The sequence below is a fragment of the Vulpes lagopus genome, chromosome 7, assembly GCF_018345385.1.
Source record: "Vulpes lagopus strain Blue_001 chromosome 7, ASM1834538v1, whole genome shotgun sequence".
Taxonomy (NCBI): Eukaryota; Metazoa; Chordata; class Mammalia; order Carnivora; family Canidae; genus Vulpes; species Vulpes lagopus.
Genome location: NC_054830.1, coordinates 109048199 through 109192377, shown reverse-complemented (window position 1 = coordinate 109192377; position 144179 = coordinate 109048199). Strand labels below are relative to the sequence as shown.

The following is a 144179-nucleotide window of genomic DNA, read 5'->3' as shown; positions in this document are numbered from 1 at the left end:
AATGAGCATGAGTTGGAAGGTAGCCCCAGATAGGAATAGTATTACTCCTAGGCAGAAGGGTCTGATGGTCTTTGGGAGTTAAAATCCTGGCTCTGCTCTGTGGCCTTGAGCATCTTAACATCTCTGCGCCTTCCCTTATCTCTGGGGATACTACTACACGTGATGTGTAGTTGTTTCGAAGACCAGATAAATTAATGAAGATAGAAAGCTAGGTTTATACTCAGCTGTGGAGTAACTGCTGGAGCTGTGGGCTGCTATTAGCTCCTGACTGAGAAACACCAATAGCCAGAGCATTGAAGCAAGGGTGGAAGAAGGGGGCCAGCTTCTTGGCCCAGGAGTGGGTAGGCCACCGTTGTCTTCCTGGCCCACCTCTTGGCCTTCTCCTATCTTACATGGGTTTTCCCAAATGACAGTCAAATACTGTCCAAAAAGATTTCCCAGGATTGATAGTGTTGCTCTAACCTGACTAGGAGTTGAATTTATAGGGGGAGCACCATCCCAAGTAGTAGTGAGGCTTGCACACATTTTTTTGAGTGGTCTTCATTCTTCCCATGAAAGGCATTGAGCCAGGCCCTGGGAAGACAAGCCAGCCATGGTTTTTGCCCCCAAGGAGCTCATAATCAAGTGAGAAGATGTTTGTTCATTTATTTATTTACTCAGCCACCATTTCCTAAGTCCTACTTTGTGCCAGGGGCCTTTCTAGACACAGAGAACCCAATGAAGAAAGAACAGGACAGTCAGCTCCTGCCAACGTACTACACTGGTGGTTTATATTTCCACAATGGCATCAAGATGCATATGGTCTGGGGTGACCAACCTGATCCTTGGTCCCCACTCTGTGCCAGGTCCTGGGAATCAAATAGTAGATGGTGTGGCAGAGTGGTTAGTAACTGGGTCTCTGGGGTCAGACAACCAGGGTACATATCCCATCTCTCCTGTTTCCTGGCTCTGAGAGGCAAGGGACTTGACCTCTCTGCACTTGTTCTTTGTCTGTAAAATGGGGATACTAATGGAGTTTCCTCAAAAGATTATGGGAAGGACAACATGAGATGGTGTATGAAGAGTGCTCAGCGGTGGCACTTGGCAGCTCTCAGAGTGCCTACCTGTTAGGACCACTGCTGTTCTTATCTCTCTTCCTGCTTGTTAGGTGCTCACAAGACATCCTGGAAGGATTCACCTCTCTTTCTAGTTGATGATAGGATTTAACATCAGGTACCATTAGAGAAACCAGGTGCATAATTCTGGTTCAAAGTTAACTGATTTCTTTTCCATATAACTGACCTTAAACAGTCGATCAGAAAGAAAGCAGAAAACCTGATGGAAAGACAAAGACCCAGGCAAGCTGTCCACAGGACAGGAGATACAGAAAGCAAATAGAAGCCCCATCTTACTTAGATTTTTTTAAATGTCCATTAACACAGCAAGATATAATATTCACCCTACAGGCTGGTGAAGGCTTATGCATTTGCTGATAACTTTTTTTGGACAGGGTGTGGGGAAGAGGCACAGTCCCACATGGTGGGCAGAGTGGGGACTGGTGTAAGGGTCTCAGTTCTCGAACATCTTAGTCGAACCCTCAAAGTTTTTTTTTTTGTTTTTTTTGTTTTTTTTTTTTTTTTTCATGGTCTCAACTCTTGTATTTATCTAAATATTTCCATAATACAATCATTTTTTTTTTTTGAGAGTACAGGCCACATTGTCTTATAAAATCCCATCACACTGTGCTCAAAGGACTGAGGGTTCTCTGTGGAGAGGATCACCCTCTCCCTTTCCATCACAGGAACCATCTGAACCATGGATGACAGTTTGGGAAATGTGTTACAAACGCACCAGCCTTTTGACTTAGCAATTCCACATACAGGGATTTATCTTACTGGTATGTGTATAAATGAATGCAGTCATCTGCATTTGAACACATTGTTTACATCCCCTTTTATTATAGAGAAAAAACAACTATACATCCGATAGAGGACTGGTTAAGGTACAGCTGTGTAATGGAATCCCCTGCAGCTGTTAGAGCACGGTGTTTCTCTACCGTATTTTGGAGACCTTCATATATCACCCCAGACATGTTAAGTGAGTACAGAATGAGGAGAGTGCAGAGCAGTAGGCACAGAGTATTCTTATTTGGTTAAAATACAAGGTATATGCCAATGCACATGCTTATGTGTATAGAAGTATATCCCAAGGAATACATCAGAAACTTTTCACAGTGATTTGATTTTCATTAAAGCTACTAGGAGCTGGAAAAGGGTGGAGACTGACTCTTGATCCTCCCTTTTCGGACTGTCAGAAGTTTTAAATTATTTGCATGAATACTTTTATCATTTTAAAGGGGGAAAAAAGCAATTGAAGCTACTTCTTTGTAGTTAAAACATTTGTAGCTAGAGATGAAATCTTGTTTCTAAGTTGTGTGTGGGGGTGTGTGTGTTTGGATGATTAAAATGTGTTTCTCCTGAAATCCTACTAACTGTCCAAGAAGTGGCTTTCCAGCATGGTCACTGTGTGAATGGTTCAAGGCTAAACCAGAGTCCTGTTTTGCTTTGATTGAAGTGAAGCAAAAGCTCACCCCTGAGCTTTCAGGGGTGGGGTCAGAGTTAGCTGGTGGGCTGGGGAGCCCTGTCCTGTCCAGGTGCTTAAAGAGTTGGTAGTCTGGTCTTGTGTCCTAGTCTCCCTATAGAAATAGGGAGACAAAAGCCCATGGGGCAAGGCCTGGGGTTCTTAATGCACCCTTAGAACCAACCTCACTCCTGTGCTGGTGCAAGTGTTCTCCCAGAGACCGAGTACACAGGCAGGTGCTCCTGGGTGGGTATGACTAAAATGAGTCTTAGTGAATCTGTGTATGTCCTGGATGGGCCATGAGGACAGCCTTTGTGTGTGTGGAATTTGGGGTGCATGCTATGCTCTGTTCTTGGATCCTTGGTAGCTAGAAGGGATTCCTGCCAGGAAGGAGTCAGAGAAGTGGGGGCCTTGGGAAGAAGCAGCAGCACAGATGACCTGTGGCCTCTGTAATGAACCCTTGGGAATCAAAACAACCCTGTCTTTTTCTTCTTCTTTCTCTTACTTTTTCCTCCTCCTTGTTTTTTTCCATTTAGAGTTTTTTGTTCATTTTTTGCTTTAAATTTTATTTTAAAATAAAAGTTAGATTTGCCCATAGTTGAGGAAGTCAAATAGTTCTAGAAGGCTTATTGCAAACACACACACACACACACACACACACACACACACACACACACATCTATCCTGAATTTGTCCTTCCCCTGCATTTTCTACTTTCCAGGGGCAACTACTTTTAGTAATTTAGCTGGTTCTTATGATACTTACCTCTGTATCTATAAATAATGTGCTCATATTTATGTTACTTGAATTTTTCATTTTTGGTATTGTCCTTTGGCTTCTTTTTTTTTTTTTTTAAACTAAAGACCTCTATGCCAACCTGCCCCAACTGAAGAGTTTATTTATTTATTTATTTATTTATTTATTTATTTATTTATTTATTTTATTTATTTATGATAGTCACAGAGAGAGAGAGAGGCAGAGACACAGACAGAGGGAGAAGCAGGCTCCATGCACCGGGAGCCTGATGTGGGATTCGATCCCAGGTCTCCAGGATCGCGCCCTGGGCCAAAGGCAGGCGCCAAACCGCTGCGCCACCCAGGGATCCCCGCTTTGGCTTCTTTCTATGGAAGATGAGGATTCAACTCTTTTTCATCACTACCCACATGTCCCATCTCCCATCTTTCCAAAATAGTTATAGCATAATTTTATTATTCAGTATTCAGTGATTAAATGATTTTTACCCTGAAAATACAATTCCTGGGTGAGCTGCAATGACTTGCATTTTTTTCCTCTCTTATCAACATTTCCTCTCTGGAGTGAATTATCTTTCTTTTTTTTTCTCTGCCCAATGTTTTGTTTTATGTCACTAAATCAGCACCAATCCTCCAGTTGAATAAATTAGTCTCAAAGCTGTTTTCACAATCCCTATCCTATTAATGTCATCTTCTTGAGGAAAACTCTCATCCAACCTTCTGAACTGGGTTGGGTGCCTTCCAGATCTGCTCTACAGCATCTGTTTGGGGTTTCTTCACTCATATCTTGGTGATCCTTTTGGTGTTCTTTTCCTGATGGATCTTCTATTTCCTGGATCCTCTTCTTTCTTGGGTTTTCTCATTTTGGCAGAGTACATTTCTCCCCCCACGAATTTACAAGGAAGTGATCAGTTATATTTGTGTGACCTTAAGTGCCTGAAAATGCCTTTATTCTAGCCTCATGTTTAGTTGATAGTTTGGCTAGGTATAGAATTCTGGTTGGAAGCAATTATCTCTCAGAACTATTATGGTCTTGCACCACTGCCTGTAAGCTCCCATTTCTGCTAAGAAGACCATGATATGAATCAGTCAGCCTCCCTCCCTCCTCCATAATGGGCACTTTTCTTTGTTCCTGTCGTTTAGAAATGTTATGATCCAGTTCCTTGGTGTAGATGTATTTTTACTCATTATGGAGGTCACTGAGGGGAATTTCCTCTATCTTGAAGCTCATATCCTTCAATTCTAGTTATTACTTGTGAAAGTTATTTCCTTCACTATTTCCTGTGTAATTCCCATCCCCTCTTTAGAACTCCTGTTGCTTAGATAGTGGACCCCCTGAACTGTTTCCTCAATATTCTTATTTTTCTTCCCTTTTCCTACCTTTTTGTCTCCTCTGTCATTTCTGTAACTTGGATTTTGAAGTTTTTATGCATTTTGTATCTGCCATCATTTTAAAGAAGTTTCCAAAGGCTCATTTGTTGTTCTTTTATGAACATTCCATCTTAGGGAAACATCTTGTTCCTGCTTCATAGATGTAATATCTTCTCTGAGAATATTATTAGTTACAGGCAGTTATTCTCCTCCTTCCCTATGTGTTTTGGTCTCTTTTTCATACTACATAATCACTACACATTCCTGGTGGTTCTTGATTGTCTGCTTACATTTATGGATAGAGGTAATTAAAAAGCTGATTTGAAAGCTCTACATGCTTAGGTGGGGCTATTTAAACTATGAATTTCAGGCAGCGCAGGTGGCTCAGCATTTTAGCATTGCCTTTGGCTCAGAGCTTGATCCTGGCGACCTGGGATCGAGTCCCATGTCAGTCTCCCTGCATGGAGCCTGCTTCTCCCTCTGCTGTGTCTGTCTGTCTGTCTCTCTCTCTCTTCCTCTGTCTCTCATGAATAAATAAACAAAATCTTAAAAAAAACAACAACTATGAATTTCATGCTGCATAAACCTAGCTGTGCTATTTTTATAGGGAATTCTCAATGTTGGTATCTTTTGGACTTTTCTCTTAGACTAATCTGATTGCTTAGAGAAATTGTCTTCAGTCTCCTGCCTGGAAGGTGTATGTTTAGCTACCAGCATTCTGGGAGCTTAAGAGGGGAAGAAGGCTAACAGTCTCCTTACTAGGTATATGTATCTCTAGGGTGCTCAGGCTGTTATGGTGAAACACCACAGACTGGGTGGGTTAAGCAGCAAGAATTAATTTGCTCACAATTGTGGAGGCTGGAGGTCCAGGATCAAGGTACGAGCTGAGTTAGTTTATGGGGAGGCTTTCAGAAGACTGCCTTCTTCCTATGTCTTCACATGGTCTTCCTTCCATATATATGGAGAAAGCAAACACTCTGCTATTTTCTTTTCCTCTCTTGTGGATGCCAGTCCTATTGGACTAGAACTCCCACCTCATGACCTCATTTAGCCTTATTTATGTCCTCACAGTTCCTTGTCTCCAAATACAGTCACATTGGGGGTTGATGCTTCAACATGTGAATTTGAGGGGGACATTCACTTCACAGCACTTTGTGGAATTTCACTTAATATTTCTGTTTCATTATGATACTGTTGCCTTTAGCTATGCTTGGTGATCTCAAGACTATTTCATCCTGTCCTGAACAATTCTTTTGTTTTTAAGTCTTCTGCTAGAATGGTGACAAGGATGTCACCTGGCTACCTACAGTGGAGATGGACATCTGAAGGCTTGGGGGTTTCTTACACAGATTATAAATCAATCCTCCTTTCAAAAAATGGACACTCACCTCCACTTCCAGAGGTAATGTTGCTGCCAATTCCTGAGTGCTTGACTTTTGGTTTTCATTACTGTTGACTTACAACTCTGTTTTTCAGATCCACTAACTTGGTTATTGCTTATCTAACTTCCAAAATGTTCTCTCCTGTTTTCCTTTTTTAAAATATTTTATTTATTTGAGAGAGAGCACGGGGGTGGGGCAGGGAAGGGAGAAGCAGGCTCCTCACAGAGCAGGAAGCCCAAGGACGCTGGGATCATGATCTGAGCTGGAGTCAGATTCTTAACTGACTGGGCCCCACCCGGGGAACCCCTGTTTTCTTTATTATACCATAAAACATCTTTGTGTTATCAATTAGTTGTGTTTCCACAGAGAGTAAAGTGTAGGTCTTTTACTGGATGCCATATCTCTCCTTCCCTCAAAAGCCAATGGAAGCCCATCTGATGAGTTAGCTTAGATTCCCATTCCATCTCTCCCTCAAATCTAGTGTTTCCACAAAATGTCTACATTGTATCCAGCCAGATGTGTTTGATTTTGTAGCATTGATTGATTTTTGAGGACTGATAGTCTGACATCACTTGACCAACACATAGGGAATGCCCCTGGCTCATCACAAATACACGAATCTTTTTAATAAACTCAGAAAATGATTTGTGTTTTGAGTTGAACAAAGCCTCCACATTTTTCTGAGCACCAATACCTTACATTTAAAAAATACTTGATCTATTTTCAGGAGAATCTAATCCATATGTGCTTGGCTTTTTTGTTTTGTTTTGAGGTTTTGTGTTTTTTTGTTGTTGTTTTGTTTTGCTTTTAGTACATCATTATATTTCTTCATAAAGCACTAGTTAAGTCCACATTCTTTATTAACTTTTTTTAAGTAAGCCTTTTTCATTAATTTTTATTTAGAACCATTTTTTTCCCCAAAAACTTCCCAACCACGACTAAACTTCCAAAGATCTGAGTTTCATTTGAAATTTTGACTTTTGTTGTGTTCTAATTAGGGCAAACTAATGTTCTCTAAAATCTTGTGGGTTTCATCTGTGTTGCCCAGGTGAGCAAATCTGCACCAGAACCCACTCCACAAAGCACCTTATTCCCTGGTACTTTGGGCCAGAAAGAAAGCACATATCTGCAGCACATCTCTTGTTATGGTCATCTACTGCGCCTTTGCAGAGACCAGAGTAGGGGGTATGCTCCTGCCTTGGGGAGCTCACATCTAGTTAGAAAGTTTAGGAAAGAAGGAGAAGTTGTGTCATTTCTTCACTACATACTATGTGCCAGGTGATGGAGTTGGCACTTTGCCATTCTTGCCCAATTTAAACCTAAGGATAAGCATGTATTTCATCTAAAATTAATACCCACAGTAAGCCTTCAGGATAGGTACAGTTGTTCCTCATTTACAGACAAAGGGTACTGAGACTCAAAAGGTTCCTTAACTTGCCCAAGATTGCACAACTAGTAAGTGGCAGAGAGGCTGGTTTACAATGCAGGCAGAACTCCAACCCATGGAAAGCAGGGAAATGCTTAGGTACGTGGCATGGAGTGAGTTTTCAATAACGATGTAGAATTGACGTAACGGAACCAGCGATGCAGCATGTGAGATTGCGAGGAGACAGATGAAGGCTGCCACCATGAGGGAAGATGTGCTCGGGGTGACTGTTGTTCCGTATCTGTCTCGGGCTGGCTGCAGCCACGTCCATCCATGTCACTCACGTCTGTTCCTGGGATACCCCTAGAGCCTGCCAGCTGCCCTCGCCCTCACCTTCCTGCTCTCTTAACTGTCCATTCACCACACAGCAGCCAGAATGATCTTTTTTAAGTTCCAGGTAGAAGTTACCTACAGTGAAATGCACATAACTCAAGTGTGTAAGCTGATGAAATTTTGACAAATGTATACTCTTGTGTAACCAACGCCGCAGTCAAAACATAGAATATTTTCATCACCCCAGAAAGTTCCCTCATGTCCCCTTGGGGTCATTCCTACCTCTGATAGGCAACTATTCTTATTACTACAACCATAGATTAGGGTTGCATGTTCTTGAGTTTCATACAAATGAAATCACACAGTGTATACTCATTTGTGTCTGGTTTCTTTCACTCGGCATAATGTTTTACGATTTACCCAAGCTGCTGTGTGAGTTACTACTAGTTCACTTTTTAAATTGTTGAATAGCATTTCCATTGTATAAAAATACCACAGTTTATTAATTTTCTTGTTGAAGAAGCTGTTGGGTTCTTAAAGTTTGGGGCTTTTATAAATGAATGTGTTACAAACATTCTTGCATGAGAGATTTTTGTGGACGTACATTCATTTTTAGTCTTTTGGAAGAGGAAGAATAGAGCTACTGGTTATAAATAAATCTATGTTTAGCAGTTTAAGGAAAAGTAAAAAAATTTTCAAAGTCATTTTGCTATTTTATACTGCCACCAGCAACATATGGGCTCTGCTTGTTTCTCTCCTCACTAGACACTAAAATAGGTAAAAATGAAAAAGATTGACGACACCCAGCATTGGGGAGACAGAGGAGCTGGAATAATTGGATACCGATAAGGGATTATAAAGCTTGACCCTATTATCTATTTCAAATGAATATTTGAAAATAGGAGATGATGTAAGAGTCAAAGTTAATTTCCCTTCTATCATTATTCAGTTCTAGCATCATTATCATCATCATCTGGTACTGATTTCAGAGAAGACTTTCCTTTTTCATTTGAACTGCCTTGGGTCTTTTGTCAAAAATTGTATATGTGATCATCTATTTCTGGGTTAACCATTCTATTCCATTGATTTTATGATCATTATGCCATTGCTATGCTATCTTAATTAAAAATTTTTTGAGGTATAATTGACATAACATTATATTAGTTGAAACTAATATACATAGGCATACAACCTAATGATTTGACATCTGTGTATATTGCAAAATGATCATAATAAATCCAGTTATGTTAATTTATCACAATCTATAATTACAATTTTTTTTCTCAGGGTGGGAACTTTCAAGATCTGCTCTCCTAGTTACTTTCAAATATGCAATACAGTATTCTGAACTATAGTTACCATGCTGTACATTGTATCTCCAGGACTTAATATTTTATAGCTAGAAATTTGTATCTTCTGGCATTTGACCATTTCACCTTGACCCATTTCACCCTTCCCACTCTGCAAACTCAGGCAACCAACATTCTGTTCTCTATATCCATGAGACCAGATTTTTCTTTTTTTCTTTCTTTTTTTTTTTTAGATTCTTCATATAAGTGAGATCATATGATATTTGTCTTTCTTTGCCTGACTTAATTTTTTTTAAGCCACCTTTAATTTCTCTCATATCCTGTAGTCTTCAGGGTAGGGTTCTTCTGGATCTTTTTAAAAAATGTATTGCTGGTCTTACATATCTTTTATTCAATTTATTCCTAAATATATTGTGTTTTATGATGCAACTGTAAATGATGTTGTGTTTTAAATACTATTTTTCATTGTTTGGAACCAGGATATGCAATGCAAGTAATATTTGTGTTTTGACTTTTATCCTGTGATCTTTCAGAATTCCCATTAGTTCTAGTAGTGTAGTCTTGGGGGTTTATATTCCTTATAATTCACCACATAAACAATTCTGTCATCAGAAGAGAGACTGTCCTATTTCTTTCTGACTGATCTTCATGGACTATTTGTTTAGCTTTATGTGCTAAAAAAAGATCTCCAGTGCAGGGCTGAGTGGTACTAATGACAATATCTATCCTCTGCTTGTTCTCTGTCTTAGGGAAGAAAGCTTTCAATATCTCACTATTAAATATAATATTAATGCTGTTAGCTGTCATTTTTTCTATAGGTACCTGTAGTAGGCAGTCTCTATGATGGTTTCCAAAGATCCTTACTTTTAATAACACCCTTGTGCAACCTCCTTGAGTGGGCTTATTGACTTGCTTCTAATGCACAGACCTGCAGAAGCGATGAGATGTCACTTTAAAGTTTAGGTCCTAAAAAGACAGACCATGCAGAAGCAATGAGATGTCACTTTAAAGTTTAGGTCCTAAAAAGACTGCCTTTCATCTCTGGGTTCACTCTTTCTTGCTGGTTTGCCCTGAGGGAAGCCACATGCCATGCTGGGAGCTGTCCCATGGAGAGGCCCATATGGCATAAGGGTGGCTTCCAGCCAACAGTGAAGACCTGAGGTCCTCTTTCCAAAAGCCCATGATGAACTGAACCCTGTCAATAGCTACATGAGTGACCTTGAAAGTGTCTGCTCTTCCAGTGGCATCTTCAGAGCAGACTGAGGCCCCAGATGACAGTCTTAAGAATACTCTTATGAGAGCTCTTGAGCCATAGGTGCTCAGTAAAGCCACACCCAGATTCCTGACCCCAGGAACTGCGAGATGACAAATGTTTGTTGTCCCCTCTCACTCCTGGTTTACTAAGAATTTTCATTGTAAAAAAAAAAAAAAAAAAGAATGTTCATTGTGAATTGGCACTGAATATTGTTAAATGCTTTTTTGGAACCAGTTGGGATGATTGGATGGTTTTTATTTTTTATTCTGTTAATATGGTGCATTACATTGCTTTTCAAGTAAGCCCCACATGCTTATAATATATTATCCTAATTACATCTTGTTAGATTCAATTGGTTAATATTTCCTTTAGGATTTTTGTATCTATGTTTGTGGGAGATGTTGGTCTGCACTATTCTTTTTACTATTGAAGTCTAATTCACATACCATTAAATTCTCTATTTCTACATTGATGTACAATTCAGTGGGTTTTTGTATATTCACAAGGTGTACAAACGTCAATACATCTAATTCCACAATATTTTTATAAGCCCCAAAAGAAATCCTGAACTCCCCATTCAGCTCTTATCCAAGCCCCTGGTAACCACTAATCAACTTCTGTCTCTGTGGACTTTCCTCTTCTGGACACTTCGTATAAATGAAATCATATAGTCTGTGGCCTTTTGTGTCTGGCTTCTTTTATTTAGCATGCCATTCTTAAGATTCATTCATGTTGCACCATATGTCAGTACTTCATTCCTTTCTACGGCTGAATAACATTCCATGGTATGTATCCACCACATTTTGTTTATCCTTGGTCATTTGTCGACATTTGGATTGTCGTCACTGTTTGGCTGTTACGAAAATTGCTGTGAACATGTGAACGAGTTTTGATGTGGACATATATTTTCAATGCTCCTGGAGAGATATCTGAGAGGAAAATTTCCGGGTCACCTGGGTAGGTCTATGTTTAAGTTTTTAAAGAACTACCAAACACTTTCCACAGTTTCCCACCATTTTAAATTCCCATCAGCAATGTATAAGGGTTCCAGTTTTTCCATATCCTCACTAACACTTGCTATTACCATCGTCTTGATTATAGCCATCCTCATGGGCATATAGTGTTGCCTTATTGTGTGTGTTTATTTATTTGAGAGAGTGAGGGGGAGGGCCTGATGCAGGGCTCAATCTCACCACCCTAAGATCACAAACCCAAAACAGAGTCAGATGCTTACCTGACTGAGCCAACCAGGTGTCCCCTCATTGTGGTTTTGATTTGCATTTTTCTTTCTTTCTTTAAAGATTTTATTTATTTATTCTTGTCAGAGAGAGGCAGAGACACAGGGAGAGGGAGAAGCAGGCTCCATGCAGGGAGCCCGATGTGGGATTTGATCTTGGGACTCCAGGATCAGGCCCTGGGCCAAAGGCAGGTGCTAAACTGCTGAGCCGCCCAGGCTGCCCTGATTTGCATTTTTCCAATGCATAATGATGTTGAGCATCCTTTCATGTACTTATTGCCATTTGAATATCTTCTTTGGAGAACTGTCTACTCAGCTCCATTGTCCATTTTTTAAAAGTTTGGGTTATCTTTTCATTATTGTGGTATAATAGTTCTTATAGATTCTAGATACGTCTTTTATCAGATACATTATTTGTAAAAATTTCCTCACATTGTGTGCATTTTATTTTCACTTTCTTGTTGATTTTCTTTGAGGGATAGATGTATTTAATTTTGATGATGCCTAGCTTATTTTTAAATTTTTGTTTCTGTTTAGTCATAGCTAAGAAACCAGTACCTTATCCAAAGTTTTTTTCCTAAGGACTTTATAGGTTTTGCTCTTACATTTAGGTCTTTGATGCATTTCTTTTTTTTTTTTTCCTTTTTATTTATTTGAGAGAGAGAGTGAGTGAGAGAGAGCATGAGTGGGGGGAGGAGCAGAGGTAGAAGGAGAAGCAGATTCCCCATCAAGCAGGGAAGCAGGGAGCCTGATGTGGGGCTTGATCCTAGGACCCTGGCATTATGATCTGAGCCAAAGATGCTTAACCAGGTGAGCCACCCATGTGTCCCCTTTGATGTATTTCAAGTTAATTTTTAAATAGAGTGTAAAGAATCCAAAGTCATCTTATGCCTGTAGATACCCTATTTTCCTAGCATCATTTGTTGAAAGGACTACTCTTTCTTGCATTGACTTAACACCTCTTGTCAAAATTCAGTTGGCTGGGGCCTCTGGGTGGCTCAGTTGGTTGAGGGTCCAACTCTTGATTTCAGCTCCGGTCATGATCTCACAGTTGTGAGATGGAGCCCTGTGTAGGGTTCTGTGCTCAGCAGGGAGTCTGCTTGAGATTCTCTCTCTCTCTCCCCCCTCTCCCTCTTCTCCTCCCCCCCCAACCCCCTGCTCACACATACTCTCTCTCAAATTCATTAAAAAAATCAATTGGCCATAGAGAGATGAGTTTTGTTTTTATGGAATCTCAGTTCTATTTAATTAGTGTATAGGTCTATCCTTCTGCTAGTACCACAGTTTCTTAATTACTGTAGCTTTGTAGTAAGTTTTAAAATTGGAAAGCGGGAGTCTTCCAACTTTATTATCCCTGTTCAGGATTGTTTTGGCTCTTTTCAGTTTCTTGAATTTTTATATGAATTTTAAGATTAGCTTGTCAATTTCTGCAAAAAGGCAGCTGGAATTTTTATAGGGATGTGTTCAATCTGTAGATTAACTTAGAGTGTTGCTGTTTTAACAATATCAAGTCTGCTGACTCATAAACGTGGGATGACTTTCAATTTATTTAGCTCTTCTTTAATTTCATTCAACAATGTTTTGAGTTTCTGGTTTTCTTGCATAGACTTTGTTTTTTTGTGTGTGTGTGAGGGTAATGCTGGCTTCATAGTATTAGTTGGAAACTGTTCCCTCCTTTTCTAAGTTCTGAAATACTAGTATAGGATTGGTATTCTTTTCCTTATGTGTTTGTTTTAAATCACCTTTAAAGCCATCCAGTCCTGAGGTTTGGAGGATATTTTAAATTTTGAATTCAGTATATTTAAAGGATAAAAATAACTGTGTATGAAAATAGGTTTACAGTGGGTTAAGTTAGGAAATAAAATAATACAGAGCTTTTCAGATTTTTTGTTTCTTTTTGAGTCATTTCTGGCAGTTAGCATCTTTCAAGAAACTTCTCCATTTCCTTTTAATTGCTAAATTTATTGGCCGAGAGTTATTTATAGAATTCTCTTATTACCATTTTAATGTTTCTAGGATCTATAGTGATGTCTTTGTTTTTATTCCTGGAGTAATTTGTATCTTTTCTCCTTTTCTTTAAAAATCTAACTAAGTTAACTTTGGTATTTTTAGATTGTCTATTTATGGTTTCATTGATTTTCTGCTTTTTGTTTTCTATTTCACTAATCTTTGTTCTTACATTTATTATCTTGTTCTTTTTAATTATTTGGGTTTACTTTGCTCCTTTTTTTTTAAGCTCCCAAAGGAAGAAACCTCAGTCTTTATTTTAGACCATTCTTCTTTTCTAATATTAGCATTTAAAGCTATAAATTTCCCTTTAAAGCATGCAGCATTACACAAACTTAAATATGATGTGATTTTATTTTGATTAAATTCAAAATATTTTCTAGCTTCATGTATTTTAACTTATGTTATTTGGTGCATCCATATTTAGGATTATGTCTTTCAATAAATTGATCCCTTTAGGAGCACCTGGGTAGCTCAGTCAGTTAAGTGTCTGACTCTTGATTTAGGCTCAGGCCGTTTTCTCAGGTTCTTGGGAATGAGCGCAGTGTCCCTCTGCTTTTGCTCCTCCTTCCGGCTCTCTCGTCCACTCACTATCTCTCTCTCTCTCAAATAAATAAAGTCTTAAAAAATAATAAATATACCCCCCTTATCATTATGAAATATCTCTTTTTATGTGACATTATTCCTCAACCTAGATTTTACTTTGTTTCTTATTAATATAGTCATTTCAATTTCCTCAAGATTACAGTCTGTGTGATATATCTTTATATGTATTTTACTTTTAATATTTGTGTCTTATTTCAAAGTGGCTTGTATAATTGTGCTTTGTTATTTTATCTAGGTTGAGACTCCGCCCTTTATTGTACTTTTTAGAATTAAAATTTTATTTTGTAATTAAATGTAATCATGGATATGATTGGATTGAAGTGTACCATCCTGCTGTTTTTCTCTTTGTTTCTGTTTTTATATATTTTTAAAAGGATTTTCTCCTGCCTTTCTAGAGTAAGTGAGTTTTTTAATGATTGCATTTAAATGAGTTAATTCCACTCATGGCTTCTTAGTTTCACCTTCATTTTACTGTGTTTTGTTTTTCATTTTTATTTTTAGTGGTTGCTTTAAGTTTTAAAATGTGCATCTTAAAAAAATAAAATGTGCATCTTTTATTCAATATTTTTTAAATATTTTCAATATTTTATTCTGGTGTCACATTCTATCTTTAAATAATTTTATGCCACTTCATTTATAACATGAGAACTTTACTATAGTACAGTTCTATTTACCCCTTCTTATCCCTTGTGTGATTTTAAAGTTTAATTTTACTTCTACGTAGGTCATAATACCATATCTATCTATCTATGTTTGCATTAGATAGTTAAATATCTCTTAAAGGAAATTTTGAAACTTTCTATTTTGTAATAATTTGAAACGTACAGAAAAGTTGCAAAATCCCTAGCGTTCCTATATATTCTTCACCTGGCTTCCCCTAATGTGAACTAGCATCTTGTATAACTGTAGTACACTTATTAAAAGTAAGAAACTAATATTGATACAAAGTGTTAACTAGACATTATTCAGATTTCACCAGGTTTCTACAGATGTCATTTTTCTATCCTAGGAGCCTGTCCAAGTTCCTTCCTTGCAGTTGATTGTCACCCTCTTCTTAATCTCCATCAATCTGTGACAATTCCTCATCTTTATTTATCTTTGATATTCTTGATAATTTTGAAGCAATTTTTATGGAATATCCCTCAGTCTAATGTTTTCTACTGATTAGGTTGAGGTGGTGGCGTTTTTGGCAAAGATACCCAGAAGTGGAGTGCCCTTCTCCATGATCTTAACAGTGGGCGTATGATATATCTTATTACTGGTGGGGTTAGGAGCACCTGGGTGACTCGGTTAAGTGTCTGCCTTTGGCTCAGGCCATGAACTCAGGGTCCTGGCATCAAGCCCCACATCAGGCTCCCTACTCAGTGGGGAATCTGCTCCTCTCTTTCCTTCTCCCTGCCACTCCCCCTGCTAGTACTCTCTTCTCTCTGTCAAATAAATAAAAACATTAAAATTAAAAAAAAATGTTACTGATGGGATTACCATTGATCAGGCAATGTTTTCCAGAAGTATCTACTGAAAGTTACTGTTTTTCTTTTTTCTTAATTTAAATTCAATTAGCTAGCATAGAGTACAACATTAGCTTTAGATGTAATGTTCAGTAATTTATCAGTTGCATATAGCACCCAGTGCTCATGTGGAAAGACCTGAAGAGTTACTATTTTCTACTAACAAATATCTTGGAAGAAATACTTTGATACTACACAAATATCCTATTTCTCCTCAAACTTTCTATTACTAATTTTAGCAGCCAGCAGTGGATCTTGTTTGCAACAATTGCTGTGATGGTTTTTTGTTTTTTTTTGTTGTTGTTGTTGTTGTTTTTTTTTTGCTGTGATGTTCTAATGGTAATTTTCTATTTCCCTTATCCATTCTGTCTGTATTAATTGGAATTCTTCTGTAAGGAAGAGCAGGCCCTTCCCACTCCCTCTCCCCACCCTCTTTCTTTTTTCCCTCTCAATATTGACCCAGGCATACTTATTTTATGCTATAGGTTACTCTCTCATGCATCCTGTTGCTCATATTGCTCCAGCTTTGGGTATTGGGAGCTCCTTGAAATTGGTTCCTGAACTTTTCATATGTCCTCATCTTTTTTTGAGCACTTCTGTACCTTCTGGTACCCATGGTGCTCTCAGATCCTCTTGCATTTTTCTGTACCAGCTTTGGCCTTAAGCAGTGTATCTAAGGAATCCTGGTTGTACTGGTGGTGGCTTTTGTTTTGCGTTTGTTTTCTAATTGAGGGATGCTACTTAGAAGCTGAGATCTAGGTAGTAAATATACCCATTGTTACTGGAATGTCATTGTTTCTAAGTTCTACTGGTGCAACAACTTGGAGATATATATAAGTGTGTATATAATATATATATATATATATATACACACTAATCCATGCATGCATTCATTTATATTTGCTTTTGTAACTGTCTCAATATATTTTAAAAACTACAGTTCTATTTACCCCCTCTTATCCCTTGTGCAATTTTAAAATTTAAATTTATTTCTACATAGATCATAATACTATATATATATATATATACTATATATATATAGGCATGTGTATATTTTTGCATTAGATAGTTAAATATCTCTTAAAGGAAATTTTGGGTTTTTAAAAAATATTTTATTTATTCATGAAAGAGAGAGGCAGAGAATCAGAGGAAGAAGCAGGCTCCATGCAGGAAGCCCAATGTGGGACTTGATCCCAGGACTAGAGTTCTCGAGTCTACTTTATCTAATATTAATATAGCCGCTCTGGTTTTCTTTTGATTGGTGTTTATATTAAGTCTTTTTTCATCCTTTTACTTTTAACCTGTGCATGTTTTCACATTTGAAGTAGATTTCTTGACTATAGCATACAGTGGACTATTTCTAAAAATCCAATCTCATAATCTCTATTTTAATTGATGTATTTAGGTCATTAGTCAATGTAATTATAAATATTTACACACAGGTCAACCATTTTATTGTTTTTCGATTTGTGTCCCCTCTTTTGGTTCCTTTTTATCTTGTTGCCTGCCTTTTTGGGATTAACTGAATATATTTTAATATCCTATTTTCATTCATCTGTTGGCTTTTTGACTACATATTTTCAGGTGTATTTTTTTAGTGATCACTCTAGCGTTTATACAATACAAACCTAAATTTTTAATCTATTTAGAGTTCTTGTTTTACTGTTTCAAGAAAAATGGAAAAGCCTCAAAACCATAAAGATACCCATTACGTTTATGTTATAGTTATTATAGGTATTTTATGTTTTAGTTATTATAACATAAACACTTTATGTTATAGCTATTATAGGTATTATATAAAGGTACATTGGGTCCCTCTTTCAAGGTTCTGCCAATTAGCATTTTTTTCTTTCAACAATCATGTGTGTTTTTAAAAACTTAAAAGGAAAAAAAAATAGTCTCATATATTTACCCTTCCTGCTTCTCTTCCTTCATTCCTGATTATCCAGGTTTCCTTCTGGGATCATTGTCCTTCAGTCCGGGAAACCTCCTTTAGCATTTATTTTGGCACCAGTCTACTGGCGACACATTCTCTTAGATTCCTTCATTTGAGAATGTCATTATTTTGCTTTCATTTCAGAAGATTTTCACTAGATATGGTTGGTCTTCCTTTTCTTTCAGCGCTTGAATGATGTTGTTTCACTGTCCTCTGGCCTCCATTGTTCTGATATAAATCTGTAGTATTTCAAATGATTGTTCCCCTATACACATAATGTGTTGTTTTCTCTAGCTGCTTTCAAGATTTTTGCTTTATCTTTGGGGTCTTTGCAGGTTGATTTTGATGTGTTTTGGGTATGCTGTTCTTTTACAATGGTTAGGCTTACAGGTGTACCTTATTTTATCGTGCTGCCCTGTATTACATTTTGCAGACACTGCACAATTTTTACGGATTGAAAGTTTGTGGCAACCCTGCCCTGAGCAAGTCTGTTGGTACCATTTTTGCAACAGCGTTTGCTCACTTTGGGTCTCTGAGTCACATTTGGTAATGTTCACAATGTTTCACAATAGACTTTTTCACTATTATATTTGTAATGGTGATCTGTGATCATTGATCTTTGATGTCACCATTGTAATTGTGTGGGGGTGCCAGTGAGCTTAACTGATAAATGTGTGTGTTCTAACTGCTCCAGGCACTGGTTTTCCTCTATCTCTGTGTCCTTGAGTATGGACTGTGGATAAGAGTATCCATCATAGTAGCTGGTTTACACCCAGGAACTGTTATGCTGGGCATTTTGACAGGCTAATTCAGTGGTGTCATTCAGAAGCATGACATGCTCACTTGGCTGTTTGGACACAGAAACACTTTGATATGGTCTAAAGAAAAACATTTTAAAAATAAAATTAGAGCTTAGAGTGTTTATAACCTAATGAGGTGAACAATAGATGTCCTTGACTTTACCTCCCATTGCCAGAGTATGAGGGTGTGAAATGGAGGAGACTCTGGGTTGAGGTGGGGTTGAGAAAAGTGTGATTGCATCTTTTAAAACTTTTTATTACTTGGTGATAAGGCAGAAATTAAGACTTGGCCAAATTCTTTTTGGATAACACATGAAATACCCCATAGCTTTATGAATGGTCACTGTTCACTGGGCATCCAAAGGGCAGGCCTGGGAGTCCAGGCATGAGTGGGAAGCAAGACCAGAGTAGTCCCTGACCCACCAGAATGGAGGGCTTCAGATCCTCACAGAACTTGCTTGACCCCTCTTGCCCCATCCCTCCTTGTGCCACAATCTCTGCTGCCTCTCACATTGTGGGCTTGCCCATGAGAGCACTCATGGCATGGTGTGGTATGTGGTCACAGACACTGTGCTTTTTCTTAAAATTACTTTTTTTGGTGTCTCAAGGTTTTGATTGCTCATTTTTGGCTTTTCTTGGGGCATTTGCTGCATTGGTAAAATCAGAAGCTCAGATCGGAAGGCTGTCTTAAATCCCAGCTTTATTAGCAGGAGATGTTATCTATGGAAAACATGAGCTTTCACGTCAGGCCAACAGGGGTTTAGCCTAGCTCCTACCACTTAATTGAGAGGTGAACTTCTCTGAATCTTGGTGCTATGGACTGAATCATGTCCCCACATTCATACATTTGGGCCCTAACCCCCAGTGTAATTGTACTTGAGGTAGGGCCTTAAAGAAGTAATTAGGTTTCAGTGTGGTCCTGAGGGTGGGGTCCTCATGATGGGATCAGTGCCCTTCTATGAAAAGACACCAGAGAGCTTGATCATGTGCTCACCCACCACCCCTGTCCTCCACCCTGCCATGTGAGGACATGATGAAAAGGCAGTTTGCAAGCCAGGGCATGACAGTGCCAGGACCCAATCTTGGACTTTCTGGACTCTAGACCTGTGAGAAATTCAACTGGTTGTTTAATTCCACGAGGCTACTGCATTTTGTTATGGCATCCTGAGCAGACTAAGATGCTTGCTTTCCTCTCCTATAAAACACAGGTTATGATACTGACTTTATAGGCTTTAAAGAATTTGTACTGATTTTATATCACTGACTAGTAATCCTCATATTACCAGGCATTTACTTCATTAATATCATTACAATCATCATCATGATAATTATAAATAACAATAATTTCATTTTAGGAAATGAGATGTTCCACTGAAATGAATTATCAGAATTAACACGGGTTTATTTCTTAGGTGACAAATTCTAAACCAAATATATTTCTGTAATAAACCATGTATATTGCATACTTTCCTGCCTTCTTAAACAGTATCATAAAGAGAGTACCTCATAGTGTGTAACACTGGTAAGGGTATGGTTTTATGAATTTGTTTCATGGATTTGTATCCGGGATGTTGAGCATTTTTCATGTGCTTATTTGCCATCTGTATATCTTCTTTGGTGAGGTGTCCTGGTCTTTTACACGTTTTTATTAGGTTGTTTTCTTTTTGTTGAGTTTTAAGAATTATCCCAGTCTGTGGGCTTTCTTTTTATTTTTCTATGTCTTTGGCAGAGCAGAACTTTTAAATTTTATTAAAGTTTAACCTGTCAAATTTTCCTTTCATGGATATACTTTTGGTATTGCATCTAAAGATTCATTGCTCTATACCAGTAAAAGTAATTGAATTTGTTTTTAAAAACCTACAACACAAGGAAAACTCCAGGCCCAGGTGGTTTCACTGGTGATTTCTATCAAAGCCTTAAAGAATAAATAATAGGAATTTGATACTAACTCCTTCAGAAAATCCAAGAAGAAGAAATACTTGACAATTTGTTTCTGAGGACAACATGACCTTGATAACAAAACATGATAAAGAAGTAAACTATCGATCAATATCTTTCTTTTTCTTTTCTAATTTTAAATTCAATTTGCCAACATATAGTATAACACCCAGTGCTCATCTCATCATGTGCCCTCCTCAGTGCCTGTCACCCAGTTACCCTATCACTACACCCATCTCCCCTTCTACAGCCCTTTGTTTCCCAGAGTTAGGAGTCTCTCATGGTTTGCAGATCAATACCTTTCTTGAACAGGAGGACACATGAGATATATTATAGAGACAAAAATCCTTCATGTAACTGTATCAAAACAAATCTAGCAATACAAAAAAGGATAATACATCCTGACTAAACAGTGTTTATTCTAGGAATGCAAAGTTGATTAAATATTTGAAAATCAGTCAATATAACCCACATTAACAGAGTAAAGGAGGAAAACCATGTGATTATCTTAAAGACATAGGAAAAGCATTTGAGAAAATTCAATAGCCATAATAATAATAAAAGTGCAGTGAATTAGGAAGAGAAGGGAACCTTCAATCCAATAAAAGACATTTACCAAAAACCTACAATTTATTTCAGGTCTACTGCTGAAACATTACATACTTTCTTCCTAAGATTAAAAATAAGATAGCCGGGATCCCTGGGTGGCGCAGCGGTTTAGCACCTGCCTTTGGCCCAGGGCGCGATCCTGGAGACCCGGGATCGAATCCCACGTTGGGCTCCCGGTGCATGGAGCCTGCTTCTCCCTCTGCCTGTGTCTTTGCCTCTCTCTCTCTCTGTGACTATCATAAATAAATAAAAAATTAAAAAAAAAAAAAAGGAATGGCATTAAAAAAAAAAAAAAAAAAGATAGCCTTTTCCACTCTGGTCACTTCCCATCAGCATTGGAAAGCACTGGAAATCCTAGCCAGGGCCGAAAGTGAAGTAAAAGAAATGAGGCATACAGATAGGGATGCAATAATTAAAATCATTTTCACTTTTGGGCAATATGATCATATATTTAGAAAAATCCTAAGGAACCTATTGAAAAAGCATTTAGAATTGAAACATAAATTTAGCAAATTCAGAGGATACAGTGTCATTTTTTTTTTTTTTGCAAATGGATTGTAATCCATGTTTTTCTATATACTAGGAGCTAACAATTAGAAAATGAACTTCAAGAGAGAATTCTACTTGTATTAGTTATAAAAACCCATAAAAAATGTAAGGGGAAATTTAATGGAATGTTTGCAAGACCTCTACACTGAAAACCACAAAACATTACTGAGGATATTAAAAGAGACTTAAATAAATTGAGAGAGGTGCCATGTTCATGGATTGGAACACTCAATATAGTTAAGATGTCAGTCCTCCCCCAATTAGTGCAATTCAAATCTGTCATGGTGAATTTTTTTTGTAGAAATTAACAACTTGATTCTAAAATTCCTATGGAAACACAAAGTCCCTAGAATATCCAAAGTAATCTTGAACAAGAAAAACAGATTTGGAGAATTTAAACTACCTGATTTCAAAACTTACTCTAAAAATACCACAATTTCTGGTATGAAGATTAAAAGACAAGTAGTAAAATCAATTATATCTATAAAAAGTGAAGCAATACACGAAATTTAAAAATGTAAAATATGGTGTTACATACCTAAAATATGGAGGGTGAAGTAAAAATGTAGTGCTTTTAGAATGTGTTAGAACTTAACCATTAGCTTTATAAAGACAGCTATTTATGTAGGGTGTTATATATGAATCTCATGGTAACCACAAACAAAAAAACTTACAATACATACACAAAAAATAAAGAGAAAGGAACCCACACATAACAGTAGAGAAAGTTATCAAATCACAAGGGAAGAGAGCAAGAGAAAAAGAAAGGAACAGAGACAAACTACAAAACAACCAGAAAACAAGGAACAAATGGCAATAAGTAAATACTTATCAATAGCTATGTTAAATGTAAATGGACTAAATGTTCCAACTGGAAGACAGGGTGACTGAATGAATGAAAACCAAAGCAAAATCCATCTTTGTGCTACCTATAAGAGACTCATTTCAGACCTAACGGCACATATAGGCTGAGAAGGGATGGAAAAAGATATTCCAGACAAATGGAAGGACTAGAAAAGCTGGGAGAGCAGTACTTACATCAGAAAAAAAATAGAATTTATTTATTATACTTTATTTTATTCTTTAAAAAAAAGATTTTATTTACTTATTCATGAGAGACAGGCAGAAACAAAGGCAGAGGGAGAAGCAGGCTCCCTATAGGGAGCCTGATGCAGGACTCGATCCTAGTACCCTCAGGGATCAAGCACTGAGCCACCTAGGTGTCCTATTTTATTCATTTATGTGTGCTCCATGCTGGGCAGTGAGGGACTTGAACTCATGTCCCTAAGACATGAGCAGAGATCAAGAGCTGGATACCTAACTGACTGAGCCACCCGGGCACTTCTAGAAAAAATAGACCTTTATTATTATTATTATTATTATTAATGAGAGACAGAGGCAGAGACACAGGCAGAGGGAGAAACAGGCTCCATGCAGGGAGCCCGATGTGGGACCCAATCCCGGGACTCCGGGATCACGCCCCGGGCCAAAGGCAGGTGCCAAACTACTGAGCCACCCAGGGATCCCCTAGAAAAAATAGACTTTAAAACAAAGACTGGATCAAGAGAAAAGGAAGGACATTACATAATGATAAAGGGATCAATCCAATAAGAGGATACAATAATTGTAAATATCTGTGTGCCCAACATCGGAGCACCTAAATACATAATGCCAGTATTAACAGACGTAAAGGGAAAATGGACAGTAATGCAATAATAGTAGGGGACTTTAACCCCCCACTTACATCAGTGGATGGATAATCTTGGCAGAAAACCAAAAAGGAAACATTGTCTTTGAATGACACATTAGACCAGATGGACTTAACAAACATACAGAACATTCCATCCAAGTACAGCAGAATAAGCATTCTTTCTAAAGACACATGCAACATCTCTAGGATGGATCACATGATAGGAGACAAAAGAAGTCTCAATAAATATAAGAAGATTGAAATCATATCAGGTATCTTTTCCAAGCACAGCAGTGTGAAACTACAATTCACTTACAAGGAAAAAATTGGGAGGAAAAAAAGACAAAAATGCATGGAAGCTAAACAGCATGCCACCCAACAACTAATTGGGTTATCAAGGAAAAAAATACCTAGAGACAAATGAAAATGGAAACAGAATGGTTCAAAATCTTGGGGACGGAGCAAAAGTAATTCTAGGAGGGAAGCTTATAGCAATATAGGCCTGCCTCAAGAAACAAGAAAAATCTCAGACATCTAACCTTATCCCTTTTAGATCTAGAAAAAGAACAGAATTCAGAGTTAGTAGATGGGAGGAAATAAATTAGAGACTTAAAAGATTGATGAAACTGAGAGCTGGTCCTACGCTTATCCTGGTGAGCACTGAGTAATATATGGGATTGTTGAATCACTATGTTGTAAGCCTGAAACTAATACAACATTGTATGTCAACTACAGTTCAATTAAAAAAAAAAAAAGAAGATACTGTAGTTTAAGAATTTCTGAAATAGCATTTTCTTGTCCCTGAGGAATCCAGTGGCATGTTCTTATATTCAAGTCAGCGTGTAATATCCATCCAGTAAAGATTATCATAGATTTTGCTGTCATTCCCACTAAAATGTCTGAAGCATTGCATTAATCTTCTGAGGAGACATCAGATGAACCATGAGTGGTCCTAAAACAAAGAGCTGGTTCTTTACAAGTAGAAACAAAATTGATAAACCTTTAGCCAGACTAGACTCATCAAGAAAAAAGTGGACTGGAATAAATAAAATCATAAATGAAGGAAAATATGTTACAACCAACACTACAGAAATACAAAGGATTGTAAGTGCTACAAAAGAGTATATGCCAACAAATTGGACAACGTGGAAGAAATGGATAAATTTCTGGAAGCATACAATCTGCCAAGACTGAGTCGGGAAGAAAGAGAAGATCTCAGCAGACCAATCACTAGTGATGAAATTGAATCACAGATAAAAAATAACAACAACAACAACAACAAAAAACACTCCGCAAACAAAAGTCCGGGACCAGATGGCTTCACGGGTGAATTCTACTAAACATTTAGAGAAAAGCTAATACCGATCTTTCTCAAACTATTGCAAATAATAGAAGAGGAAGGAATGCAAATCAGTGGTGGCTGAGTATTCATGTTCAGGGGAGAGGCCCCTACAGCACAGGGACTCAGTGGGGGATAGAATTTTGGAGATGGACACGCTCTGTTTCTTGATTGTGGTTGCGATTATAGGACTATATGTAATCAACAGAGTTAATCACACTGTATCCTTAACATAGATGAGCATTATGGACTGTGATTTATACCTCAGTAAATCTGCAGAAAGCTGACATTTCCAAGTGCTAGCAAGGATGAAGATTAACTCTCACATATTGCTGAAGTGTAGAATTGTACGGCTTCTCTGGGAAACAGGTTGGCGGTTTCTTTTAAACTCACATTCCCATTCAACTGTCTTCCATTCCTAGGTATTTATTCCAGGGAAATGAAAACATATGTCCATCACAAGCCTTTTATATGAATATTAAAGGCAGTTTCATTCATAAAAGCCCCCCACACTAGAAAGAACTCAAATGCTCATCAGCCATGAATAGATAAACAAATTGTGGTACATTCCTACAATGATAAAATGAAATACTGCTCCACAATAAGAAATAAGTTGCTGATATACAGGCTGTCCTGGAGGAGTCTCAAACACAGTATGCTGAGCCCACAGAGAAGCACATCTTCCATGATTCCATCCCCATGAAATTTTACAACAAGCAAAACTGTGGTGATAGAAGCCACATGCATCATTGGCTGGAGGTGAAGAGAATTGAGTGCAGAAAGTATAAGGAGATTTTAGGGGGTCATGGCGATATTTGAGATATTGACTGTTGTGCTGAACACGTGTGCGTGTGTGAAAATTCAGCAAAGTACACAAAATGGATGCATTTACTTCATATGGATTGTGTTTCACCAAAGTTAGAAAAAAAAGATGCCGACAAGACCTATAGCCCATGGGAAGTCACACTGGGTTCCTCAAATTGTAGCCTAATTTGGATATTCTGATTACGATCCTGCAGCCTGATCTAAGATATTCTTAGTTAAAAGCAGAAGAAAAAACTAATTTTTTTTTTTTTTAAGGAAAGGGTAATTGGGAAGGTAAAGTCAGCTCTTTAGGACTTTCCTTGCTACCATTTAAGTCCACATCATGCTTTTTGCTAAGACAAGGTTGTCCTTTCGATTTCTGGAAATATGACCAGGGGCTGGCTTTTCCAAGAGGGCTGCTAAGTCCCTTGTTTATCTGTTCATATCTATTGCACACACAAGAAACTTGAGGCTATTTAGATAATTTCCATGGGGAAAAAACCTTGTTATTTCAACTACCTAGTGACAGTCATTTAAAATATTTATTTTATCTAGATAATTGATCCACTGGCCCACTTTAGGGGAGGCATAGATCTGCACAGCTCAATGCTTCTTGAGCATCCTGTTTAATTTCACCCCCGCCAGGGGCGCCTCGGGCGGCCGCCGTCACCTCCACCCTTCACCTTCACCTGTGGCTCAAGGTCCCTGTGGGTGAGCAGTGCTTATAAATTGGGAAACAGGATTCAAGCTTGGGACCTTACTGATGCCCAAGACCTTGATCCTTCTGCAATACCTCGCTATGGAAAAGAACAATGATGATCCAAAGCCAGCCAAAGAAACAGTCCCCCTTTTATTCTATCTAAAATGCCATCTTGCTTCATTTGCCAGCCCCCCCTCCCCAACCCACCCCCTCCAATTACTAGCATGCTCCACGTGTCTGTGGCTGAGAATCATGGCAAGGGACAGGCCCCTGCCACATTGCCATCCTGCAGCAGCCAGCATGATCTGTCTCTGAAGTCCTGGAGAGTCTGGCCCAGTCTGGTCCCTGCCCGCCCCCCCCATTTTTGTAGAATGTGTGCCTCCCAACCTCTCAGCCCACCTGGAAGATCCCTCAATTTTCTTGTGAAAAGACCAACCGAAAGTTCTCAGGATTTCGAGAGCTTGTGTTACCCCCTCCTCTACCAAGCCCATTTTACACTGGATTGAATTTCTCCTCTTTATGCAGGAATTCAGCCCTGTGCACAAGAATACCACCAGAGTCATAAATATTAAGAAGAAATTTTTCTTTCATTTTTTTTCTCCTGCTGCCCCAGCCATGGTCCAGGCAGCAGAACCAGGCAGGTGTGTGATTCTGCATGGATCACATCAGTTCTGTGGCCTTCCGTGGGCAGGGCATGCTGGACTGCGTGGCACTTGCATTGCCGAGGCAGGAGAAATGCTTTTGTGTGTGTTTGGAGACTGGGGGAAGGTTCATGGCCAGGTCAGTGCGCCAGCATTCTTTTCTCGGCCACAGCAGCCACGATGGGCCCCAACGGGAGAAGCCCGGGCAGGGGGGCACGGGTCTTGGGAAGCAGAGCTACAGCTGCTGTGTTTGGTTTCCCTTTGGTCCCAGGGATTTAGATAAAAGGGCTGCTTTTATTGATTGGGGAGACTGGAGGAGGGAGGAGGCCCTAGAAGTCAGCCTTTGCCCTTTTGTTTTTCTAAGCAAACATTTATTGAGCATTTACTGTGTGCCGGGCATCATGCTAAATGCTTTTCATGCGTTATCAGTTTGAACACACATGACGTCCTGCTGCTGGAGTCTTCTTTTGACTGAGGTGGAGACTGCAGCTCAGAAAGGTTAAGTACCTGGCCCAAGGTCACACAGCTTATAAATGGGAGACCAGTGTGGGCCCTGGAGCCCTCTGTCACCTGGACTATTACAGTGGTCTCCTTTCTGCTCTCCCCTCACCAGTCGACCTGCTACTATGTCACCAGAGTGGTCTTTCTGGGACTCAACCCCACTCTGCAATCATCAGTGGTTTGCCTTTATGTAGGTGCGAATTCACACTGTGATGTGAGCTCCACTTACCCTCCCACCAGGAGTCCAGCATGAGCTGGGGCCTTCCCATCCTAGGCTTCTGTCCCTTGTACCTAGCCGCCCAAGAACACCTGAGTCCAGCCCTCCCGCCTGGCTCTCAGAAGCCCCTCCTCTAAGGGCACTTCCTCCCCACGGACCGCAGCTCCTCTGTCAGCCCCTTTGGGTCCCTGATATGTGTGGCCTGGGGTGAGATGGGGTTCCGGAGGGTAGGAGGTGTATGTCTTTCTGCCCTACTCCCTGCACAGGGACTGGCATGTAGTGAGTGTCCTGCTCATACTTTTCATGTGATCTTGTGTGGGAGGACTTAATTTTTGTCTCTCTGTCCTCAGCATCCATGGTACTTCATGGTCTCAGGGCTCTTTCAGATCCCTTCCCCAGCGGGCATGGGCCCCGTCCCTGCCTAGTTATAAAGGTACAAGAAGAAATTGACCAGTGATGGGAGATGAAGTTGCTGCCTCCGGATGGGCAAGTTGTCTGAGGCAGGCAGAAAAAGATGATGATCCAAGAGCTGACCATCCAGAAGGTAGAATGGGGCTGGACCCACATGCTGAGGGTCTGGCTGGCTCTGGACAGACATGGGAAGTGCTGGGATAAGATATGGGGATGGCCAGGGGTGGACCTCAGTTTCACACAGGGGCCCAATGAGAGGGCAGATAAGGGGCCTCTGGAAGCGCAGGTGTTACCTGGTGAACAGGAAACCAGAGGGGCAAGGGATTATCCAATTTAAGATCACAGAGACAGAACCTCACAGAGACAGATGCCATTTGCTGAAATGAATTAGGACCCCAGCTGGGTATTTGAGTTGCAAAAAAAAAAAAAAAAGAAAGAAAGAAAGAAAGAAAAGAAACAAGCCCTCAAAGAGGTATTAGTGGGGGATCAGCATTACCCACTCTAGTTAATGAGCTAATAATGCTTCCTGGGAACATTTTCACTGAGTCCTAAAGGCAAGTCTCCTGGATTTTGGTTTCCTCTTCTGTGGCATGAGGCCCCCCCACAGCAGCCCTCCTGCCACACTGGTGGTGGTGTCCGAGAGACGGACTTTTCCAGCCGGTGCTGCTGACGGTGATGGAGATACTGCCCCAGTACGCGGCATTCCCGAACCCTCAGCATCTGCACTCACTCTGCAGGGTGGGATAGAACTTGACCGTCCTGCCTCGTTGCTTTCACATGGTAACAATTCATTACAGGTTGCATCAATTCTGAGTCTTTGCTTTTTTAAAAGATTTTATTTATTCATGAGAAACACACAGAGAGAGGCCAGAGACACAGGCAGAGGGAGAAGCAGGCTCCATGCAGGGAGCCCGGTGCAGACTGGATCCTGGGACTCTAGGATTAAATCCTGGGCCGAAGGCAGATGCTCAATCCCTGAGCCACCCAGGCATCCCCCTTCTGAGTCTTAATAAGAGTTTCTGAGTTGGGGGGCAATTCTCTTGCCATGCCTAACCTAGCATGTAGGAGTCTGGTTGATCCATCTTGTTTCTAACAACCTTTAGAGCTGGGCAGGGATGGGGGTTGACATTCTCATTTGTGAAACAGAGCTGATGTGGCTCAGGCAGAGCAGGTCACATAGGTGAGTGGCAGAGGTCGGGGACAAGTCAGGCCTGGTTTGCTTGAGCCTCATTCTGGGCTGTTCTACCGTCCGTGTCCTGACCAGCTCAGCCGTCTGTCCTGTTTCCCTGGCTCTTCCAAAGCACGCTGATCACAAGATGAACCACCCAGGTGTTTTGGCATCCACCCCTCGGGGAGAGCTGGTAGATTGTGGCTGGGACAGGCCCCTCTCGTCCTGAACTGATGGCCTGTGTGCGACTGGCGGCCCTGCCCTCTGGCACCCGCACTCTGGAAGGCTCCTGGTGGAGGCAGCTTACAGCAGCACGGCTTTGTTTATAGTTAGTTCCCAAGCTTGGTGGGTCAGAGGAAAACAAAAGAGAATGATGGTTTTGGTGATGACACTGGCTTGCAGGTGTCTTTTGCTGCTGACAGGACACTGTCACACCCATGGTTATGCTAGAGGGGCCCACAGGCTGACTTCTTCACTGAAGGACGCCGGAAGGTCAGCCAGTGACCAGAGGCTGTGGTTTGCGGGCCACTGCTGTGGGAGTGCCAAGGGGGCAGGACTGGAGCATAGCTAAGAGTTCATGCCTCTGTGTCACCAGGCCCAAGTTGACTCTGGATTTTGCTACTCTCTGGTATGTGAGCCTGAGCAGGCTGCTCAGGCTCCATGCCCTGGGCTGCGAAGCAGGGGTGGTGATGCCCTCACGGGGCCGGTGGGTCACACAGAGCAGCCCCTAAGTGCTGCAGGTGGTTGTGGGGTGCTGTGATGGGCCTGCTAGAACGGAGTCCTCCCAGCCCCCTCCAGCTCCCGGGGAGGAGGCCACCTGGCCTGCTGACCCCGCAGGACAGGTTCCTCTGCAAGGTGGGCCCTGCGCCTGCCCAGAGCCCCTTCTGCACAGGAGACACATGGAGATCCTGTTAAGGCCCTGGCGTCCATTGTTCAATCAATCAGGCTAATCTGCGCGGCCCTCGATAAGGGCAGGGATCAGGTTTCAGGGAGATTTTCCTGGGATTACTTCTAGTAGCCGCTCAGTCTAGACGGGCCTCTCAGTTACAGGCGCACAGACAAAGGCGAGGCCCGGGAGTGCCCGGTCTAAGGCTGCCCGGAGCCCTGCCGTGGGCCTGTCCCTCCCTCCCAGCCCCTGCTGCCTTCCTGGGGGGCCAGGGCAGGGGAGAAACCAGCTCACTGACCTGGTTACTGGAAGTAAAGGTCCTGAGCCCCTGCGGTGTGCCCAGCTGGGCCCCACGGCACGGAGTGATGCGAGGGGCTGATGTCTGTGGCGTAGTCACGTGCTGGGTGCCGTGAAGGGCGCAGCGCACCTCTACCTTCTTCAGTGATCTTATGACCTGGTCACTCTTGTGCCCATTTTATGGATGAGGCTGCGCAGGCAAGGAATGGAAAGCCCCAGCCAGACAGTGGCGAAGCTGGGCTGTGAACATAGGCCTGCAGTGGGGGTTTCTCTGGGAATTCGGGGCAGGGATTGGTTAGTGAGAGAAGGCTGCCCGGTGCTCACGGGATGGGCAATGAAGTCAGCCTGCCTGCCTCGCTTCTGGGTTCTCAACCTGCTTTTGCTGTTTGTTCTAGGACCTGGGTAGGTCGCTTTTAGATATCAGTTTGCTCACCTATAAAATGGGCATGATACCATGGCAGACAGGGACTGCCCAGAGAAGTTGTGCGAAGTGGTTTTGGGAATGGCAAAGTACCCTGCTGCTGCCAGTCACTGGTTCCTGGCTTGCTGTCCAGCCCTGAACGAATGAGTAGATGAATCTAAATAACCTTCCTTGTATGGTAGACTCAATGAATCTTGTTTGCTCCCCTTTTCTACCTCCCTAACTCCCACCTATCCTCAGAAATGTGGGGAGAGCTCTGGAGGCCGGGTGCTGTCGGTGGAAACACGGGGGACAGCTCAAAGGCCACAGGGACAGGGTGCTGCAGGCATGATACTCCTCTCTGCTTTTCCTGGAAGATGAGCCAGAGGCATGTCCCACCCTCCTGGGGACATGCACCTGTGCCCTCTCCCACTCAGATATTGCTGTGTCCAGATGGGGGTGGGTGCATGCCCTTTTCAAGCTTTTAGAACAGAGCCTAGAGAGGGAACTTAAGGAAATATCCTTTGGGGGCTGGAATATAAACTTTGCTCATGTCTGTATGATCCAGGGCGAGGGCGACAGCCCAGCAGTAGGCAGGTATAGCTCTTCATTTTATGACTCATCTACCTTGCATTTGAAAGGCTCTATGCGGGGCACCTGGGGTCTCCCTTGGTTAAGCACCTGCCTTTGGCTCAGGTCATGATCCTGGAGTCCAGGATTGAGCCCCATGTCCTGCTCACTCAGCAGGGAGCCTGCTTCTCCCTCTCCCTCTGCCGTTCCCACTGCTTGTGCTCTGTCTCTTTCTCCCTCTCTCTTCAAATAAATAAAAAAAAATTAAAATCTTTTTTTTTTTTTTTAAAAGGCTCTACGTTGCTTTCTGGTTCTCTGTATCTTTCCCCTATGCCCTCCCACAAAATTAAAGACCTGACTCAAGAGAATAATGTGTCACTCATTTAATGGATTAGCTTTTCTCAGAGCAGCAAAACCAAAAATCAAAACATCATAAAGAATATTAAGAGCAAAATTTAGAAGTTCATTGAGACCCTCAGGCATTGCTCTTCTATACACATGGCTTCTATGTCCAAGCGTTTTTTTTCTTTTTTAAAGGCCTCAAATCAGGGGTGCCTGGGTGGCTCAGTAAGGTAAGCATCTGCCTTCAGCTCAGGTCATGGTCCCAGGGTCCTGGGATTGAGTCCCATATTGGACTCCCTGCTCAATGGGGAGCCTACTTCTCCCTCCCCATCTGCCTCTCCCTCTTCTCCTGCTCATGCTCTTTTGCTCGCTCACTCTCTCAAATAAATAAAATCTTTTAAAAAATAATGAGTGAAAATATCAGAGAGGGAGACAGAACATGAGAGACTCCTAATTCTGGGACACGAACAAGGGGTAGTGGAAGGGGAGGCGGGCGGGGGGATGGGGAGACTGGGTGACAGGCACTGGGGGGAGCACTTGATGGGATGAGCACTGGGTGATATACTATATGTTGGCAAATCGAACTCCAATTTAAAAAAATCTTTTAAAAAAATAAAAAACACTTGAAAGGCTTTAAACCATATATTGACCTTGTATGTGAACCTGGGAGGGCAGAGGTAGCCTTGGGTGGGCTGATGTGCACACCCCCTTCCCCTGTACTGTACAGTTATCCAGCATGTACACTGTGTGTATATGATCAAGAGGGCATAGTGAAGAGGGAAGAGAAGGTTTGTGCGCAAGAGACACTGGAGAGAAGCATGATGAGCTCATGGAATTTTGAGTCTCAGTGACCTGAGTTTGAGGCCTGGATCCATCATTTTACCAGCTGTGTGACTTAGGCAGATCGCTTAACTTCTCTAAGCCTCTACTTTCTCATCTGTGAAACAAAAATGATGAGACTTAGGTTGTCAGGCCGTCGTGAAGATGGGTCTGAAATGGATAGACATGAAACGGCTGTGTGAACAGGAGAATGGTTCTTCAGAAGGCCTTGCCCTTGGGAGGATGAGTGTGGAGAGCCTTTGGCACAGCTGTGAATCCAGTGGTTGAGCCTTCGTGGTGGGCTCTGGGGGTGTTTAACTTGCCCTGTGTAATGGACCTTGGGTGCCTCGACTCATTTCCGTTTTCACAGATGCATTACAAATGCCACTGGGCTCAGAACAAATGCCAATTTAACTATGTAATAGAGTCTTAAGCTTGCACTGAGCCATGCATGGCTGCTCCCAGCAAGATGAGCAGAATTACAATGAAATCAGCATGTGTTCATGGATGTTGACTGTGTTATTAGCGTTTCTGGATTTGATGAACCCTCGTCTTCTCTGCAGTCCTTGAGCGATTAATGTCAGTGAAAGAGAGGTGGGAAAGGTGCCCCTGGGTGGAAACCAGAGCTATGCCCTACAGAAATGGGAAAATGGTGGCATTTCTGTCACCTTCTCTCTGTAGAGTCTTGAGTTGAATCACTTGACAGCTCTGGGCCTTTTCCTAAAAGTTTCCTTAATCGATCAGATGGGATCATCCCTGTTCTGTCTACCCACTGGCCTTTTGACCACATGAAAGTATGTGCTGAAAAGATGTCTGAAAGCATAGAATCTTGTCCAGGGTAGCATTGTTATGGATGGAAGCACATGGTGTGTGGATAACTGCTGGCAACAGATGAATTGTCAGGTTTTGCAGTTCCATTTTTGGTTTCTAAGATCTATGAGTGACTTGGAAAACAGGCCAACTAAGCAAGTTGTTTATGTTTCTAGATATCCACACTATGTATTTTTTATGATTAATTGTACATTTGTCCATTTTCTCAAATAGAGCAGCACAGACAAAACGGTAGCTCTTAGAGGCCAAGCCCTGCATATGCGTCTTATCTGTGTCACCTTATTTTGTTCTCATCACAAACCCAGGACACGTATCTTATTATTTTTCTGTTTATAGTCAGAATACTGAGGCTTAGGCGAGTGAGACAGTGTACCTCACATCACATAGTTAAGAAGAGGCATAGTGTATGAGCCCCTGAAATATCTGGGCCTCTAATACCACTAGTAAGTCAACTAAAAATAGTTGATCTTCCCTCCCTCCCTCTTTTCTTCCTTTTTTTCCTCCCTTCTTTAATAACTCAGTGAAAAAGTCATTGGGTGTTGGTCTGGTGGAGTGAGAAATTCCTCTCTCCCCAAGACAGTGATAAAAGTAGACAAAAATGTCAAAAGCAACCATTTAAGAATCCAAGAAATTTACCAAAATCATACTTTTCTGACAAGAATGTAAAATGGTATAGCCAGCTTGAAAACCAACATAGATTTTCAGTTCTTTACACTAAAATATCCCAGTTTTTAAAAAGTTAAACGTACTATCCAATCCAGTATCCACTTTTAGGTATCTGCCTGTATAAATCTTCTTCAACTTACGTTGCATAATCCCATCATAAATTGACAGTAACGTAAGTGGCAAGTGCATTTAATATGCCTAACCTACCAATCATTGTAGTGTAGCCAAGCCGACCATAAATGTGCTCAGAACGCTAATATAAGCTTTTGGTTGAGCAAAATCATATAACACAAAGTGTTGAACATCTCATGTTACATATGGATACTGTACTGAAAGTGAAAAACACAATGGTTCTTGGGGATGGGATGATTATAAGTTATTGGTGGTTTATCCTCAAGATTGCACGGCTGACAGGAAGCTGCAGCTTCTCCCCCAGCCAGCATTGAGAGAGAGAGAGAGAGAGTATTGTACTACATGTCGCTAGCCCAGGAAGAGTAGAATACAGAATCTGAAATGCAGTTTCTAGTGACAGCATATTGCTTTTGCACCATCACAAAATTGAAAAATTGTAACGTGAACCATCTTACATCGGGAACCATCTGTATTGGTTTTCTGTTATTGCTGTAACAAATCACTACAAACAGTGGCTGAAAACAACACAAATGCATTCTCTGATGGCTTTGGAGGTTAGAAGTCCAACAGGAGTCTCACTGGGCTAAAACCAGGGTGTCGGCAGGGTTACATTCCTTCTGGCAGCCTCTCAAGGAGAAACTTCCCACCTTCTAGAGGCTACCCACTATCCCTTGGTTCATGGTCTCCTTCTTGCATCTTCAAAGGTAGCAACGGTGGGCTGTGTACTTCTCAGAGTATCACTCTGACTTCTTTTGTCTCTTCTTCTTTGGAAGGACCCTTGTGAGTACACTGGGCCTACCCAGGGTATCCAGGGTCATCTTGCTTTCTTAACACCAGCTGATTATCACCCTTAGGTTCATCTGCAACCTTAATTCCACTTTGCTATGTAACTTAACGTATTCACAGGTTCTGGGGATTGGGACATGGACTTAATATAAAATAATCCTGGATAATCTTGCTTTCTGAAAGTTGGCTGATTAGTAAATCAGACACTTTTGGAAGCCATTAATCTGCCTACCACACTACTAACAGTAATAGAAAATATGTGTCTACACAAAGACTTGCACATGAGCATTCACAGCAGCATTATGCATAATAGCCCCAAACTGGTAGCAGTCTAAATGTCCAACAACTAGTCAAGGGATAACAAAGTATGAAATATCTATAAAATGGAATATGATGCACCAGTAAAAAGGAAGTAACGATACATGTTACATCACAGATGTACTTCAAAAACATGATGATAAGTGAGACAAACCAGATGCAAAAACTACATAATTCTTTGTACATGGAAATTCTAGAAGAGGCAAATTTACAAAGAGAGAAAACAGGTTGGTGGGTGCCTAGGGCTGGGGAAAGAGGCCCGGCTGAAATGGCCACTGGGAAGTTCACTGGAATGATGGAAGTGTGCTAAAACCAAATTGTAGCGATGGTTACACAGTCGTGTGAATTTACTAAAAACATCATTGATTTGTATACTTAAGATGAGTTAATTTTTATGGTAATTTATAATTCACTAAAGCTCTTTGAAAAAAAGGAGGCATTTATGCAGACCTGATAGGGAATGCAACCTGGGAAAAGTTGAAGGCCTCATGAGTAAGGTGGCTCAGTGTGGTGGCCGCCTACTGGATTCAAGAATTTGATTATACACACTGAGATTGGGTGGATAAGTGAATACATTGAGAGTAAAGGAGGCTGGCTAGTTTCCCTGCTGTTAGAGGAGGGAGTTACAGATCAGGAAAGGGGTGAGAATGAACACAATTATATTGGACTGTAATTGGAGGTATTTGTGTAAACTTGTGGTTTCCAAAATAAGTAAATGTAGAAATTAACACATATGTGAATATTACATATATATCCTTGCATATACAAATACTGATGAGCTCTTTCCACTAAGAGGGCTTACCAACCAGGACTAAGAGGACATCTGGTTGCTCAGGTAATGGTCTCCAATCCCGTTCCACTAACAGGCACTAGGAATCCTTGGAGAAATGACTGATACCAGGGCCCGGGGCAGAAAAAATACACGATGTCCATGCTAAAAATATTTTCTGCCAGAAAGTCAGGACATAGGGCAGCCTGGGTGGCTCAGTGGTTTAGTGCCGCCTTTAGCCCAGGGCCTGATCCTGGAGACCCGGGATTGAGGCCTATGTCGGGCTCCTTGCATGGAGCCTGCTTCTCCCTCTGCCTGTGTCTCTGCCTCTCTCTCTCTCTGTCTCTGTCTTCTGTCTCTGATGGATAAATGAATAAAATCTTAAAAAAAAAAAAAAAGTCAGGACATGGTTACAGAATGATGCAGGCATGTTCACAGAACATGAAGCCATCTTGAAGGGACTCCCCCTGGTGCAATCTTGGATATTGGAGCATCAAAATATATCATGATAGTAATAGTTTTAAACCTATGAAATGGTAATCTGTGAGCCCAAACTGGTATAAAGGATGAAGTGTAGAAGGAGAGAAAGCTCCACATCACAGGGGAATGCCAACTGACTAATGTCAAAGGAATAACAGAGTTAGGAAAATGTCCATTCAGCAGTCATCATCATCATAATAATTCAGGCAAATTAAAAATTTAAAAAGCACATCTGCACGTGGTGACATGCCAGGTCTTGTTCTTGGCTATAATTCAGAACTTACCCAAATGTAAGGCACTGTTTGTTTCTGCCCTGAATGGTCACAGGCTACCTTTTTTTTCCAAGCTGTGGCCTATTTCTGGGCTCTGAAAATATTCTGAAGAGAGGAGATTGCCTGAGGGTTGACTATACATTGTGGCCACTTTGGGTTGGGGAGATATCTGGTTTCTTTGCTTCCAGCAGGGTTAGCTGACAGGTCAGCATGAGAATGAGCATGCTCTGGTCATCACTGCAGCCCCCAGAGGTTGCCGGATATTAGTAGACTGGCCAACGCCACCTGAAGAGTGAAGTATCCATTGACAGCTGCTTGTGACAGTGACTTCAGGGGTGCCATCCAGGGAAACACCAGCCAATGACTCTTTGTTTTTATGAGCTTAGTAACGGCCTGTCACACCTCCAGGCCCAGACTGTTTTTGCCATTTCTTCACTTGCCAGTCTGCACATTCCACAAGACTCTTCATTTGCACATTGGCTGGGTCACTTTGAGGCCGAGAAGTATGTCTCTTTCCTTCTTGGATCCTGGGAGGGAAGTAGTTGTGGAAGCAGATCCACAAGACAGCTGTCATCTCTGGGGACCGCACTGCTGGTGGCACCTTTGGGCTTGGGGTTATGGGCAGCAGGACAGATGGCCCTGGGCTCTGGGAAGCTATCCCAGGAAGTTTGGTTTACCACACACAAATAGATGTTCATCATCCTGGAGCTGAAAATTTGGTTTCTGGACTCATTTTTATGTGCTGTTTATGTTGGCCACTGTCCTTGGAACAACCTTGGCCAGCTGAGGGTTGAGGGAAATCATGCCTTGTCCACTTGGAGAGGGTCATTCAAAAAGGGATGGAGTGGCTGGCCAGGGACTTTTCTGATAGAGTCTGGCATGCCCCTGCTTGACAGGGCTTGGTTTTGATTTGGGCTGAGTACTCTCTTGGGAATGGTAGCAGGAGTATTCCCTGCCAGGAGAGGCCCTAGGAGCCTACTTGCATCCTGTGGAAGGCATTTTTTTTTCCCAAGGCACAACCATAATGAACCAAGGAGGTCTGCCTATGTGGCCTGTGCATCAAAGCCTTTGGGCAGCTCTCTTTGCATCTTCTAGGCCCTGTCATGTGGATTTGAGAAGCACGTGCTCTCTGTGTACACCCCTGTACCAGGCCCAGGCGCATTCAGCCCTCTGTGATAGAAAACACAGGCTGGGAGGTAGCGCTTTGGCCTCAAATCTCATGTCTGCCAAGAGAATGAGACAGTGTATGCAGCTGTTTTGCTTTTCCCTCTTAGAACCCAGTGTCCTTATCTGTCATCAAGGGGGCCAGACTGGGGGCCCTTGAGGTTCCCTTCCAGATGACATAATACCTGAATAGCCACCTACCTGGCGATTCTCCTCAGTAAATGGTAGAAGTATTTGTTGCTGTATGAAGAGCCCTAGACATGGAGCTCATGCAGGGCAAGGGATAGATTGCATCCATGCTGGGCAATGTGGAAGATCTTTCCCTTGTTTTTGGTGTTGTGCAGTTTCACTGTAATATGTCTACATGTGAATTTATTTTTATCCTACTTGGGATATCCTGGGCTTTGTAAAGCTGAGGCTTAACACATTTTTACCAATTTTGGAAAAGCGTCTGTTGTTATTTCTTCTCTCCCGTTTAGGAAATCTGATGAGATATATCAGGTATATGTTCTTTTAGCTCATAGATTAGTGTCTTGGTGCTGGTGGCTCTGCTCCATGCTAAGGATCCGTTTCAGATCTGATTCACATGGCATTTGTCTCAGGACCCAAGCAGAAGGGGCAGCAAGTAGCTGGGTGGATTCTCAGGCATGCAAGAGGCCAAGACAGACCACATCAGCCCCTTTAACCTATGTCATGTCTACTCACATTCCACCCAGCCTAAAAGAGTGGGTGGAAACTCTACTTTACTCGAGGAGGAGGTTGAGAAGAGATGATTATTTGCTGAATGCTAATGCACTCTACTACAAATTCTCCTCTCTCCTCTCTCTCTCTCTCTCTCTCTCTCTCTCTCTCTCTCTCTCTCAGATTTATTATTTGAGAGAAAGGGAGGGAGAGAGCACAAGTGAAGGGGCTGGGCAGAGACAGAAGGAGAAGGAGAACCAGACTCCCCGCTGAGCAGGGAACCCGATGCAGGACTCGATCCCAGGACTCTGGGATCATGACCTGAGCCAAAGGCAGACCCTCAGCCAACTGAGCCATCCAGGTGCCCCCGTATTCTGTCCTTAGTCACAAATATTCACTTTAAGACTCAAGCAAAATACACTGCCTCCTTCCCCAAGATGATGCAAAAGTTTCATCTGGCTCTCACGACAGGCTCAGGATCTTGTAATCCACCACATTTCTCTTGGTCCAGAGGCCTCTGAAATAAAGAGACAAATATTTGCACTCCCTACCCCTCAAAAAATCCTCTACACAATATGCAGTTGAAATGCAGGGAAAATCATCATTCAATTATCACTGAAAAGACGAGGAATGAGAGGCACATAGCAGTGGTCTGGGATAGTCTTCGTCCTGGGAAAACACTGTGAGACCCCCCTGTGGTGGGGTTGGGTGCTGGTTCTGCTCTCTGGATGCATCACCCACATCCACAGCAAAAATAGCCGCCAGCTCTGGGGGCTGATAGCTCCAGGGGCTGATGTCATGAACATTTTGTACTCAGGGATCTGCAAGTCTTCTGTGTGCTCAACCTGCGGGTCAGGTTCAGGTGGCTGTCCTTGCGGGGCTCCGGGTTGAAGAGCATCTGCTGTCTCGGGCACGCTTCTCTGGTGGCCTGTCCCAGAGCGTGTGCTCCAGCTTGTAATTCTGGAAGCGTTTCTCTCATGGTCCTGCCCCCTGCCCCATCCTGTCTCTGGGCCACTTGGTGCGGTCTTCCTTTACGTTCTTGCCAGTTAATTAATTCTCAGGCCAGCTGTCTTTATTCACTGGGCTTCTGATTTCACTTTTTGTTTCTAAAAATTCTAGTTGATCCCTTTTCGAGTATGCCTGGTCAGTTTTGAAATTTTCTTTGTCCGTTGTGTTTAAGCTGATAGGCCCTATTTCATATGCATAATCTGGCCCTTGGGGATCAATTATGCTGCCCTTCCTGCTGACTCTCACTCATAGTGGCTTCTTTCCTTGGATATTTGGTAATTTTCCGTGGTGAGCTCATACTTAACTGACTGTAATCTGCAAGATTCCTGGGGGCCTGGGCTGAGCAGGCATTCTTTCAGAGACATTTCATGAATGATTTCTGTTGGTGTCCAGTGATGCCCCCTACCTGAAATCTTTTGAAGTCTACCTATCTACTTGGAGCTCCCCAGACTGAGCAGGTGGTGTAAGTTCACCCGAGTGAAGGCAGGCTTGCTCCCATGGGACACTCCCTGGGTATTTCTCCCTCAGAGCCAAGGCTGGAGATGGCCATGTTTCCTGGTGGTCTCCTTTTCCACTGAGTGCACTGGAGGAGGTATAACTTCCAGAGTCCTAGGCCCAGATAGAGGTACCTCCTTAGATCTCCCCCCTGTTTTGTAAGCCAAAGATTTTCTTCTTTTCTTTTCTTTTCTTTTCTTTTCTTTTCTTTTCTTTTCTTTTCTTTTCTTTTCTTTTCTTTTCTTTCTTCTCTTTTCTCTTTTCTTTTTTCTTTTTTCCTTTTTCTCTTTTCTTCTCTTTCCTCTTTTCTTTCTCTCAGGGCAGCTGTGGTTTCAGTACTCACAGGGAGCATCTTCAGCTTGAGTTTTTAGCACTGTAGATTTCTCACACCTGTTCCTCCTCCTCTTCCTTCCATCCCTGAATAGCCTTTGCATTTAAATTTGTTTTTTTTAAGATTTTATTTATTTATTCATGAGAGAGAGAGAGAGAGAGAGAGAGAGAGAGGCAGAGACACAGGCAGAGGGAGAAGCAGGGTCCATGCAGGAAGCCCTATGTGGGACTCGATCCCGGGTCTCCAGGATCAGGCCCTGGGCTTAAGGCGGCGCTAAACCGCTGAGCCCCCTGGGCTGCCCGCATTTAAATTTCTATTTATTGTGTCTTACGCAGCATTCTGGATGTTTATGGTGGGAGGGTGGCCTGGTGCGTTACCAGGAGCTGGAGGCCTCCCTCTGCAGTACGGTTATGTCAGTCCCCCCTGGATGTACAGCAGGCCCCGTTTCTTTAGAGCCTAGGGGCTCAGCCCTGGACTCGGCCCTGGACTCCTTCCTTCCAGGGGAAGGAAAAGACCCAATTTCTCTGTATGAGGTTCTTGTCAGAGGGAGGACAGGGCACACAGACACAAGGAGGTAAAGAGGAAATGACCACCATGCACTTATTGAGCACCTACTGTGTGCAAGATCCTGTGTCAGTGCCATGTCTCTGTACTTATCATCTTATTTGATCCTCATGGCAACATTTCAAAAGGCTCAGAAGGGTCTAGCGATGTACCAAGATCTTACATCAAGCTGGCAGACTGGGCTGAGAAGCCAAGTCTGCCCTCTTCTCCCTGTCCTGTGCTGCTTTAGAAGACAAGGCACAGGTGGGCCTGACTGTCTGGGCAGGTGCATGAGAAACTGTGTGATCCTTCACAAACCACTCTGCACGCCTATTTCTCGGAGCATGTGTGTCGAACCCGATGGTGGGCACCAGTGAGTAGGGGCTTAGAGTGGATTTCCCCTTCCATTTTCATGATGGCATTAGAAATTCCAAAGGAATAGACAAGTAAACCTCTTAAATGGTGTGTGGGGAGGCTGTACTGTATGTGAGAGGAGGGGGCTGTGGTGTGGTTGGGGCCGGAGAGGCACAGTCTTTTCTGGAGCCACTGGGGATCCAAGCATGGATGCTTTGGGTTGAGAGACAGGAGGGTGTGTGTGGATGGGCATTTGGCCATGGGGCTGTGCTCCAGACTCCTCACAGATCTAGCTGCTATGGTGTTGGGTCTACTCCAAATACTCACCTGCCAGGACCCACTGGACCCAGGACTCCTGGTTGTTTGTGTTTTTAATGAAGATTCGTTCCCAAGGATGGCAACAGCTTCAGCATACAGGTCTAAACTTAAGTCTTCTCTCCCAACCCAGTCGTGTTTGTTTATACCTTTCCCATTGAGAAGATCCATCCCCCTCTGGGTCTTCACCCTGGCACTGCCCCCAGCCCACAGCCCCCAGCCCCCAGCTCCCGTGCAGTTACTGAGCGGTAAGGCTCTAGCCAATGCTGGGGGCAGAGCAGAAAAAAGCCACTCCTCGGGGCACACGGCAGCCCTGTGCTGTGTCCCCGCCGCTGTCCCTGTCAGTGGGGGCAGGGGCTGTTGTGCAGGAGGGTGCTCCGGGACAGCTCAGCTGCCTTGTGCAGATCCTGCAGTGATCATGGGCTCCTGAAGGCTTCCTGGCCGAGCTGCCTGCAAGCTGGAACCTCTGTGGTGGGTGGGGGTGGGTGTTCTGGAATGAGAGGGGAACCCCAGATCAGGGCGGGGAGCAGAGTGATTAGGCAAGTGGACACTGGAGTGAGATAGATCTGGATTCAAGTCCTGGCTCTGTCACTTGCTTGTGACCTCGGGAAAGTTCCTTAACTTCTCAAAGCCTCAGTTTACCCACCTGTGAGAATGTAAGTAACAACAGTGTGTACCTTTGTGTTGCTGCCGAGGGCCTTCCACACGGGGCCTGATGTGTGGTGAGCAGTCAGGAAATGCTACCTGTGGTCTTCACCGCCATCCATGTTGAAGGGACCTTGGAGTCCATGGCACGGGGTTGTGTTGGCTCTGGTCTGAGTGATGAGAGGAGAGACCAGGTGAAAGAGCCCAATAATTGAGAGTTTTGGTGTAGGAGCTGAGTGGCCAGTTTTGGTGTGATTGTGGCCCTCTAGCCCTGGGAGGAGGCCATCTAAGCTGGGGAGCCTGACCTGGGGGTTAAATGAGAATGGTGCCTCCCTGCAGCTCCCTCTGAAAACCTAGCAAGTGAAACTCATTGCTCCCCACTCATATGGAGTATACTCTGTCCTGACCCCATCCTCAGAGACTCAGCCAGGGAGGCTGTGGTCAGGTACCCGTGCCTCAACGTCACTTGGGTTTGCAGTCCCTCGCTCTTCAGCAGATTTCTGAAGATTTCTCCCCACAGACAGCCCGATGCAGGACTAGATCCCAGGACCCTGGGATCACACCCTGAGCCAAAGGCATCTAGATGCTTAACCACTGAGCCACCCAGGTGCCCCTGTAGCAGATTTTCTCCATGGGCTTCCTGCCTCTTCCCTTGCTACCATCTGGTGCTTTGGGAAGGATTGTCTTCACGAGCATGCACTTCTTTCGGGGTTACATCTGACAGCACATAAAGAGCAAAGAGAATGGAGGGTAATCATGACTGGCATGGAATGGTCTCCTTCTTTCCTCCGGAGTCATGACTGAGCTTTGTGACGACACTTTTTTCCCCTCTGTTGCTTTCTTCAATCCTCTCTGGTTCCATGTCTGTGTTCCAGAGAGCAAAAGCTCCCAGAAAGGTGAATGCCAGCCAAGAGAGGAGTTTTGAATGCTGTTAGGGAATGTGGAGACCTCATTCCACATTCATGACTGTATAGAAAGCCCCAAATGGTCGTGGGATCTGTGAGCTTTTTTCAGAAATTCCTTTGGCTTTGGTGTGCTCAGGATAAGCACTAAACCACCATCTTCACTGCAGCTTACGGAGGTGAACCTACAACTGGCCTTGGGCTTTGTTGAGAGGAACTGTCAGGTTCTGGGGATGGATGAGGGTGGAAGTAGACGGCTTTGGGGTTTTGCTTTCTGTAAGGCCTCAGGAGTCTTCCATGGACAGGCCAGCCTTTGCCCATAGAGGGCCTCCTCCTGGGACCTGATGATCTGCACATCCCTGGACTTTCTAACAACTTAGGAAAACAAATGAGCTCTTTATCCGAAGAGAAATTTGGCACAGTTACCCTGGGATTTAGGCACTTCACGGCTGTTATAAAGGAGGTTGAGGTAAAGATAAGGCGGCAGACAGACCAAGACAATGCTGCTTAATTCTCTGGAGCAGAGCCTCTACACCTAGGCCTTATCTGCTTTCCCTATCTGATACCTCCACATTCCCCGTGGGTCCATCCACTTCTGATTCATACCATTGTTGGATTCCAGGCTTGAACATTGCTCCAGGCCCAAGCTTTGCATGACTTTACACTGAGGAGTCCTCGATCCACTCAGAAACAAAGAGAAAGTATAATGTGAATAATTGAGAGAAATTCTCTTAGAAAGTTAAGGATTCCACAAAGGTGGTGAGCAGAGAGTCCTCAGAATTTGCAGGGAGATACCACCTGTCCAGATAATTCCATACCAGGATGTGGCAGAGGATGAGAACCCTTTGAAGCAGATGCCAGGCAGCCTTGGCTCCCTGCGGTCCCTCCCCGCCCCAGCCCTCCCTGAGCGCACAGCCAGAGGGCTCCCATCCACCTGGCCTCCACGGGCTGGCGTGCTACAGGGACTGGCTCCTCAGAAACCACAATTAATAACCGCCCCTGCACTGAGGGCTTGGTCTCCTGCAGCAGATAATAAATTGGCCCCATGCACTGAACCAATTCCCCGAAGCACTGCAAGCATTGTAATACTACCTACCGCCTCTCTGCTATCACTAACTTGAAGGAAGAAACAACACTCAACCATGGTGCTGGAATTAAAGTAATTCCTTTGTAAATGGGCTAAGTACAAAATTCTAGGTAGACTTCTTGACTCTTAAGGTTTTCTCACTGACCCAGGGGCCTGCTTTCCCCCTGGGCCTGCAGTGCTTTGCATTCCAGTGTTGTTGTTTATGGCCTGGAGTCTAAAAGAGCCTTTCTGCGTATCCCACGGGCCACTGGGAGTGGCCATGGGGAGTGAACCCTAGCTCTGAGTCTCTGTCTCTCTGAGTCTCTGTCTCCCATGTGACCTTGAGTATGTCATTTAACTTTCTCATTTCCCTTGTTCTCAGAAAGGAGAGAACGGGATCTTCCCCGTAGAGCTGATAGGTCACTAAGGTACCTTTATTGAGTATTTGCTGTATGTAGGGCATATGGACTGGGTCATTTAATATTTTTGGTAGCCTCGTGGTGGGAGGAGATGTGTAAGGGGTTGTGTTGTCCCTATTTTATAGATAAGTTGTAGGCTCAGAGAAGCCAAGTGACACACCTGGGACCGCAGCTGATAAGCAGCACAGCTGGGACTCGAATTCAGAAGTTGACTCGAATGTCCTCTCTCCTAACCCCTGAGGTAATGCCTGCCCTTAGTAGGGCTTGCACCCCGTAGGTACTCAGTCAGTCCAAATGAAGGAACAAAGAGAAGAGAGCTGCGTGTGTTGACTGTGTAGCAGGCTCCGAGGAGCGTGTCGGGCCTCAGGCACGAACCCTGGATTTGTGTGAACTGGACTTGACGGTGGGCAGGCAGGCGGCCCTGGGGACTGTCCGGGGCGAGGCTGGGCAGGAGAAGGTCCTCGGGGTGCCCGAGCAGTCTCTTCCTCCTCCTCCTGGGCGGGCAGGCATCTCTGGAGTCTGAGCCCAGATCCTGGATCCTGGGGGCGGCGCAGAGTCGCTATAGATTTTAAGGAGTCCGTTCAAAGCAAAAAGGAAGCTCTCTCCAGAATGAAGGGCAGCGTGAGTGTCGGGGCCAAAGGAGGACGGTGGAGAATTCCCAGTAAAACTTTACAGCTTCCGTGTTTCTGCTCCTCTAAGTCTTCCCATGAAAAGCGCGCATCTGGGGGGCCGTCTCGGGGGAGCGAGGGCAGGAGCCACCGGTAGCCCAGCCGGCCGCGCTTTCCGGAGTCATTAGTGCCCCTGCGGCCTGCGAGGGGGGCCAGGCTGCTGCGGAGGAGCGGCCTTGCCCGCGCTGGGGGGGGGGTGCCCCGACACTGCCCGCAGGCCGCCGCCTGCATCTGGGCAGGGGAAGCTCCGCTCTTGTCCTTTTTATGCGTATTGACTTAGTGGAGTGCAAACATGTTAAAAGTTCACTTTCTCCTTTATAGGAGTCTATAAAAAAGGCTCTTAAACGGGAGTCCTAGGGCTTGAGCGAGACAAGTGTGGGACCGGGCCTTGGGAGGGCGCAGTCCATCCCCCTGCCTTGAGCCCAGAGGTGTGAGCCTGTTGCGGATGTTGCTTCAGCTTGAAGTCTGGGAGCCCCGGCTTGGCTGGGCCCCCGCGGTGCGTCACGCCAGAGGCAGAGGGCTCCGGACGTGGGAGCTGCCCGCGCCTTCTGCTTCGGTGAGTCCCTGGTGAAGGCCGGCTGGCCTGCGTGGCCCTCTGCGGTGTGAGAGCAAGGGACTCGGCCCTGTGCAGGGCTTGTGGGGGCGCCTGAGATCCTGGGGTCTCTAAGCAAGCACGGGAGAGGAGATGTCCCAGGTCCCCAGGGTCTGGCTAACTGAGCTTTGTGATAGGCGTCCCCGTGGCTTAGACCCAGGGATGGCCTGCGGGGGAGAGGGAGAGGGTGGAGGAGTCAGACCTCTGGTGCCCTTGTGTGGCCTTTGGGGCTGCAGAGCCCACAGCACCCCCTGTCCGTGTAAAATGCTCCTTTTATTTATTTATTTTTAAGATTTATTTTTTTCATGAGAGACAGAGAGTTAGAGACACAGGCAGAGGGAGAAGCAGGTCTACGCAGGGAGCCCAATGTGGGACTCGATCCCGGGCCTTCAGGATCACACCCTGGGTCAAAGGCAGGTGCCAAACTACTGAGCCACTCAGGGATCCCCTAAAATGCTCCCTTTAAAGAGTGACTAGGTAATCAGGTGATGAGTCCAGGGGTCAAGCCTTGGGAGGCAGCTTGCGGGCTTTGGGAAATTGCTTTTGCTGCTCAGCCCTTAGTTTCTCCATCTGTCAAGTTAGAGGCTGGTCCCTACCCCACCTGCCTGCCTCTCGGGGTTGTCACCAAACTGCAGGATAAGAGAGGCACTGGGGAATGGTGGAAGAGCTGCTTTGTGGCCCAGGGGGGCCTGACCTGTAGAAGGTGACCCTGGCACCGAGTTCAGCACCTGGCATTCCTTTGTTCAGTGAGTGACTAACAGGTTAGTGAATGAACATGCTGGTGCTCATTCCAAGGGCCAGGCCCATCACTCTGTCCCGCTCACTGTGTCTAAGTGTAACCCATAGCTGTGGCTTCAGGCAGGAACATGTGAGCTGGTCCTGCTTGCTCACAAGCACACTCCCTGGGGCGTCCCACTGATACCTGCTGTCCCTTTTGGCTCCACTGACCTGACACCTGCATAGGACTGTGCTCTCTGAAGGGAGTTTGGCAGCACAGCTGGGATCGCCATCCACTATCTCCCACATGGTTCCTAGGCCCAGTGAGCAGGTCCCTCTGGGCACTGGGGGTAGTAGTTGGGGTGAGGGCCACCCCCGTGTCCAGCAGGAGCCTTCGCAGGCCTGTCCTGCATAAGCAGTTCCACACAGCAACCAAGGACGAGAGTGAGCCTCAGCCCAGCCTTGAACAGATCTGAGCTTTCCTGAGAGCAGGAAGTGTTCAAAGCTAAGGTAAGGGCAGAAGGGGGACAGATAAATTCTGGAAAGAACAGTCAACCCTCTGGATGCAAATCTAGTTGAAGCGTAGGAGAAGGTTCACATGGGTTCTGCACCTGAGGGGCAGGCTGGCTTTGAAGCTGAGCTGGGCCGGCCTCTACCTTGCTTTAATTCTTTAGTCTCCCTGACTCCATTTTGTCATGAGTAAGGTAGGGACATGCCACCAACTGTAGAGTATTTGGGGGGAATTCAATTAACATGAGGCAGCCAGTGCAGTGCCTGGAACACAGAAATATTCAGTGCATGAATAGTACTGTTTCTACCACCATGATTATCAGTCACTGTATCACAGTCGGTAGCCTGGAACCACTTGCTGGTGGAGATGTCCCCGCCATGGTGTTTGCTCCATATGCTAAATTAAATGATATGAAAAGCTTGGAGTGTCGCTCTGGAGAGCTCCACGGAGATACTAAAGAACAGTGTTGATCAAAACAGTAGCCACTAACCACATGTGCCTACAGAGCACTTAAAATGTGACGAGTGAAAACGAGGAACTGAATTTTCAATGTTACTTAATTTAAATGGCGCTGTGTGGTTAATAGCTATCCTATTGGACAGCACAGTTCTAGAAGGTTCCCTGCAAACCAGACATTGCCTGACTCCTCCCTGAGCTATGTTAGCTCCAGATGGAGAAGGGTTTGTCAATAATTCCAGCATCTTCAGCTATATACCATAAAGGTTGGGTTAGAATTGCACGTGGTATTGATATGCACCTGGCCGGGTTCCCTTGAAACTTGGCGTGCGTAGAGATGAGCTGGCCGACTCTCCAACGATGACCACGGTCAGAATCTGGATTTGAGCCGTGGCAGGTACGCGGCTTCTCACCTTTATGGGAATCGGAGCGCTAGAAAGAAAGGGTTCACATTTCTTAAAATATTTGTCCCTGACACTGTACTGGTGACTCTGTTTTACAGACAAGGAGACCACACCCTCAAGAGATGGGGTGACCTGCCTAGCCCCTCATCCCCTCCGCATGCCTCAGACCACAGAGCCAGAGAACCTGCCAGGTTTCGAGCGGACAAGATGCCAAGGTACAGCTCAAGGGCGCGGGCTCCAGAGCAGTGTTTCCCAGCCGGGCCCGGAACGCCTGCCCATTTTATAGCTGTGAGAATGGAGGCTCGGAGGGGCCGGGGAAGCTGCCCAGATCCCACAGCGAGCTGGTCAGTCTTTTGGGGTTGGGGGCAGAGCAGGACGGGGCTCGGGGCATGGGGCCCTGGGCCTGCCTCTCCCGTCGCCAGAGTCCTCCCTGCGGCCGCTGCCCAAGTGGACGGGCCACACCGAGGGCCTCGTCCACGCGACCTGGAGCTCGGGCCGGCCCGAGTGGGGTGGTCCCGCCACGGCGGGCCGGGGGTGCGGCGGCAGGGGGCTGCGGGCCGGTGGCCTTAATGGGCGCATTGTCCCCCCAGGGCCGAGAGCGCCGCCCGGCCACTTCCTCACCCGCGGCGCTGGATGAGCTCATGTCTGCGGCTGCGGGCGGCGCGGGGCGGCCGGGCGGGCGGCGGGAGGCAGCGGAGCGCGGGCTGGGGCCGCGGGGCCTGAAGCAGAACCTTGTAATGAGCGACGCCGGCTGGATTTATGGGGCTGCGCACGTGCGCCTGCCTTCCTGCGAGGGCCTCCGCGTGAGAACAAAAACAAGCCCTGGCCCAGGCCCGGCGCGACTGGGTCTTAGCAAGAGCCCACTAATTACGGGAAGGCCCGGCCAGGTCCCCGGCCTGCGGAGGAGCAGAGGCCCAGCGGGAGGCCGAGGCCGCCTCCTCGCTGCTCCCCATCTGTGAAACGGGGGCAGGGCACCCTCTGGGCCACCACCAACAGGAGCTGATGTCACAGGTACCTGCTCCTGCTTCTGTCTCCTGGTTCTTTTTTTTTTTTCTTTAAATGTTTTGTTTATTTATTCATGAGAGACACAGGCAGAGGGAGTTGCAGGCTCCATGCAGGGAGCTGGATGTGGGACTCGATCCCGGGACCCCGGCATCACACCCTGGGCCGAAGGCAGATGCTCAACCACTGAGCCACCCAGACGCCTGTGCATCCTGGTTCTGACAGGTTCTGCTGAGTGGCCTGGCCAAGTAACTCCACCTCTCTGAGCCTCACTGCCTCCCTCACCTTAGAAAGTGGGGTGATAATGTTCATTTTGCAGGATCTTGAGAAGGATTTGACAGGAGAATGCACATCAACCCCCTCGTGTGCCACGTACCCACACCGTTGCCACCCCTCAGTGCACAGTCCTGCCTGGCTGTGTGGCTCCTGTTGTCTTCCTACCCAAGCATGGAAGTGGCAGACGGGTTCTTGAAGGCCCCGTGTCGTTATGATTCTGCACCTGTGCTGTGCGGGCAGCTGAGGGCCAGACACACACCGTGTCAGGGGCACGTTGAAGACACACGGGGGTCCACGTGTCCCTTGTCGTCTTTGTGCTGGTAGAAGAGGCTGACAGTACCAGAAGCTGGGCCTGGGACTGAACGAGTGGCAGGACTTGGCCTTCCTGTCCTGGGGCTGGGTCTGCGAGAAGAGGATTCCTGACTCAGGCTTGTGCGCTGGGCCATCAGGAAATGACACCTGCCCTGTGGCCAGTACCCTTGCCTGGAACCTTTGTGCGTCCAGGCTCCCTGGCATGCAGGCAAGGAGCTCTCCACTGCAATACCTCAGAGGTCTCTCCTGGAAGCATTTTCTACCATTTTCCCTGTTTATTGATATCGTGGATTTAGCATCTAGCCAGAAAGTTCCCATGACCACTCCCTTTTCAAATCAAGAGCCAAAGAAAGCAGAAACACCAGATACCATGAGATCCAGGCTGTGGTTAGCAGTGCAGCAAGAGGGTGCTGAGCTGGGGCCTGGTGCCAACGTCAGGCTTCACTCTGAAGCCACCGTGTGCCCACATGAAGCGAGAGATCCAGCAAGGTGGTGCCCCTGGCTGAAGTGTGTTGGGCTGGAGGGTCCGCAGCAATCACACCCTCCCCAGTCTTCCCACTGCCTTCTCTGAGTCGGGCACTCTGCCTGGTGAGTAGCCTTTGTGGTCCTGGTGGACTCAGCTGGAGCGGTGATCCACGTAACCACCGAGGAGGTGCCCCTTCCTGCCCTCAGCCCTCAGGGTGAGGCCTGAGGGTGCCGTGAAATGCAAAGGCATTTGGTTGAGCATCTGCCTCCTGGCCTCACGGAGGGCAGGATTTCCTTCGCTCACTCACTGCTGCATGCTCAGGGCCATGGATAGTGCTGGGCCCAGAGCACGCAGGGGTTCTGTGCAAATGAGTGATACTCCTTGTGTGATGGGGAGACAGCTCTGTCAGTGCAGGACAGCGTCTAGTCGGCACAGGGCTGTGGCTGGTGGGTGTGCAGAGTGCACCGAGAGAGGGCACCTTGCCCAGACAGTGATGGAGTCCAGGAAAGCTTCCCGGAGGAGGCAGCACAGAGGTCGAAGAGCTGAGACCTGAAGGGTTGAGCAGAATTACAGGTGAAAGGTAGCAGTGGCGTGTTCCAGGCTGTGGAGGTGGCGTGCATGAAGTCCTGAGAGCGAGATAAGAGTAGCATAAACAGAATCTGTACCAGTGGAAAGGGGCGGAGGTGGGAAGGTGAGGCGGTGGAGGCTGAGCAGCCTCCCTCGGAGCCCAGGCCCATGTCACCTTCACGGGGCAGCTTCTAAACTTCCATGGGTCCCTCTTTTCCTATCCGTTCTGCAGCTGGAGGTGCTGTGCTGTCACCCCGGGGCGTGGCGAGGGCTGAGGGGGCCGGGCGTGGGTTGTGTCTTGCAGGCTGTGGAGGGGCCGAGGGGGTGATGGTTTGGGGTGCTGCCCTCCTCACAGCCCTGCGCTGCCGGCTGGGGCCGCTTGAGGCCAAGGAGGCTTCAGGCCAGGGCCCCCTGCCAAGCGGGGTCCCTGGGGTGTCCATCACCCCAAGGGCAGTTGTGGCATCGCCCCGCTCGCTGGTGTCCACCCTCATTGGCGGCCGCTGACAGCCGGGAGGGGTTCCTCACTGTCAGCTGCGCCCTGGCCAGATGTGCGGCGGCCGGGTGCTCTCCCTCCTGGGCTCCGGGGGCGCCCCGAGGTGGGTGCTGCGGGCAGGGCCTCCGGGGGGCCCTAATGAGGGCTGCTGGGTCCAATTAGGCGCGGCCGGCGCCGGTGACTGACAGCTCGTTACCCTGCTGCCACGTGGGGAGCGGAGAGTTGGGGCCCCACCACAGCTGGCCTGCCCGGTCTCCCTCGATGTATTCCCTGAGGCTGCGGGCGCCTGCCTGGGGCGCAGGAGGGGTGGGGCGCAGGGGGTGCCGAGCCGGCAGCCGGCCCAGTCGCGTGTGGGGCTGGACCCGAGTCCCCTGCCAGGGCTGGTGGCCGGGAGGTGCCCTCTCGGGCTGGGCCACCTGGTGCTGTGGCCCTGGGTCTGGCTCCCAGGCGTTGGACAAGATTTGGAGGGTGTCGCTGTGGGCCTCTGATCTCTCCGCGCTCAGTGAAGCCACGGCAGTGACCTTGGCCTTGTGACATTGGCACAGTTTCTGGGGTAATGTGAGGCCTCTTCCCCTGGGGTACACTCCCTGTGGCACGTGCTCTGGGGCCCGTCACAGCCCCCCATCCTCTTTGGGTGCAGGGCCCCAGCAGACCTCGGGGGTGCCCCCTGTAAGCACGCTCAATGGGGCTGTTAGCAAAGGTCTGCGTTTACACAGCGAAACCGGCTTCTTGGAGGAGAAATTTCAGCAGCTTTGTGGGAGACAGAGTCCGGGATGCTTCACGATGGGTGTTTACCTGCACGCCCCGCAATTCTGCACTCCGCTGACGGGGCTCCAGAGTCTCATGGATGTGTGTGGGCGACAGTGTGTGGGTGTCAGGAGTGGGGGGCGCAGGCCGTGAGGAGGATAGCGCCGTCCGTGGAGAGAGCATTCGTGAAGCACTCTCTTTCTGGAGTTTGACAAAGCAAAGTTGATTTTTAGGGGTCAGGGAAAGGCCAATCTATTTACACACCTTTGCTAAGGAGCCTGGCAGGGCAGTGATGAGGGCCGGGATTAATGAACAGTTTTATTACCTCCCTGTCAGGAGGGTCATGGGATATTATTTTGATATCAGGGGGCCCCCAGAAGCAAACACAACAGGTTGGGTTCCAAACAGAAGAAATGCCAGAGGAAAGGGGGCCTCACCCCTGGCCATTGAGCGTTTCCCTTTCTTCTCGGCCGGGGCTGGGCCCAGGACCCTCCTCCCACCCCAGCACTTTCAGGGGGATCCCTCTGAGGGCCGCACCAAAGCCAGCTGCCAAGATAACGTTGGCTGGTGGTGGCGCCAGGCCAGGAAGATCAAACATCGGGTTGCTAGTGAAGGAGGCAGCCCCGCTGTCCCCCTGCCACCCTGCCTCCCACGGAGGGAGAGCCGGCCTACTCGGGGGACTGACGGCGCGGCCTGAGTGACAGCCAGGAAACTGCCTGATGACTGCCTGTCCCGGCGCCGACTGGCCCCCCTGAGTCGTCACCCTCCGGCCTTGGGAGGGGAGTGGGACGAGGAGGGCGCACCTGGACAAGAGGCGCAAATGGCTGCACATCTCTCGTTTTCTTGTCTCCGCTTCTCGCCTCTTCTGTGACCACACCCGGCCTCCGGACCCGGAGCGGGAAGGAGGAGTTCTGACAGATAAACCCAGGCCCTGACCGACGGCTCCGCAGGCCAGGGATGGGGCCGAGCAGAGGCCAGGGCTGAGGTGCTGGCCTGCTGGCCGGTGGGGTCCAGGCCTGGGCTTGCAGACCCCAGCAGACGCCGTAGCTCCCCTCGTTGGGGCTGCCGTGCCTGTGTGCCATCTGGCCACTGCCACCTATCGCCTGGAAGATGGCAGCCTGTCCTCTGAAGTCCAGGTCTGTGTCACCTGCACACGCCCCTCCCTGCACACGAGCCGTGAGCACAGCTCTGTCCTGAATCCCTGCCCGGCTAGCAAGCAAGGCTCCGGGTCTCCCGGCCTGCTGGACGGGGGCACTGTCCCATCTGCCTTTGCAAGAGGCCTAGTAAGTTCCCAGGAAATCTCACCGGCCCCTGGGTTGCTGTGAATAGCTGTCCTCCAACACGTTCTGCTGCCAGGGCTGGCCACACGGGGCCTATCAGCGAACAGGCAAGACGGCCTGGCTAACGAGCAAAAATTAGGGGTGCGTACCAAAGGAGAGGCTACCTCTGGGGGCTCGGATAACAGAATAGGGGAGCCAACCAAAGACTTTGGGGGCTACATCTCACCTAGAGAGGAGAGTTGTACTTTTGTCATCTGTAAGATAGGACAAGCATCAGCATCACAAGGTTGTGGTGGGAAGTAGCTGGTGTGGAGGACCAGCGCGTGTGTGCGTGTGGGCACGCGCGGCAGTGACTGCGGCCACTTTGGCGCCACGTGCGATCTCAGATGGAGGAGGCAGAGGGAGCCGGCTACAGGACGCAGGGCCGAGGCCAGCTGCCGAGGGCAAGTTGGAGGCTGACGTCTGCCTGGTGCCACCACCAGCCCACAGGGCTGCACGGCCCCCAGGGTATGGAATCAGTTCACTTTTGGCCAACCTCACGGACTGCCAGCCAGTCTTTGGAATAGAGGCACGTGTACATTCCTAGTTTCCCTCGCAGTTGCACCAACTTTTCTTTAAAGTAATAAGCTGTTTTCTTTTTCCCCTGTAAACATGAGGCTGACATCAGAGAACAATTTTTGATCCTGGTTTTAAAAGCTAACTGGGTGGTTTAGACATGATGGGAATCCCAGGCAGTTGGCTGGCTTGCTTTCCTCCGTTCCACTGAAAAGAATTTCTTCAATGAGCCCACATCTCAGGGGCGAGATGCACTTTGGATTAGTGAAAGTTTAGAAACATTTAGGTGATTATGGTAAATAATTCACACAAATCCTGACAAATGCAACTTACTCTTTTGTGCAGAGGGAAGAGCAGAAACCAGCCCCCCTTCCTCTATCTGCTTCCCAGTCCCTTTAGCACCATCTAGTGGACGACCCCTGCTAAACGCGGGATTTGCTTCTGTGGTCCCTTCTCATGGTTGAGCAAACGCAATTCACCTAGAAGCCCTTTTTTTATTATTGAAGTTCAATTTGCCAACATAACCCAGTACTCATCCCATCAAGTGCCCGTCACCCAGTCACCCCATCCTCCCGCCCACCTCCCCTCCCACCACCCCTTGTTCGTTTCCCAGAGTTAGGAGTCTTCATGTTCTCTCTCCCTCTCTAATTTTTTCCCATTCATTTCCCCTTCTTCCCCCTATAATCCCTTTCACTATTTCTTCTATTCCCCAAATGAATGAAACCATATGATATTGTCCTTCTCGACTGACTTACTTCACTCAGCATAATAGCCTCCAGTTCCATCCAGCTCAAAGCAAATGGTGGGAATTCATCCTTGCTGATGGCTAGAAGCCTTTTAACCCTGGTTTCGTTCTGTGTTTTGGTCTCCGAGTTAGAAATAACCACCATGGCGACCTGGATTCTCTTTTGCTGCTGATTAGAGTGAGCCCTGAATCTCAGTAGTCAGCATCTCTGCACTTGAATCTGGTTGTCCTTCCTAGCTGTGAGATCACTGGCAAGTCGCATAGTTTCTCCCAGCCTCAGTGTTCTCAGCTGTAAAATGGCTCTGATAACAGGGACTACCCCTAGAACCATCCCTAGGACAGAATGGAAGGATGTCTCTGTAGGGGCTCAAGACAGTGCGTGGCTCATAGTAAAGGCCGCTCTTTCCAGCTACCAGTAGCGCTGCTCATCACCCTGCACGCTGCGGATTCTACCTGTAGAAACAACGTTCTTGGGTGAATGGCTTTGTCTGTCCACGCAAACAATGTGAAGGTCTTACTTACAAAGTGATGACTTTTTAAGATACATCTTCTTGAATACACCATGATAAATTACAGACATTACTATTATTGTTGCTAAATTCTCATCAAGAAGTAGGAAATGTAGACTCTGTAGAAATCTTGGGGAAGAAAGCTAAAAGCTTTAATAACACCCTACTTTTAGGAGAAACTTGGGGAAAATCATCTGTCAGGATTTGGTGAGAAGTAGTTGCCTTTTCATTGAAAAGCGTGTTTGTGTGATGGCTTTGGATGTCTATTTTGATTTCATTAGGCACAGCTTGGAGAGGAAAAATGATCCTTTACAGTCATCTGCGATATGCAGTGCACTGCATATTTTCTCCTGGCTGAAGTCTGTTTTAGAAGCAGGCACGTTTCTTTTTAAAGACAGAGAAAGTCTTCTGTGCGTTGTAGGCACATTTGGATAAAGGCAAAAGTGCCTTTTAAAGCAAGCAGTGTCTGTGTTTTGTGAACTGAATTCAGGTAACGAAAAGTGTAGCCACTCTGGTCCAGCTGAGCCCTAACTACAGCTGACCCTTGAACAAGATGGGTTTGAACTCTGCGGGTCCACTTAGGTGAGGATTTTTTTCAATAAATACAGTGCAGTACTGTAAGTGTAGTTTCTCTTCTCTCTGCTTTTCTTAGTAACATTTTTTCTGGAGCTTTCTTTATTATAGTAATCCAGTATATCGTATAGGTAATGTACAGATTATGTTCATCGGCTGTGTTACCAGCAAGGCTTCCTGTCAACAGTAGGCTACTGGGAGTTAAGTTTTAGGGAACTTGTAAGTATGTAGATTTTCGACTGTGTGGGGGTTGGCACCCCTAACCCCCATGTTGTTCAAGGATCAGCTGTAACGTGCATCACTAAACCCCACCCGCAGCCTCCAGAAAGCGTGCAAGAGCTAGCAGCACACCTTGAGGACCTTATTAGTGGTGCCTTGCCCTTGGAAAGTTCTTAGCAGCAGGAACCCTGTCCTGTAGGAACAAAGGGCCCAACATAGCCCTCGCAGAGGGCTCCAGGCTTCTGCAGCTCCATTTGGCAAGTGGCCCAGGGACACTGGGTCCATCCAGGAGCTGGAGAGAGCATCCATCAGGAGAGGGCAAATGGCAGCAGAGAGCTGGGCTCCACGTCTAAAGACCCGGACTGGAATATCAGTCTGCCACTTGCCACCTGCACGGCTTTCAGCATGTCTGCTTCCTCATCCATGCAATGGGGAGAATGACTTTGCCCAAGTGTCACAAGGATGGAAAGAGGGACTTCACATGAACTCCCCCTACCAGCTGTTAGGGACCGAAGATGCCCCTGTGTCCAGGCAGCAGTGGCCCTGGGGTGCTTCCAGGGAGGTGCGGGGGGAGGGGGGCAGGACCGGGTGCAGCAGCCACACCTAGTCCCCCACCCTGTGAGGAGAGAAGCCCACCCAGGGCTCATGGCACAGTAACTTGAAACACACCAGTCACAAGAGCAGTTTAACATTTTACTAAATCAATTCACACAAATTCCAAATTGCAAATATAATTAAGGACAACAGATTCTGTTCTGCCTTTTTAAATCTTTCATTTTCAAATCCATCATTAAGACAAAAAGTAAACAAAAAATTAAGTCTGCAAATTCATGATTTTTCTTCTTGAGGAAAAAAAAGGAACATTATAGTAAAAAGAACGCCACTGGGTGTACAATAAAGCACCACAACACACGGTTACAAAACAGGCTTCCTGGATTCGGCCACACGTAGAAGACACTGCTCTCCCCGCTGTTCTGCGTCAAGCAGGATTTCATTAAAATAAAACTATAAAATCTCCTAGGTTACACTAAAGTCAGACACGGTCTGGAACACAGTGCTTAACAACAGTAATGCCAACTATCAGTGCTAACGTAAAAACATTTTAGAAGGTCAAAAACAATTAAACTGGAAACCAAAACCTTATTTTCCCTAGATGAGCAAAATTGGAAATGAAAGGGTCCCGCCTCCCAACAGGAGTGAAGGGGATTTTTCTTTCTTTCTTGCAAGGTGGAGGCAGGGGCATGGTGCAGGCTGGCTCTGTAGTTCCTCAGCCTAGTTGGCGTCCAGCTTGGCCATTTCCTGTACGTAGATGCCTATACTCTCGCTGTCAAAGAGCACGAAATACACCGTTTTGATGGAAGAGGACATTGTTGACACGAAGTAACTGGAGATGGCCTTCAGAATCAGCTGCGCTGCCGTCTGCTTTGGAAAACCATTCCTGCGGGAGAGAAAGGTGCTCAGCTGCCAGAGAGACCGCTGGGCCGTGGCCCTGCCCGTCTCCCTCCCCGAGGCTCTGAGGCGAGTGTTGTGCTTTGTCTGTGTTGCCTCAGTGCCCACGGGGGGGGGGGGGGGCGTGGGGTCCTGTGGCCGCCCATGCACAGGCATGAAAGAGACCAACGCCTGCCACACGGGATGGACAAGTGGGCGGAGAGCTGGGACCTGCAGGACAAGGTCCTCTGTGCCCTCGGAGGAAGGGGACACGGCGGATTTTCGGAAAGCAACCAGCAGACACGCAGGATCTGCGTTTTGGGCATTAAGTCTCCCCAGGGTAGCTCCAGCTCCTGTGTTTCCTCTCCCAGCATCACTGTGACTCGCACTGGGCTTGACCCTCAGCTCTGGGGCTCACTCTATGGGACGACTGGAGGCGGGAGCTTCCCCGAGAGGGAGCTGTTCTGCATGCACACAGGTAGGATGGTTACACCCTTCACTTCGTAGGTGCTGGAGCTGCGGGCCCGGGATGCATCCCAGAGCACCCTAGCTTGCACCACCCGAAGGCCAGGGCATAGGAGAGCTGGGGGTATGGGGAACAACTCTTGGCCCGGGGACCCCTTCACCTCAAGAGACAACATCCAAGACTCAAGGCCAAATGGCTGTGAATTCATGCGTACTTCCACTTAAATGTCAGGTGGCAATTTCAAGGATAGGTGCACAGAATTCTTAAGAATCTCAAATGAGGCCTAGAACAATTGACACCACTTGCTCCTCAGTGCCTGAGACCGACCCTGGTCAATCCCGCAGGTACAGGACTCAGGTGACCCAGGACAGTGGCAGGAACATAGCAGCTTGCCTAGTCCAGCAGGAATGACGTGAGCTTTGGAGCCAGTGGCCCTGGGTTCAGATCCTACTGGCCCCGTGTACAGTTAAGGATACTCGGGTGTGAGGCTGGGGCCAATTTTCATGGGGATCTCTTTCTTCATTGGCAGGTCTACAGTCTTTGAACTGCCCTGAGCCTGGGGACTATTGGTAGCCAAAGTGCTGAGCCAACCTGCCAGTTTTGACTCCACCTCTCCTCCAGATGGGGTACCTGCCACAAGGTGAGAGGTTTTCAAATGTCTTCGAACACTCTGAGCCTTGCTCACTAAGTGCCTGTAAGTTGTGAAGTACCTTGGCTGGCTCCCCTGGAGAGCCACACTTACTCTGTGGACTCTTACACTTACTCTCAGGACTCAGAGCACCTTAGAGTTACAGGTGAAAACAGTCTGAGGACTTGCTTTCCATCACACAGGGCTTTGCCCAGCTTGAAGATGGATCCCTAGTAACTTCTGGATGCTACAGAAGTGAAGCTAATCCTTAGCAGACAAGGGACGTCACCAAGGGCACGCTTCCATGCAGAGTGGCCCATGGTCGATAGTGGGGTGCAAAGGATCCTTCGCTCAGGCGGATCCTCATCAGCCACATGGCACACCCCCAAAGCAGCCAGCACACACAGGACTGTCCATGAAGAGCTGCAGAGCTGTGCCAGCTAGCAAGGTGCCATGAGGCCCACATTCCTCTGGAGCAGATCCTGGGCGCTACGTCTACCACCAGAGTAGGAAGGGTGACCAGGAGGCAGGCAGGATGGAGGGTGGTGGACACCATGTGGAACAAAGGGTTTTGCTGTGTGGGGGGGGAGAAGTGGGACACACGAGGCAAGTCATTCCCCTCCGCCCCTTTCCCTAGCAGACTTGGGAAGGAGCTTTGGGAAGCAACTGTTCTCCCCACGCCTGGCCGTCATCTCCTGCCCTGACAATTTTCACAGCATAGGTTGTCCAGAACAAGGCACGTGTTGGCAAGTGCTTGAGGACATGAACTCGACCTTCCATTTTAGGGGTGCATCTCTAGTGAGCATGTTCCCAGGGGCATGTGTGTATGTGAGTGTTGTGGGGAGTCCGTGGGTGCAGAGGGGCTGCCCTTCACTCAGTCCTGCTCCTGAGAGTGGGATGAAGGCCAGCTTTTGGGGAGGGCTGTGCAGATACAGGATCATGGGGTCACTGGAATAAGGCCCCCTTTTAAGTATCTCCCAAAGAGCAAATATTTACTTTCCTGCTGTAAATTCAGCTGCTGCCCAAAGGACTTGCCAGATTACAGCCCCTCATTTCATTCCTGGTGAGTAAGCCCCAGGGAGGCAGCAGCCAGTGGCCTGACCTGCAGGAGTGGGGAGCTCCTGGGAGCTGCAGCAGGACGGGAAGCCTGGACCATCACTGGGAGTAGCTGGGGCTCCTGCCAAGGGAACTCAGCTTCCAGTCCAGGCAGAGCATCATGTGTGGACATGGCCTTGCCGCTGGGGCTGAGCAGGGCTGTGAGGAATTGATCTCGGCCCTGGAAGCCCAAGACCATGCCCTCAGCTCCCACAGTAAGGGTGCCTTTCTGACCTCTGCATCATGCCCACAGGGGTAACTGGGCTCAGGTGAGGGCCTGTAGACTGACTCTCCCTGCCGTCTGTCGAGGTGCCTGCCTGATGGCCGCAGCCCCCCTCCTCTGGTGGTTTGTTTCACCAGCCTGCTGCCCTCACCCATGCTATGGCTGGGGTGCCCGAGCTGGGGGAGACGTAGTGCCCTGCTGACCAAAGGCATGCCTGGTGCTCCTGCCAGACTCCAGCACTTGCTGACTCAGACTGTCGCCGGTAGCTTTTCATTCCTGCCCCCCTCTTCGGACTCTGGAAAAGTCACTGTCAGTGAGGGAATGTTCTGTCCTGCTCCTGTGTGTTGATGGTTCTCAGTTGTTGCCTCTTCCAGGATCAGAGAGGGCTTGTCCAAGTGCAGAGTCCTGGGCTCCACCAGGTGTAGGGAATACCCATGAGAACCACTGTTCTGCACGCAGCCACATGGACTTTGTAATCTGCACTCATAGGGTGGGCCCCATGGGTAGGAACCTGTCAGTGGGGGAGCAAGGTGGGAACCGAAGGTTTTACACCTGCAGTATCCGTACCTTGCAGGCCCTACTGCTCAGAGCATGAAAAAGTATCTTTTAGGATCGTGGCCGGGTACACGTGAGTTTCATTTGTTTCTCCAAACATCTCCTGTTGACAAACCCCTCCCTCTGTCCTAGGCCCCCCACAGGCTCAGGAAGTCCAGCTATGGGACTGGCTGCTGCAGACCACACAGGCCGCCAGGAAGGACTAGGGAAGGTAAGAGCTTTCCTTAGATTGTCAGGGCTGCAAAGTGTATCTCGGAGCCACAGTTAGAAGGGTTTGCGGCAAAATGGAACGTACAAGTAGATGGTGTCCCAGGACTTCTTTACACAGCAGGCCCAGTACACTCAAGTCAGGGGCAACTGTGGCACACATAGTGGCCTGGGCAGTCCTCCCACTCTCCAGGGGCTCAGGCCACAGAGCCACACAGTTGAGTCTAGGCCCTGCCTCTGTGGCTCGCTGCCCATCCAGGGGAGCAGGTGGGTAATTCACGCATCTGCTATCTCAGGAGGCCGTGAGTGGTGAACAAGATAAACTGCAGGATTTCCTACAGCAGGCAGTCTTGCAGGGTCTTCGTAAAGGCTCATGTGGTGCAAAACCGCCTTCCTCCCAGCCCCATGACAGCATTCGTCACTGCACCTTCCCTATGCTGTGTTGGCCTCAGGCCCCCAGAAAGCTGTTGGCAGGTCTGTGATGCCTAGCTGTCGGCCACAACTGCTGGCACACACCACGTGGCCAGGTGACACAGGGGCCCTGGTGCAGCATGAGCCAGCTTCAGGAGCTCAGTGGCCTGATATCTTGCTCTGCTCCTGGCTTCCTGGCTGCTTGGGTTTTCCCTTGCTGCAGCCACCCTGAATGGCCATCCCTGCTTGGCCAAGTCTTTGGGCCCACTGCCCCCTGATAGCATTTTGTCCATCTTCTGGAAAAGACCACATACCCACCGTTCCCAAGACACAGTAAAGCAAATGGGGATACAGGCTTCTGTTCTAGTGGGGATCTGGGGTTGAATCCCAGCTGCCCTAGGGCTGGGGCATTAACCTCTCCAAGTGTTAGTGTCCATGCCTGGACAATGGCACCTTATGGATACACAGGCTGATACCAGGGATGCTGATGTCCCCAAGAGGTGTGTGTCCCTCCTCTTCCCACTTGGGCCCCCACAGAGACTGTGAGAACAGCATGTGCCTTAAGTTACCCTGCAGCCACTCTCTTCGACCTTGAGCAGACTAAGGGGATGTCTAAGCTTCCCCTGATGTCAGTCCAGTTGTCTTGAACAGCCCTTCTCCAGTGTCCTAGGCCTCAGCTTCCCTAGACCAGTACAAGGGACCACACAGGCTTTCTTTATCTAGTGTTTTTGGGTCAGCCTGGTCAGTGATAGCTGGGAACTACATCTTGGTTGGTTGTTTCCATTCCACCTGGATGACAGGGATTCTTGGTTCGCAAAGGCCACATCACAGATGACGCTGAAGTTCCCCCAGTGCTCCTGAGCCCCCACATAATGGATGGGGCATCACCAGGCATCCCCATTACCGGTGAGCTCCCCTGTAGGGCTGGCTCTGGCAGGGACATAGGACTATGGGCCCAGAGCAGTGTTGAAAAAGGCTGATCGGGGACACTGGAGAATCCTGTGGGGAGAAGCTATGTCCTGGGAGGGAGGCCAGGCAGATTTCAGGAGCTTGCCTGTGAAGTCAGGGTAGGATTAAAGGTGGATTCTAGATGGACGCTGGTGTCTGAGGTGGACTGGTCCACCTATCTAATGGTCCTGGCAGTCTGGGAGAGTGTAGAGCTGAATGGCTTGGAAGGCTGCGTGACACTGGAAAAGTGTGCTCCTGGGAGTCACGTTTCTGCTAGGATAAGGGTCTCTCTCACACTGTGCTCCTGGGGCATTGCACTTTTTTTTTTTTTTTTTTTTTTAATGATAGTCACACACACACAGAGAGAGAGAGAGAGGCAGAGACACAGGCAGAGGGAGAAGCAGGCTCCATGCACCGGGAGCCCGACGTGGGATTCGATCCCGGGTCTCTAGGATCGCGCCCTGGGCCAAAGGCAGGCACCAAACCGCTGCGCCACCCAGGGATCCCTGGGGCATTGCACTTTCCCATGTTCTGTGTAGCTTGGAGAAACTGCCTTGGTCAAGTTGCCCCACCTGAAGGCCACTCCTTTCGGAGGTAAAGACCAGGCTGCCAGCTGAGAGCAGTGGGCTACAGTTCTGGAGGGTATAGGCACAGCCCACTGTGACCTCTTCTCTTGCTCCAGGGTGTTTTTAGGCTAATAACTAATCCTCCCCCTTCAGGTTGGTTCCATCCTATTTCTCTTCAATGGCCAATTCTCAGGGTGGAGGGAGGCTGAGGGCTAGGCCTAGGCAGGTCAGAGCATTCCAGGGTGCAGTTTCCTTTCCAAGGTTCCCTAGAATCCACTCCTATAGAGTACACTCAGGTAGTGAGGTGATCATCCAGTGGAGGGCAAAAGGGGTCTGTTGACCAATTGAGACAGGAGGAAGAGGTTCCATGTGCCCTCATCTCCCCAACACTGATGCCAAGGACTTCCAGTCAAATTCTGGCTCTACCCAGTCCAAGCTCTGTCATGTCGAGTAAGGTAACCCTTTTCATCGTTTGGGCTGTTTTTGCTTTGAGTGGAATTAATGACAGTGCTCACCTGGTGGTGGTGTTGAGAGATAATGCAGATTGAGGGTTTAGCACAGTACATGGGACTGAAGCAAAACCCATAAATGGTAGCTTGAAAAACACAAACTGGCTGGTCTTTTAAGCTCATAAATCTAAGGAGAGTTTAATCAAAACCCCAAACTTCCTATTCCCTTTATACCACCCCTCCAGAGACAGGCCGTCCCTGAATGTCAAACTGAGCTGAGAGAGTGTAGGTATCCATAAATACCGTGACCGCAGTGACCAAGGACAGGATATCCAGAGGCTAGAGGTGGTTTCCCCGAGGCCAGGGTTTCACCTTTAGGGGGCTTGACGGTTGGCCCTGGGGCCAGTGGGCCAGCAGAGGGGGCGTGAGGCTGCAGTCATTCTCCACATGCTGGGCCTTGGCTGAGAGAAAGTGTTCCCACTGCTCTTTACCAACATGTTTGCATTTATATTGTTTTAATTCCAACATGACTTTTATGCCGGAGACACTGGATGCCACAAACAAGCTGTTTTATTTCCCCTCCTAAAACCCACTGTGATTTACAGGCTGGCTCTGGTGTAATCCCAATCTTTACTCATGAAAGACAGGGCAGCTGTTTACATGGCTCTGTGGGGCAAGGTCTGCCTGACAGATGTGGGGATGGTGGCTGGTGCACATGTGCTTGCCTTTGGCACTCTGCCCTCTTAAAAGCTTTCAATTGATTGTTTTTAAAAAACTTTTTACTCCATGAAAAACGTAGAGAATTACTTTTATGCTTCAATTAAAAGTTTCCCAATAGCCATATGAAATTATTACCTCCAATAAAGGCTCCTATTGCTTCTTTCTTCGGAAGCACCTTTCATCAGAGCAGATCAAAGTGCATCCGAAGCACTAATTGAGCCTCGGAGCCATCTGTGAGGAAGGGCAGTCCCCAGAGCCTCGCTCACTGATAAGGCAGGACAGAGAGGCTAACCTGGTTAGCTGGGGTCACACAGCAGCACAGTGCCAAAGGGGAGATGGGGGAAGCAGGAAGCTGGCTACTTACGCTCTGGTTCACAAGCACTTTGTCCAAAATGGTTTTGAATGGACTCTGGCACCTATTACTTCTGGGGGAAAGTGTAAGCCGGGCGGTGCTTGCTGGGTTGCTTCTTTGCCATGTGTCCTGACAGGATAAGGAGCCAACCAAGGAGCTTCCAATGCTCTATCTCCTTTCACTTTTAAGAGGCATTTAAATAGTGTTTTAAAGTTACATTCCACATCGGCCTTTGGCAAAAGAACAGAATGTGAAACCGTAGTGACTGGAAGCACAGATGACACTCCAAACCAATGGGTGGGCATCCCTCACTTTGGCAGTAAAGTGGCACTCGGCATACAGGGCAGGGAGAGCGTAGGCATGCGTGAGGGAGGGGTGCTGGCATGAGCTTTCCTCGTGGGTTCTTCTCCTCCCACACATATGTGGGAATGTGGCAGCTGCCTTTTGCTAGTAAGGCAGAGGACAGAGCTCACTGTACTGGCACCGAGGACTGTAAAAGTAGGACCCGGTACTGGATGGCTTGGCTGCTCAAAACTACAGGAGGGGGAAGGGGAGACACCCACCGCCTGGGAGCATCTGCCGCTGATAGAGGTGGCCAGTGACAGAGGCTCTAGCCACAGCTCTTCCCCCTTTCAGTCCTCTGGTAAGTCCTGGCAGCACTACACAATGTCTGCAGGCCACAGAAAGCCCTGGGGCCCAGTGGCCATGCCTGTGGGAAAGGCCTCCTGGGTGCAGTGTCAAAGCTCTGCTTGAGCAGACCCCCCACCCTCCCCGGGTCATAGGACAGGAAGCCTGCCCAGGGCCAGCTCTGTGACTGCAGGTGTGGAAACTCAGTGACAGCAGCGTTCTGGAAGGCAGTTACAAAGCTTGGCCAAGATGGTAAGAGCAAGCTCCACTCTCTATCTTCCCCATGGGTTCAGAAGGGAAGTGCTTTGAAAAGAGGAGCTTGCTATAAATGCAAGGAAGGGGTTTGAGGATTGATCCTCAGGCTCACTGGGTGCAGCTTGTGGTGTCAAGGAAAGTCACTGTGCTGTCACCTAAAGCCCGGCCTAATCCTGAGGGATTGACCCAAGGAGCCGCGTGCTCTGGATGGGATGCCCCAGGTACAGCCACGGCCAGTACAGAGAGCCCCAGGTTGTGGCCATTCTCAAGCCCAAGATATCCCCACTGCAGCCTCTGCAGGCCAGTTTCCCATCACCTCAGGGCCCAATCCAGACTGCGAGCCTTCTGGAGGTATGCAGCAGGGAGGACCCTGTGATGGGAGGAGCAGTGGGTCACAGCCTCTTCCACATGCCATGGAGCTCCCAAGGCCCTCTCCTCTCTCCGAGCATACACCCAGAGGGGGCTGGGCCCAGCCCTGTTTGGTACTTAAGTGCCTGCTCAGGCCCATCCCTCACAGTGAAACAGCAGGACAGAGAGGCAGAGAGCACAGGTGTGGGGAAAGTGAAGGATGCCTGGGAAAACAAAGGGAAGAGGCAGAGGGCTTTGCTCAGAGAATGCTGGGGTTCGGGGGGGGGGCGCCTCTTGTGACAAGCATCCCCGCATTCATACCTCCCCTATCCTCCCCACTCACCCCACACCTGTGTCTCACTATCTAAGCCAGTATCTCTGATGGTCCTAGTACACCCCGAGGTCACTTTCGGACATTCGTGTTTGTATTATTCCTTATCTCTGGCTTTGGGTCTTCTCGACTAAAGCAAGGGGGTTGGAAGCAACCTCCAGACCTCCACGACAATGGGCTCAATATGCCACTGAGCACATCCACTAATGACACCACAGGCCGTGTGCACTTACCTTCCACTGCCAATGGATGGAAACGCGATGGACTTGAGCTTCTTGTCATCTGCCAGGGCCAAGCAGTTCTTCACCGTCTTTTCCAGAAGTTCCTCACACTTGTCTGCACCCCACACCGGACTGTTACAGTGGATCACAAACTTGGCAGGCAGGCCATGACCTGCACTGACAGCAGCTGGAGGGGACGAGACAGGAATAGTGAGTTCTGTCCCTCTGCAAGGCACAGGGCCCCAGATGCCCAATGCAGACCCCTCCAGCTGTAGCACATCTCCTGGGCTCCCCCTGTATCTTGCACCTGCCTGCTGGTTGTGCTTCTGAGGTCAGCTCCAAGTGCAAATTGTTGCTCCATGGCTAGTCTTCTCAGGGGAAACACCGGGCCAAGACCCAGCGCTTGGAGAGCTGGCATGAGGACACATCACTGACAGGAACTTTAGCCACGATTATAGGGATCCCCCTCTGTATCCTCCTGGAGGCAGACCCTTTGCACCCTCAGATTTACCTTTTGGGATCTCCAAGCCCCATTTCTCCAGTGGACTCCTGTACAGATAGTTCCTAATTATCTCCATTTAATGAACCTTGAAGCAACAAGGCTGGCAGCTCCTCTTCTCCTTCACTGATTCCCCCTTAGCATAGACAGAAATAAACCGTTCTTCCACAATACGCTTATTTCTGGTCTTGAAGAGCTGCTTGGTCCAGCTACACATGCCCACGCCGCCTCAGGTGTGCTGCCTTCCTACCACCATCCCTCCATCCCCCGGGGCAAGGGTAACAGGTCAACTCAGGGTCTTCCGGAACATGTTCTACAACTCCCTTCCCCAAAGATGCACCGCAAAGCTGGCGGTTCCGGGTCACTGGGTCTGGGAAGGGCTGCGTGCTCTATTTCTGTAAAAGACCACACTGAGGTCTCCATACCACCACTGTGGTTTGGTGAAGAACCGCCCTCAGGGGGAGGGCTTCAAAGTAGGTTTTGACCATAGCAGATACTGATTGGGCAGAAGGGCTGACCCGCAGGCAATGGGAGGTTGCAGGGTTTACACACTGGTCTGTCCTCAGGAGAAGTCACTGCTCAACGATGCGTGGGAAAGGACGGGAAAGAACCACCCCAACAGGGATCATACACCTGCGCACAGTGCAGCAGGGCTATGTTACTACCTTTGCATGTTTAAAAATATTTTAAAACAATCTTGTGAAACAGATCTTAATATCAAGAATGAAATAAATTATGAAAACAGGTGCACAGGTCTTGAGCCATGCTAACTGTCATGAGTCTGCCTCAGCCATGGCTCAGTGTCACCAGCTGAGTTTGGAACATGGCAGCACCAGTGTGCCTCTTGTCACATCTCCATCTGGGGGTCACCCCAAAGGAAGGACCTCTGGGCTGGCACAGAGAGGTGCCAGGAAGGAACTGAGGAAAGGCCAGGAGCCCCTGGCTGGGTAGTTAATGACACAAGGGTCCTACCTTGTTCCATATGGGACTTTGGTGGAAATGCCTAGAAGGGCTTGGAAACATAACTTGCCCTGATACCCCTTCGTAGCCAAGCTTGGCTACGGGGTTGGGCAGGGCAGAGATCAAAGGCACAGATCAGCAGAGGGAATGCTACCCTACTCTCCACCCCAGGCTCTGTGCCTAGCAAAGGATGATTGGGGAAAGAGGGTCACTGATGTGCCCTCTGAGAGGGATTGTGTAGCAGTCACATAGTAACTGTTGACACCTGTAGTTAATATTCATTTTAAAAATAGGATCTACAAGAGAGAATGGGCATTGGGGGCGGGGGCACCCAGGTGGCTCAGTGGTTGAGCATTTGCCTTCAGCTCAGGGCATGATCCTGGGATCCTGGAATTGAGTCCCACATCAGGTTCCTTGTGTGGAGCCCACTTCTCCCTCTGCCTATGTCTCTGCCTCTCTCTGTATCTCTCATGAATAAATAAAATATTAAAAAAAGAAAAAAGAATGGGTAGTGGGGACCATCAAGCATGAAGAGAAGCTGGGGCCCCAAGCAAGGACAAGTTTGGCTTGTCCTCACACAGCTGGTGGAATGAACCGGGCCTCACCCCACTAGACATCCAGGCCCTGGAGGAGGCCATCTGTCCTGCACATCCTACTGACCACCTCAGATTTCAAAATCCAGGCCAGCAGCAGAAAGAAGGATCTACCTCCAGCTCTTTGCAATCCTTCTCCCTATACCAGGTTACAAGTCGTTTTCTTACCCCTGGTATCAGGAAAGGTGTGATGGGCAAATGAAAAATGTCTATTTTTATTTTTCCCATGGAAAACACAGATGGCTGAATGAAAATGATTAATTTGCATTTCTCCCCAGCACTTCCACAGATGGCTCAGTATCACTATCTACAATTCTCGGCTCTTAGCTTTGCCAAAGTGGGCTGCTGTAATTCCTTAAAATTAGAGGTCTAGACATCAAACATTTAAAAGCTATTTTGAGCAATAAAGAAAAAAATTGGAAAGGCGGTTTTCACAACCCTTAGGCTTCCCGCCGACAACTTGCATGTGGCAAGTCCAAGTTGTAAAGCTGACAGGAGTCCCTGGGGCTCCAGCTAGGGAGACAGGTTTGCATGACCTGCACCTCTGAATCCCAAGAGGTCTCAGAACCTGGTTCTCCTGATGCTGCACAAACCAGATAAGCAGGGTGCTTCCCCAGCTCACCTCCAGCTACTTCCAAGGGCCCGTTCTTTTTTCGGAGTTCCAGAACAGCCTCCACAAACTCCTTGCCACCTTTCTTCTCCAGCGTGTTTCCTAGACAAGGACAGGGTGAGGTCAGATTGCCCTTCTTGTGTCTTGGGGCACACACAGACACTTAGCATGTCAGGTGATTACATACTTCAAATGATCTGACCAACTAAATTTCCATACGGCTGCAAAACAGGAACCAAGCTTTGGTTAAATTGTAAAAAGTGGTATTTACAAAGGACCCACCAGTGGCCAATTACCACTGAGCCGTCTCTTCTGTCTCACTTTTGGGAGTGGCTCAGGGTAATCCTGGGTATGCCAGAGATGTGAGGGACATGGGACATGCCTATTCATTGCAAGCATGCCTTTCTGCATGTTATTTGTTGCCCTGAGAAACCAGATGGTGTTGGCTTCTGAGCTCATGCTTCCCCTAGATGTTCTTCTCTGTCTCTGGGGAGAACCCCCAAATAAGGAGGCTTTGGGGGAAGGATACCATGCTCCCATCAGGGAGCCAGGTCTCCCCTGACAGCAGGCCCAGAAGAAAGCATTCACATTTGGCCACCTCTGGACCAGCACTATTAGTGTGCTTCGTTCCTATTTTGCAGCTTTGCCATCATATGTGAATACAAAAAAATAAAAAAAATAAAAACAAAAAAAAATGGCTTTAGACAGTATTTCCTTCATCACACTAATGACTGAGAATCACTTTAGGTAAAGGAAGGCAACCTCAGAAGCAGAGCTTAAAGGCGACCTTGTACCATGTGAAAGGAAGGTGATTGAACTGTTCAGGGCCAGATCTTCAAGATTAAATCCAGTGAGGTAGGCAGCACACCTTTTTTGGAATTAGCAATCTCACTCAGTATTCCGTTCCTGCTATGAAAGCCGAGGGCCCACACGACCTTACCAAGCCCTCTGACATCTGCTGACTCAGTGCCTCATGTGGCACAGCAAGCAGCGCTCAAACCGAGTGAAAACATCATCCTCTTAGGTTTGGCCAGAATGGGGTCTCAGTCTTCCTTAAGCTCTGATTCATCAGTTTTGCACATTTTAAAGTACTTTTCCTCACAAGAGGATAAAATACTCCCCTTAAGATTCACCATTTATCTTGGAATATTCTACATTGCACTTAGCACCTGGTAGTATGTGTCAGGGCACATCAGAGTGCGCCAGCCCAAATTCTCTTTGGAGTCACCCTTCCGGGACGAGGTCTGAGGAGGTGTGCACTAACCCCAGGAAGTATTGAGGAGGAAGAGGAGCGCATGGTAGGGGCACAGTCACAAATCAGCACCTCGGTAACGGCAGGCCCTGACCTGTGTGCCAGCCCGCTGCAGGGAGTTTGGGGTGCGTGAACAAACCTCACCAGCAGGCCGTCACCCCTGCAGAGCTCTAAGTGAAGGCCGGGCTTTTGGGGAGAGATTAGCGTGGGATGCTAGGGGTGGGGTCCAGCATCCCTCATTAGCCGAGACCACCTTCATGCCTTTACCTGTCTCAGAAAGCAGCCACAGGTGCTTTACATGGCAGAGGAGTCAGGAGAGAAAAGACCTCCACTCCAGAGACTTCTAACCGCTGGGACAGCTGTAGTACATTTCTGACAAAGACCAGCATCAGGGAGGTGGCTGGAGTGGGCATCAGGGAGCAGGGTCAGGCCTCACGGGCACCTCCATCTTGCAGGGAGTGCACACTTGGAGGATACAACCCGGAGGAGTGAGGCCCAATTACAGGCTCACTCAAAATAGCATGCAACTGAGAAAAATGGATCTTAAGTCTGAACCTGCAGGGTCCCAAACACTACCGCCCACCATGCCTTGCCTCCTGACCTGTTCTCAGGCCTGAGGCAGGGAAGCATAGCTGCTCTTCTCAGAGCTATCTTAGGGCTGAGTTCTCTATTGTACATACGCTTGGGGGGCAGGGGAGGGGGCACTAAGAAATTTGGAAGATAAAAGAAAATCAGTATTGTACTGGTACTACCAACTCCTCTCTCAAGTCTACTGTATTAAGAAAATGGGCTGATTTATAATTAAAGGTGTTTTATCTTAGGAAGAGTGTTTACTTTAAAATTCTTACTTATAATTAAATCTTGCTTTAATTAGAAGTGAAAATTTGCACGTTAAAATACACTCAATGCATTTCCCGAACTTAAAAACTGAGCCCTAGGTTGCAGGCAATCACCCCCATCAGGACTGGACCCCTACACACACATATGTATGCACATGTTCATGTAGACACACGTGTACTTTGTAACAAGAAACAGGCCCATTTCAACCGTATTGTCAACACTCATAAGGTAAGACTCTGGCATTTTAGGCTTCACTTCAGGGTTAATCATAAAGCAATTGGCTTCTTTGCCCCCAAGCATAAACATGTGTTACTCCCATGAGAACAAGAACATTATTTCATGCTTAGAAAGCAGGCATAAGTATCAGTGTTCAAAACAGCCTGAGCGAGAATTTAGGCTTGGACAAACGTCAGGCTAAGCCTGTGGTCTATTTCACTGTTAGAAAGAACTGTGATGGGTAAGAGTTAATCATGGGGCTAAGCATTCCTGCACTGGCATTCCTTCTTCCAGCAGTCTCGGGGCTCAGGAATTCACACCCAATGGGGGAGATGGAGTGGTCATGTCCTAGCTTCCTCTTTTCCCCTCTCACACACCAGAGTGGGAGCTGGAACCAATTGAGACCACGTCTGAGTCTGGTTTGTCATTGTTTTGGTATCATAAAAGATTAGTGGGTTCAGTACTAGTCTGGACTGGTTCACGGAGAAAAAGCACGGAGGTGGGCTTTGGAAGACCTGGGTTCTGACAGTCATTTAGGGTCCTCCTAGGCCACTCAAGCCATCCGGACCCTGCTGAGCTTCTTGTCCATCTGTGACAGTGTCTGTGAGCAACGGCGATGTGACCTCAGGCAAACTCTCAGAGCCAGATTACTGACATGTCACCGAGCTACTGGTGCCTGCCCTGTACATCTAAGTGGGGGGAGGGCAGGCCCATCTCAGGGGTAAGTATTAGCACTGTCACGATTCCAAGGAGACTCCTGGGAAGGGCAGGTTCTTTGCCTGTTACCCCAAAACTGGCTCCTGCTCCCATCTCAAAGCCTCTAGCTCTACCTCCTGGTGTTGCTAATCCTGCTGAACACATGCCTTCCCCAGCAAAGAAAGGTGGGCTTTCTCTTCTCCTTGGGCATGGGGAAGATAGTTTTGCACTGGAAGTTTGCTAGTTTCCATTTCACCCCAAATCCTGGATGGCAGGATGACCCCAGGCCTTAGTGGCTCCTGGCAGGAAGATAAGCCCTTAGCTGTTCTGTTTATTTTCCTCCAAATAAGTACTTCCCTCCCATCAAGCTTTCATTTGGTTAAGAAAGGGAGTATCTTTCTCTTAAGCTGCCTGATTTAGGAGCTCTTAAACTCCTCCAAAATCTTGTGAAAGTGGAGTTTATTTTAATTGCCTACAGCCCGTTCTCATTTTGGCCTGGGAGACTTAGCGAATCCGGACTTCCCGTCCAGTTTGTCTTTCTCATCCCCGTCTGAGATCCAAAATGCCCAGGAGAGCAATCAGCCCAAACAGCAGTGGCTAGGGCAGACTGCGAACAGCAGACTTTGCTAGTGACACTAAACAGGACTGGACAGCCTCGGAGATTGCTAAACTTTTTGTACTTCCAGTGTCTGGGACGCTCAGGAAAATCCTGGTAGCCTCACCCTTCAGGATGACTTCACTTTTGCCCCTATTAGAAAGGGCACCACTTGAGAAAGTGACATTCAAATCTACAGCCAGCGTGCTGTTCTTGGGACGAGCTCATCTACCATAGATGCCAGACAAATCATAGATGCCAGACAGGAAGGACTGACCATGGGGCAGGCACAAGACAAGGTGCTTTGTCTACTTGAACATCATGCTCATCGTGATCACTCTTTCATAGGTAGGAAAACTGAGGCCCTGAGGAGTTAAGTAACTTACGCAGCCCCCATAACCAGTAACGGCAAGGCTGGGATTTAAGCTCCTTCCAACTAGCTCCAACCTTGTGCCTTTTCGCCAAAACATCAGGATGCCCCCTCCTCACATGAGCACCACAGCATCTTTGTAAAGCAGGGCACTCTCTGACACTCTGCAGCAAGTCTGCAGCTGCACTGCTCAGCCCCAGCCTGGCCCTCTCTCTCCCTCACTGAACCCTCAGCTGGTGAGTGCCACAAGCCAAATGAGGATGCATGTCAGCTGCAGGGAACAGGAAGGGGCTTTCTGGGTCTAGGAGAGTGTGTCTCGAGAAGTCTGGGGGCCCCACATCAGCATGAGGTAATATTCATGCAGTTAAGGTCTGAGAACCCCAGTGTGTTCCCTGAGGCTTTAAGACCATCTTGAAGAAAGCATGCCTCTGACACCAAAGTGGGGGTGGGGGTGGAGGTGGGGGCAGGGCAGAGACCCATGCAGACAGCACCAAAGTGGTCTGGGAAGCCACTCAGCCCACCTGGCTGCATCCCCCGTGCAGCGGAAATCATGGGTGAACCCAGTCTCCAACAAAGCTGTGCCTCGTGAAGCAAATGCTGAAATGATGTTGCTGAACCAGTTTCCAAACCAGAAGTGTGCCCATCTGGGAGCTGCATGATGCACCCTGGCTGACAGCTAGCTGTAGTTTCTCGTGGTCACAGCCCAGGGATGGGAGACCGTGGGGAGGTCAGGACAGCTGGAAGTGTGAAATGAATGCAGCCCTGCATAGCTGTCAAAGGATCAAGCTGTCTGCGGCGGCCGACTGACCATGCACACACACACTCTCGGCAGCACCCGGCTAGGCATTACCTACTTCACCACCGGTGTAGAAGTCAGTGTTTGTCGGGTGAACGACAGCATCACTGTCGATCGAGGCAATGTCAGCCTGTACAACTTGCAACTATAACAGGTAAACAAATGTATATCAACTGTGTTGGACCGAGACCCACGCACAGGCACATTTACTAATGCCCCAATGGCAGGGCTGGCCTACCTGGTCGATTCCAACATATGAGCCCAAGGGGCAATCAGTCCACGAAGTGTGCGCACATGTGGATGGGGGTGAGGAGGAGGAGGAGGAGGAGGAGGAATATCAAATGTGACATGTTTAAATCAAACATTCGAATGACATGTCCAAAAAAAGAGAAACACACACATGAGATCATTTCCAAAGATTAAAAGAAATAACAAAACAACGAATGCCCCATTTCACTTCGCAAAAACCTATAAAACTGGCACCCCACTGAGAAGACTACTAAAACATGGCATCTGTTTTAAAAAAAATGTGGACCATCAGGCCAACCACAACAACAAGTTTCTCCATTTTGTCGGCAGCAACTTTCAGAGCTGGAGTTTTATTCTCAGGACATTCACCGTTTTGTCTGCCTTCAAGGGACATCTCTTAAAAACCAAGAAAACAGTATGTGTGCATAGAGAATTGCCTTTATATTCCCCCTCAGCGTGTCACAGTTTTTCCAGGTCTACCATTTATTCTCGTCAATCTTATTTTCATGTATTTTATGTACAAAATATACTTTGGATAGGATCCCTGCTTTTTCTAGCTTGTGGCTTTTTTTTCTTTTTTAAAGAAAACATCTGTATAAAGAAAGTATATGGTTGGAAAATGAGTTCACGCAATTGCATTCTTGAGACCTGGTTCCCATGTTTCCAGCCCACTATCATACCCAGTCTGTGTGGGTCGGGCCTGGACTCTAGAAGGAGCATCTCTGCTGGTAAAAGAATCTGCCACCTGACAAAGGTAGCAAAAGGGGATCAAAAGGCTTTAAAAAAAACATACATAGGGCAGCATTGGGCAGGAGGCTCCATCCGTGGGCATCTGTTAGTCTGCTGCCCCCAGCGAGGCTCAAAACTAAGAGGACAGGAGCCTTCCCTGAGCTGCCAGTTCATCTGTACCAAGATCAAGCCACAGAACGGGACACCTGATGGGTACACCCCGAGCTTGCCCTGAGCCGTGGAGACAGCATGGCTCTGGGGCAGAGTTTTCCCCCCATAGGAACTCACTCAGAAAGAGAGGCTGTCCTGTTTATCATCATCCTCTAATCAAACAATTCATGAAGTTGGCATGCAGTCATATACTGTTTTCAGTTTGTAGGGAAAACTGAGGAAATGACAGTAGATGGTCAATTTGGGGGAAACCAATTTGCTGGTGGATTAAAGACAACGATATACTGATGCAGTTTAATTGTCTTCCTTTTCAAGTGCGTTCATGCTTTGTCATTTCTGATTAAGGCTTAAATGGAGAAACTATCATTTTGTAGCAACCTGAGATTTTTCAGTTCTAAAAAAAAAACCAAACACATTTTTAAAAAAATCCCTCCCAAGTAACCAGCAGTCAGTATGATCATTATGGAAGAGAATTTAGATGGCGATGTATTGACAATCAAGGGGAAAGTAGCCAATTGCACTTAGTAAGACGTCATCAGATCATTTCCATTTGAAATGGCTTGGAGCAAGTAAACATTCAGGATTTATCCTCATGTGATCATCTTGGATTTGGGAATTTGCCTTGTCCACCTGATGTTTGAGAAGATGAAGAGCCTAAATTCTGGGTTCCATAACTTTTCATCTGACAGCTGGCGGTGCCAAACCCCATCCCCAATTACCTAGGTCATCTTTAAGGTCAATGTCAGCATTGGTAGGATTGATTATGGCCTCCACCTCAAAGCCGGCTAAATTACTGATTTCACTGTGAATAAGGTTCAGCTGAAAAGAAAAGCATGAGGTGGGAAATAACAGGACAGCCGGGAAGTCACAGAGAAGTGAGCCTTGGGATACAGATGAAGGGCAGTGGACACTCCAGGTGCACTGGGTGCATAGGGGAAGGGGGCGTCATTGGCTAAAACAAATCCATTTCAAACAAGACTTGAGTGCTGCTCAGGATGCTGGAAGGAAGCTAGGCTGAGGGTCCAGGACTTCCTGGGGGATACCTGGGGCAGGGCAAAAAGGAGGCATAAGCCATGTGGACTGGTGGATCCACTTCCCTTTGAAGACAACCAAGTATAGCAGCTGTCAGGCCCCAGCATCCAAGGACTCACTGCCGGAGTGGGGACATTATGTGTGACCCTTTCTTTGAGCCCCAGGATGGTACACAAGTCCTCGACGGTTTGGGAAAGTCCCAGTAGCTCTGCCATTCTCCAAGTGGCTGTGGGTCTTTAAAGCTCTCCCTATCACCCTGACTACTGGCTGGCTGGCTCCCTGCCCTGCTCAGAGGTGGTAAGGAGCGAGATGGTCTGTTGCTTAGTAACATCTAATTTTACATGCCTATTAGTCAGGGAATGCTCAAGTTCTGGTGAAAGCCAAGAAGAGAAACAGCAGCTCTCTACGAGACAGGGTGTATCTTCGAGTGTTTCACTCTACTGAGGCCTGCTTGGGTTGAGGATTCCCCCCAGTTTCATGAGCATGAAACCAACTGGTTCTTTTTGAAGAGCCACTGGATGTCCTCCCTCCCCACAGTTATCCTGTTGCTGTAGCAACCTTCTGGCTAAAAGGAGCCCTGAATTCTAGATTCAGCTGTCAAAGGGGCAAGAGGAATTAGCTGACCCAGGACTACTATCCCAGGCCCTACCCTTTCCCTTCCTGTTCTTAGGAAGCAAAGTGTGCTCTAAGATGCCTAGCATTCAGTGACATGGATTCCTAACGGCTGCACCAAAGAGCAATGCCTCAGCAGTCCCCAGAGGAGCTGGCGCCCGGGACCAACTATGAGCTAGGCTGAAAGAGCCGCCTGCAGACACAGGGCCCAGCAGGGCCGGAGCCTTTGTCTGCACTCACACTCTGGTGAGGGGGCCGTGTGCAGACTCTTGGCAGGGAGGCTCATGGCAACCTGGCCAAGGCACTGAGTTTCTGGGGCTAAATGTTTTGTTGAAAAACCAAACCAACAGAAAACCTGATACTCTATAAGCACCAAAAACATAAACCCACATTTCTCATTCCCAGAAACACATAGATTCTCAAAAAAAAAAAAAAAAAAGGACCCGCTTCAACCCAAACTCATCCCTTTTGAGAAAGCACTTGTGGAAATCAGCCTGGTCACATGGCTGGGGAAAGACTGGGCTAGGCCCCTGGCACAGGGCAGTGCGCTCCCTTTCCAGGTAGTAAGATGGAAGAGGAACAAGTTTTCTCCATGGGGACTCCCTGGGGAATGGTTCCCAGCACTGCTGGGAGCCACCAACATCCCTAGGAAGCCCCCTGGAGGTGACCTCACACAGTGGAGCTCTTAGTAGTGCAGGCTCTGTGGCCGGGACAGAGGCAGAGAAGGGACCAGCATCAGGGCTAGGGTGCTCAGGGCTGTGGTCAGGGAGAAGAGGTGTGGGTGTGGGTGGGTGGGGCGGGGGGTACTCAGGAAGGCAAGTGAAAGTCGGGATTCAGGACAAGGTGAAGAGTTTGATTATGGTATCACATAAGTATCCCATCTTTGCATCTATAAGCAAATGCTGTTTATAAAAATTCAGATTAAGCTAATACTCCCTGCCTCTCCCCTCCCCCAACCAAAAAAAACCCCACACCTCAAAACCCTACCCTATGAAGTAGTGGGAGATTGTTGAGGGAGGACGGGAAAGGAGAAAAAAAAGAGAAAGCAACACTTCACTTAGTGTGGTATGAGTCAGTATACTTTTAAGGTATCTCTGACTTTCTTATTTAAAAATATCCATGTTCAAATCTCTCAAATTCACACTATTTTTTTCCAATGGTATAGATGCTTCTGAATTCCTATTTGCGAGCACAATGGAAAATCAGCTATTTCCCTGGGCTTTGATTCAGCTAGCAGAGAAGACCCCAGGAGACTGCCTCTGCCTGGGGAATGGGCTCTCTGGAGAAACCGGGTGGGTGGGGGTGGGCAGTGGAGCAGGTGGGGAGCTTCAGGGCTGTACTGAAGCTAGAGAGTGGTTGCCAATAGAACAAATTCCTTGGAGAACTCCAAGTTTGCTCTGGACTCCTCACCTTCCTGACAAGAGATGCCCCACTGTTGGAAGCACAGAATGTTGCACCATAGGGAGCCACTACCACCAGCAAAGAGAATTCCTAGCTAACGTCTCCCTCGCCCCACGTCTGAGCCTTGCTTTTCTGACTGTGTGCTCACTAGAGTGAGGGCCTGAGCCGTGGAACAGTTTTGCCACTGTTAAATACCTGGAAGTATTTTTTAAAAACCACCTCTGGACTGGACTATAAAGCATGTGTCTGGGGTGGCGGGAGTCCGTGTGTGCATGTCTGGGAAAGAATGTGTGGGGAGGGCAGAGGACAACTGCTGCAGGCACTTCGGAAAGAGAAAAGGGCACCAGCTCAGCTGGGGCAGGCAGGTGAGTGGACAGAAGCCAACAGTGAAATGATCAAGGACAAAGGGCGTAGCTCCCCTGGACAGGAGAAAAGAACCCGTGAGCGCGAGGTACAAACAGGCCATGTGTGCAGGTGTCTGACCAGGATCCTGTCTGTTGTCCGGTGGACACATGCAAACAGGCCTAGTGGGACGAGGGAAGATGGCCAGTCCTAGAAATCCCAGCCCTTCCTCCCCGCAAGGGCCCCGTGGCCCATTTGCAGCACATGGCAGAGCAGGGGGGTGGGGGCAAGTAAGATTTCTGGGCAACTGTGAATATTCTCGTATTTAGTCTAATTCTCTGGGAGGTGGGAGGATCATTAATGATTTCAGAATCTGGTCAAGGTGACCACTTCTTTGTCTTCTCACTGGAACGATGGAGAAAGACATATTAAACCACAGTATGGGGAACTAAAAGTCTCTACCAATGGTTAGCCACTGTAGAGACTGACCAGGGGTGCTGCCAGTTACAGAGCAGAAGGGGTCCTACCTGGCTGCAGGCGGGAGAAGGGGACTTAGCCAAGCAAGGGTCCTGCAAGCGTCTCCCACTTCTGGGCCCTGATTAACCTTACTGGCTCTACTGGAGCCCATCTTTCTACTATACCCACATCTTCCCTCTAGTGGTTATTATGTCTGCACTAGTCCTTGTTCTCTCCGTGTGAGTGAACTCATTAGCAGAAGCTCCTGGAAGGTATAGTGGGTTGTCTCTTGACACTGAGTGCCACCCAATGCCTGAGACGGTGCTCGGGTTGCTACAGGCACACAGAGTTGGAAGTGAATCTCAAACGTCCTGACGACTCTGTGGTGAGATGAACATCTCCCTTCTCTTAAAGTAGGGCTAATAGAAATGCCAGAGCTCAGGAATAGGGCCCTTGGCCTCGCTTGGACCTGAGGGGGCTCAGAGCCAACCTGGTTGTGCTGGAAGGAAGGCTGGCCCCCACCACTTATTGCAGCTCGGGAGGTGGCCTGCCAATGGCAGGAAAGGAGCCGTGGCTTAGAACTACTAGACAGACATGTGGGCTGTGCCTTGACATGACCTACTTGGCTACAGGAATCTCTTATTATCTTACATACTGTTAAAAATTCAATTTTAGGAAATAAAACTAACTGATGAATGGTATCCAAGTGACATGCTGGATCTAGCCTGTAATTTTGGTATCTTTCATGCCCTAATAATGGACAAGGAAGGGAGAAGATGGACCAGTCCTATTTCCTTGTGCTACCCTAGAAAATGCAACTCTCTTCCTGTCATAAGTCCACTTCAACCAAAGTAGATGGAAAGAGTGAGGTTTTCCATAAAACTGTTTGTAGGGGATCCCTGGGTGGCTCAGTGGTTTAGCACCTGCCTTTGGCCCAGGGCGCAATCCTGGAGTCCCGGGATCAGGTCCCACGTCAGGCTCCCGGCATGGAGCCTGCTTCTCCCTCCTCCTGTGTCTCCGCCTCTCTCTTTCTATGTGTATCATTCATAAATAAATAAATAGATAGATAGATAAATAAATAAATCTTAAAACAAAACAAAACAAAACTGTTTGTAGCCTCTGATGGGAGAACCACATTTGCTCTGTAGCCCCCTCCTGCCCTGCCTCTGGGATGAAGGGGCTCCTTTATCTGAGCTCTGGCACCTACCCTGCACATATCCCCAGCTTCAGTTCTCACCAAAGCCTCAGGTCTGGTGGTGGCATCTGGTGGGTTTCAGCCTAGAGCCTGTCACACAAAGACAAGGACAGATGTGGGCATTGCCAGAGGCCCGGGAGCTAAGGCAGCACTGTTCATGGTGTCTCAGATACCAATCGTCAACTGGAGGGTAGAAAGAGAGCATCGACCCTTCCCTCTTTACTACTGCCTTACTCACTCCCTCTCTCCTTCCAGTTTTCCAGCCCTTGGGAATTGGGTGTGTGTGTATGCAAGGGAGAAAACCCACATACCCTGACCCTGCCTTCAGCGGCCTACAGAACTGTGGTTACAATGCGGACAGCCTGGGACTCACTCATAGCCTCGTCATGCAGCCTCCTCTACCACCTCAAATAAATCCTCTCCCTACAAAGAAAGCCTTAAATCATTTACTGCCACTGACCCAGATTTGTAGAGTCCACATTGGAAGAATCTGGGGGGGAAATAAAACTGTCAGGTTTTTCAATCTCTGAAAGGAAGCTGCGAATCTCTGTTGAACCACCAAGCAAAAACATTTGATGAAGGCACGTTCACAGCGCTGTCTTCTTTTGGAAAATAACTCAACAATGTGTGTGAACGCTGGGTAACAGTGGAGTAACAAGGATGACGACTCCTGAGACTTGAGTATGTGAAACACGCCAGCAGCCACAGTAATGAGATCCCAGACTCCTAAGCCTTGGGCTGGCTTCTCCTGTGAGTAGCTTAGCAACTGGGCCTGGTAGGGCTGTGCAGGGCACAGTGTCACCTTTCTCTACCATCACTAGCTTGCAAGATCCAAGCATAGGTTTCACTGTACAGATGGGAAAAAAAAAAAAAAAGATGCAGAGAGTACAGGGTACTACACACTCTTCATTCTCAAGTACTCCCTTTAGGACATTTCCAGAACTCTGAGCCTAAACTGTCATCTGTGATAATGCCATTTTAAAATGTGCTTTGTGTGAAAATTCACATCAGTTTTAGGATTCTTGCTCCTTTTGCATTACATGCTATGACTTTCACGGCCATAACCAATAAAGGGCCAGGAAGTACTGTCTGCAAATGATGCTCCCGATGACAAACACTTGCTCCATGTCACACCTCAGGGGCCCAGGGTTCCAGAAAAGGTTGATAACACACTTTCTGACACTGAGGTCCAGGCTGGCTTGAAATGCTGCCTTATCCCGCCACCACATCTGGGGAGACATAGCTCACACTGCTCAAGGGCACGTGCAGTACTGAATTGGGGGGTCCCTCATCCTGGATGTGGGAAATCTCAGGTCATTAACCTGGAGGCACAGCCTCACGGTAGTTAAGGTGCGAAAGAAGGTGGGCAGTCCACCTGGTTCTGCACTCAACTCCCTCTCTGACAGCTGGCTGTTTTACACTGGGTTGGGCTCAATCAATCCTTTCAGAATCTCCCTTCCAAAGTCAGGACATCCAACAGCACATAAGTTTCTCTGTCAAGTTTACTCCTTCCCTTTTCCTGTTTCTTAAATGACATTAAATGACACCCCTGTAGATTACTATGAAGTATCGATACTTCTCTACAGCTTTTTGGTCTCCCCAGCCCTGAACAGTCCGTATTTGCTTTGTACCTTCTAGGACTGTTATGCCTGTGGCACCCAGCCCTGAGGCTGAAGACCAAGGTGTGCCCTGAATGGTGGAGAGGACAGCACTGCTTGGTGGCAGCAGAACTAGCAAGCTGTCTGCAGCCTGAGCCACCTCCTTTCTAGGGCTCACAGAGTGCAGAGCTCAGACAAGACCCCAATCCCAAGATCAAAAGGGCATCCATCCATACGTGGACATTTGTGTGTCTGAGTGCCACTATTGTGCAAATACATGACTTTGTCCAGGAAGAAGAGGTAAGGAGTTCTGATGGGAGGCTGGCTTTGGGGTAGATGGCAGGAGGCAGCAAGAAGATCACAGGGAAGGGAGAGGCCAGCGTCAGGGTACTCAAAGGTAGGATGGAGCAAAGAGTGAGGGACCGTGGGGAGGGGGAGGGACAGAACTGTTCTACCTACTTCGCAGGCTTGCAAGCCCAGCTAATGGTCTGCACCAAGGTTCTGAAGCACACGGGAGCTGCTCCTAAACCGCAGAGAGTATTCACACTTAAGTTCAAACCACGGCAACTGGGATGACGGTTCACATTAACGTCCAATATATTCCCCAAAGGACATGTTAAAGGGTGTGAAAGTAGACCCAGGTGGTGGCCTCCACTGCTGAGTTGAAATTTTTTAAGTAAATCAAAAATACCTTAAACGAAAACTTTCAAAGCCCCAGACCTTAAGATGACAAGTGCTGCTTATTTTTTTCCTTTGAAAAATGCATACAAAAATACAGATAATGGTTATAAAATGTCAGCTGCAATGGTTATTTGCTGGAACACAGGGTCCACCACAGGAATTGCATCATGAGAGCCTGAGTGCAACCAGGACAGGAAGGGGGGTGGGGGAGGAGGAAGAGCACTTGCAAGGCAGGAGCAGGAGGGCTGTGTCACTTGAGATGCGAAAGAAAATTGACAGTGAGGTTGTAAAAATGATGCAGCTTCAGAACCAAGTTGTTGGCCACAGCGCAATTTACATGGAAGGTCAAATTCATGCCTTTAATTTTCTTTCATGTAGGATTTAAAAAATAAAAGAAGCGGAATTCCCTCTCTCTCCAGCCCCTCCCCTCCTTTTTTGGTGTTAATAGAGAAATATCAATTAACTCTCACTCTCAGGTCTTAAAAGCCTTTGCATCATTTTTATTTTCAGCAAAAGTGAATCATCTTTTACAAAACCATGGCGTCCTGGCAAAGCTGCATCACTGGGATGGCTGAAAATACAGTGCCCACGGTTAAAACAAACAAAAGATTGGTTTGAGGAGTCGAGAGGTGGCTCAGTGTACCCGTTACCTAAGGAAGTCTAAAACAATCCCGCCCCCAGATCAGAGGCTCTGCCTGCAGTGCCCACCGGAGTGAGTGGGCTGTCTGCTAGACCTTTCCTTTGCCAAACCCAGCCTTGACTTTGGGCTTTTTCTCTGGCCAGGGCTATGTAATAGCCAGTTTATCCCACATTAGCAGCTCCTTCTGCAGACTAAGCCCAGGCTGTCCTGAATGACCCCCCACCCAACCCACCCCACACCACCACAGGAATAGCCTTCTCTCTTTTCACCACTATCTCCTCTTCCCACCTGCCCGGACAGACTCCCCCAGCGTTCCCCCAGCATTCCTGCCGCGGCCCTCCCTGAGGCCACCCTCTCCTCCACCCACACCTACGAGGCCACGAGTAGCCTCCGGGAATCCCCAGGCCTTCCTGCAGCAGAGGTGGCCTCCACCCGTCTGTCCCAGGGCCGCGAGCAGACTGAGGCTGCACATCTGCCTACCTTCTGGCCAAGGAAGAGGCTCTTGGTGGAGAGGACTGTGAAGCCATCGGCCGGTGTTCCCTCAGTGGTGCTATCCGCGCTGGCTGCCTTGCTGACTTCCCCCTGCTTCTTCTTGCACAAAGATAAGAGTCATCATGAGGCTACACAGGCAGAGACCAAAGGGATCTGGGCTTTTCTAACAGGGAGGTGGCTCCTAGGCCCTGCCCATGGTCCTGGAGGAAATAGGAAACTAAAGCACAACCAGTTTTTGGCCTTTTTCAAAGTGGGAGCCGCAAGCTCTGTGAAGTCCGGGAGTTCAATGAAGAGCATTAGTTGTATTTTTATCACTTTGTAATACATAAAAAATATATAATATTTTTACAAAATAAATTTTTTGTGTATTAAAAATATACTTGAAGGCAAAATTTTACTGCAGAGTGACAATCTACAACAACATTTTCATAAATTTAGACCAACTAAATATCTCTTAATTAGGGTCTTTGCTTTCTAGATGTCTGTTCACTATTCAAGTTTGAGGGGGAAAAGCAAACTTCCTGATCACAAGTTCTCAAAGAGCCAAAAATCAGACGAAACTCCATAACCCTCTAACCTTCCCCCAGCCCAGGAGTTAGATGGTACCCAGCTGTTCTTCAAGAAAACCAGCCTTGGAGAAAGAAGGATCCCTATGGTGGCTGTTGGCAAGCCCTGCTGCCCCTGGGGACTCCCCACCCTCCTGGTGGGATGGTTATCAGCGTGCTCATTGGCCTCTTCCCAGTACCAACCAGATTCAAGTATGTATACCCTGGGGTTCCTAAGAGTCCTGCAAGGTATGTTGTCCAGAGAGTTTTAATTAATTTCCAATCCCCAACTTTTAATATACTTTTCCTGAAACTGATCTACCCTGAGTGATGGTCTCATGCCACATATCCTTGCACTACCACCCGTGTCCCACTTCTCATTACTGGGATGTCACTCCCCCTCTCCCACCACGGGAATAGGGATACAGGGCTTTCTCAGTCTTTCATGCATTTCTCTTAAGTATAAGGATGGTATGAGAAATGGGTATTTTTGCTCATGTGGGGATGTTCTGTATTCACATATATCATAGACTAAAGATAGTGGAAACAATGGTAGTTTGTGTTTAGACACTTCCCCTTTTCTCTTCCCTCCAGTTTTTATCAAAAAGTACATCACTCTTGAGGGATGTTCCAGTGGGAGCAAACCAAGAAAGCAGGGGTGAGAGGTATTCCAGATGGCCACGTCTTTTAAGGAAGGCTCTGGACCACCAACTCAAGGCAAGGTCTACATGTCTGTTTAGGGATTCAAATTCATTAACATTAACATTTTTGCTTACATTGAAAAAAAAAATTCTAGTTTTACTGAGTGCATTAACAAGCAGGACTACTTTTACAATTAAGTTCAATGGCAAACCTGGAATATTTTCTGTAAATTAAATGAGCCAAATCTGAAGCTTCAAGGTTTTGATATAAGTGCTAAGACAAAAAGCATTTTATCAAGAAACAGGGCATTAGCAAAGATAGGTTAAAATGGTCACTATTATGGTTTTCCTAATTCTTTCAGTATACCAGATATGACAAGTGAAAGAGAACCCCAAAAGTGAAAGGTATAACCTACAGTTACATGGCAAGTCTTAGTAAGCCTTTTTTTATATACTTTCCAGGAAACAAGAAAGGGAAAGGCTGGGTGACAAATCCTTTCACTACTCAGATGTTTCTAATTCTGTGCTTTCAACAAAATGGGAGAAATATCAAATTGACTTAACACCTGAGAGATCATTATAAAAACAGATTGATGGACTTAATAGTAATGTACCAATGCCAGTTTCTTAGTTGCAACAAATATACCAGGGTGATGGAAGATGTTACAATGGGGAAACTGGTGAGGAGTATTCAGGAACTCTCTTACTATCTCTAACTTTGTCAATCTAAAACAATTGTAAAATAAAGCATGTATTAAAACAAACTGATGACAGATTACTAAGTGACTATTGGAACTTAAGAGTTCAGAGGATTGAATGATGTTGCTTTAACAAAATCCTTTCCATTCCCACTTATTTTTTGTGACCAAGACATTCCAGGTACTTTTACCTGTAAATATACAAAAACAGGATGCTGAACCCGGTTTCATTTCAGAAATAAGTAACTACTTTACCAGTTATTGCAAAAACTGTATCTCAATATATCCTATTGTAAGAATACAGTTCCAAGACTATTGTTTTCCTTAGTAATTATTAAATTGTAAAATATTCACTGGTTTGATCAACTGTGTGTTTTTAGGTGTAATAACCAGCCAATCCTGTAAAATCCATAACATTTAGTGCCTTTATGATCACAGGAAATTTTCAAGTAAATTTAAATTTATATACATTATTTTTTTGTGAAGATCAGTAAAGTACTACCACCAGCAATAAAATATCTGACATTAAGAAAAAAAATCTGTGGGACAAGTGAAAGGGACATAATGGCTCAAGGAGAAAAGTAATGTTCCATTTGTTAAAAAAGAGCTTGTCCGTATATTTTTAAAAGATGATGATATTCCAAATCAACACAGTATTTAGATTTCTTTGTATACATTTAAATAATGAAATAGTTTTTGTATATCAGAAATTATACCCTACATGTGTATATTTATTATCAAAAGCTTAGCTGTCAAATTTTAAATCTGTGTGATTCAAAGATTTTCAAAATTGTTTTGGGAGGTAGGCAAGCAAAAAAGTTTGAGAACCACTACTCTATCCAGTGAACACCATGCATACAGGAAGTACTCAGTAAATGCTTGGGAACAGGATACAGTTAATAAGTAGGTAAAGACAGAGAGAGTGCTTCTGCCCAAAAATACTTCACTTTTTTTTTTAGAGGTGAGAAAGCCTTAACTGACAGAATTTCAGGCATTCAAGAAACAGCTGGTTGTATTGGGAAGAGGGGGCCGTGACAGCTTCCCTGTGCCCCTGGTATGAGTCAGCAGCTGAATATGAAGCTAAGTTATAAGGCTTATTAGCCTATGATAATTAATACTAGTGATTCTCAAAAATTATTTATTTGCTCATGGCCTCTTTCATTTTAAAGCTGTTGCCCACACTGTAAACTGGCATGACCACTATGGAAAACAGTATGAAACTTCCTCAAAGATTTAAAAGTAGAACTACCAAATGATCCAGCAATTCTGTTTCTGGGAATATAAGCAAAGGAAACAAAAACACTATGTCAAAGAGGTAACTGCACCTTATGATCACAGCAGCATTACTTATGACAGCTCACACAAAGAAACAATCTAAGGGTCCATAGACAGATGAATGGAGAAAAAACTGTAGTGTATATATATATATAATGGAACATTCAGCCATAAAAAAAGAAGGAAATCCTGACAGGAAACCAAGAGAGTTCCAAAAAAGATGACCTCAGAGAGACCCACAGCACAACACATTATAATTAAAATGTAAAAGTTAAAGACAAAGAGAGACTCTTAAAAGTGGCAAGAGAAAAACAACTTACAACATACAAGGGAACCCCCGTGGGACTCTCAGATTTGTCAGCAGAAATTTGCAGGCCACAAGAGAGTGGCACAATATATTCAAAGTGCTGAAAGTAAAAAACTTCCAACCAAGAATACCTGGCAAAGTGTCCTTTGAAATTGAGAAAGAAATGATTTTCTAGACAAGCAAAAAGCAAAAGGAGTTCACTACCACTAAACTGGCCATTCTAGAAATGTTATAGGGACTTGTTTAAGCTGAAAAGAAATGGTGCTATTTAGTAACAGGAAAACATATCCAAGTTTAACTTTCACTAGTAAAGGTAAGTACTAAAGGTAGTGACTTAATCCCTTATAAAGCTACTCTGAAGGTTAAAATTAAAAGGTAGTAAAAATAGTACAATAATTAAGGGATACATGAGATTAAAAGAAAGTATGACACCAATAACATAAAATGTAGGGAGGGTAAAAATTCAGTTTTAGAATGTGTTCAAACTTACATTAGCAAGTTAAAAAAGACTGTCAAGAGGTTGTTATATATCAACCTCATGCTGAACACAAAGCAAAGCCTACAGTAGATACACAAAAGATAAAGAAACCACTGAAGGCAATCATCAAATCACAAAGGCAGAGAGCAAGAGAAGTAGTAAAGAGAAGAATTACAAAACAGCCAGAAAACTATTAACAAAATGACAAGTATATACCTGTCAATAATTACTTTAAATATTTCTCCAAACAAAAGACATACAGTGACTGGATAAAAACAGAAGATTCACAATATGCTGCCTACAAGAGACACATTTTACAAGAAGGGCAAGACACAATGAAAGTGAAGTGACAGAGAAAGATTTTTCATGCAAATGGAAACCAAGAGAAAGCAGGGATAGCTATACTTAGGTCAGACAAAATATTCTTTAAAACAAAGACTACGGTAACAGATAATGAAGGGTATTACATAATGGTAAATGTGCCAAGCCAACAAGAGAATATCTGTATATATTTTATAAATATTGTAAACATTTATGCTCTTAATCTAAGAGCACATAAATGTATAAAGCCTACAGTAACAGACCTAAAGGGAGAAACAGATAGCAATACAATAATAACAGGGGACATTATCTCCCACTTTCATCAGTAGATAGATCAAGCAAGCAGAAAATCAATAAACACTGGCCTTTTTAAATGATACATGAGACCAGGTGGACTTAACATATATTCAGAACTTTTCACCCAAAAGTAAAAGAATACACATTCCTTTCATATGTACATGGAACATTCTGCAGGACAGATCATATTTTAGACCACAAAACATGTCTTAATAAATTTAAGAAGGCTGAAATCATATCAATCATCTTTTCTGATCACAGTTATGAGGAGAAAAAAACCTGGAAAATTCAAATATGTGGAGATTAGACTACACACTATTCAACAACCAATAGATCAAAGAAGAAATCAAAAGAGAAATTAAGAAATACTCTGATATAAATGGAAATAAACATACTAAAACTTATGAGATGCAGCAAAAGCAGTTGTAAGAGGCAAGTTTATAGCAATATAGGCCTACTTCAAAAAACAAGAGAAATCTCTAACACCCAACACCAAAAAAAACCAGAGGGGGGGAAAAAAGAACAAATGAAGCCCAAAGTTAGCTGAAAGAAGGAAATAATACAGATCAGAGTGGAAACAGACTAAAAACAGAAAGGATCAATAAACCTAATAGCTCTTTGAAAAGATAACAAAAATCAACAAATCTTTGGTTAGACTCACCAAGAAAAAAAAAGGGTTTCAAATAAGTAACATCAGAAATGAAAGAGATGGGGATCCCTGGATGGCTCAGTGGTTTAGCACCTGCCTTCGGCCCAGGGCGCGATCCTGGAGTCCTGGGTTCGAGTCCCACATCAAGCTCCCTGCATGGAGCCTGCTTCTCCCTCTGCCCCCCCCCTCTGTCTCTCGTGAATAAATAAAATCTTTTAAAAAAAAAAGAAATGAAAGAGATGTTACAAATGACACCACAGAAATAGAAAGGATAAGAGACTACTATGAAAAACTATATACCAAAAAAATTGGACAACCGAGAAGAAATGAACCAAATCATAGCAATAGATAACCTACTAGGACTGAATCAAAGAAAAATAAAAATCTCAACAGATAGATTACTAGTAAAGGCATAGAATCAGTCATGAAAAACTTCTCAATAAACAAAAGTCCAGGTCAAGGTTTCACAGGTTAGTTCTACCAAACATTTAAAGAAGAATTAAATATGAGTCTTTGAAAATATAAAAGAGGAGGACATTTCCAAACTCACTTTTTAAGGCCAGCATTACCTTGATACCCAAACTGGACCAGGATGCCTTACGAAAAGTAAATTACAGGCCAATATCCCGGATGAACACAGATGCAAGGCCCTCAGCAAAATACTAACAAACTGAAATCAACAATATATTAAATGATCATATACCATGATCCAGTGGGATTTATTCCAAGGATGTAAGGGTGGTTTAATATCCCACAAATCCAGCAAAGTGATATACTATATTAACAAATGAAATATAAAAAGCATATATATGATCACCTCAACAAATTCAGAAAAGGCATTTGACAAAATTCAACATCCATTTATGATACAAAGCTCTCAAAATGGGTACAGAAGAAACATACCTCAACATAATAAAGGTCATAAATGCCAAGCTGAGAGCTGGCATCATACTCATTAGTGAAAAGCTCAAAGCTTTTCCTCTAAGATCAGTAACAAGACAATAATATCCATTCTTGCCACTTTTATTCAATATTAGTATAGAAAAAGTATTGAAGTCCTAGCGAGAGCAATTAGGCAAGAAAAAGAAATAAGAGGCATCAAAATCAGAAGGGAAGTAAAGCTGTCACTATTTGCAAACAGCATGATATCATATACACAAAACCCTAAAGACTCCACAAAAAAATGGTTAGAATAAATGAATTCAGTAAAGTAACAGGATACCAGATTAATATACAGGAATCCATTGGATTTGTATATGCTAATAACAAATTATCAGAAAGAAAAACAAAACAATCCCATTTACAACTGCATCAAAGAAATAAAATACTTAGCAATTTAACCCAAAATGCAAAAAAGTATACACTGAAAACTACATATTGTACACTGAAAACTATAATACATTAATGAAAGAAATTGAAGAAGACACAAATAAATGGAGAGAGATTTGGTGCTCATGGACTGAAAGGATTAATATGGTTAAAATGTCCATACTAATCAAATCAATCTACAGATTCAGTGCAATCTCTATCAAAATTCCAATGGCATTTCTCACAGAAACAGAGCAATCTTAAGATTTATATGAAATCACAAAGACTCTGAAAGCCAAAGCAATCTTGACAAAGAATAAAACAAAAGGTATTATCATGCTCCCTGATTTCAAATCATATTACAAAGATATAATAATCAAAACAATATGTTACCAATATGAAAACAGATACATACACCAATGGAACAGAATAGAGAACCCAGAAATAAACTCACATGTATTATTAATTCATGACAAAAGAGCTAAGAGTATACAATGAAGAACAGTCTCTTCAATTAAACTGTATTGGGAAAATGAGACAGCCACGTGCAAAAGAATGAAACTGTACCAATATTTTACATCATACACAAAAATTAACTCAAAATGGATTAAATACTTAATTAAGTCCTGAACCAAGAAACTCGTAGGAAACAGATGGTAAGCTCCTTGATATTGGCCTTGGTGATGATTTTTTGGATATGGTATCCCAAGCAAAAGCAGTGAAAGCAAAACAGTGGGACTACACCAAACCGAAAAGATTCTGCAAAGCAACCATCAAAATAAAAAGTCAACCTTTAGAGAAATTTACAAATCATATACAGACAGTCCCTGACATCCAATGGTTTGATTTTAAATTTTTCAGCTTTACAATGGTACAAAAGCAATACACATTCAATAGAAACTATACTTTGAATTTAAATTTTGATTTTTTTCCTAGGATAGCAACATGCAGTACTATACACTCTAGTGATGCTAGGCAACAACAGCTAGCCACAGGGCCCAGTCAGCCACACAATCATGAGGGTAAATCACTAATACACTTACAAAATCATTCTGTACCCACAGAACTATTATATTTTTCACTTTCAGTATAGTATTCAATAAATTACATGACATATCTCACACTTTCTTATAAAACAGGCTTTGTGTAAGATGATTTTGTCCAACTGTAAGTGAATCTAAGTGTTCTGAGTACATTTACATAGGCAAGGCTAAGCAATGATGTTTGGTAGGTTAGGTGTATTAAATGCATTTTCAACTTAACATTATTTTCAACCTACAGTGGGTTTACAAGACACAGCTCCATCAGAACTCAAGGAAGATCTGTATCTGATAAGGGCTTAATATCCAAAATATATGAAGAATTCCTACTACTCAATAGCAAAAAGGAAATAAATGTTTAAAAAGTGGTCAGAGATCTAAATGTGAGACCTCAAACCATAAAAGTCCTAGAAAAGAACACAGGCAGTAACTTCTTTGACATCAGTCATAGTAACTTCTTTCTAGATATGTATCCTGAGGCAAGGGAGATAAAATCAAATATAAACTATTGGGACTACACCAAAAAAGCCTCTGCAAAGGGAAGGAAACAGTCCACAAAACTAAAATGCAACCTACAGAATGGGAGAAGATATTTGCAAATGGCATAGCTGATAAAGAGTTTCCCAAATATATAAAGAACTTACCAAACACCCAAAAAACAAATAATCTAATTTAAAAATTGGCAGAAGACACGAATATTTTTCTAAAGATGACATACAGATCATAACAGACACATGAAAAGATGCTTATCTTTACTGATCATCAAAGAAATGCAAATCAAAACTACAATGAGTTATCACTTCACAACAGTCAAAACGGTTGAAATCAACAACACAAGAAACAACAGGCGTTGGCAAGGATAGGGAGGCAGGGGAACCCTCTTGTACTGTTGGTGGGAAGGCAAACTGGTGCAACCACTCTGGAAAACAGTATGGAGGTTCCTCAGAAAGTTAAAAATGGAACTACTCTATGATCCAGCAATGGCACTGCTGGGTATTTACCCAAAGAATACAAAAATACTAATTCAAAGGAATACATGCATCCCAATGTTTATAGCAGCATTATCTACAATAGCTAAATTATGGGAATAGCCCCAGTATCCACTGACTGATGAAATGACAAAGATGTATATGTACACAATGGAATATTACTTGACCATAAAAAAGAATGAAATCTTGCCATTTGCAAAGACTTGGATGGGGCTAGGAAAATTATGTTTAGTGAAATAAATCAGAGAAAGAAAAAGAACATGATTTCACACATACGTGGAATTTAAAAAATAAATGAGCAAATGGAACAAAAGAGAGGGAGGTAAACCAAGAAACAGTCTCTTAACTCTACAGAACTGACAGTTACCAGAGGGGAGGTTGCTGGGGGGGATGGGTGAAATTGGTGATAGAGATTAAGGAGGGCACTTGTGATGAGCCCTGGGTGTTGTATCAAAGTGTTAGGTCACTACAGTGCACACCTGAAAGGAATATTATACTGCATGTTAACTAACTGGAATTTAAATAAAAACTTAAAGTGGTCAGAATCTGAGTAGACATTTTTCCAAAGACGACATACAGATGGCAAACAAATACCTGAAAAGGTGCTCCACATCACAAATCATCAGGTAAATGCAAATCCAAACCCCAGTAAGATATCACCTCACACCTATTAAGCTGCTATCAAAAAGACATGGAGACATGGAGAAGGGGAATTCCCTGTGCACTGTTGGTGGAAATGTAAATTGGTGCAGCCACCATGGAAAACAGTACAGAAGTTCCTCAGAAAATTAAAAATAGAACTACCATATGATGCAGCAATTTTTACTTCTGAAGAAGACAAAAACACTACCTCAAAAGATATGTGCACCCCCATGTTAACTACAGCATTATTTATGTATTAATAGCCCAGTAATGAAAAGAACCTAAGTATCCATCAATGGAAACATGGAATAAAGAATATGTGAAAATTTGATAAAGGTGTTTACCTATTATATACACTAACATGTTTTATATTCTAATATATATGTCCTTATATATTTAATATGTCATATTATTTTTATTATATATCTTATAATACATATCTTCTAAATCATTTTATATATACATCTACACACACACACACATACATAGAACACAATGCTATTAAGCCATAAAAAGACAGATGTGACCTTGAGGGCATTATACTAAGTGAAATAAATCACAGAGAAAGACAAATAACTGTATGTTCTCACTTATAGGTGGAATTACAGGAAAAAAAAAAAAACCCAAGTTCCTAGATACAGAGAACAGACTGATGGTTGACACAGGCAGTGGGGTATGTGTATGTGTGTGTAACTGGTGAAGCAGGTCAAAAGGTACAAAGTTGGGCAGCCCAGGTGGCTTAGCGGTTCAGCGCTGTCTTCGGCCCAGGGTGTGATCCTGGAGACCCGGGATCCAGTCCCACGTGGGGCTCCCTGTATGGAGCCTGATTCTCCCTCTGCCTGTGTCTCTGCCTCTCTCTCTGTGTCTCTCATGAATAAATACATTTTTTAAAAAAGGTACAAAGTTCCAGTTATAAAAGAAAGAAGTCATGGGGAGGCAATATACAGAATGGTGACTATAGTTAGTAAAACTGTATTGCATATTTGAAAGCTGTTAATAAAGTAGACCTAAAAGTTCTCATCCTAAGAAAACTAACTTGGTGATTATGTATGCTGGTAGAGGTTACCTGGACATACTATGGTGATCATTCACAATATGTACACAAATATCAAATCGTCATGTTGTACACCTGAAATTACTGTCATATTAAATGCCAATTACATCTCAATAAAAAAAGAATCCATATCCATAATATAAAAGGAAGTCATTTAAAATCGATAGCTAATCCTAATTTTTAAAACAGCACAAAACACTAGCACAAAAGGAATTATCCAAAGGGCCAAAATTTATTTGAGCATATGTTAAAGCTAACTGGTCATCAAGACTATGCACACCCACCAGGATGGCTAAAATTTAACTCTCAAATTAGCCTGCCTTGGCAAGCCTGCCTCATTTGCTGCATTGGGACTCCATACTTTTATACCACTTGGGAAAACTATTTGGCACTCTCTACTAAAGCTGAACATATGAATACCCTATGATATCACAATTCTTAAAGGTATTCTCCCAAGACAACATAACATGTGTGCAACAAAAGGCATGTACTTTGTAGCAGGAATCTTGGTAGGAGCCTCAAATTGGAAACAACTTAAATATCTCCAGAGCAGAATGTATCATCCCGTGGTGGTAAATTCCAATCTGAAATGCACAGACTCAGTGCTAACTGCTACATACAATAACCCAAATGAATCCAACACAATCTTAACAAAAATCGAGAAAAAAAATAAATTCCCCAATGAAGTAAATGTACTACGAAGATAAAGAAAGGTCCCTTAACTTGCTCAAATTCCATCTAAGGCCCTCTACCTCATTTTTGACTTACTGTTGTGTATTTGTGGGGGACTTGGATGTCAGTGGTCAAAAGACACCAGCTTTTACCTAGAGTTCCAGTCTAAGATGGTGATGTGAGCAGACCCTGAACTCACCTCCACCATAGACACACTAAATCTACTCCGACTGATATAGCAATTCCTTCTGAAGAGCAGAGGGCTGACTGAATAGCTTCTACATAACAAAAGATAAAGAGACCACATAGAGAAAAACAGCAAAAGAGATGGAAGCATGATAACGAAGGCAACCCCCACCATTGCTGCAGTGAACTGCAATAAGGAGGAATAGTAATGAAGCACTGGAAGCAGATCTATCTACTCTAGGGCACTGAAAAAAAACAGCCTTTGCTTAAGAGAGAGGCTACTACGTAACGTAAAAGATCCAGCCCTAGAACTCCCAAATGGCAGAGGAGCTGCTGGAATTCTCTCCAGGTCAGGAAGACTGGTTAATGCCATGGTTTACATTCCCCCTACATGTTGGGAGCATGGGTGGATGGGGAGCAGGGTCCCAGTGTCCTAGATCCAATATCCTTAATAAACACAGATTTTAAAAAATCCTTAACAAAATATTAGGCAACTGCATTCAAGAATACATTAAAAAGATCATTCACCATGATCGAGTGGGATTTATTCTGGGGATGTAGGGATGGTTCAATATTTGCTAATGACTCAATGTGATGCACCACATCAACACAATGAACGATAAAAATCACATGATCATCAATAGATGCCCCCCCCAAAAAGCATGAGAATATTCAACATCCATTCATGATGAAAACTCTATCAATAAAGTGGGTTTAGAGGAAATATACTTCAATGTAATAAAGGCCATGTGTGAAAAACAGCTAACATCATATTCTATGGGGAAAAACTGATAGCTTTTCCCTATCAGGAACAACACAAGGATGTCCACTCTCACCACTTGTATTCAACAAAGTAATGGAAGTCCTAGCTGCAGCCGTCAAAAAAGAAAAAAATATGTATATAAGGGATCCAAATTGTTAAGGAAGATATTAAACTGTCATTGTTTGCAGATGATATAATACTATACAGGAAAACCCTAAAGATTCCATCAAAAAACCCCTAGAATTAACAAATTCAGTAAAGTTGCAGGATACAAAATTAATACACAGAAATCGGTTGTGTTTCTATACAGTAATGATGAACTAGCAAAAAGAGAAATTAAGACAATCCCATTTATAATTGCACAAAAAAAGAATAAAACACCTAGGAATACATTTAACCAAGGAGGAGAAAGACCTGTACTCTGAACAGTCTAAGACAATGATGAAAGAAATGAAAGACAACACAAATGAAAAGATATTACATGCACACAGATTGGAATATTGTTAAAATATCCATTCCACCAAAAGCAATGTACAGATTCAACATAATCTCTTCCAAAATACCCATAGCACTTTTCATAGAACTAGAACAAGAAAACTAAAACTCATATAGAATCATAAAAGACCCCAAATAACCGAAGCAACCTTGAGAAAGAAGAACAAACTAGAGGTATCACAGTCCCAGGTTTCAAGATATACTACAAAAGCTGTAGTCATCAAAACAGTATGGTACTGGCACAAAAAGAGACACACAGATCAATGAAGAGAATAGATAACCCAGAAATGAGCCCATGCTTACTTATATGGTTCAACAAGAAAGGCAAAAATACATAATGGGGAAAAGACAGTCTCTTCAGTAAATGATGCTGGGAAACGGGCAGCTACAAGCAAATGAATGAAACTAGACCACTTCCTTATACTCTCCACAAAAATAAACTCAAAATGGATTGAAGACCTAAATGTGAGACATGAAACCATAAAACCAGAAGTAAACATGGCAGTAATTTCTCCGATATTGACCTTAGCAACATTCTTCTAGATATATCTCCCTAAGCAAGGGAAACAAAAACAAAAACAAACTACTGGGACTACATCAAACTAAAAAACTTCTGCACAGCTAAGGAAACCATCAAGAAAATAAAAAGGCAACTTACTGAATAGGAAAAGATTTGCCATGATATATCCAATATGGGGTTAATATCTAAAGTATATGAAGAACTTCTACAACTCAATATCAAAATAAAAGGCAATTAAAAAATGGGCAGAGAACATGAGTAGACAGTTTTCCAAGGATGACATAGTTGGCCAACAGACATGTGAAAAGATGCAAAACATAACCGATCATCAGGGAAATGCCAATCAAAACCACAATGAAAAAAAAAAACCCACAATGAGTTATCACCTCACACCTACCAAAATGTCTAATATCAAAAGGATGTGAAAAAACAAGTGTTGGCGAGGATGTGAAGAAAAAAGAACCCCTGTGCACCGTTGGTGGGAGTATATACTGGTGTAGCCACTGTGGAAAACAATATGGAGGTTCCTCAAAAAAAATAAGAAAGACAGTTACTATATGATCCAGTAATTCCATCACTTGTTATTTACCCAAAGAAACAGAAAACACTATTTTGGAAAGATATATGCACTCCTATGTTTATTGCAATATTATTTACAATACCCAAGATAGAAAAGCAACTCAAATGTCCATCAACAGGTGAATGCACAAAGAAGTGGCATATACATATATCATACACATACACACACAATAGAATATTACTCTATCTTGCTATTTGAACAACAAGGGTGGACCTAGAGAATGTTATGCTACATAAATCAGAGAAAGGTAAGTAACATAGGATACTACTTACATATGCAATCTAAAAATCAAAAGAGATGAATAAAAAAAAAGAGATGAATAAAACAAAAAGCAGAAACAGAATCATAAATACAGAGAAGTGATGGCTGCCAGGGGAGAAGTGGGTAGGGTGATGGGCAAATGGGTGAAAAAGGGCGTAAGAGGTACAAGCTTCTAGTTACAGAATAAGCCACAAGGATAGAAGGTGTAGCATAGAGAATTAAGTCAATGATATTATAATAATGTTACAGGGTGACAGATGGTAGCTACACTCGCAGTGAGCACAATAAAACATACAGAGAAGACAGATCACTACACTATATGCCCGAAACTAATTTAACATTGTAGTTCAACCATATTTCTTTTCTTAAATATTACCCAAAAAGGCACAAACTTCTAGTTATGAGGTAAAGAAGTACAGGGGGTGTAATGCACAGCATGACAACTATAGTTAATCATGCTGCATGGTGTTTTTGAAAGTTATTAAGACAGTAAATCCTAAGAGTTGTCATCACAAAAACGAACACTTTTGCTTTTTTTGAATCTACAGGAGACAGCAGCTAGCATTTAAACTTATGTGGTAAAAAAAATAAAAAATAAAAATAAACTTATGTGGTAACCATTTCACAATATACATAAGTCAAGTCCTTACATGTATGAGGTGCTGTATGTCAAGCATATCTTCATAAAACTGGAAAACAGTGCCATAGAGGACAAGTGGTGGAAATTTTAAGCAGAATATATACATCATGAATGTGCAAATATATTCAGCTAGAGTCCAGAGTGTGGTATTGAAAAAAAAAAATTCAAGTAGTCGCCCCACTTGCCCTACAATGGATGTCAGCCCTCCACCTACAGAACAGAGGGGCTTCTCCCAAGGGAACCAAGTGGTCCATGGTCACAGGACACACAGGTGACATGAAGTTTGGGCTCTGAAATTCTGCATCTGATATCTGGTTCTACTAGTGATGTAACCTAGAGCAAATTGCTTAACTTTCCTCTGCCTTTGATTCCTCATGGGAAAAATGAGTCTAAGGTGGGAGAACTGATAAACCAGTGGCCTTGAGAGAAAGCTGCCAAACCCTGTCTGTGTAGGACGGGCCGTTCCATCCCAGTTCTCTGTAGTCTGGCTACTTGGCAGATAGCCCATGTCTCTTCTGTGCCAGATTCCCAGCCCACGACAGGACGACAGGGTAGTTTAGGTGCACTCAGGTGCCTCATGAGATGTCACTGCATTCAAATCATAGTAACTGTTCCCCTCTTAGCTTTACATAGAGGCTATAGTTGGGATTACTTCCCTTCCCAGCCTTTTCAGATGAAAATGCCATTTTCTTTTATGAAATGGTGATAGTTGGTGGTAGATGTTTTTTTCCCAGGAGGAGGAGAAAAAGGAGGAGGGGAAAAAGCTAGCAAGCAATACTCTTTGTCAACCTCTAACATAATTGACGTTGGAGAATTTAATATTGTTCTACAAATCCAAACATCTCATGTATGGGACCTGCACGCTGCACTGTTTTCAACAGTGCAAACCTATTCAGTCAGAGTCAGGGGGAGACCTATTTAAGAACACGTAGGGTTGAGTGTCCAAAGAGCCTTATGTGAAATCATCAACCCAAGATTACCTATACCCGGTCTCTTTCGCCCTCATGTCTGACTTGCTAGAAAGCTCATTAAAAAAAAATAAATAAATAAAAAATTAAAAATAAATAAAAATAAAATAAAAAAGAAAGCTCATTAAAAGGTCACCAATATTTTGCAAGGATGGCAGCTTCTCACAAGAACCAGTCATCCCCTACCCAGACACGGATCACTCGATTTCCAGTTTAAATATTTCTCAGAAAACAAAAAGGTGCTCTACCAAATTCATCATGGGCTTTCTGCCAAGCAGTGAGGACCAGGCATACCTTCATGATCCAGGGGGTGATTTCCACATGAGGGGTGTAGTTTAGTTGGGGGTGGTAGTCCGGTTTATCTTTGAAAAGTCCCAGGTGAGGTTGAATCACTACAATGTACAGTTGAGACTAATAGGATGCTGCATGGTAACTAACTTGAATTAAAATAAAAACTAAAAAGAAATAAGAAAAACCCTAGGTGAGAGATTTTTTAATCCAGAATTTTGGCAAAAACAATCTTCTTGGAGATCCCCTAAAGGTTATCCTACGGTTCTCAGTAAACATTCTGACGAGCAGTCTTAGACTGCTTTCAGCATAAACAGCTTCCTTTGAAGCTTTAGTATTTTCTGCATTTGAAAACCGTTATCATAAGAAGCTCTCCTAGGCTTCTCCAACTGCCAGAAGTGTGCAAGTCTTGGAAACATGGAGAACCAGCCCTGCCGAGCCCCCTCTGGGAGGGGACAGGCACGTTTGCTGGTCCTCTGCCACAAGTGCTCTCCCGCCCGTCATTTGAACATCTAGACACCTTATATCTCGCATCTCTGCTCCAAGGTCACCTTACCAGAGAGGCCTGACCCGACTGCCTCCACAAAGCAACAACCCCTCTGCTGTCACTCTGTTGTACTCCTGTCACAGTGCCCACTGCCCCCTACACCCTTTATATAACGACTCTGCTGCCCTCACCAGACCAACGCTTAGTGAGTCCCCCCAGAGGCCAAGGGCCTTTGTTCACTGCTGGACCCTCAGCAGCAGGAATGAGAATTTGCACATGCACATCCAATGACTACTGACCAAAGGAATGCATCTTCTTGCAACAACTTTGGTGTTAAATGTTAAAAGGAGGAGGCAGCGTTTCAAATTTCTGAACGGAGTAAGATGCTGTGTGTGTGAGCAACAGCCATCAGAAGTGTCTGCCTCAGCAACCGCACATCAGGGACTCTGTCCTACAGATGCGTGAGCATGGACACCCACACACCATCAGGATCACTGTGGCACTACTGGGCAGAATGCTCAGAACTGCAAGTTCACTCACAGAGAACAGGTTAGAGGGGTTTTGCCTACAGTCTAGGTCACTAGAACCACACCACAAAATATTCCAGAGCCAGCTCTATGTTCAGAGTGGTGGAAGAACAAGGGAGTAAGAGCAACAGCAAACGTGTGCACCAGGCATTGTGAAAAGGACCTGACACCGTGCTCTCCTGAGCCTTCCAACCACCCTGTGTTCCAGCTCCATTTCACAGGTGAGGAAACGGAGATACCAGAGAAATTCAGTCACTTCCTAAAGTCACACAGCCAGGAAATGGCAGAATTAGAACACAAAACCAAGTGAGCGGGCCCCCTTAACCACTGTGCCACCCTGCCAAAACAGTGGGTAACAGCATTTTTATATATATTTAAAGACAGGTATGGGGGGGCGCCTGGGTAGCTCAGTCGGTTAAGTGTCTCTCAATTTTTTTTCTTTTTTTTTTTTTTTTTATTTATGATAGTCACAGAGAGAGAGAGAGAGGCAGAGACATAGGCAGAGGGAGAAGCAGGCTCCATGCACCGGGAGCCCGGTGTGGGATTCGATCCCGGGTCTCCAGGATCGTGCCCTGGGCCAAAGGCAGGCGCCAAACCGCTGCACCACCCAGGGATCCCCTGACTCTCAATTTCAACTCAGGTTGTGATCTCAGCATCATGGAATCAAGCCCTGCATCAGGTTCCACCTTCGGCATGGTGTCTGCTTCAGAGTCTCTCTCCTCCTCCTCCTTCTGCCCCTCCCCACTCGTGCTCGCACATAGTTTGTCTCTCAAATAAATAAAATCTTTAAAAATAAAGACAGGGATGACAAGGAGAGCTTTACAGGTCTCCATGCTTTTATATGCATAGACTCTCTGCAAGGTACATAAACACTCATTACAGAGACTGCTCTGGGGAGGCTTGGGGGCACTGTGGTGAGAGTGAGATCTTACAGCATCCTTCCTTGCACTATCCCCACTCTCACACATATTATCTAATAAGAAACAATGGTGTAAATATTCAGTCATTGAAATATAAGGCTGGAATGGACCTCATCATTTTATGGGAGGGCGGTAAACTGAGGCATAGACTTTCCCAAGGCCACCCAAGTAGGAAGGAGGAGCCCTAAGGCACCATCCGGGCTCTGGGCTCCCAGCCCCAGTGGGTTCTGCTGCCTCCTCTAACTGGTTCCATGATAGCTGACTCAGCTGTCACAACTGGAGATTTTCAAAACCTCCCAATTATATCGAATTGGGGGGAAAATTATGATTTGGAATTCAAGTGTTGACACTTGAAAAATACCAACTCCCTTTTACTCCAAGTGCTTTAGCATGTTCCTAAGGCTTTTTCTGCGTGTCTCTGGAAAGGTTATTTTCAGAACATTCCACTTAAACCTGGAGATGCAGGTTCTCTGCTGTTTCTGGGAGCTGACACCACAATTTACATTAAACAAATGTTTTGAAAATTAGCTGTTCACGGTTCCAATTTCAGCTTCCCCCAGGGTTTAATGTTAGCCAAATACTGGTACAGTAAGCAGACAATGTGTTTTATTGTGTGGAAGAAAAACAGACCACCATAACAGACTTCCTGCTTTTGTAATCAAGGGGAAAGCTGAGTGTTTGAGTGATTATTGGCATATGGTTATTAGAAACAGTAAGTTCCAAATATAGCTACCAGGAGCTAAAGACACATACACACACACACACGCACACACACACACCCTTCATTTTAAGTCCAAAAAGAAAGAAACAGAGTTCCTAGTGTTTAGTAAAGTGGGAAGGCCAGAAAGATGTCAGGCAAAAAAGTACCAGGAGGACATAAGGGGTGACACAAGCAGGGTTCAGCCCAGGGTTGCCCGAGGCACACAGCTGGAGGGGCTGCTCAGATGTCAATAAGCAAGGAGTCTACGTGAACAAGGGCCATACTCGGGCCACAGCTCAAGGAAGGCTAAGCCAAAGCCCAAGGGCCCTGCCCTGGGGGCAGCCAGTTCCCTAGGACCCATGATCTAGACATGAGGGACTTGACATTTTGCTCTTCTAACATTTAGGAAGGCTTGCACAGGCCTCTTCTCCTGCTCCTCCCCACAAACGCAAATCTTGAAAGGGGAGGAAGACACAGTTCAATCTGCTAATTTCACAGTTGGCAGGTATCAGTAAGGCAGCATTCTGCGAACTCGTGTAGAACTTGTGAGCAAGGTGGAGTACAAGTGCCTGGAAAGAACATGTAGGAGATTCTTCAGTAACGGGTTTCTCTCTCAGAGACCTGGGAGGGAATCTCAGCCAGGTGGCAGCCTGGTGGTGGCCAGGGTGGTGGTCTGTTGGCAAGACCAATCCAGATTTTGTTGTTTTCAGGGCAGCATTTGTCTGCACCCAGACGGGTATGCAAAAGGTGCAGCTTCTTCCACCTCAACTACCAAAGGTTGGCAAATTGTATAGGTAGGGAGTCAGAGGCCAGGGGACTGGGTCAGAGGAGGGGACGTGCTGGGAGCGCGGGCAGCAGCATGGCTGAGGGGCAGTGCTCCTGCAGCCTCGCCTTGGGAAGAGGTCTTCACCATCCCATGTAGTCAAAGGCTTTGGGTTCTGGTAGGAAGAATATGCTGACACTGCATCTGACCCACAATGCTTTTTCCAGGAGGTACTACTGAGAGTCTCAAAGAATAGGCAGGTCCCTGCCAGGTGAAACTTTCTCCTAGGTCTGGCCAGAGACCACAAGGATCACACCTAAGGAGGTGCCCCAGGGCAAGGCAAAGAAGGACAGCTGAAGATTCCATTTTATTAATGATGACCTTTCACTGCACTGTCCCTAATTTGTTGGCCCTTGAGGCTGTGACAATAGCTCACAGGCAGGGTCCAATGAGGAAGGAACACAGAGCATGTGTTCCAGTTGCTTCGGAGCCTCCCACCGATGCTCAGACAAGTGAACACAACCACCCACAGGCCCAGACCTCCTGAGAATGAGCAGCTGCACCTCCATTGTGAGGATCAGGGCAGGGGATTAGCCAGCCTGCCCCACTCAAGAAGACATCAGATCATACTAATGACAAGGCTTCACTTGACCACAAAACAATCAGCACCTAGAACCTCATCTCCGTCCAAGCTCGGTCTGGCAAGAGCATCTGAATAACACATCTGTTTTCTCCCTTAACAAGGCAACTATTCTTAAGAGCAAACTGTCTGAACCATCCTTCCTCGAAGATGCTCAGAGGAGGACATGCAGGCATGGCAACACACTGATAGTTCTGAGGGTGTCAGGGGCAGCTGGCAGCCAGCACCTTTAGGCAGGACCCAATGGCAGCCACCCCTAGCACAGGAAAGCTCCTGCAGACACAGATCCCTTCCCCGAGGTGTGAGCATCTCCCTGGCAGGCCAGGAATGGGGTCCTTCCAGCCTGGGTCTCCCAACCTCCCCACCACCAACCCCATGCCTGCAGGAATGCAGGTTTTTTTCTCAGATTCTGGCCACTTGAACAAGCAGCTCCCACATGTTCCTCCTCAGTCCTTGGATAAGCCCTCAGCATGGGGGGAGCCACTCAGGACCTCACCTATGCACATCTGCCCTGCCCCAACCCCCATACCCCTACCAAATCACATACCTTGGATTTCCGGGCCCCTTTCTTGCCTCCTGCTTTCTTAGACACGGGCTTCTTCTGGGATGGAGACTTGGCCTTTTTGGCCGGGGGTGGCGTGATAATGGCTTCCAACTTCCCTTTGGATCCTCGTTTCTTTGCTAGCAACTCCGGGTGGATGTTTGGTAACACTCCCCCACTGGCTATGGTGACTCCTTTTAGCAGCTTGCAGGAAAATCAAAGTAGCAGATGGTTAGCCTGTCCACCCTGCTTCTGACCTAGAAGAAGTCTGCCCTGCCCATTCATTCTTGCTTAGTTGGTAGAGCTCCTTCCTCCATGGCACCTCCAAGGATGCTGACGGGACCCAGGCTAAATTTACAGAAAGCAAGTCCTCAGAGTCCCTCACTGCAGTGGGACTCCACTGTCTTCCCTCCAGGGAGAGCCAAATGCCTCATTTCATTTCCTCCTGTCCCCAAATAAAGCCTCGAGGAAAAACTGTCATGGGTGTCAGAGATGTCCAAAATGCAGTGTGCACCTCTGACAGCCAGCCAAACACCAACCTCCCTGTGCCCCTTGGGCAGTAGGACTGTGGACCCAAGTTTTTGGGGCAGGAGGCAAAGGAGAGCCCCATACCTGATTGAGCTCTTCGTCATTGGCCACAGCCAGCAGGATGTGCCGGGGTGTGACCCGTCCCTTCTTGTTGTCTCTTGCTGCATTGCCAGCCAGTTCCAGAATCTCCGCTGTGGGGAGCAGGGGGAAAGAGCAGCCGGTCATGTTAGTGTCAGAGGATCTCAGGCATCCTCCCAATCTCCCTGTTCATGGTGCTGGGAATGGGCATGGGCAGCAGCCTCAGGAAGCAGCTACCTCAAGGTATGAAGCTGCAGGCGCTCTGCCCTGCCAACTTCAAGCCAAGTCGCAGACGTGCTGAGCGGGATCAGGAGGCCCCCAGTCCATCCCCTTTGTTTTGGAGACAAAAAGCCAGAGACTCAGAGAGAAGGGACCACCAGCTAAAGGTCCCTCAGTAGGAAGTGGTTGAGCAGACTCATGAACCTGTTTCCCAGAATGGGTTGCCTGTAATCGGCCCTCCACACAGCCCTGTGCAGAGCCATCAGTGTGGCCCTGGGAGCAAGCAGGGCATCGGGAGCGAGCGGGGCATCATGAGCAGCAGGTCATGCCTGTGCTGTGGGCCGGCAGGGCCGGGGCCCATCTCTGTTAACAAGAGCAACATGGAGCACCTACACATTCAGACTCAAAACTAGAAGGATATGAAGGGACACCACCATGTCAACATCCTAAAAACATAAACCAGAAGAGGTAGGATGCAGAACAGGTTAATGACACAAAACAATAAAACACAACATACCAAGCCTATTAATGCTTGATGGAATACTGATTACCAAAAATAAAGTTATAAAAGTTTTTCTGGAGAAAACAGATCTAGTCATAGATTGGGTATTAGGTCCTAAAGGATTATTAATTTTCTTGGGTGTGACCGTAGTGTCACTATCCTGCAGAGAACACTGTTCACAAGAGATACATGCCCAAGTACTTAGAGGTAAAGGATCTTGACATCTGAAGTTTACTCTCAAATAATTCTGACAAATTCCATGGAGTAAAGCCAATGTGGTGATATGCTAAGTGCTATTAAATCTAGGTATGCAGGGGTACCTGCGTAGCTCAGTGGTTGAGTGTCTGCCTTCTGCTCAGGTCGTGATACTCAGATCCTCGGATCGAGTCCTGCATCGGGCTCCCTACGGGGAGCTGCCTTCTCCTTCTGCCTCTGTCTCTTTCCTCTCTCTCTCACGAATAAATAAAATCTTAAAAAAAAAAAATCTAGGTGTGTGGTCTTTTAGCATTCTGTATGCTGGATACTGTAAAACAGTTTAAAAACTAGACAGCTAGGAGCCCGGCCCATAGGTGGTGCTAGGGTTCGTTTACCCATCCTTCAGGGCAGGCCCTCACTGGACAAGACAATGGCTCTTCCACAGCACCAAAGATGGGGCAAAATAGTAGGTATCCTTTGGCAAGAGTTTTTTCTCCCCAGCAACATAGTTCTCTTGGTAAATAACATCACTTCCTCATTTTCTTAACCCAGATGGAGCCAAAAATACATCTTATAGCCCCCCTCCCCATGCCTGCAATTCTGCCCATGTCACGGTCTTGCCTATGACCACTCTCATGGGCCCAGCTCAAGTGTGACCTCCTCCTGGACTAAGGAATTTCTAGTATTCTGGGTTATGTTGTCAATATTAGAGGTCTCCAGCAAAGTCCAAACTCAGAATCACTATAAAATAAGCAGGGAAAAGATCATAGCTACCTGAAAATCCTGTATTTAGAATTTACAATATTACATGGTATACATAATGGAGTTCTAGCTGCTGAATCCAACGCAGTAACTATGGCATAGGACGCTGAAGAATGAATGGGTGGATGCTCATGCAAACTCTCCTATTGACAGTGGAAAACCAGTCACACCTGGGGCAGGTTTCTACGATGTATCTGAGGCAGGAATTCATTTACTCAATAATCACATCATTGATGATGCGCTACTACTGGGGCACTCTGAGGTGTGTGCCACCTTGATGCTCCCAGGCCAGAGACCCTGACCTTGAATTTCCCATTTGAGAATGGCTAGAGTGAGGCCCCATGAGGACAGGATGAGAGCCAGCCCATTTCCCACCCTTAACAGTTAGTCCCAAGAGGACTGCTCCCCATGCAGCCTGAGTGCAGCCGGAGGGGCAGAAAGCCCACCTACCAATTTCACTGAAGCTTCCCTGTAAGTGACAATGGCAAGGTGTTCCAATGCCCAGCAGAGATGGACCTATCTCAGCCAAGCAGAAAAGGGTGTTTGGGATGCTGGAGTGACCCTAGGGCCCAGGTGCCATGATAGAGAAATGGGCCCAGCTTGGGCTTCTCCATCCTTCATTCATGGAGGAGGCACCATACTGCAACACTACTGTCCTGCCCATGGCTGGTGAGGAAGCCACAGTAGGAGCCTCGCCTGAGGTGAGCAGACTCTAGGAGTAAAGGCAGAGAAGAAAGAGCTAGCTGTGGGCTCTCCTTGGGCTCTGTGCTGGGTCCCAAGTGGCAACAAGGCCAGAGAGGAGCAGCTGGTCCCACAGAGTTGTAGCCTACCTAGCATTCTTCCTGGCCTCCACCATCCCCTCACTGTTCCTGGTTTTCTGAGACTACGGGAAACAAGGAGCCAACAGTATCTGCAGAGCTGGAACATACAGAGGAAGGTGGGTGGATTACAGCCTTTTCCCCATTATGTGCTAAGTAAGCTTCACCTGGCCTTCATTAGACCCACAGTAGTGCCCTCAGCACCCTCTCTGGCAAGATCGTGTGAAATTACAGCTTCTCAGGGAGGCAGACACAGATTTACTTGAAAGGCTCACGCCCAGAGAGGGTACAGTGGCCACTGTGGGGAAGGTCTGTGGTCTTACTTCAGGCACTGCTCATTTAGCTTGTCCTGTGTGCACCAAAGCCAACGTGGTGGTGATAAGGATGCAAAAACCCGAGGGGGAGGGGGAGAGGTGGGGTCACCACAACTAAGTGGCCTTGGGCCACTAATTTGGGTGGGAGGCAGGCAGCACGTAATACGAGGGTGGCCTGGCCTGGAAGGAACACCCATGGCTCAGAAATCTGGAGCTCAATCCTCCAGGAATTCCCCTCACTTCCATGGGATTTCCTTCCCCACCCCACTCTTACTCTGTGGCTGAAATTTCAATGGCCTGTGTTTCTCCACTTGGGAAAACTCAAGGACTGTGCTCACCTACTGCTGACTCAGCCCCAAGCCACCGGGGAGTGATACTAAGGATAGGTGTCTCAAGGGATGAGGAGCACTGCAGCTCCTTGCAAAGAGAGGGCAGGGGTCTCATTCCTCTGCCTTCACCAAGGAGCAGGAATATCTACCACTCCTTTCTTGCTGCAAACCTGAGCTCGCCTTCAATCTGCGATCTGCGAATGCCAAGATGACTGGCCCTCCCACGCTCTACTGCCACAGGGCAGGCCCTTGGCTCAGCCTGGGAGGAGAGAGAGGAAGGGTGCCAAGTGAGGATAATACAGAGGGGCACAGATTCACACTCCAGTTAGTTGAGCAAAGCTTTATCTTCTGTTTACTCCTGCATGTTTTCCAAAGGGTAGTTACCATAGCAACTCCTTTGTCAAGGGACGGACACACACACACACACACACACACACACACACAGCACCTTGGAGGCACACCTTTTATGAGAAGCACGTTCCATGCCCATCTGCCCAGTCCACTGCTGCTGGCAGAGAGCTGGTGCAGTATAAGCAGCCAGGGAAAAAGATGTACAAAGGCCGCATCTGACAGCTAACAAAGGTGGGAACTTAGAGCATGAATGAGCTCAGGCCTCGCCAGGTCTTCATCAATGCCCACCCTCTGGTCCTCAGGCCAGTTTCAGCATCAGCCATCACAAGGGCCTTGCCTGAGCAGGAGAGGGCTGCCTGCTGCAGGGGGGGAGAGGGTGCTGGCTGTGAGGGACTGTGGCAAGGCATGTGCCACCAAAGGAGAGTCCCTCGTTCACTTTCCTTCTTAGTAACTGACCATCACCTTTGCAAATGAGCAATGGCAGGGTCACAGAAGCCCTAGGCTTGGGGCTGCATGTGGTTCCTGCCACTGCCCCTACCCAGTGAGAAGGGCCCACAAGCAAGAGGGCAGCCTCCTGGGGCAGCCAAAGCCAGCTTCAGCTCCACCTCAACTTGCATGAAACCCTGCCTTCCTGCAAGGGAGGATTTCCTGCACCTGATTCATCTTGTGTCTTGTACATCTCTAAATTTGCCTACCTGGATTAAAGGAAAAGGATTCTGGGAAAGAGAATCAGGGAAAGCACCACATCTACAGACCCAGGTCCTTTTCACGGTTTCCAGAGCTCAATGCTTGGATCCCCCCTTGGAGAGAGTTTTCAGGAGCCACAGCCATGGTGGCTATAACTGAAACAAATTGAATCTACAAGAAACCACAGAAGGAAAGCGGGCAAGAACACTTAGGAAGAGAAGAAACAGACCCTGAACCGGGTTCTCCACCTGCTCAAGTCACATCTTTCTGGCCAGTGAATGACCAGCAATGGACAGGTCTGGGGCCAGTTCTGGAGAGGACTTTAAGTGTGGTCAGGTTCCCAATGATAAACGTTGCATGAGGACAAGTTGAATGAGGAGCAACACTGGCCAGCTTATGAGTTTTTTTAAAGATCTGTTTGTTTTAAGATCAAACTTGCAAAACACCCAAATATCTCTGGTTCCCATTCCTAGCCAGGGCCAGTCTGGCAAACTGTGAGCCACCAGATCCATCATTTGTAGTGCCAGGACCAGCAATGTGACCTTATTCTCTTCTCAGAGCAGCAAGTGCTACGGAGGCCCCCTGGGCCCACCATTGCCCAGCCCCACTGAGCATGACTGTTTTAAGGCCACTTGACACAATTCCCACAGCCGTGAATAATGGCATTATTTGGCAGCCTTTTCAGCTACGACCAGCTGTCTGAACGTGAATACCTTTGACAGGTCTACTTTCCAAGTTCATCCAGAGACCAAAGGCTTAGAGTCTTCCCCCTACCCCATCCCCCAAACATCTTGAACTAAACTGTATCTGCTGTATTGAAGCATTCTGTCTCTCTTCCTTTAGGGAGATGAAGTCATGGCTTACAGAATTAGACCCCTAACAGCTAACAGGTGATGTGTGGAGGCTGCGCCAAACTCTAAACACAAACCTTGCAAAAGCAAGAGTCAGAGGCTCTACAGAGCTTTTTGAAGCATCTCTGCTAACAAAAGAAATATTGAAAACAACCACCAGAAATCAAAGGAAAGCAAATGTTCACGTAATCCCAAGGAGAAAACAGATATTTGCTACAAAGCCAACAACATGACGAGCAATCTGTTTATTGTATTTCTTTCAATTCATCGGGCTTCCATCAGCAGTTCACTGAGTTCAGAACTGTTTTACACCATTCTGGAAAGCCTTAACCCAATCAACCCCAATCGGGGAGTGATTGCTATGAGTTTCCTGCATCCTGACTGCACCACACTTTCCTCCAATTCTCCCGGGGGTCCAGAATCCACCGGCCTGCATCTCACCTTTTCAGGAGATGAGTGGCAGAGTCTGAAGCCTGCTGAGCTGTCAACCCAAGGCTCCTGGGACCTCATTCATGGGCCACAGAAAAGCTCTCCAGTCTGCCTGTCCTGGGGCCTCAAAGGAACCAGGAATTCCACAGAGAAAATAAAACCTACAGCAGTAACAGAAAGTAGCATTTGTGTGTGTGTGTACAGGATACAAAGTATTTTGTAACAATGAGCCATTCTGTGGCTTCTCTGCAGATGTTTGGAGTCCAACACACACTTGTCCCTTGCTGTTAAGCCCACGTTATAGACCCCCCCCTAAGAGCCCATGAGCATCTGGTCCAGTTTCCCCACCTTCCCCAAGTCTCGCAGTAAGAATAGAAACACAGCCTAATTTGGAAGTTTCTCTAGTAACCTGCTTTTCATATTTCAAAGTTAAAAACTAAGTAATTCTGCATTATGCCCATTAACGAACAGAGACAGGATTCTTGACAGACACTACCTTCCTCTGCCCCACCAACCCAGCCCAAGGAATGAATACCTCCAGTGCTTCTGTGTTAGCTCACCTCAGTGGTCTGTGTTCAGCGGGGTGCAGCAGCCACAAGGGGCACTGTGCTGGGGCTGGGGTCTGCTGTCAGTGCAGGCGTGAATCCCAGCTCCCGCACTTGGTTGTAGCAATGCCAACACACACCTGAGGCTTGCTTTCCCTTTCTAGAGAATGGGGACAATCATTAGGTCACCTTCAGGGCTAATGAATTCAGTGAGGATTCATGAATCAAGTTATATGCTTACAACAGTTGGTAGGTATCAGCTACTGCTTCTGAGGCTACAACCACACACTTCGTCTTTTACAGAGTAAGCTTGATTTCTAGGGGAAGAAAACCATTCTTTCTTCTCCTTGGGTTCCTCTGTCAAAACAACGGGCTGGCTACGTGGACAGAGGCTGTCACGTGTGTGAGAGCTGGGAGGAGAAGGAAAAGAGCAATACAGAAAACCTGGTGTTTCCTCGCCCGACAGTTTATTCTTCGCTGTTACACTTAACAGTTTACATATGTTTGAAAAATGCACTTGAACCCGATTAACCTTGGGGCTGCCAGACTTACCTTGATAGAACGCAGCACCCAGGGCAGCCCCACGGGAGGTCTCTGCCTCAGGATGGGGCCTGGGGCTGGTGTCTGACCCCACAGGGTGTGGGCCAGGGCAGAGGCAGAGCCTTAGCCAGCTGCTGACACAGCACAAGTCAACGCCCAGGGAGGAAGATGGAAGGGCTCGGAGCCTGGGGCAGGCCAGAGAAACCTGTTCCCACCCAGGGTCTGGCAGACAGGCAGGGCCCTCTGCCTGCTGCTCACTCCCCTCACTCCCCATCAAGGACTCTGAGTTAATCTACAAGGAAATGGCTGATATGCGTGTTTGGATATGGAAAATCACAGCCATTGGTTCTTAAATTTATCTCAGGAAGGTATGAACACTCAGAGAAGTCTGCCGAAATGAGATGATGTGAAGATTATCACGTAAAGAGAAGCTTCATTTAAAGAGCCCTGACAGGGTGCTATTTCCCCGGTGAAATAGGGAAATGAGGAGGATGGCGTGGGCATCGTGGGCTGCCCTGGTGCCTGGGCCAAGGCTGAGGCGACGCCTGTCCTCCACCCTCATAGGCGCATTCACCAGCATGTGGAGCCCTGCTGCTGCCTCCTCTGAGTGGAACTGGGGACACCATCAGAGGGAGACACTTTACCTTCTTTTGTGCTATATAGCTTGTGCCCAATTTATCTTTTCAAAATGTAAGAAATGAAAATGCAGTGTAAACAAGAGGCAACTATGGTATACACCTGCCCCCCCCCCCCACCTCCGGGACTACGTGTCACAAGGTATTTTCCTATAAGAAACCTCTCAATGAACATCCATATAGAACACTGCCCCCCAACAACTTCAGGACAAACTTTCTTTACAAGCATTCTGTAGTTTCTAAACAAACATTAGAAGACTGAAATCCTGCAAAGAATGTTATCTGATAACATTCTGGCCTGACATCTGTCCCAGCCTACTTACTTAATCCCACTCCTCACAAGATTTCTGAGCATTTGGACTTTTCAGGTTCTTCTCCTGACTGTTTTTAAAGCACTATGAGTGTGCCATAGTTTGGGGAGGCTCTGGGCTTGTCTGCCCAAGCAGATTCCTGGTACGGAGGGCCACTAGTCCAATTTAAGCTGTTTCACCCAGGATTGTACCCCCTCTTCCCTGAAGGGACGTTGGGCAAAAAGCTCCTGGCCCTCCAGTCTACCCTCAGTGCCACTGGGCTATACGATCCCCTCACCAAGGGCAGGGCACGACCCTCCCCTCTCCAAGGACTCTGTGGTTCCTCTTTCTCCCCAGAACCTCACTTGTGTAGCTGCTGCTGCCACAGCCAGCACCTCCCATACTGACCAGACTGCCCCTTCTCCATAACCCAGCATGTGTCCTGCCAACAACCACCAGCCCTCCTATGTTAAACCCATCTCCTTCCTGCCAGTGACTCTTTGTCCCTCCAGGCTCATCCCTGCAGGACCTGTGTCCCCTCTGCCCATGCCAGACCATAAGATCATCTCCAGCCCTTGCACATTACCTGCAACTGCTCAGAGCCTGCCCCTGTGGATCCACTGGGTATCTAAGTCAGGCTTAGAGGACTGGGCATATACCATCCTCCTGCAATCAAAGTCCACTAAAGACACAGAAGATGCTAGAGACCCCCACCCAGCTCTCCTGATAACTGCTAAGGTCCATACTCTTGAGAAGAGCCTGCAAGAGACACTCTTCAAAGATGGGTTACTCTTCCAGTGGCCTCACAGAGGTTACTTGGACTCTAAGCACAAGGGGCAGTTTAAGGATCCTGTGAGCTACCAAATGTAAAGCACTGAGCCAGTGTCTGGCACGTAGTGTTCACTATAAGGCTGTTGTTTCATTACTTACATGGCTCTGCCTCTGCCTAGCACTCAAAGCACGAACATTGCCGCAAACCACAATCTCAATCTGGAATAGGGGGCTTCCAGGGCCTGGGGTGGAGGTGGGAGGGCAGGGAAACTGATGCTCCTCAACCTAAGTACCCTTTTTCTGATGCTGACTTTTAGCAGCCAATCCCCAGATTTATAGAGGCAGCAGATCCATGTTTACCAGTGACAACGTCGGTTACCAGTTACCACAATGAGCATCAATCAGGATAGCCATGGCAAGGAAGCCTATGATTAGGCCTTTTCCAGAGACCTTGGATTCCCACATGGTTCCCACAGTCCTGCAGGCAAAAGATGTGAGCTATGGCAGAGAAAGAGCCTCCTTCTGATGCGGACAACATTGATAAATGTCTTCTGTAGAGGCCACTCTGCACAGGTCTCCCGTGTACATGGGGATGACAGGCTATCCCTCGAGAGGACACCTCTGCATCAGGCACCACCACAGCCCTCTGAAGTACCAGGGAGCACCTGCTTCCTGGCCATCAGATGGAAGGCACCTGCCTGAAAAGGAAGGTGAGGGGTAAAATGAAGGAGTAAAGACATAAAGGAAGGGAAGGTGGGAGCCAGGGTCAGAGCTGCAGGCTGGCTGAGCAGCCTGGCAAGTCCAATGTGAGTTTATGTTATCTTCTTGGCAACCAGAACTGGAGGGGGCGGTGGGGAGAGACAGAGACACGGAGGGAGGCTGACTGTGGCTAATACCCTTTGGATCTGTCTTCCTGCTACAATGTATTTATAGCTCTGAGGAGTGGCTTTTTGCTCTCACAATGTTTTATTCTGGGTTGACTAGACATAGAAGCCTTCAGGCAAGCAAAGAAAGGGGACTATAAATATGTTTCATTAGTGGCTGATATTTTAACAGAAAGGTATCAGGAGAGAAGCTATTTCTAGAATTCTTACCACTTCCTTCTCCTCCCAGTAAGTAGTTCTTTAAAGCCATTCTCTATGGTCCTCTATAGAGAGACGCTGGGGTACTTCTAGCACCCCTCCTGGGATGCTATTTAAATCAGGTAGGCAGCTCCTGCCTTCCTCTGCTTTTCAAGGTATAGCTGGAGATACCCTCAGTGGATTTTGTAACAGAAGTGAGAGATCAGCCGTTGATAAACTGTCCACACCCTCCCGTCTGCCACTCACAGGTGCCATGCTGCTTGGCTCTCCTCCAGCTGGTCTGGCCCACCATACCCTGGTGTCGTTAGCATAACCCTAATTATGCTTCATTTTAAAATCCAGGGGCCTAATTCAGCTCCCATCTCATCAATTTCCTGGCAGCACCTGACATTAGCAATATTCCATCCTCCTGAAATTCATCATCCTCTAACTGGTCTTCTCATCCTTGAGTAAAAAGCTATTTAGGAAGCAGCTGCAGAACGTGAGCCCCAGCATCCGTAGCTGAGCACACAGTGATGAGGGACAGGTAGGGAAGGTGCGTTCTCAGCCCTGGGGTCATGAATGTGGCCTTTGATAGGTCTGACCCAGCACACTCACTACAAACTGTTGAAATGAACACTGATTTTTTTGACCCTCAGCACCCAGCTTGGCACTTGCACCTCCTCAGAGCTTGGTAACCCTTTCACAAATAGGTCATTACAGATGGATTACTAAACAAGTAAACCAAACACTGCAGCATTCAGACCGTGATTCAGGATAGAAGTGCAGGGATGTTCTCCAAGGCGCTGGCCCGGTTTCATGTATTAGAGCCAATACTCAGGATCCATGGCAGGCAGTGTGAACTATAAAGCAGTGATCCCAGGGGAAAGCAGCCCCATGATGGCCCAGGGTCCAGGCAGGCCTCACCTCACAGTCTCAAGGCAGGTCTTAGGGTTGGCTGAGGGGTCTAGGAGTGCTTGGGGAGATGTTAGGGGCAGATCAGCAACTCTCAGATTCTCCCAACCAAGATTCTGGCTCAAATATAAATGTCAGCCTCTGCATATCACATGTACCCATTATCCTGATTATTTCTTGGCATTTCATTTTTTAGATTTTGAAATGAAAAAGGAAAAGTATCTTTAGAAAGATACAGAAAAAAGAACAACAACAAAAAAGAAAGATACAGAACAAAAAAAAATACAAAATATACATAATAAAGTGATAACACTATCTTTTGGGAGGAAAACGGGGTAGGGGAAAAAAGCAGGAAGAGAAATGCATGTCTCACTGTACGTCCTGTAGAAACATGTGAATTTTATCATTGGTATATATAACCTACTAAAAAAAAATTGAAGAAAGTGAAAGACCCACCAGATATGAAAAACAAAGTATGTAACTAGACAGTCCAAGGAAAGAAACAAAGTCCAAAAATTGCCCTAAGTAATCTAGAAATATCAAGTACGGTAAAGGAAGCATCTCAGAACACCAAGAAAAAGATGGGATATTCAACCAGTTGTGTTGAGGTACCTAACTGGGTAACCATCTGGAATAAAATTATGTCAATCCCTATCTCACACAATGTATCAGAATAAATTTTAAATGGATCAAAGGAAAAATGTAAAAAATTAAACCATAAAAATACTAAGCAAAAGCATGAGGGAATTCCTTTCTAATCTTGTAGAACAGTAGGTTTTCTGAATGATGACTCAAAATCTAGCAGAAATAGATGTATAAAGACTACCATCACTAGGATTTTTCAGATAAACTTGGTAATTATTCCACAATGTGTATGGATATCAAATCATCAAGTTGTACACTTTATACAATTATATGTACCACTTTTTCCTTAAACTGGAAAGAACAAGTTATTTGAATAAATACATTATTATGTATAATATAGTTTTAAAAACTTTAAAAATGAAGAGGAAACAAGATATTATAAAGAATGACCAAGAAGATTTAAAAAAAAAAAAAACCAATGGGACTTTTAGAAATCTAAGTTTCAAAGCTGAAATAAAAAAATTCATGGACTGGGGGCACCTGGGTGACTCAGTTGGTTAAGTGTCTGACTTTTGATTTTTGGCCCAGGTCATGATCTCAGGGTTGTTGAGATTGAGCCCCACATTGGGCTCCATTCTGGGAGTGGAAACTGCTCATGACCCACTCTCCCCCTTTCCCTCTGCCTCTCCCTGCCCTCACTCAGGTGCATGTGCAAAGCTCTCAAAAAAAAAAAAAAGTGACTGAATTAAATAGTAGATAAGACACAGCTGAAGAGAGAATTAATAAACAGGGAGATAGTTCTATGAGACTGCAAAAATATCCACAAATAAGTTCTGCAAGACAGAAATGAAAACTATGAATGAAATAAACAGACACGGAGAAAGAATGAGACAATAACATATATTTGATTTCTGTTGAGACACTGAAGAAACAACAGCTAAAAACTATACATGTGATAGAAGCATGTTCAGAGGCACCTGGGTGGCTCGGTCCATTAAGCATTTGCCTTCGGCTCAGGTCATGTCCTGGGGTCCTGGAATCGAGCCCTACCTCCAGCTCCCTGCTCAGTGGGGTGCCTGCTTCTCCCTCTCCCTCTGCCCCTCCCCTGCTTGTGCTCTCTCTCTCTGATAAATAAAAGATAAATAAAATCTTTAAAAAAAAAAAAAAAAAGAAACCATGTTCAAAACTATAGCCTGAGAAAGTTTATCACCAAAAAACCTCACGAAATGAAATCCTAAACGATGTACTCTATGACAAGTAAAGTGATCCGAGGTGGAAGGCCTGGGATGAGAGAGGCACACTTAGTTTTGGGCACACCATTTTCCTTGCCTGAATCCAGGAACAAGTTTGGTCTTTCTATGGGCTTTTCCATTGCCTCTGGGAAAACAGAACCCTTGCTAGGGAACTTGTCTTTGCATCTGCAGGCCCCAGTGGCAGAAATGAAAGTGGCATGTTACCCTTCACCGGGAAATTATGAAGCAACAGTTGAGCCTCCTTGACCACTGAGTTTCCCAGGCAATGCATCTCATCCTCAAGAAAACGGAGAGATTGGAACAACTGGACATCCACATGTAAAGAAGTCAATCTAGACACAGACCTCACATTTTACAAAAATTAACTTAAAATGGATCACACACCTAAATGGAAAACACTAAACTATAAAACTCCTAGAAGATAACATAGGAGAAAATCTGCACAACCTCGGGTTTGGTGACGATTTTTTAGCTACAACCCCAAAAGTGCAAAACATGAAAAAGGAAACAATACACTAGACTTGCTTAAAATCACAAACTTCAGCTCTGTGAAAGACACTGTGAAGAGAATAAGAAGACCAGTCACAGACTAGGAGAAAAATGACTGCAGAAGAAAGCAATGAGGACTTTCCCTTCTCTGATCCCAGTGATACAGTCCAAGCCCCGGCCCCGAGAAAGCAGAAATGGAGCCACTGTTTCATGAAGTGGGCCCAGGTCACACTGACACTCTCGTGGACCACTTTGTGGACTCTCTGGAAGGACTGGGTGGTGGATAGGCCAAAGTCAGTGTTTGAGCTCCTCGGCAGATTCCTGTGCCTCTGGGAGAAGCGTGCTATCAAGCCGTGCTGCCACCTTCACATCATGGGTCAGGTAGCAAAGCTCTGGGAGTGCCACCTCTCGAGCCCTGAGGCCTGCCCCACCTGGGTGTGCTAACTGGCTGGCCATCCAACACCACATGACAATACCACATAACAAGGGAAGTGTCAAAGGTGCATTGTGATAAACTGCTTCTTCAAGCACTCCTCCAAGGTCTCCCCACGACAAAATCATCTATTCCCCAGGAGGTAGACGGAGGCCTGCCAGTGCAGCAAAGCGGGGAGCACCTCCCGAAATACCTCGCAACTTGCTTTGCAAGATTGTGTATAGTGGTGAGTTTCTGCAACTGGGTATCAGTGAAGATCATCAACAACAGATATTAATAAAAACAAATAATTAGGCTAAAATCTAACTCCCTTTCATGCACGGGCACACAAAAGGCATTCAGTGCCAGCAGCTACCTCCAGGTGGTGGAATTATGAATGACTTTTAGCTACTTGTGTTTTTAAACACAAACTGCTTGTATAACCTGAAATGAGATTACGCATTTAAATTCTGTCGGCACACACTAGGTATCCAGCATGCTAGTTTCAACTTCAGTGTTTCCAACTTTTTCCTAGTTGCAGCCCTCTGTCTCATTAAAATCCCTAGTCCTCCTTTTCGTGTGTGTGTGTGTGTGTGTGTGTGTGTGTGTGTGTGTGGTTTGCTCAGGAATATGAAGACAGTAGAGGGCTTTGCAGAAGTGAGCACTGTGGGGTACTGTGAGCTCCAGGGCAGCGTGAATGCCCAAGGTGCCAGCGAGAGTTAGGTGGGTCCTGGCTGAAGTGTTCGTCTAAGGTAGGGGTGGTCAGGCAAATAAGCAAGAGACTCAGGAGGACCTCAGGGAGCCTCGGAGCATCAAGGAGTCAGTCTGACTGTCCTCTTCTTCCTGCCCTATTTTTAGCTGGGTGAGTACAGGACACACTCAGGTGTCCTGGATAGGAAAGTGGTAAAGAGGCCAGGTAAGTGACAGTGCCAAATGCAGGCTCCGCCTTACCCATCTGCCAAGCCTGTCCGGTCCTTTTTTTCTCAGCCCAGAAAAGTCACACAATGATGGCTGTTTGCTGAAATGAGTGTATCTGTGTAACAGGATGCAGGGCCAACACAGAGGGCTCCCCCTACTGCACTTAGGGCAGCATCACAGTGCAGCCCCACCCGATACCAAAGGGATGTGCAAAGTCTGACACAGTTAGGGATCAGAAACCAAGCAAGCTGAACCTCAGGATGAGGATGATCATTTTGTCAGCCAAACCAGACAGCAAGGTCTATTCCTAAGAGTCATCCCTTTTCCTTGCCTTTTATTGTAGGACTCAGTCAGGCATAAGGGCCAGGCATCACTTAGTCTACAAAGTGGCCAGAAAGTCCACCCAGGGAACCCTGCTTATTTCCCGGGTCAGGAACCTGCCCCGTAAAGTTCACCACGGCAGCTTCCCATTAGAGCATCCACCGCAAGAGGGTGCCAGGTGCCGGTTAGCAGAGGGGGAGGCTCTGCTCCCAGACAAAAGACAGGAGAAGGATATCCAGGTCTCATCCAGGGGCAGTGGGAGGGGCAGGACTTGGCAACATGGAAGGAGTGGGGATCAAGAGATGCCTTGTGATAAATATAACAATTCAGCTTTGAGTGTTTTCCATACTCCTTAATGTTGAGAAACCCTCTGAGAGTGGATTGGATTTTTGCAAAAAAGCTTAAGTATAGGAGGTAACTTGGTAGAATAAGATTTGTGATCAGGCTACACGACAGGATTTCTGGACTAAAATTAAAAAAAGGAAGAAAGAAGATGTTACTGCACATCTTTTTGGATTTGATGAACAGGAGCCAGGCCTGTTCTCTCAGGGGTATGGTAGGCTGTCCCCAAGTTAATACCTGAGCAACTCAGCTTAGTAAAATAAGTGCTAAGGGCTTCCTAAGACACCACTCACCTAGCAAACGTTGAGGCACCTTCTCTGCACTGGGCCCCTCTGAAGACAAGCTTTGTGCCTCGATGCGACAACAAACCAAAGTTTGCTCTTTGTGGTAGCTTTCAATCTTGTGTCTTCACTTAGCCTTCCTCAGAGTGCTGTTTCTCATGGGTTTAAGCCACACCAGTGTCTTCTACACTGTGCTGTGCAGGGTTTTTTAAGGTGTTCCTTGAAAGACTTTTGTGATCAAAGTTTTGGGAACCACTACCTACCATAGTTCCCTCCCATGGGGATTCACAATGACACCAATATGTAAAAGGCTCTGAAGAGTCTTGCAGTAAACAAAGCTCTCTCTTGGTGGTTCCCAAACTGAAACAAATTCCTTCACTGAGAAACTCGTCTGAGGTTATTCATATATCCATCTCAAAGAGGGATGTGAATCTAGCCGTCTTCTGAGCTCAGCCATGGAGCCATGTTTTTTTTGGTGGAATACCTCTTCAATTTCATCAAACACTTAGGTTCTGCTAAACACAGTTTGAGCAACACTGACCCACAGTTCCTTGACCCATGACTTCAGACCAACAAATCACGGCACCTGGGAGGCTCAGTTGGTTAAGCATCCTTCTCTTGATTTTGACTCAGATCATGCTCCTGGCTCGGGTCATGATCTCAGGGTCCTGAGATCAAGTCCTGCATTAGGCTCCACGTTCAGCATGGAGTCTGCTTAAGATTCTTTCGCCCTCTCTCTCCCTCACCTTCTGCTCCTCCCTCACATTTGTGCTCTCTTGCTCTCTAAAATATATAAATGAAATCTTAAAATAAAATAAAATAAAAGATCAACAAATCACAAGGGTGCTTGCTCTTTGCTCTTCCACACACTTTTCAGTTACAACGCCTCCCCGCCAACTGCAAGACTCAAGTACCTTTCACTTACCCCTTTGTTTGCCCTATTCCTTTACTGGTCTCTGGGCTTGTGTGTCCCCAACATTAATGGAAATTTCACTGGGGCAAAAGCCATGCCACATGTTTCTCATTTCTCATCTTACATCTTCTTTACCTTCCAGCAGTGGTGTGCTGGGCACAAGGGAGAGATTCCAAAGGCTTTCAAACTGACTCAAGTCAAGTTTCCTTTTCCCTTAAATGATATTTAAATCATGGAAGGGGTAAGTACCACAGTCCCAAGGGGGCAAAGATGACAGCTGGGCAGGGGCTGCCCTGACTGCCTCAGTTTCCATGCGATAACACTGCCTTCCACCATTTATTGAGTGGTTAGGATGAGAGCTGGCTAAATGCTTTAGATACAGTGTCAATCCTCACAGCAGCCCCGACAGCTTGGGCTGCTGTGCTGCTCGTCTGCAGAATGAAGCAAGGCCTACATCGTCCAGGGCACTGAGAAGACAGACAGCATCACATTCCTTGGGAAGAGCTCCGGGGAGAGTCTGGGAGGGAAGCAGAGGCAGGAGCACACAGATTTGGGGAAGAAGCTGTCTGGCCTCCAGGCCTCAGCTTGTTCCAGATGTTGCCTTTTCCTTTTAAGTAAGACAGATGATTGGGCTCTGGACCCAAGCGGAGAACTGGAGGCCAACTTCATATTTCAGAGCAAGACCCAAGGCTATGACCTCCTCCCCGTATCTACCTGAGCCCAGAGCAGACCATAAGGAGGAGAACTCGTGTGGTCCCTCACCCCTGGAAACATGCTTTACACAGGGTGTGTCACTGGGCTCTGATGGTCTCTGCCCAGAATGGCCACTGCTGGTTCAGACACTCTGCTGGTGTGGCCTCAGCTCTGGCATGCTCAGCTCCTGGTTAACTGAAAAATCCTTCAGGAAGATGTCTGTGCACATGCCAGGTGCTCAGGACAGAAGGGGCTTCCAACATGAGACAGACATCTTGATGCTGAGGCTGGTATAGGCTTTAAGAGGAAGACTTAGGTATCGCTTAAAACAAACCAGGGAGAGGAGGCACTGAAGCTGCCTAGGCATTCTGCACACACCTGGTAAGGCTAGAGGCTCGATGGGTTCTAGGCAATGGGAGGACAACACACACAGGACAGTCCCACACCATCCCTAAGGAATGTGATCAGCCAGAGCAGTGGTACAGGGACTTCCTCCTCTCTCTGCCTACCCCCAGTGCTAAGGGTTAGCTTTGGGCACTTACACTGTGTGGGCATAGGAGGAGCATGTCCCCTGGATCCCCTCACTGCAGCCTCTATAACCATAGGAGACAGTCACCATAGCCCCATTGTACAGATAATCAACTCACAGCCTAGAAATGTGAGTGACCTGCCTGAGGCCACAATTAGGAAATGGCACCTTCAGACACCCAAGTCCACATCTTAACCGTACAGCTCTCCTGCCTCTACCTGACGTCCACTGAACACGGTGGCATCCCATCTGGTCCTCAGGGCTGGCCACCGTGGAGACCTCAGCTCCCTGCTCCACAGCTACCTGGTCCCAGCCTGACCCTGGTAGCTCAGCAGTCCTATTAACCACCTCATCCAGACCCCTCAACTCTCTACTGGGGGCTGCTGAAGGCAGGAGGCCTGGCCCAGCCATGTCGAAGGGTGCCATGTGGCACACCTCCATCACCATGCCTGCAACTGTGTATACCACAGTCTGCAAGAGTCTGGGCCACGAAGAGAACACAATCTTTCTACATGGCCCTTCAGGTGATGACCAGATAGCTCACCTGATAGCTCCCAAGTGGGATAGCTTTGGTTAACAAACTACAAACAAACCTACACACCACCCTTTTCTTGCCTGTGCCTGCCTCTGAACAGAAGGCTCTCTGGGGTGAGGAAAGGTCTTGCTCTGACTTCTATCCCAGGACTAGATGCATGTTCAGTGAGGACCTGCTGAAAGGGTGATCCTTCCCTCACAGACTCATGTCAGAGCACGATGTCTGGGTCACATCCCTGTCGAGGCTCCTAAGCTGCTCAAGGGCTGGTACTGGGGCTTCTCTCTCTTCCAGCTTGGGGATAAGATGTAGCTGGCACCCAGCAGGCACATGGAATGCAAGGGAGGGGGTGGCACAGCCCCACTCCCAGCTCTCACAGGGCTGAGTGGGCCCCACCTCCTTCTCCAGGCCTCAGCTGAGATCTCCTCCTCACAGAAGCCTTCCTGAGCCCATTCCTCTCCAGGCACCCAGGCCCTGCTTTGGCCTGCTTACACTCTCCACGGCATCTCTCACAGGCAGTAACCATCTGGGCTGGTTGGTTCTTTCTCCCGGACTAGACCATGAGCGGCACAGAACAGAGATCACTTCTGCCCCAATCATTCCTGTGTTCGCAGACAGAGCCTAGTCTGGTGCCTGATACACAGCAGGTGCTCAATAAGTGTGTGTAATGAATGAGAAAGTGTCTTCAGGGAAAACCAAATCAAGGAGCAGAGCAGAAAGAGGGCTTGTCCACCTTCTCTTCTCACTCCTGGAATAAAACCAAAGTTCTGAGCAGGCAAACACTCAGAACTTCCAAATCCTCACACGTGGCCACATCCCAGGCCAACACACTCAGAGAAGGCATGTGGCACTGTTCTGAGGGGTGCAACAGGGCAGTGTTTTCACTGGATGTGGCTGCAGAGCTCGGCTACTTCCCCAACTGGCAACAGGGCACACGTGACCACACAGTGCCTGAGCACCGCACTCATGTCTCAGGATGTCTCCCAAAGTGTCTTTCCTGTAGGCCAGGCACCATGGTGGGGGCAGGAGTAGGGCAATGGCAAGCCAGTGACTCAGCACTGCAGGCAGGCAGAAAACATGGCTCAGATTCAGCTAACTATAGCTCTCCTGGAAGGACTTGGTGAAACTTAAAAATATGTATTCTTAACATACAGGGGTTAACATGGCTGATACCTGAGTAAAAATTCACCTTGACCTACCATCTAGTATGAGTGACAAGCTACCCTGACCATTCCCACTGCCTTTTGTGACCACTACCACCCAACCGTGAGAGTTGGGGATGGGTACAATGGGCATGGGTACAAAAAAGACTCAGGGTCTCTGGTCCCATGAGAATGGACCTGCTGACCTCAAACTCATGAGCGCTGTGCTCAGTTCCAGAGCCTGCCAGGCACAGACAAGGAAAACATTCAGATTTTCCATGTAGCACATAATAACTACCTCAGATATGTTGGAACAATGGTATCTCCCACCCTCACCCTACAAACTAAAAAATAGAAACCTGATGGAAGAAATGAAACTGATGTGATACTTGACCTAATGATAGTGGTCTGTGGACATCCCAATGACAGGGACATCATGACATTCGGGAACCAGGAGTCGTGGCCTGTATGCACAGCCCTTCCCCATTATGCTCAAACAAAGCCCTTTGGCTGTCAAGCAGCCTGGAGTTGGTGGAGCATAGGCTGTTGTCAACATTTGAGTTGTATGGAAATTGGGGTCCAGAGAGTTTAAGTGAATCACTCTAGGTGACATAGTATGTAAACTGCCAAGCCAGAACTAAAAAATGTCCTCTGCTTCCTATCTAGTAACTTCTCCCAATGTAACTGCCAATGTTCTACACGGCTTTCCTGGTGTATCACAAGCTCTGGGCCTCTGGTTCCTCATCTACAGAATGAGAAGAATCATACCTAGCTCGTGCTACCAGGCATGCCACCTCTAAGAGTCTCTGAGAAGCAGTTTTAAATGTCCCAGAAGTACAAATGCCTCCCAACTATAACACACCAAAGACATTTTGTGCCTAGGTGCTTTTGAAAGAACACAAAAACGTTATATACCTCATGACCATGTTCTTCATGGTGGAACCCTTGGTCCTGCCTTACTGAGAGACTTAGAAGAGCAAGAAGTTATCCAGCTCTCCTGCTGCCTATTACCACTTTGGAAGGGCACCTTGTTTCGCTAAGTCTCCTTGTCTGGCTGTAGGACAGGTGGCTGAAAGAATCAAGGGTGCCCTTTCTGCCATATAACCTAATTGTGCATGGAGCAGTAAGTGGTAAAAGTGTTACAACAGGCCAACAGGATCTGGGTCCCTTCCCAACTCCATATTGGCTATATGCAGCCCCAGGCAGGTTCTCTTAAGCTTTGATGCTGGCTTTATCATCACTAAAAGTGGGGATGTTATCCTTGCCCAGCTGGCTTCCCACAATTGCCATGAAGCCACCAGTGAGACAAAGATTATTTCTGGGAAAAGGACCACCCCCCGCCCTCCCCGAGAATTAGCTGATTCCAGGATTGAGACTGGAAAATTCAAGGTGTGACTAGAACATCTCATGTGAGAAAGTAAGATGGCCTCTTCCATGTCTAAGAATGGAAGAGGCCATCACAAAGGACACCAGAACCAGCCTGAATGTCAAATGTGAAGCAATCTGAGCACCATACTGAGTAATGATACGATTGTGTATAGTGTTGGGCGTCTGCCTTCAGCTCAGGTTGTGATCTTGGGATTGAGTCCTGCATTGGGCTCCCCGCAGGGAGCTTGCTTCTCCCTCTGCCTGTGTCTCTGCCTCTCTCTGTTTCTTATGAATAAATTTTTTTAAATCTTAAAAAAAAAAAAAAAAAAAAGACTAAAAGAAATGTATGATCCTAAAATGGATCCTGGATCAGGAAAGAAAACCAAACAAAACTATAAAGGCTACTACTGGGGCCATTAAAGAAATTTCCAAGTGGACTGTATAAAAGCCAAAAATGGGGGATCCCTGGGTGGCTCAGCGGTTCAGCGCCTGCTTTGGCCCAGGGTGTGATCCTGGAGTCCTGGGATCGAGTCCCACATTAGGCTCCCGGCATGGAGCCTGCTTCTCCCTCTGCCTGTGTCTCTGCCTCTCTCTCTCTCTCTCTCATGGATAAATAAATAAACTCTTTTAAAAAAAAAAAAGCCAAAAATGAATGTATAGATGTGCACAAGTATGCATATGCACGCACACACACACGCGCAGTGTGGGGAGAGAGAGCAAAGGGGGCAGAATGTGAACAACTGGGGCACCCAGATGAAAACGTTCACCATCCAACTCTCGTAACTTCTCTGCAGGTTTGAAAAATTTCAAAATAAAATAAACTGAACTGGTCCCATGACACGTGTCAGAAGCGCTGCCATGGGCACGCGGCGGGGGGCGGACACACTCACCGGTCAGGTACTCCAGGACAGCGGCCATGTACACAGGCGCCCCCACACCGATCCTGTACTTGGGGTGGCCCTTCTTGATGTAGCGCAGCATCCGCCCCACAGGGAAGATGACTCCTGCCTTGGCGGACCGCGAGGTCTTGGTGGACTTCTTCTTTCCGCCCCGGCTCGACATGGCGGTGGCCCTGACGTGGATCAGTCAGTAAGCACACTGTGGAGGCAAGAGGCACGGGTGTGAGGTCATGGACATGACGCATCCCCCCTTCCCCTTCCCCATGCGCTTAGGCACCAGGGAGACACACCACTGCCTGCAGCCACTGAGCCCCTCGAGCCCAGTTAGGCACTCCACTGGAGCACTCTGGCCCCTAGAAAAAGACAACAGCGATGCTTTTCACATTTTATACCCTAACATCGATTTAATTGGTCACTTACATTTAAAGGTTACTCCAACAACAAGTGCTCTCAAGTCTCTTGCCTTTCTGCCACATGATGTGAAAGAAATGGGATTTCTTGGCTATGTCCTACACACTTGTTTAATAATTGAATTTGTAGACCCTGGAGACCAGAGTGGACAAATATGTGGAAGCCTTCGTGAAAGAAGAGAAAATGATGTCACCCACCTCTAGAATGAACATGTAACACCTGACACCTAGGCCCTCTGGTGAAAGCAGAGGCTCTACCTCTAGGATCCTGTACCTGTAAGGGGCAAGAACGACTCACAGGAGCCCAGCAGATAGCCAGGTTGCCCTCATCGGCCCTCAGCACACTTTCAGTCTACCAGCAGGGCCTGTCTGCAGAGGATGGAAAAGTGCTCATCTTTCCCTGCTCTTCCTCCCCATCCCCATCCAAAATGCCACTCAGGCCAGAGGATGCTCCATCTTCAACAACTCTTGGAAGGCCTCTCCTCTCCACCCTGACCATGACTGAATCCAGATCATCTCTAATCAAGTGATCACAAATATGTGAAGAGGTCTTCCCACCACAGGCCCTACTCTCCAATCCACCTGCCCTCCGAGGGTAGTACATACGGATCTGAATACTCAATGGCCCTAGTCTGTAAGCTTTCTGTAGCTGCCATAGTTCCCAAGGTACAATCCAGACCCATGGCCTGTCACGCAATGTTCTAGAAATCTAGGCCTTGCACATCCATCCAGCTTCACCCCATACCTCCAGCAGTCCAAACTTGGGACATGGTGGGGGGGGGGGGGTTCACACACTGTTCCCTGCAAATGCCAGCCCCTGCAGTGGCTATGCCCTTTGGCCAGGACTTCCACTATCTCTCACACTTGTTCTCTGCCCTCTGCCAACTCTTCCCTGAGTGCTCAGATACAGCCACTCCATCCTCTTGGCTCCCCTGCACTTCACGCCACAATGATGTCCACATACGCCCATCTCTCCCATCATAGTGCAGGCTCTCAGAGCGCTGCCCCTACCTGTACTCCGAGCAAGCACCACTAAGGTCTACATGTTGGCTAAGAGCATTCTAGGTCTCAAATGTTTGCTAAAAGCATTTAGGTCATTTACACATCTACTTCAAGAACTCTGCTGGGAACAGAGAGAGAAGGGCCCAAGGCAGATGTGGTCCCTGTTCTTCCAGAGCTGGTGGAGAAGAAATAACCCTAGTCATTTAAATGATCATCATGAAAGGCAGTGAACACTTCCCCTCCTTCAGCAGGAGAGGCCTACGGTCAGTGATGATTCATGCAGCTCAGCCTTGTTCTTCCTGGAGCCCAGGCTTCAGCTCCCATCTCCAGGCAGACCTATCTGAGTATGTTTGGGGCTGTCTCTGTGGGAATCAGGCAATGTCCGGCCCCAGAGAGGAGCCATTAGCATTCAGGGACCCTAGAGGCCCTAGAAATGCTCATTCCTTAAAAGTGATGCTCCTGGTCTTTGCATGGACGTGCTGGTGACTCTCAGGTGCATACCTGGCTGCGGGGCCCCATAGCTCTGTTCTGCCTGCCTGTGGCAAGGACCCACTTGAAAGTCCCACGGGCACCTGGAACTCCCTCCTCTGGGTTTCTCAGCAGTGACAACCTCATGCATCAAGCCACCAAGCAGCAGTCAACCTGAGCCCTACTTCTCTGCCCACCTTCACAGGGCCCAGCCATGAGCCTAGCTCTCTGTTGAACCCACCTCATAACATCTCGAGCCTTTTCCCTTCCCTTTACCCACTCTGCCCTAGTTCAGCTCTCCGCACCCACTGTCCTCAGCTCCAGACCCTCTCCATGGAGGCCAGAGGATCTAGGTCCCCTTGCTGATTCCCCATGACCCTGAGCCAGCCACAAACAGCTACTTCCACGGCACTGTTTCCTGTCACCCCGGCCTGGGGCCGATGCCCCTCTCTAGGTCACCCCTGACTCCCTGCGCTGCGAGGAGCATGGCTTTACACATGCTGTCTCTCCTGCCACTGACACCCTTCGTCCTCTGGTCAATCTGCTGAACTGACACTCATGAGATGCCTGTCCTCAAATGGACCATGGACTGGAGTCACTCACTGCTCCATGTTGCCAAGCACATATCATGGCACATACATGTGTGCCTGCCTCTCTAGCTTATCTGAACTGCAAGCTACTTGATGCCAGGCCCTGTGATCCGCTCATTCCTAAGTCCCTGGGTCCCTGGCAGGACCTTAACTTTCATGGATCCTCAAGTGCCATTCTGCTGAAAGGAGAACTTAATTTTCAGTCAGACTCCCAACAAAGCAGCCCCTCTCCTAGGGTTTGTCCTGCAGCTCCTGTTCCTCACCCCTTCGCATGTTCTTCCTGCACTTCTAACTAGAGGTGCCCAAGCGGCGGCTGCAGCTTTGAGAGCCTTCTGACGAAGCCATGCAGCCTCATGACATCCAGGAATGTGTGTGCTGACTTTAAAAATATCTTTCAGAAAACCATCTTGTAGCTGGGCAGTCTCCAGGTAAACCCAAGAATGTGCCAGGTCCATTCCCCTCATCAGGGGTCTCTGGAGCCATGGACAGCCATGGCTAGGCACCCACATGGGGAGAGAGCGGCTGTGATGAATGTGGCTGTGGGACACCAGGGTTCATGACTCAAATGCCAAAGTCAGACTGGCCTCCTTCAGGTTGTGCCTCTGCCACTAGCGTGGCCTATGTCCTTGGGCATGTGATAGAATATTACCCTCAGAGCTGATTTTATGCTCTGTCAAGTAGGGATGAAGCCAGAATGGAACCCGAACAGTTAGTGGGAGAACTGAATGAAAACATGCATTACAAGGCCTGACAAGCACTCACTGAGTGTGCACTCAAGAAAGTCGATAAAAATAACAACAGCATGTACAATTTGAAAAGAGGTCACCTCCTTGAAAACTGCCATTGGATGTTTGTACTGGCAAGGACAGCCCTGGCTGCTATAACAAACAGGCCCCTATGGCTGATTTCTCCCTTGTGGAAAGTCCCAAGTGTGTTTCCGTGATGGGCTGGTGCTTCTTCACATGATTCTAGGATCCAGACCCCTCCCATCCCTCAGTGGAGGAAAACACATGGAGGCCTTCAGGGGCCAGGCCTAGAGGTGGGGCCTACCACTACTGACCGTGATTCACCTACTAGAACTTCGTCACATGGCCACGCCTAATTGCAAGAGGCGTTGAGAAATGTCCTTTACCTATTTGTGCAGAGAAGAAAACAGCCAGTTTCTGTCACATAACAAACCAGGTTGAAAATGGACCTATGAAGCCAGGGTGTGAGCAACCAGCCAAAGCTTGTTGGGCCCTGTTTGACCCATGCCCCACATCCAGCCTCTTCTGAGAAATGGACAGTCCTACGTCACAGAAAAAGTGGCTTCTAACACACTCGGCTTCTCTTCAAGGCACTGACGTTGCTCAGAAGAGAAATAGCTATACTGTCTCGTCAAACTGACAAAGCAGTGTCCTTCCTTCCTGGACTAACCATCCAGGAGAGCACTGCATTCAATAAACCACAAGTCCTCATCCCTAGAGCGGGCCCCACGAGTTTGAAGACAGTGACATGACTTTAGGCTAACTTGGCATCCATTCATCATTGTACCTTAGCTTAGCTGGGTTTTTGACTGTTATCAGGCCAGGAAATAGAGATTCTGTGGTTGATCCTGAAGGGATCTCTGTGGTCTTTACTTCTGCAACTCCTCCGGCTATAAATCAATCACAACAGACATGAACCTTGCCTGCAGAAACCCAAAGCTTACCCAGAGACACACTGAGAGGGGCTGTATGGAGAAGTGAGCAGGCTTGAGTGAGAGGTAAGTCTCTGACCACAGGCCTCCCAACAACCGAGATGTGACCAACGCACATGGTCTGTCCTCAGGGCACAAGACTAGCAAGAAGCCTGGCTATGAGGATCCCATGAATAAGACAGACCTGAGAATGACAAGCCCTCTACTACCAGGAAGGGCAACAAAGGTAAAAGGGGCAGAAGGCTGTCCTACCTACGACCACACTGTTCCACTCCTCCCCAACAGGGCACCCTAACAGGCTCCTCGCTGCATTGCCAACCGCCTTCACTCCTACCTTGATTCTTGGGCACATGCCCCAAACTCAGTCTACAATGCCCTCTCCAGCCCTGTCTGGAGATCCTACCTAGTGGTCTGCTGATTCAGATCTATCACATGGCCCCCTCCTCTGTGTTTCTGCTGTGGCCATGCCTTGTGCCCTCCCTGGTCACAGGCTAATTGGGGGCAGCCTGGTGCCCAGATTCCAACCTTGCATACAAGGCCCCACTGACCTCCAGCTCATCTCCCCCTATTTCCAGCAACAAGGGCTTGACCAGGCTGGACTGCTCCCTGTTTCCTCAGTCAACACTCCTGCTCTGGCCCCCGAGCCCAGCTATAAATCCCTCATAATGTTCCTTAGCCTGCCACTACTCTTTAACATGTTCAACTACTGGGGCACCTGGGTGGCCTGATCAGTTAAGCATCTGCCTTCTGCTCAGGTCACGGTCCCAAGGTCCTGGGACCCAGCCCCTCATCGGACTCGCTGCTCAGTGGGGAGTCTGCTTCTCCCTCTCCCTCTGCCTCTCTCCTCCATTCATGCTCACTTGCTCTCAAATAAATAAAAACAAAGTGCTCTGCAAATGCAATTTCCAGTTCTTTCTTTTAAACTGACTGCTACTCTAGATCCAATTTATATAAATATCCTGAAGCCAACCTCCCCAACCTTAGCAGATGCTATGTTGTATCATCACTGCCAATTTCCTTGTCTGTCTTCATGATGGGATACACCAGTTGGCACTGTTCACCAGTGTATCTCTGGGATCCCACCACCCTGCCTGTTACCTGGTAGGCTCTCAAATGCTGGCTGACTGGTGACTGATTAGTTGGTATTTACAGTGGATGGGGTTCTCTTGACAAAGATGAGAGAAGCATTTCCAAAGGCCAGAGGCCACAGGATTCAGAGATGTGGCAAGTGAGACACAAGTCAGGGACTCTCAGTGAGACCACTTGTGGACACATTCCTCACCAATCCCTGTGGGAACCCAGACCCTCAAACTTCAAGGAGCTTGTGGAACCACCTTAGGGATTCCCAGGAAGGGAATACACAAATGCCCTGGTAACTGAGATGGGAGCCGTGTAGAGGAGGCCTTCCTGCTCCCTGATAATTCTATGGCTCCAGCCACCTCTCTTTTGCCGTGAGGCTAGCTCAGTAAAAGATAAAAGAGAACAGGGAGAAATGCTTACCTTCCTCACATCTGTAAGCCACAGACCTCTGCTAAGGCTACAGCATAGAAAACTCTTAATCAGGTTGCTTATGAAACCACTGCAACTGGTGATTGTGAGGTCTTTTATTATCTAAGCAATGAATTCATGCATATCGATCCCAAATGAAATATTGACCAGAACTGCCAGGGAGCTGCTAGTTGGACAGCCCTATCTCCATCACCCGAGGATGGCGGGGGGGCGGGGGGAATCTGAGCGATGTTTAAGTCACTGCTGATGAGGGAGGACTACACCATCCACTCCCTGCAGCTGGATAAATGCCCATGTGTCCACATGCATTTGTCACCTTCCCCTCAACTCCAATCATGACAGCAAACCTGAGACACTTAATTCTGAACCATGGGACACTAATCCTGTTTACAGCATTCTCTCCCATTCACTGCTATCATACCAGATGATTAACGGTGTCACTGCTGTCACGTCCCCAGAGGCATGATGATCTACTACACAACTATCACTCACAGAGCTGGGGTTCAGAAACAGCACTCTGATTGGCTGAGAACAGAGACTTGTTCTGTGTACTCCAGCCAATCATGAAAAACATCTCTCTCCATTCATAAAACACTACATCATGAAGTGAGCCAGATGATTAAAGAACTTACAGTCTACCTTCTGTGAACCAGGGGATTACAAACAAGGAGAGGAGGACAAATTAAGATAATAAATAAATCCTAAACCGCAAATTTTGTCCCAGCGCACATTTCTTCCTCACGTGTTAGGTTTTTAGTGGTGGGGAGAAAACAGAAGCCAAACACAAGTGTTATTCAGGAAAGAGTTTACAGGAGGCTAGTCTGGGATTAAAATTTCACCTCTGTAAACCCACAAGCTTGTGAGCTACACTACAGGAATCAGCGCTACATTTCAATAGCAAGGCACGGTCTTCCTGCTTCAAGAGGAAACTTTCCTTCATACCTCCTCTCTCTTTTAAAGGTTATGCCAAACTCTAAGATAGCCATTTCGATGGAAGGCTATCAAAGGAAAAGTTTAAATGTGAACTTCAATAGAGGAGAACCCTGGTTGGTTGGGCTTGGCATCTAGAAGCCATTCAGTATTTGTTGAAGAGATGAAGCATTCCCAGTAAGAATAAAAAACATCCGGCCATGTCTCTCTCCTGCTCAGAGCCTTCAGAAGAAGCCTACAAAAGGCTTCTTGTAGCTTCACCTGACTCCCTCCAGGATTCAGCCATACTGAGCCTCTGGCAGTTACCCCATATGACCTCTACTCTCACTGTTCTAAGACTCAACGTGTGGGACTCCCTAGGTCTCAAACACTTGTCCCCATCTGCCCTCATTTGCCCAGCCAAACTCCTACTTGGCCTTTCTATACCCAGAAAGAGCTTGCTCCTGCTCATGTCACTGTTCTAGGGGTACCCTGGGAGCTACTGCGACCTTTTGCACCAACCTCACAACAGCCACTTGCCTGTCTTCTCCTTGCATCACTTTCCCAAGAAGGAGGACTGGGCATTTCTTGATCATGCTTCTGTCCCCAGTGCCTGACTCAGAACTGATTCTCAGGAATTATTTATTGAATGACTATAAGACACCAATCTAGCAGGCTTGATCCAGGCAAACAAGCTATACAACTCTTTGGGACCCACTTGGGCTCACTCAAAAGAGCTGGGGTGGCCCCCAATGTACTTCTAAAACTGTAGAATGAGGGGAGGACCTACCTACAGGGCAGGTGTGGGGTCCCCCTTGCCCCTGCTCCTTCCCAGCCTATATGCCAAGAACGGGGCTCTAAAAAACCTAACACAAATCCCAAGGCATAATCCAACAAAAAGTAGAAGCTACTGTAATTCTGATCAACAGCACATATAATAGGTTCTTACTGTGTTTCGCTAGCTTGAGGTTTGCACTTTTATTTAAATAAATCACCTTTAGATGACTGGGGGCAGCATTAGCTCTGAAGGTATTAGAGGCAGGTCCCAGAATACACGTATTCCAAGACTTTCTATGGGAAAAAGGAGAAGGGCTGTTGGAGATCTGCTGTCGCCGAACTAGAAGAAATGGCAGAATGAGATGGACACTTCCTGTGCCTGGCCCCTTTGGTACAGACCACACCAGTGACTTAGGGCTGTGTGTTATAGTCTTACAAGTGATGTCCCAGACCACTCCTCATTCTAAAGGCCCTACCTCAAATAATTTTCACTTAAATTCTTCCGTCCTTCCTAATGCCTTTATCTAGTGATCAAGCATTAACAACGGCGACAGGTTAAAACAAAATAACAGAATGAAGAGATTTCCCACTCTCCTAAAACTAGAACAGGGGAAGAATGTTTAAGATTGAGGGTTTTTGGTTAGGGTGTTTTTTTTTTTTTTCTTTCTTAAGAAAAAAAAATAATAAGGTTTGAAAACGTATTTATCCCCACTGGAGAGGCTCTTGTGCAAGACTGGAATGACACTGCCCAACTTTGTTCAGTTGTGTGTGTACAAGAGGTATAAATTCCAGCTGCAAGCGTGAGGTGGCCATTTCAGAGCCAATAACTCCTCTGAAGGCAGAATGATACACTAAAGGTGGCCCGCAGTAGGGAGAGTCCACCTGACTTACAACTAGAGTCTCCCATTCAAACCTAAACCTGCCTGAAATTCCCCTAGTCCGCCGAGAAAGGAGCCTGGGACAAAGTACTTCTGCCCTTCTTTAAGGCAAAACCTCAAACCGCAAAGGTGGAAGAAAAGGAGAAGTTAGCAGGAATGCCCCTCTAATTGTCTACTTTTATATGCTGTTTATTGGATCATTAAAACCTCACAAGGATTTCACGGGCAATTGCAATTGTTGGATTCAAAGTTTGTCTTAGCTGTTTGTACAGACGTTTCTGGCTTTGGAACTCAAACAATACTCCCCCTAACCTCTTGTCCAAAACAACCTTCCGATCAACTGACCAGATCCTTGAGGGACCCGCGGTTCCCGCAGCAGCGGAGGCGGGGCGCGCCACCCCACACACCTGTTGTCAGGTGACACCGCCGGCAGCATCCAGCGCGCTCACCTCCCCGCTCCGCTCCGCTCCACCCCACCCCCCGCGAGGCCCTTCTCTCCAGGCCTTCTCCACCCTGGGAGCCTACAGCCTTCCCGAGTTACCTAAAAAAAAAAAAAAAAAAAAAAAAAAAAAAAAAAAACTCCCAGCCACAAAGCAAACAAAAGGCCGAGCAGAAGATGAACGAGGGCAACGGGGGCTCCCGCGCCCCCCCTGCGGCCAGCCCCTGGACAGCCCCTCCCGGCCCGCCGGGCCCCAAGCCCACGAGTGGCCCCCGGCCGCCGACCCTCCCCCCTCCGCGGGGCCGCCGCCGCCGCCGCCGCCGCCGCCGCCGGGCTCTCGGGCCGACTCATTGTGCGGGGCCTCACCAGCTCCACACGGCGCCCCGCCGCCCCGGGCCTCCCCGGGGGGCCTCCGGCTCGGCCCGCGCGCCCCCGAAGGTCGCCTCCCCACAAAAGCGCCCAGGCGCGGGCCGGAGGACGCGGTTGGGAGGGAAGTTGGCTTCCGGGTTCGCTGTGGGAACAAAACCAGAGAGAATCCCGCGCGGCCGGCCCGGGGCCTGGGAGGGCGCCGAGCGCGCGCCGGAGGCCCCGCGTGGGCCACACGCCGAGCGCGGCCCCCCCGAGCCCGGCCGAGCGCCGCCCGCGCGCGCCAGGCCCCGGCCGCCCCCGGGGGCCCCCGCGGCCGGAAGAGCGCGGCCCCCGACCCGGACCCGGACCCGGACCCGGACCCGGACCCGGACGGCGGGGACCCGGCGCGCCGCGAGGGCGCCGCGCGGCACTTACGGGGCGGCTCGGCGGCGGCGGCGGCAGCAGCTAGGTGTCCGGCCCGGCGCCCTCTCGGCCGCTCGCGCCTTTTCTCTCCGCGCTCGTCGCTGGCCCGCCCGCCCGCCTCCTCGCTTCCCGCCCGCGCGCCGCGCGCTCGCCCCCTCCGCCCGGCTCCGCTGCCGAGTGAACTGGAACCAGTCGCCGCGGCCCCGGGATTCCCACAATGCACAGCGCGCCGCTCGTCACATCCCCTGCCGGCCCCGCGCGTCCGGCCGCCCCCCGCCCCCCCCGCCCCGCCCGCCCCGCGCCGCCGCGCGCCGCCCGGGCGCCCCGGCCTTGACCCCAGCCGCGCGGCTGCGCGCGCCCCTCCGCGCCCCCCCGCGCCCGGCCCTGCCCGCGGGCACCCCCGCCTCCGGGCTGGACGCCGCACGCGCACCGTCGGGCCCGAGCCCCCCCGCCCCCCCCCCCCCCCCCCCCCCCGCCCCCGGCGCGTCCTCAGCCAAGCGCTCCGGGGGGCTCGGGTCCCGGGCCGGGGCTCTGCTCGCGCGCCTCCCCGCCTGCGTCCCCCGCGACCCTTCTCGAGCGCCTCCTGTGTGCCTGGCACGGAGCACGGGGCTGCAGAGCCGCCGCCGCCCTCCCCTCGAGGCGACCTTCGCGCTCTCCGGGGCGGGGGAGCCCGAACTGCCCCTACCTCCGAGCGAGCCGAGCCGAGCGCGCTCAGCCGCGCGTCGCCTTTCTCAGACGCCCGGGCCGCCCCGCTCCGCTCCTGCTCCATGACCCCCCCGGGCGTCCTCCGTGGCCCGCGTACGCCCGGACCTGCTTTGTCCGTGGAAGCGGTCACCTGCGTTGACTTCGCCAACGTTCACGGTTGGACCCAAGCTGCGATTCACGAACATCAAAAGTGATTATCACACACAGTTTCTTTTTTCCTTTTTGTTTTGTTTTTAAACCGCAGACAAGCAGAAAGAGAAGGAGCCACTACAAAGCCCGTCTCTATATTCCTAGATTGATTTTTTTTTTTTTTTTTTTTTTTTTTTTTTTGCCCCAAAGCGTTAGTGCCCCATCCAGGGTACCTAGATAGGGGCCTTCTCTCGACGGCCTTCCCTTTCCTGGCCAAATTGCCAACAGGGAGGCTATCTCAGCACCCAGGTGTGGACCAGATTTAAATAAGAATACACGCCCCCGCCCCCACCCCCACCCCCACCCCCCGGAAGAATTGTGAAGTTTCCTGTGCCTTGCTGGAGGTGGTGCGGCGAGATTATGGAAGTAATCAAAACCGCTCCCAGCTCTCAGGCTGCCCCTATAGCAGCGGGGTAGGTAACCTCCTCCCCTCCCCATGCTTTAACACTTTAACACTTCAAAAGTTTGCAAAGCAGGGCTCCCTGGGCAGCTAAGTCAATTAAGCCTCCAACTCCTGATTTGGGCTCAGGTCATAATTTCAGGATGGTGAGATCCAGCGGGGCTTCCCGGTCTCTGCGCTGGGCATGGAGCCTGTTTAGGAATCTCTCCCTCTACTTCTGCCACCCACTCCGGCTCTTGCACTCAGACTCTCTCTCTTTATCTTAAAACAAAAATTGAGATATAAGCTGACATATAACAATGGGTAAATTTAAGGAATGGGTTGACTTTTAAGATTTTACTTACTTATTCATGAGAGACACACAGAAAGAGGCAGAGACATAGGCAGAGGGAGAAGCAGGCTCCCTTTGGAGCCAGTTGGGGGACTAGATCCTAGGACCCCGGGATCACGCCCTGGGCCCGAGGCAGACCCTCAACCGCTGAGCCAACCAGGTGTCCCTAATTACTTCTTTTTGCAGTAAGAACACTTTGACTATTCCTTGACCACCTCAGAGACACTTCTGTCTCAGGGACTTTGCATTTGCTGTTCCTCATCTTGGAACACTCCCCCCCCGCCCCCACTCCCCGGGCCTCATCCACATAACTTGCTCCTTCAATTCCTTCATGTCTTTATTTAAATATCACCTTCTCAGGGAGGCCTTCTCTAAAATTTGAAACCTCACCCCGTCTTACACTGTCCCCTGCCTTATTCTTCTCCACAGTATTTACCTTATACTTATATACGTCAGATAAGACGTGTCAACTCTTAGGCTCTTTATTTCTCTACTGGTTCTCTACTGGACTTCAAACTCCTAGAGGGCAAGAATTTTTGCCCATTTTGTTCACTGCTTAATCTTTATCACCCACACTGGTGTATGACACAAACTATGACCTCAGTACTTAATTGGAATAATGAATACATGAATGGCCTGTATTGGACAGTGCTTGGCAAACTTTTTTTCCCCATTCTTTATTTTTCAATCCTGAGATCATGACTTGAGCTGAAATCAGGAGCCAGACACCTAATCGACTGAGCCACGTAGGCGCCCCATATCTCAATTAAAAAAAAAAAAAAGGAACAGTGAGTGTAAGGTTGGAGTGAAATGAGTGAAGAAGAAAGCAATAGATGAAACTGGAGAAATGGTGATTCTTTGGGTCCCCGGTGAAAGCATTAAGGATGTGTGAGGCTTCCCCCAGAGAAGCTACAGAGGGGTGTCAGGAAAGGTGCAGAGACTACCTGCCTTGTTGCTTTGTCCTTCCCTGGGTCCTTGGGCAGTTCCCTTAGTTTTGCAGGGGTCAGCCACCAGGTGAAGTTTCCATGGACCACAGCAAGCCAGAGGAATGCCAGACTTTATTTATTCAATCAACAAACACAGAGCAACTGCTTTGTGCCAGGCCGGTGCAAAGCTCCTTCCCAAAGAAAGAAGCCTTCTAGGTGTGTTGCCACGCTATCCAGGCCCTGGTCCAAAATGTAGGAGGTACTCCTGGAAACCTTAACGAAAGACAACATCTGGGGCTGAAGAGAAGGCCAGGTCTGTGTGGAGAGAGGGAGGCTCCTGCAGCCTGCTGGTGTCCTGGCAGCAGAGAGACCTGAGACTTCACTGAGACTACATCCTCAGTGGTGGCCAAGGCTAGACGCAGAGGATGACTGTCAAACAAATCCCAATCTGCAACCCTAGAAGCCAAGAAGAAACTCATTCATGTCCACCCCAGCATTTGTCTGTCTCAGTGAAGATCACGTATACCCCATAATTTCACCCTCATCGCAGGCAGGCTGTTTCTCATAGATTTCTATTCCCAAGGACACTATAGACTCAAGAAGCCAAGAAATTCGCCTGAGATCACAGACAGAGCTGGCACTGGGGTTCAAACCCAGGTTCACCCAAGACCCGAGCTTTTATGACTCACGCCTGAAGGACCTCTTCTGGGGTTTGGGTTTCCTCTATGTGCCCATCCAGCCTTCCCTGTCCCCCAGTGCAGAGTGGGTCTTTTTTCCCCAATCTGTCCCACCCCACCATCCGTGGATTAGAGTCCATACCCCCCAAGAGGTGATCTCAGTGCCACCCCACTGCCTATACTGCTCTACAGTGTGCTGTTCTGGGAGAGTTCACTACCAATATTGTCCCCCACCGTTTTTCAGGCAGAGGCCCTCTCTCTTCCTCTCTCCAGAAAGCTCCACCTTTTCTCTCTCCTTTCTCCTCCTTATTTTGTATGCCCTGTTCTTTCACCTCCTTGGTGACCTGTCCCCTCACTTAATCTGGCTCAGGGAGTTCACCAGCTTTTTCCACTCCAATTGCAAAATGAATGCACGTCTGCTGTATGGAACTTGGAAAATAAAAATGCATAATATGTTAAAAACCACCTTTAGTACACCACTAGGAGAGAACCACCACTTCTCTTCCAGCTTTTGTATCCATACCTACTTAATATTAAATATATTTAGGTTTTTACTGCATTTACTGCTTGTCACCTGCTTTTCAAGCTTTAATGGTCTTTTATGAACATTTTACCAGGTAGTTATTCTACGATAGCAGTTCTCAAATTATTTGGATTCAAAACACTTTTATCCTCTTAAATTTTTTTTAAGATTTTATTTATTTATTCATGAGAGACACATATAGAGAGGCAGAGACACAGACAGAGGGAGAAGCAGACTCCCTGCAGGGAACCCCAGGGTCACAACCTGAGCTGAAGGCAGATGCTCAACCACTGAGCTACCCAGGTGCCCCATGTCCTCTTAAGAATTAATGAGGACTTCGAAGAGCTTTTGTTTATGTAGGTTACATCTATCAAAATTTGCTTTATTAGAAATTAAAACAATAAATTTAAATATTTATTAAAGTATTCATTTTTAAAATATATAAAACATAGAGAAATAATGTATTTGTATGAAAAGCAATTATATCCCCTAAACAAAAAAAGAGGAATAAGAGTGGCAATATTTTGCAATTTTGCACATTTCTTTAATGTCTGATTTGATAGACAATAGATAGCTAGATTCTGATAGCCCCTGTATCCAATCAGCTGCTACATGTCTTGAAGTCTACACACACACACACACACACAAAATCCAGCCACACACAGATACATATTTGGGGAGAAAATAGAGGATTTTAATAACCCCCTCAGTTTCTTGTGCATGTTCATCTCTGATATTATGCCAAAATTCAAGAAATAGTAATTTCTTAAAGGTTAATTGCAATGTAGAATTTGAAACTGATCAATAAACTTTTTGAACTTGGTAACATAAAAGTCCATTCATTTATCTTATACCTTGAATGGATATTTTAGCCGTGCATGAATTGGTAAAATCATACATTGGACATTTGGAAAATAATTGTTTCAACAGAGTTTTTTTTTATTTTTTTTTAATTTTTATTTATTTATGATAGTCATACAGAGAGAGAGAGAGAGAGAGGCAGAGACACAGGCAGAGGGAGAAGCAGGCTCCATGCACCGGGAGCCTGATGTGGGATTCGATCCCGGGTCTCCAGGATCGCGCCCTGGGCCAAAGGCAGGCGCCAAACCGCTGCGCCACCCAGGGATCCCTCAACAGAGTTATATAGCTCTTCTAATCTTCCAAATATGAGCACCTTTCATTGTACAATATTGGAAAATCACATTCCTTAATATGGCACTGAGATCATCAAAAGACTTTTAAGTATTGTTAATTTGTAAAGCTTATGGCAGCAAAATTATAAGTATCCCAAAACTATAATTTTTGCTTGAAAGTTCAAATTTATCATTGGCCACATAATGTTAGATATTTTCCTTGACATGACAGGTTCATTTCATGCCTGTCACTTACACAAGAAAATGCCTACCACATGCACAAAACTGCATTATCACCTCTGTGGGCCTTAGGCATTTTGCATTCATTGGTCTCTTCCTCCATTAAAACAAAACCAGGGCAGCCCAGGTGGCTCAGCGGTTTAGCTGCCTTCAGTCCAGGGCCTGATCCTAGAGACCTGGGATAGAGTTCTGCGTCGTCGGGCTCCCTGCATGGAACCTGCTCTCCCTCTGCCTGTGTCTCTGCCTCTCTGTCTCTCTCATGAATAAATAAATAAAACTTTAAATAAATAAATAAAATATTTATTAAAAATTTAAAAAATAAAACAAAACAAAAAAACCAATCTGCATTGATATAAGGACAAATATATTAACATTAGATATTAAAATTGTACCTTATGGAGAATTCAGGCTTGCACATAACCAGGTCTGAACAACCAAAGTTTGTCAGTCATTCAGACCCAGCGACTCCATCAAGAACATTTCTGAGGCTCACAAGATTTTATGGGTCCACAGAAACGTTTTCTTTTAAAATCAGAAAAAATGCAAGTTAATTTTTTTAGATAGAAGAAAATATTTTGATATGTAATATTCATATATCTATCTTCATACCAATGCAGTCATAAAAATGAAATTTTTACATCTTTTTACAGAGAAAAGGATTCACAAAGGCAAAAGTGCTCCAGGCCCATGAAAGTATTAATGAGGCCCTGTGGTCAGCCATTGTTTCAACTACAAGTGGTGTTTGGTGCAAAAAACACTTAGGTTAGCTTACAGCTCAATCACACAAATGCTTTTCCTCAAGGCAATCGTCTTAGTTTGTAATATGGTGGAAGTGCTCTATCCATGCTTCTCATTTGGTCACCTAGAATGTTTAGAAATGTGTCCTAAAGGATCGAGATTCAATTAATAATTTTTATTGCCTCATCTTAAGTAGAACATTTATTTTTCCTGCAAGTGCTTGGCAATAAAGATCAAAATGATAATCAGTGCAGTTGGGTGCCTTTGCTGGTCTGTACTAAGTCACCACAGTTCTACCCACTATTGTGTTTGCATCATTGGTGCAAAGATCAAGATAATGAAATGTCTAAATAATGTCTTAGTATTATCATGAGAAGCTTTGACCTTGGGGGGGGGGCTCCTGGAAAGGGTCTCGGTGACTTTTGGGGCTCTGCAGACCCCATTTTCTGAACCACTGTTCCAAACATCCTGGAGCTGTCCCATCATTGGTTTTAACCATTTCCATACTGTTCTTTCAGACTGTTTCCCACTCTACTATAAAGACACAGTGAATCCCCCTAGAGATGCATCTTTGTGCACATCTGACTATTGAGGATAAGTCTTACGGGTGGGACTGCTGCATCAAAGAGCCACAGCTTGAAGCTTTAACACAGGTAGCCAAATGGCCCTCCAGAGAAGGCAGGACAGGGTGCACCAGTTGGCAAGCCTGAACATTCCTGCATTCCCCAGCACCTCTGTACCCTGCCCTGAAATGTTCTCTAAGACCTCTGATGATCTCAAGAGTCAAACAGTGGGGTGTCACTCCTTCCCTTGGTTTACCTTGATCTTGTTTGTGGGTCTCTGGTTAATTCCAAAGCTTTTGATCCACACATATCACACTAAGAGTGTGTATACTCGAGGGAGTGTTGGGGGGGAGGGTCCCAGGAAAGAAAATTTCTGTCTGGTAAACCTCTCCCCCACCATTGTCTGCCCCTATAAATGGACAGATGTACTCTTATCCACTGAACAGGTGTATTTGTCATCTCTGCTGGCCAGAGCCTTTCTTCCTTGCTTGATTACTTCACAGATAAGTTCTCTCTTTGATCTGCAATTGGCGGCAACATCTGACACTTTCCCTAGTTTTCAACCACCCAAACCCCATCTCATCTTTATTAAGCATTTAATGCCTTCTCCAAGGGGAGTACAGGTGAATATTTATTTACCCTCAGTGAGGCATAACAAAGGGTCAGAGGAAAACCATCCTAGGGTGTATGTCAGAAGGAAGAAGGGCTGTATGCCCTCTTTCTGGGCATCTCTAGATTTAATATCTTTTCACTGAAGTTAGTGCTGGATTGCAAATGCACCGTGAAGGATTTAGACAACCTGTAGAGCAGTGCTCTTCAAAGTGTGGCTCACAGACCACTGCGGGGTACTGAGACACTTTAACAGGGTCTGTGCATTGAAGGTACTTTCATGCTGGTACAGCCAATCTGGAAAACAGTGTGGAGATTCCTCAAGAAGTTAAAAATAGAGCTACCCTACAACCCACCAATTGTGCTCCTGGGTATTTACCTCAAAGATACAGATGTAGTGAAATGAAGAGGCAGCAATGTTCACAGCAGCAACATCCACAGTAGCCAAACTGGAAGGAGCCAAGATGTCCACTGACAGATGAATGGATAAAGAAGATGTGGTCTATATATACAATGGAATATTACTCAGCCATCAGAAAGGACAAATACCCGCCATTTACATTGATGTGGATGGAACTGGAGGAATTATGCTGAGTGAAGTAAGTCAATCAGAGAAAGACAATTATGGTTTCATTAATATGCAGAATATAAGAAATAGTGCAGAGGACTATAAGGGAAGGGGGGGAAACTGAACAGGAAAAAATCAGAGAGGAAGACAAACCATGAGAGACTCTTAACTCTGGGAAACAGAGGGTTGCTGGAGGGGAGGTGGGTGAGGGGATGGGATGATTGGGTGATGAGCACTGAGGAGGGCACTTGATGGGATGAGCACTGGGTGTTATATGCATCTGATGAATTATTGAAAACTACATCTGAAACTAATGATGTACCAAATGTTGGATAATTGAATTTAAATTTAAAAAAATACTTTCATAATGATGCTAAGGCCTTACTTGCCTTTTCCACCATGTTGATATTTGCACTGATGATACAAAAGCACTGGTAGGTAAACTGTTGGCACCTCAGGATGCATTAACACAGTGACTCCAAACTGCTAGCAGTCATGGGATTCTTCAACACACACACACACACACACACACACACACATACAGAGCTAATTTCACTTAATTAAAAATGTCCTGAATGAAGCAGATTTAAGCATTTTTGTATGTGCCACCATGATTTGACAGCTTCCCCAAACCTAAAAACTTTCTGATAAGATTGGCAATGATATTAACACATATGAGTTTTTGATTTTGTATAATAAAACCTGCCAACATTTGGAAAAGTCTTACATATCTTAGTGATATATGAGAGTACAACTTCGTGAACTAGTATTTTCCAAGTAACTAACGTATGATTCTACAGCACTATAAGTAGGTTTTAAAAAATCCACTCAAAGTGCAAGAGAAACCAATGAATTTAATGTCACAGAGTTTGAAAAGTTCACTGATATGTTGTAATAATCTATGTAACTTTAAGAATCTACCACTTGTCTAATTTCAGTATAGAACCATAAAACAGGAATGCCTGGGTATCTCAATAGTTGAGCGTCTGCCTTCAACTCAGGGTGTGATCCTGGGTCCGGGGATTGAGTCCCACATTGGGCTCCCTGCGAGGAGTCTGCTTCTCTCTCTCTTTGTCTCTGCCTCTCTCTGTGTCTCTTGTGAATAATAATAATAATAATAAAGAAACAGAAAACAGGGCACGTGGGTGACTCAATCGGTTAAGCATCTGCCTTTGGCTCAGGTCATAATCCTGGAGTCCTGGGATAGGGTATTACATGGGGCTCCCTGCTCAGCAGGGAGTCTGCTTCTCCCTCTGCCCCTCCCCCTGCTGTGATTTTTCTCTCACTCTTTCAAATAAATAAAATCGTAAAAATAAATAAATAAATCTTTTTAAAAAAAGGAATCAGAGAACAATATCGACAATTATTTGAAAAGGTTATTATAATATTTCTCCCTTGACTGAATAAAAAATAAAATAAAACTTTTGCATGGAAAAAAATCCGACATAAGAAAAGGCAAAGACAAATGACAGATTGGAAAAAAAATATTGGAAAAATTTAACACAGGTAAAAAAGTATTGTCCCTGTCTTAGTCTGCTTGGGCTGCCATAACAAAATACCATAGACTGCGTGGCTTAAAAAACAGAATTTTCTCTGAACTCTAGAGGCTGTCAAATCCAAGATCAAGGTTCTGGTTCGGTTCAGTTTCTCTTCCAAAGCCAAGCCACTTGCTCTCACATGACCTTTCCTCTGTGTGTCTGTGTATGGGCCTGGGTGTGTGGATGGGGTTTGGGAATACTCTCAGTGTCCTATTGGATTAGGGCCCCATCCTTCTGGGGCCCTCTCCCTCTAGGGCCTCTCCCCCTCTCTCAAATATATAAATGTTTCAAAAACTAGCACACTTAAAATATGAAAATATGTTCAACTTTACTCACAAGGAAAGTGGTAATAAAACTATACATAGATATCCTATCTACTTAATCAGACCGGCAAAAGTTCAAAAGCTGGAAACTGTGCTGTATTAGCAGAGCTATAGGAAACAGACTCTCATACATTACTGGTGGGAATGCAAACTGCTATAGCCCTACTGAGAGGGCTTTCACAGTATTTGATAAAGCTATCTGTGCATTTACCCCTAACCAAGCAATTCTGCTTATAGGTTTTTCCCTGAAAATGCACCACAATGACAGGAAAATATAAACCCACAAGATTTTTCATTGCTTCATTATTTGTAATTGCAAAATATTACAGACACTTAAATATCCAAGTGTAGAAGATTGGTTGAATAAATTAAGATATGTACACACAGTAAGTACTATACACTGTAAAAATGAGTGATGAAGAGCTCTGTGAACTGACTATGGAGTGATTTCCGAGAGATAGCATTATGTGAAAAACGCAGAGGACAGGTGAGCGCATACAGGATGCTCTGTTTTGTGTAAGAATGTAGGGAAAATAAGGAAAACATACGTATTATCTCTATAGAAGGCAAGCAATGGGGATAAACCAGAAAACACTGAAGATAGTTACCTATAAAGAGTGAGGGACCAAAAGAAAAAGACACAGTGATATTTCTCTGAGTATATTGTTTTGTATAATTTTGGGTTTTGGAAGCATGCTAAGTACTCTACATATTCAAAACCTAGCCTTGCATCTATAATAATGGACAGGGAGAAAATTTCTAAAACTGAAATCAAACTGAAACCAATGAACCCAAGCATATCTCAAGTGAATGTTATAATCCTACTGAAGGGGAGGAGAAAGAAATAATCCACTTTATTTATGAACATAATATGTGATACTTTCAATGTGTGGTGAGAAAGGGCAACAGGAAAGAATCACAAACAAATCCTGAACCACTTTTCCTGACTTTGTTTTTTGTACCAGCATGGGAAAATCAATTCTAAGACAACTTTGGATCTATTACAGGTTTTAGCAAATGGGTAAATGTGTTGTTATTGGGGGCAGGGTTCTCACGGGGTGGGGAACACATATAAATATGGAATGGAGGAATTGAGCCCCTGAGTGGCTCAATAGTTGAGCAACCAACATGGTTTTGGCTAGGATCATGGTCTTGGGGTCATGGAT

The 144179-nt window shown here is 46.3% G+C and overlaps 1 protein-coding gene across 5 annotated transcripts; it reads right to left on the bottom strand.

The window, feature by feature from the left end:
• Window positions 1-56251: 56251 nt before the first annotated feature.
• LOC121494435 (core histone macro-H2A.1) lies at window positions 56252-134379 on the bottom strand. 5 transcript variants are annotated; one of them, XM_041760867.1, is made up of 9 exons: window positions 134236-134379; window positions 124111-124318; window positions 103235-103341; window positions 102629-102826; window positions 82416-82526; window positions 74698-74797; window positions 68077-68166; window positions 65415-65589; window positions 56252-57010 (listed from the first exon to the last, which is right to left on the bottom strand). In XM_041760867.1, the coding sequence occupies exons 2-9, from the start codon at window positions 124280-124282 to the stop codon at window positions 56845-56847; spliced, it is 1119 nt and encodes a 372-aa protein (XP_041616801.1). In that variant the 5' UTR covers window positions 124283-124318; window positions 134236-134379; the 3' UTR covers window positions 56252-56844. The 5 variants fall into 5 exon arrangements, with proteins under 5 accessions (XP_041616801.1, XP_041616802.1, XP_041616800.1 ...); XM_041760868.1 differs by lacking the exon at window positions 134236-134379 and adding an exon at window positions 133563-133762 and having other exon boundaries at window positions 82416-82523; XM_041760866.1 differs by lacking the exon at window positions 134236-134379 and adding an exon at window positions 133563-133761.
• Window positions 134380-144179: the final 9800 nt, after the last annotated feature.

What these genes read in the sequence shown, in the direction of transcription:
- LOC121494435 (XM_041760867.1), bottom strand. Translation starts at nt 124,282, where the DNA reads ATGTCGAGCCGGGGCGGAAAGAAGAAGTCCACCAAGACCTCGCGGTCC. An exon ending in TGACCTTAAAGATGACCTAG is followed by an intron (nt 68,167 to 74,697) that starts GTAATTGGGGAT and finishes GTCCTTGTCTAG; the next exon opens with GAAACACGCTGGAGAAGAAA. An exon ending in GCCCTTGGAAGTAGCTGGAG is followed by an intron (nt 65,590 to 68,076) that starts GTGAGCTGGGGA and finishes CGTCCCCTCCAG; the next exon opens with CTGCTGTCAGTGCAGGTCAT.